Source organism: Meles meles, chromosome 14, assembly GCF_922984935.1.
Source record: "Meles meles chromosome 14, mMelMel3.1 paternal haplotype, whole genome shotgun sequence".
NCBI lineage: Eukaryota > Metazoa > Chordata > Mammalia > Carnivora > Mustelidae > Meles > Meles meles.
Genome location: NC_060079.1, coordinates 70,487,794 through 70,607,720, shown reverse-complemented (window position 1 = coordinate 70,607,720; position 119,927 = coordinate 70,487,794). Strand labels below are relative to the sequence as shown.

The 119,927-nt window shown below is 42.5% G+C and overlaps 1 protein-coding gene and 1 non-coding gene across 2 annotated transcripts; both read left to right on the top strand.

The window, feature by feature from the left end:
* The first annotated feature begins 10,983 nt into the window (after positions 1 to 10,983).
* TRNAF-GAA lies at positions 10,984 to 11,056 on the top strand. The gene has a single exon. It is a non-coding gene; the product is annotated as a tRNA-Phe (tRNA).
* A 48,086-nt stretch (positions 11,057 to 59,142) lies between these two features.
* On the top strand, positions 59,143 to 94,018 carry DCT (dopachrome tautomerase). Its single transcript, XM_045978163.1, has 9 exons — positions 59,143 to 59,681; positions 68,279 to 68,578; positions 70,825 to 70,925; positions 71,078 to 71,244; positions 72,602 to 72,781; positions 74,542 to 74,677; positions 87,108 to 87,309; positions 91,033 to 91,248; positions 91,769 to 94,018. The coding sequence occupies exons 1-8, from the start codon at positions 59,387 to 59,389 to the stop codon at positions 91,203 to 91,205; spliced, it is 1,554 nt and encodes a 517-aa protein (XP_045834119.1). The 5' UTR covers positions 59,143 to 59,386; the 3' UTR covers positions 91,206 to 91,248; positions 91,769 to 94,018.
* Positions 94,019 to 119,927: the final 25,909 nt, after the last annotated feature.

The following is a 119,927-nucleotide window of genomic DNA, read 5'->3' as shown; positions in this document are numbered from 1 at the left end:
CCTCCCAGCAGCTCAGCCCATGAAGGACAGTCACTGCTCAGCCAATGAGAAGCTACTATACTTCAAACTCCCGGTTTACCCCAGTGGACTTTTAGTTTATCAGAGCCCCCCCCCCACCCCCTTTTTTTCCTCTATAAAAGAGCTGTCCTCTCCTTTGTTCTCCAGAGTTGCCTATGGTTTGGCTTATCCTGTGTGTCCAGGATTACCATTCCCGTTATTCCAATGAACCCACATTTGCTGGTAAATAATTGGCAGTTTTTATGTTTAAGGTTAACACTGAAAAATGGCTCTTTGATCTATTCTTGGCTTTAATGGTATTTCTAATACTCTTGTGTTTATAGCTAAACTCATTATGTTCCAAAGGACACACTGAAAAAGATGAGCTTTACCCAGTGATGGAAAACCTTCTGTTTTACCAGTATAATCTTTCTATCCTAAATGTAGAAAGTGGGAAGCCCCCTTTTCATCATTCTGACTTAATTAGGTCAGTTTTGAGGAGCAAAAGTAATTCTAACTCGTGGACTTCCTCTCTTGGTTCTAAACTGGTGGAAAACCCTTGAATTGAATGTCTAATAACAGTTCTACACTTTGCCTAGTCCCCCATCTATGGACTTGGAGTGAAAATTTTGCTCACTTAATGAAGATAGCTGTGAGGATCAACTATAGGGATAGGAGAAAGGGAAAGCACATTTTCAGGTAAAATGCTGAAGAAAATTTACCAAGTTGAGGAATAGTAAATAAAAGAGGACAAATAAGCCCTTGAGAAATGTCTTTTTATTTCCAACAAATTTTAAAACTTTGATTAATGGCTCTGGCGTTCTGACCTTCCTTTTTTTTTTTTTTTTTTTTTTTAATAGAATAAACTTAGGTGAAAATATAAAGCATTTGCTTTGCCCAGAAAAAAGCCTCCAAAGTAGAATGTTCATTTCAGTTCTTTGGATGTTACATATCAAGTGAAAATTCCATGTGTTAACGTTTGGAAAATACATATTTCCCTTATATTAATCTACTACTCTGCAGGTTTTCCTTTTGCCTTGGTAACATTCTAAATAAGTGTGGATACCCTCTGACTTACTTGACTATTTCAGTTATCATAAAAAAAAGATGAGTGAATCACATAGCTAAAATTAAATCAGTTTAAAATTCTCAGGAGTTGAAATTACGGTTGCTTAAGTTAATGGATTAATCAAACCATAGTTTTAGATGATGTTTCTGCAACATTCTAATTACTGCAATCTGATTTTCCTTAGTAATTGTGAAGGTCAAAACTGAAAGCCTGATTCAAAAAGGAAATTAAAAGTTAAGAATAAAAGACAAGGAAAGACATTTTTATTCCCAACATATGTCATGATAGATTATTAAGTTGACCTTGTAAAGCAAAAGAGAGATTTTGCTGTAAATCACACTGGAGTTAACTGTAATATATGGAAACTGCATTCCAAATCTTCTTGAGACAGTATAATTTTATTTAATTGTGTTATTTTTCCTTTGAGAAAGGCAATTCATTGTATATTAAATAAAAAAATAAAATCTATATATGTTTTGGTTCTTATGCTTTGTAAAGTTTCATGAGAGTAAAAGCAGAAGTAAGAGGGAGAAATCCTTTGTCAGACCACATTTCCTGATTTGGTGATTCCAAAAATGTGATTCTTGTGTGTATAGTACAAATCTTAGCAATAGATGGACAAAAGGACTGCTTAGATTGATTATGGATTTTAGGAAGGGTTTCTCTTATTTCACAAAATGTATCCCTAAGGCACGTTCTCATACCGAAATCCCATTGTTAAGGAACAAAGTTCTTCAGTCCTTTTGTGAAAAGTAGCATTATATTCAGAAATTTCTAGGATCTGTGAGATTAGACTAATATTTACCTTTCCAAATGTTTACTTATGAAAAATTTAAGACAAGCAGAAGTGAAAGAAATATTTTCTCCACCTGGCTTCATTTTGCTATATTGATTTGATTTGTATGTATCTGTTTGACGCATTTGAAAATAAGGTTGAGACTTCACTATATTTTACCCAAAATACTTCAGCATAAATCTCCAAAAAATCCAAAGCATTTTCCAAAATAATGGCAATATACCATTTCATCCTTAAGAAAACTAATAGTTATTTCCTAATACACGTATTTACATTTCTCCATATTTCCCTGAGAATTGGTGAGAATATGCCCCCCAAAACAAGCCACTTAGGCATAAAGAAAGATTATTTTGAGCTGAAGGCTATTGAAAAGAAGCATAGACAAGAAGCTCTCTGCCTTCCCATTATTTGCTTAAAAGGCGGACATAAACTTGTGAAGATGCCCCCTCCCTTCTTAGCAGGAAGGACAGAAATTAATCACCAGTGACAACAGGACACCCTAATCAGCCCACAAAGGGCATCAGAGGAATCTGTGTAGCCAACTTCACTAACAAACCTTTTCTGCCATTGGTTTCCCATACATTTATCTTCCCACAATTTGCTGCCCTAGAAACTTGGTCTTCTCCCTTTGTCTCGTCACTTCTTTACAGATTTATCATTCTTTTGTTAAGATGATTGAATTACTCATCACTGGGTCCTCCCACCTGTGTGTGGGTTAGGTTAGTAAATTCCTGTTTGCATTTTTTTCCTTAATTTGTCTTTGGTGGTCTAATTTCTAGGGCTTCTGCTGAGAAGCTAGGAGGGCTTCAGAAGTTTTTTTTTCCCTCCCCTACATCCACCAAAATCTCTTATTTACAGCTTTTTATTTTTTTTCCTATGACAAGATCCAATAAAGGTCCACACATTACTTTTGGTTATATTATCTTACCCTCTTAAATAACGAGTTGTTTTTATTTGTTTTCATGATGGTGACGTTTTCAAGACAGCAGGTCAGATATCTTAGAGAGTATCTCATATGCTGGATTCATCTAGTTATTTCTTCATGGTGTCATTTAACTTCTTTCTGCACTTTCTGAATTTTATATACACTGGAAGTTAGTTCTACTTCAAGGCTTGAGCTGTTTCAGATCAAACATTTTTTTCGGCAAGAAGACTTCATAGGTGATGCTATGCCTATTACATTATAGTGCAACAGGAGGCCCATAAAAATGGGGAGAAGGATTTCTACTTAGAGTAAGATATGAATGGTTTCTAGCAGGTCCTCAGAGCAACAGTGGCATAAAGCTTCTTCATGTGCTGGGGGGAATGAGCCAGCTTAGCGTAAGTAGCAAAATTCAGCGCCGAGTAAGGTCAAGAAGACGATTTGCCTCAAAACCTTAATGTCCCCAAAGTGCATGTGGATCGTAGATCGAAAGGAACTGCCATATTTTGCTAAAGCTGGTCGAAGATGGGACAAGCGTGGTACCAGGTGGCAGCTCTGGCCTGGGAGTTGAGGCTGGGCTGTCCCATGTCGGTCACCAAATAACGTGATCCTGGGAATCATTAACCACTTTCATGACTCACATGGGGGAGAGGCCACTGTCCCAGCTGATTTGAGGTCACTTTGTAAATATTATGTAGGCACCAATGTGATTGAATGTCAGGGGTTCCTTCTTGCGGAGACGAGCAACAACACTTTGATTTTATTTCTTGCATTCTGTAGGGTACTTACCCCTACAGAGAAGTGTCAGTCATAACCCCTTATCCAGTCATTGAGACAATCATTGCTCAGAGGGCAATATGTGCCGTCTGGAGGTGTACTTCTGTCTGGTGGGATGGGTTCCTTCCTGCCCATCCAGGAGGATCTGTACGGTGGGAGAACACACAGAGTGATGGTGTACGGGAGCAGCTTCTCAATCACAGGCAGCCTCATGTGTTGGGAAAGACCTGGTGTGGTGAACTTTTCCAGTTGCCAATCATGGGAAAAGGCTGGATACCTGAGAGGTAGAATCTGGTGTCAGGAACCTGCTTTCTGTCCTCGAATTGAGGCGAGCCCCGGAAATGTGCCCAATTGCAGGACGGAGGAGAGCAAATCCAGTGAGTCTCCTGCCTCACACGGGGCAGTCCTACCCAAGTCTGCAGTCAACTCACTGTCTCTCAGCCCATCCCACCTGTCCACAAACACACTCTAGAAAAATCTCTGGCTTGGGTGTGCAAGGATGAGAGGGAGGAAGGGTAGAGACTTCCCCTGACCTGTCGCCAAGGCTCCTGAGTAAAAGCCAGGTGGGTCAGGAATTGGCCAATCGTGGGACATGGAGTTAGGGTGTGAGGATATAAAACAATAGGACTAGAGACGTGGGTGAAAGCAGAACAGAGTCAAGAAGGGGAGCTGCCGGGAAAGTTGGAGGCACATCGGGACCAAAGAGCACAGAGGCACCTGTGTCCGGGCCTCCCTTCCTGAGTCTCTGGTCATCGTACACCACCACTTACGCATATGCTCATGGAGCACAAAGGAACACACTGATTTATTTCTTGTGTCTGTTTTGTTATTATTATTATTATTATCACTATCGTCATCATCATCACCATCATCCATCATCATCAAGAGATTTAGAAAACTCCTGTGCTAAGTTCATTTCGTCTTACTTCTTTGGGCAAATAATCAAGCTTTATCCCTTAGTTGCTGGGGTGGAGTGGGGAGATGGGGCAGAGATGCAGTTGGGAGACTGGCCCATTTCATCAAAAAGGAGGCAAGTAATTAAGCTGACAGTATTTAAAAAGCACCCAAGCCTCTGAAACTCAAGCTCTGGAATCCAAGTTTTCTGGCCTGTAGGGCATTGTGCAAAATCCACATGGTTAGTTAGGCATTTGTCTGATGGATGTGGGAGGATTGGATTAGAATGTACGAAAAGCTCAGTAGGTTGTTCTTGAGTATAATTTACTTGATTGTTTTTGGCCTGGTAAGTACGCCCAGAGGCTTTATACTGATGTATGTGATTCAACAAAAACAAAAAACAATAAGGTCTTTATAGACTTGTGGTTTAATAGCTTTAAATAAATTAACTTCTTTTGGATCAATTCAGTGCACTGATGATATTTACAATCTATTAACTATTTTACACTTCTTCCCCAAGTTACCACTTTAATATGTAACTTTGGAGAAATCACTTTATATCCTTCAAGCAAATGTATTATTTTCTACACACAGGGAACTTCAAAATGCAGAGACATGCCCATAAAAAACCATCTACCAGGAAAAGCTGAGCCCTAACACCAGATTCCTGTTTCAGATGTGGATGCTCATGCCAATTTTTTTTTGGGGGGGGGTGACATAAATTTTATTTTTTTTCTTTAAAAAATTGTTTAAATAAGAATTTAAAATTTAAATTCAGTTAATGAACATATGGTATATTATTAGAGTTCAGTGAATCATCAGTCTTATATAACACCCAGTTATCATCCACTTACCTGACTTCTCCCCTCTTCCCTCCAGCAACGCTCATTTGTTTCCGGTGATTAAGAATCTCTTAGGGTGCCTGGGTGGCTCAGTGGGTTAAGCCGCTGCCTTCAGCTCAAGTCATGATCTCAGGGTCCTGGGAGCGAGTCCTGCATTGGGCTCTCTGCTCAGCAGCGAGCCTGCTTCCCTCTCTCTCTCTCTGTCTACTTGTGATCTCTCTCTGTCAAATAAATAAAATCTTTTAAAAAAAAAAGAATCTCTTATGATTTGCCTCTGATTATTTTCATCTTATTTTATTTTACCCTCACCTATGTTCCCCATGTTCATCTGGTTTTTTTTTTTATTTCTTTTCAGCATAACAGAATTCATTGCTTTGCACCACACCCAGTGCTCCATGCTATACGTGCCCTCCCTATTACCCACCACCTGGTTCCCCAACCTCCCACTTTGTTTCTTAAATTCCACATGTGAGTGAGAGAATATAATATTATCTTTCTCTGACTGATGTATTTCACTTAGCATAATAACCTCTAGTTCCATCCACATTGTCTTGGAAAATAGCAAGATTTCATTTTTGACGACCGAATAGTATTCCATTGCGTGTGTGTGTGTGTGTGTGTGTGTGTGTGTGTGTGTGTGTGTGCACATACATATATATACATACACATTTCTTTATATCCATTCATCTGTCGATGGACATCTGAGCTCTTTCTAGAGTTTGTCTCATGCCAATTTTTAATTGAAATAGGAACTCTCTTCCAAAAAAAAAAATTACAAGCATTTGGTGTGAGCTAAAGTTGAGGTCAGCAGTCAGTTCTGTCCCTAATTAATTGTGTCTGGGCTGAATAGTCTCTTCAGTCCCAGTGCATATGTTGAATACCTTTTCCCCATTGTGACTGTATTTAGAAAAAGGGCTGGGTGATGGACATTGGTAAGGGTATGTGCTATGGTGAGGGGAAATAAAAAGAAAAAAAACAGTTTAAAAACAAAAGAAAAAAATAAATAGGGCTTTTAGGAGGTAATTAAAGTAAAAGAGCTCATAGGGTAGGGGCCTGGTCCAATAGGATTGGTGGCTTTCTGAGAAGAGGAAGAGAGACGTCTCTCTCTGCACAGGCAACAAAGAAAGGCCATGAAAGCATGCAGAGAGGGAAAGCTGCTTTCTGCAAGCCAGAAAGAGCTCTCGCCAGGACCCTAACCAGCTGACAGCTTGATCTTGGACTTCGCAGCCTCCAAACTGTTAGAGAATAACTTCCTGTACCCCGCTGATGGTACTTTCTTGCAGTAGCCCTCGCTGAGCAAGAAGGTAACCTTAAGGTAACCATTATTTATAAGGCCTCTGGGCCTCAGTGTTCTGATAAATGTGTGGGTCAGGCTGACTCAACCCAGAATTCTCTTCCATTTCTAGCATTCTAATCTGTGATTCTAACTGAAATTGTCTGGCTCCATAAAAGCACCACACTTTTATTTTTATTTTATTTTTTTAATTCTGAGTTTCCAATGATCAGAACAGTTACAGAATGATGCAGAGAAGCACCGTGTATCTTTTACCCAGATTCACCAACTTTCAATATGTTTCTCTGTATACTTTTTCATATTCTCTCTGTATTTGTACGCATATTATTTATTGATTTTGTGGGTCCACTTGAGGATAGATTGCAGATATGATGTCTCTTCATTCCTTTATAGTTCAGTATGGATTCCTGAAAACCATGGCTATTTTCTTACTTAACCGTGATTGCCAGCTCGAGGAAATTTCACACCCATATAACACTTCTATATAATCTACAGCCCATGTTCCAATTTCTTCAATTTTTCCACTAATATCCTTTAAAGCATTTCCCCTCCCAGATGGGAATCAGTCTAGGATCACGTACTGCTCTTTATAACGCTGTGGTCATGTGTCTCCTTCTCCCTCCTCCATCTGGAACTGTTCCTTGGCTTGTCTTCCTTTTCCTGAGTGTGAGTTTTGAAGAATGCAGGCCAGTCACTTACTAGAATGACCTTTACTTTGGATTTATTTAATGTTGCCTCATGATTAAAGTCAGGATGTACATTCTTGGCTGGACCACTATGTAAGTGAGGTTGTATCCTTTCCAGAGAATCACGTTAGGAGGCACATGATATCTGAGTGTCCTTCATGGCTGATGTTAATCTTAATGACTAGATCAAGACATTGCCCAGTTTCTCCACTGGGTATATAGTTTCTATTTTTCCCCTTGCAACTATCATGTGATCTACGGAGAGCTACTTTTTGACCCCATGCAGTGGTCCTGCTCATCATAGGACCTCCCCCCAGACTTAGCACCCATTGACGATTCTTGGCTGAACCAGTCTTTACCATGATGCTTGGACCACGGAGATGTCCACGGCTACCACTCTCTCCACATCTATCAGACATGCAAGTCATTCACCTGTAAACCAGAACCTGTAGTCCTCACCCCTCTATTATTGTCCCTGTGGATCTTTATTTATCCAAAGTGTACATAATCTATTAATTTATTTATTTTGATGCTCTGATTGGCCCAGATACGGTCAGCGGGAGCCCCTTCAAACTAGCACTTATGTCCTTTTGATTCATTCCCAGCTTTTTAACGCTTTTGAGAAGTGTTGATTAAAATCGGAGTCCATCAGAAAGGATGAATACCCAACTTTTGTATCAACATGGATGGGACTGAAGGAGATTATGCTGAATGAAATAAGTCAAACAGAGAAAGTCAATTATTATATGGTTTCACTTACTTGTGGAGCATAAGGAATAACATGGAGGACATTAGGAGGAGGAAAGGAAAAGTGAGTTGGAGGAAACTGGAGGAGGAGACAAAGCATGAGAGACTGTGGACTCAGAGAAACTGAGAGTTTTGGAGGCGAGGGGGGTAGGGGCATGGGTGAGCCTGGTGGTGGGTATTAAGGAGGGCACGGATTGTATGGAGCACTGGGTGTGGTTCATAAACAATGAATCTTGGTACACTGAAAAAATAAAATTAAATTAAGAAAATAAAGACACAAAATCCGAGGCAACTTAAAATAAGTGCTGTGTGTGTGTTTGTGTGTGTGTGTGTGTGTGTGTGCACGTGCGCACAACTAAGGTCAAATTATCAATTGACAGCAGCTAAAAAACGTATTAGGTACTGTAACTATATACAACATATTTTCTTTAGTTGTATTTTTCTTAGGTCTTCCAGTTAGTTGTTGTAATTAGTTTTCATAGTTATCATAGGTAATTAGACTGGACTGCCAAAATCCTAGGGCTAATTTGGAAGATAGGGCTGCAGCCTACACAAAACTTCTTTTCAATATGGAGTCTTCAATGTTTTATCTTCATTTGAGTGCCAACTTCTTATCATCTGTCCCTTATTGTGAAGTATGTGCACAGATTTTCACTTTGCTTTAGCCCTTGGCACTTGGTCTCTGTGGAATTTCTGATGGTTCTTCCTGCCTCTGCAATCTTGCTGAACAAAGCCACGTTTTCTCCCAAACTCAGTAATAATTTCATTTCTGCTATCAATGTTAAGGCACTACGTGAGAGGTCTTCAAATTTTCATGATACTCTTAGAGTCTCCGTAATTTTTTCCGATGCCCCCAGACCAAAAGTAATCCTGAACAGTTCCTTTTATTAAATATTCAGGCCCAAAAAACTTATTAGGTATTTATGACCAAAAGCTTTGTAACCGTTTGGCGGAATTCTATACATAAATTGAAAGAAAGTTACATTTTTATTTCATCCTTCAATAACCATCATTACTTAACAATGGTGTGTTTGAAACAACAATCTGTAGTGCACAATTTCTCACACCTTGAAGCAGATCAGAAATCACGACGTCTATTTCCTAGTACACATTTACTTTTGTAAGCAATTACTTTTTAATCAGAACTGCTAAAAAGCTAGCTTTGCAGAGTGGTGACGTCACTGAAAACAACGTAAAGCAATCTGTTGCCAAAACTATGACCTACCCAGTAGTTCGAGCAGGGTCCCACTGGTGGCCAGTTATCACCATATGGTACAAGGACACTAAAGCCTGGAACCCTTCAATCTTCTTTGTAAAAGAGCAACAACAAATACAGAGCTGATGTTAAAAATCTTTTCACTAATGGTGAAACTGGTAACAGCGTCAAGCTGTGGGGTTTTTTTCACTGTTTATAAATTGGATGATGACATCGTTTATTTCTCCCATCACAGGAGACTTGTAGGAGTGAAGGAGGTATTTCTGGGACAGGGTTCTCAGTGTCCTGGGCAAACGGAGCTACGTGGCCACCCCATTCATCGTGACATACATCACAACACCTACATCCTGAAATCCACCTTTACTCAATAAATAATCGCTCCTACAATGGAGTTGCTCTGATCTTGTTATTTGCCAAAGGATCTGACCACATCACATGGTGAAAATGTAAAGTTGATTGGCGGTGCTCTTCCTTCTTTTCTCTGTCCTGTTCTTCTTCTTCCAACTGCCCTCAGATACCGGGCCTTTTCTTCTCCCAGACTCCCACCTCAAATCCCATCAAAACTCACCCGCCACTTCCCCAGGCGGGGAAGTTTTGAGGACAACGTGAAAGGTAGCTGCATTTACGATGCTCAAGTCCTCTCTTCTCATCTCTTTATGTAGGATGTGCTGCTCCAAACTGCCCCTTCTTCCACAGTAATCCCCACGAAGCCTTCCTAGATCAATGTCGCCCTCAAGTTTTTTTGGAGTCTCTTTCCCTTCCTTAGCCATGACTTCTTTCAAATCTCAAGCTCTTCTCTTATCAGGATTTGACACAAAAAATGAACTCAGAAAGCGATTCTACACCTTAGAGATTGCAAACGCTTCCAACATTCAATCTTTTATCCCCCTTTTCTCCTTTCACATTCGAAGGCACTCATCCATGCATCTCTCCAAATTGCCTGTGAAGGTTCCACTTAAACGCAAAGCTCTAAGGAGCGGACTAAAAGGGCGTTACGGTAATCACTGCTGCTTTTAGAGAAATAAAAAATTAATTGGAGAGAAAAAAAACCCTATAAAACAATAGGATGTTTGGGCTTTGCAGAACGTCTGTGCCTGGCATGTAGCGGATGCTTCGGAAACATCTTGTCTACTGGTGTAGGAAGTAACTTTGGCACTGGAAAGTAGCTTTGGCGCTGGGAAATCGTCCCTAATGAGCTCGCCCAGCACTACAGGGAGCGCCCGCGGAGTGCCAGGCTGACTCCGTGTAAAGTGGTTGTAGGTTCAAGGGGCATCCCGAGGACCCGGCATCCCGAGGACCCGGCATCCCACGGAGGCTACGATCCTGCCTCCATGCCCTTGCCCGCTCATGTCAGTGATGACACAGGTGCACGGTCACAGCCAGGCGCGGGTCGGCGGGAAGGACCTGCCTCCGGGGGCAGAGGACTGGCCCGGGGCACCACGCCGCTGGAGGACCGCGGGAAGGAGCCTGGGGAGACTCGCCCGCCCGCGGGGGCGCAGAGGAGCCCAGCAGCGGGCGCCTGGGATCCCTGCTGGTAATTAAGTCAGAAATTCGGATTATGTTGCAGAAAGTAAGTAACGTATAGGTCGCATGTACTCGCGGCTGGTGAAGAGCAAGGCGGAGCTCTGAGGTAACCGTTTAACAGGACCAGGAAGGAACGCTCCAAGCGGTGACCGAGGAGAGACGCAAGGGGCGGACGCACTTAGTTCAGTAATAGTCTACTCGAAGGCACTTGAAAAAGGCGCCGAAATAGCTCAGTTGGGAGAGCGTTAGACTGAAGATCTAAAGGTCCCTGGTTCGATCCCGGGTTTCGGCAGAACTCCTTTTTAGTCCGAATGGAGTCAAATTTCGGGTGAATACCTTGTCTCCGGTCGCCCGGCTCACGAGTGCCAGCCCACTCGAAACCAACGACGTGAAGGATCGAGCGAGGAGTGGAAGGGGCGCCCCCGGGACAGCGGCCGCCCCGCACTCCCACTTCCGGGGCGCTGTCCTGGCTGGCGTCGGAGGCGCTACTGCGCGTGCGCGGTGCGAAGGTGGTGAGGGGGCAGCTCCCGGCGGAGTCCCGCAGCTCCGGGCGGAGGCTCTCGGCTCTGGGCCCTCCCGCGCGCCTGTGTGTGGTGTGGGGAAGGGCTCCTAGTGTCTCGCGGAGAGAGAAAGACAATTTCACCCCAAATTTCACTCCCGGGAGCAGCCAGGCTTGAAAAGCAAGGCCCTGCTGTTGAATCGAGCGGCCCCCAGCGGGCCTCGCTCCTAAAGGAACCTGGCGGCTCCGTGTTTCCGGTTAGAGACGCCCGTTGGGCCGCTCCGGGGGGCATAACCAGGGTCACTTGCCGAAGGAGTAAAGGTGTGGCGGCCTCACAGCTCTGTTAAATTAGTCTTTTGCACCTAAACAACATTATTGGGAGGGTCGACCGGGGGTTCTCAAAGTGCGGTCCCCGGACCGGCAGCCTCGTCTTCCCCTGGGAACTAGTTCTAACTGCAAATTCTGCGCCCCACCTCTGGTGCACCGTCTCAGAAACTGGTTTCCCGCGTTAGGTGTCTTAACCAGCCGTGCGAGTGAGATTCAGGAGCCGCTGAAGTTTGAGGATCCGCTCATTCTAGACATTCCTGTGTCTTTCTAAGAGAGCCCTTTCCTAGTCTGCTTCTGTGAACAAGCTTTTGCCTTTTCCTGTCTTTTAGCCTGCAAGTCTGAAATAAAACTCCGACACGTGCTCGACATAACATCTTTTTCCGAGCGTTTGGGCTTTCATAGTGAGTGTGTGTGTGTTGGGGGTGAGATCGGCTCTCGTAGCTAATCCTAAACCCTCCTGCATTGGGTGGGATCCTGGGAGCTGAGCCGGGACCCAGGGAGAGCAGTTGCAAGGATGTAGATTTGACTTAAGGGAGGAGGAAATTTCGACCTGTTAAGCCACTAGAAAAGGAGTATGTGGTGGTGCGTCGCTGGTCAGCACGTGGAAGACAACCCCTCTTGGGCTTTAGCGGGTAGGTCTTGCACATCCGGCTCTATAGTTTTGGAAGGGTGCTTCGCGTTGGTGAAGTCCTATGTGCTCTCAGGTTATTAATTCATTCATCAATTGAGCATTCATTATTGACCTCCCACTATGTGCCAGAAATTATTAGATCTTCATAATTCCCTAATAAGGTATGCATCATTATCCTCATTTTACATATAATTGTCCTTGTAGGATTGCAAAGATTAAACCTAATGTGCCTCAGGCATCTAACATCTGCTACCTCTTAAAGGTTACTGCACCTGACGAGTTGTTGCGTTGTTTGGTTAAGATGTGTGCATAAAAATGAGGGGAGCTATAGGAGGAAACTAAAAGCCTTCGCTGGTTAATCCGAAAAGGCATTATGGGGAAGTAGGTCTTGGCTGGGCCCTCAGAGGAAGATTTCTTGGATGAGGGGAAGACCAAACTGGGGTGCAGCCAGCTCTCTGCAGGTTTAAATGCAAGGGGCACGATGTGGACACTGAAAGCGAGAGGGGTTGTTCATTTCGGACAACCTGAGGGTTGGCTACCTTGCAGGGCAGACAGTGAGATCAGGTATTTGCTAGTGGACATTTGGTATTGGGGGAGGCCAGAGGCTCATATCAGGTCAGAAGTCTGAAGGGAGACAGGTAAAAGGGGGGATCATTTGGGCAGACCTCCACTGGGGTGTGGTCCAAAAGGGTTTTGCTGGTATTGTGGGAGCAAAGGATGAACACAAAGAAGATAGGGAGCACTTAAAATATTGTATGAGTGTATATTTTTTAAAATAATTATATAATATGTATATATATAATATATATATATTTACCTTAAGAAGTAAAGTCTAAAGATGTAATCTGATCACTTTAATTGTTTTTCATTGATGCATGAAGTGCTCTGATCGATTTCAAGCACTGTTACTTCCCAGAGTGAAGTCTGAGCAGGACTGAACATGATTAGTCACCTAGGGAGCCCCTGACACCTGCACTGGGATAGCTTTTCGGGACTGAGGAGCCCGTGAAGGGTGAAGGCTGAAGGTGCGGAATCGGCCCTTACTTCAGAAAAGAAATGCTTTCAATGGAAAAAACGTGATCACGTCGCACATTTGTCAGTTAATGCTCAGCCCAGTTCTCTACGGGCAAAAAACAGGTTTTGAAAGTCCACTCTTGCTTCAGACCATTTATCCAGTGTGGGAAGGGAAAGGCATCTTTCCATGTTTTCTTGAAAAGTTTTTGGAAAGAAATCTGGGACATCCGGATCATGTGACAAATTTCTAAGGGAGCCACAAGCACGTTGCTAAGTGACTATTTATTCCTTCATCATCCTGGATACAATATTCATTTTACGGCATAATTAAAAGAGTGAAGCTGATATACTTGTTTTATATGCAATAAAACTAGATGGGCATTTAATAATTCATTGGGGGCCTTCTGAGTAATCAATATGTACATATATTAATACCATTTTATTAGTCGGGTTATGGGTCTATTCTTTTAACTGTATAGTGGCTTATAGCTGTTTAGTCTTCTGTTGTATTTGTTGTCCTATCTCAGATTTATAGGTTGAGCCTTGGTCACAAATACAACTCCTGTTTGCATTTGCCTTAGATTCCAGGAACGTAGGGTTCCTACACGATAGTCCTTAATATGTGGTGTCAGAATGGATTACCTTGTGCAAGTGTAGCTCACTGGTCTAACTGAAATCTTGGAGTATTATTTGCAGGCTTAGGTGTGGGTGTAGGAAATGAAGCAGGACAATTTGAGCAAAGGCAATGGTCTTCTTCATAACAGACACCCAAGTCACGTATTACTTTCATGCACTCCAATTTCCATATATGAGTTGTCTTACAGCAGAGTGCACGAATATTTGACTACTCACAGCTGAAATATATTCTACGGTGCATTTTGAGCAACCCCTCCCTCTACATACTCATTGACTCTTTATCAAGAATATCCAGAGTTACCCTTGCTTGAGTGCTCTCTATGTGTGGGGGAATTCTGATGAGTGTGTTTCATGTATAATCCTGCTAAACTTGTCAATAACTTTATCAGGTAGGAGACAAAGTTGAATTTAAATGAAAAAAAAAAAAAGCTACATAGGTGTGTCGTTGTGAAAAGCCAGCATAATTCTGAGATGTATCAGAATGAAATATGAGCCATAAAAATAAAGGAGTAACAGTGCGTTAGTGCGATTCATATTGGAGCACTTTGTTTAGTTTTGATTAACTCAGTTTACAAGGAAAGGGTTAGCAAAGAAAAAAAAACTGTGATTAAAGAAGAGGAGATTTATGTTAAAAACAACAAAAATGGGGCACCTGGGTGGCGCAGTCAGTGAAGTGCCCAGTTCTTGGTTTTGGGCTCAGGTCCTGATCTCTATGTTGTGAGATCAAGCCCCACCTTCGGCTTGGTGCTGGGGGGCCTCCTTGGGATTCTCTCTCCCTCTCTCTCTGCTCCTCCTGCTCATGCTCTCCTGCTTTCTCCCTCTCTCTCTTTTTTTGAAAGATTTTGTTTATTTATTTGACAGAAAGAGACACAGCAAGAGACGGAACACAAGCAGGGGGAGTGGCAGAGGGAGAAGCAGAATTCCCACCAAGCAGGGAGCCCGACAGTGGTCTCAATCCCAGGACCCCTTTAGCTCATGATTTGAGCCAAAGACAGACACATAACAACTGAGCCACTCAGATGCGCCTCACACGCTCTCTCTCTAAAATAAATAAATCTTAAAAAAAAAAACAAAACAACAACAAAAGCATATGAAATAGACTTGCCAAGATAGAAGAAAGCTAAGAGTAACTTGATCACAGTCTTCAAATTATCATTTTGCAGGAGTGTATGATTTCCAAGGAGATGATGTGAAACAAACAGATTTAGATGAAGCCAGGAGAGGTCAAAGAGGAGTTGTGATAAGATATTTGGCCTAGGGGCGTCTGGGTGGCTCAGTGGGTTAAGCCGTTGCCTTCGGCTCAGGTCATGATCTCAGGGTCCGGGGATCGAGTCCCGCATCGGTCTCTCTGCTCAGCAGCGAGCCTGCTTCCCTCTCTCTCTCTCTGCCTGCCTCTCTGTCTACTTGTGATCTCTCTCTGTCAAATAAATAAATAAAATTAAAAAAAAAATATTTGGCCTATTTTGTGATAGGAAATTGTCTGATCAAGATTAGAGAAGGGCAGTTGAACAGATTTATCCGTGCTTACAAGGACCTTTGGAATATAAGGGAGGAAAAAAAAACTTTTTCCCACTACCTTCTCAGCTTCTCAGCAGGGGCCCTAGAATTTAGACTGACAAAAGACAGATTAACAAGAAAAGAATCTACATAGACAGAAATTCTTGAGCCTCTACACCGCACACACTTGTGGAAGCACCAGTGATGAGTAGCTCCAAGGGCTGGTTAGAACTTCAACTTCTATAGTGTCTTAACCACAGAACAATACATTTGTAGAGAAATGACAAGACAATGGAAAAAGACCACGTTTCTAGGGTGGCAAATTGTGGGAAGGCAAACGTATGGGAAACCATGGCAAATAAGGCTAGTTAGTAAAGTTGGTTACATGGATTCTTCTGGTGCCATTTAAAGGCTGATCAGTGTGTCCTGTTGTCTATGGCGATTAACGTCTGTCCTTCCTGGCAGGAGATGGGGAAGTTGTCGAGGAGCGTCTTCACAAACGTATATCCTGCTTTTGGGCAAAGGCAGAAGAGCAGACAGGTGCTTGTCAGATGCCTTCAGATCAAATAATCTTTAGGCCAAAGTGGCATGTTTCGGGTGGCATGTTCACACCCTTCCGACACTTTCCAAAAATCGGACTTGTGGTTGCTTTGTAAGTGTTGTTGCTAATAGTTCAGGAAGGAAGCAGGTAGGGCGGCGTTGGTGTCCAAGAAAATCAACCTCAAAGTAGGTTAGTAAATGCTTTATCCATTGTCCTACTGAGGACAGTCTGGGAGAGAGTCTTTCAGATGGCTTGGTGGCTCTGTTTGCTATGGGGGGTTATATATACAAAAAAAGGGAAAGGTATATGTGTACTTGCAAGCAGTTCTCCAAATAGCTGTGCATCATAGCTGTTTGGCTGTAAATGTGAAAGCTTCTGATTTCCACATGAACCTGAGAAAGCTGCTTAGGTCATCCATGGGCATGAGAAAGACTCTTTGGTCACCTTATGTTTCTATCATATCTGATTATTCAAAAATGGTACGTGCATGCACTCTGCTTAATTGGTTTTCCAGTTCTTCTTGGTTTTGATTTCTCCTTGAGGTCACGTGAGATGGTCGCGGGTGCTGACATCTTTGCACATTGGGGCATGCACATTGTTGGGAGTGACCATAAAAAGGACGGTAGCCTCATTGGGATGGGTCCTATCATCTCTTAACAGTAAGTATGTATAAAAACAATATACCCTTTGACCCTGCCTCTGGGATGAGTTAGTGTGCATGAGAAATCATGTACCCTAGTCAGACAAAAATGTGCACAGGCACTTTGCATCCTGAGCTAAACCACAACAGTCTTCCAGATGATCCTCCCGTCTGGTAGAGTCCCCATAAAAAATGAAAACCATAGTTGCTCCTGGATTGACTCTGTATCAGAGTTAATTTCATCCTTGACAATCTCAGTGTTAAGGTTTGAAGACATGATGACTTTGTAGATAAAATACTGTGATAAAATCTCTGTTTTCCCACCATAAACCAACTAACCGTAAACTTGGTCACATTGTTTATCTTGTGTGTTGATGTGGGTGTGTTTCAATTTTTGTTGCTGCTGTTAATTTCGGGTTTTGGCTTGCTTTTGTTTTCTTTTTAAGCTATTCTTTTTAAAACTCGGACTCTCCCTTATTAAACACCTTTGCAAGTAAACTACTTTCTTTTCTTTTCTTTTTTTCCCTAAATGCTTTTCTCAGAGCACGTGTTTATTGGTAACTTCCAGCGCATCCTGCAGTAAAAAGTTTTCATATAGACAAACACGTGTGTTTATGTATTTCATTTCCTACAGTGTCACTATGCATGTATTGTAAAACTTTTTTTGAAAGCACATATTACCTGTCTAGTTTTCTTTCTTTCTTTTTCTCCTAACCACTTGCAAACCTGAGCTGAAACGTAAGCCACATTTAGTGTCCCGTAAAGTATTCAGAGATAATCTCACCCAATAGCAATGATGTTTTCATGCCTTAACTGAAGGAAGTTCTAAAGATATGATTGCGAAGGACTTAACTATTACATCCATAAACCGTATCTAAATTCAGTTGGTCTGGTCTCTTATTTTAGGAACCACAATTAATAGAAAATTTGGTTTTAATGCTTTTTACAGAATGAAGCCCTGATATGTTGAGCACGTTAAGCTGTATTGATCAGGCAGGAATGAAATACAGGTAGGTATACAGCAGCATGGAAACTTGGAAATGCTTGGAAACATGGAAATGCTTTTGAGCATTTTCTTATGTCAAACTGGTAAATTATTCAGAAAAAAATATAATCGGATGTTTGTGTATTGTACATCTTGTTCCTCTAGCGTCTTTTCAAACTCATGGCCATCTTTCAAACTGTCTCTCAAGTTTTGCTTCTGCATGAGACCTTTCCCACAGTGGAAGCCGATCTGGATCTCGCTCATTCCCAGCTCCCAGAGAGCGCCCTATCGGCTGCTCACTGGGCGGGTGTCTCCGGTCCAGCTTTCACTTTCTGTTTTGAACGTGTGCTCATTTCCTTATGGCTCCAAACAGTGGCTTTGACTTCAGGAAGAGATACCTCTGAGTTTCTATATTCTGGCCAGAAAATGCTAGTATTATTGAGTAGTATTGGGGCTGGGAGAGGGCACGTGACCTTGAACAGCTGGAGGGGCAGGCACTGGTCACTGCCGAGGATGGTGGAGCGGGCCTGGGCTCACAGAATAAGAGGAAGAGGGCAAAAGCAACAGAGAGAAGGGACCAGGCAGGCGGGAGCTGCGCAGTCAAATGCTCCCTCCTACAGTGGTGAGGGTCAGGGTGGGAAGCAGAAGGGCAGCGCTGACCATTGATTTGGCAGGTAATAACCCGGAATCCTCAGGAGAGAAGCTTTGATCTCAGGTACAGAGAACAACTTCAAGACAGCTTGAATGTAACTTTATTCCTTTTATTTTAAAGATTTTATTCATTCATTTGAGAGAGAGAGAACAAGCAGGGGGAGCAGCAGAGGGAGAGGAAAAGCAGACCCCTCTCTGAGCAGGGAGCCCCAGGCGGGCCCAGGATCATGATCTTGGCCAAAGGTAGGAGCTTAACTGACTGAGCCACCCATGGGCCCCAACTTTCTTTTAAATCTGGGTTCTCAGCTGCATGTGTGATGGGCGTTGGATGGCCTGTTCCCACCAGCCACCTGGGCCAAGGGATCTGAGCCGTGGCTCATTCCAGCAGTGCGTGGCTCAGAACCTTACACTATCATGCTGTGAAAACGGGCGGAAGGGACACCAACGCCCAAAGTCTTCTGACTGCACCGATGCAGACGAAATGCATCCCAGCAGGAGAAAGAGAGGAGAAGGCAACCAAGTTCCCCCCTGCTTTGGCTGTGTATCTGCAGGGCAGGGGTGGGGAGTGGTGGGGGTGGTAGGGGTGGGGGGTAAAGGGGGATGGGGATGTGTGGGGGGGGGGGTCCGGGGCCCGGCCCCCTGGAGGCCAGTGCAGGAGCTGCAGCTCCGACTCCACCTGTTGGCCGTGTCTAAGTCTATAATCCTGCTCGGTTTCAGTCTCTCCACCTGCAAAATAGAGAAAAAAAGTAAATGACTTCTTTTCTTTTTTAAATTTTTTAAAAAGTGACTTATTTTCTAGCCCTATGGTGAGAAGTAAGCTCGACCCGTAAGACAAGCGCTGAGCGCCAGGCACGTGGCGAGCTCCGTAAGCACCACTCCTCGCCTGGGGAAGTGAAGCCCATCCTCTCCTCCTGGCTCCCCAGGGAAGCTTAAGTGTTCCATCGCATCATCTTGTCCGTGTAACCGTCTAGGTAACATTTTGTTGAATCTCATGGGTCTTTGTTCCTTACCGGTTACTGTTATTTCTTGAAGACCTCCATCCATGTTCCCCACGAGAACAAACAGCAGGTAACTCAATGCCCCATCTCCTTCCCTCACATGGCCTCCCCTCTCCCCGCGGAAGGTGGCTGACCACCATGTCTCAGCCCTGGGTGTATTTGTTTTTATTATGTTCCCTACCAAGAGAATGAACCGTTCTAAGGGTCCAGACTGAGGTTTCTGTTCCTTTTCTGTGCCTTTATGTCATCTAGCCCCATGCCAGAAACATTACAGATTCTCAAGGAATGCCTCTTGACATCCATTGATTTGACAAAAAGCAACTTTTTCAGAGAGACTGAAAAGGTGGTGTGGCTAATCCAAGATTATGGATGATTTTCAATTTTTTGTTCATCTGCATTTTATAAAATTTCTCGCTTGCAAAATTTAAGCAACAGGGTGCAAAAATGCTCTAAACTTTCAACATAGAAGAACAGAAGAGCAGGGAGTGGGGCCTTTTCGTTAGTGCTCCGTAATGAGCATGCTTGGCCTTGGTCTAGCAGAGACAAGTTGGGGCATTTTGGAGACCAGGATCTGCCTGAGCACCAACCCAGGTTAATTCAGGTCACCAGGAGCCAGGAGCCAGGATCACTGTCACATATTACCTGGTGTCGTTCCATGTATGACATTGACAAATGTCTTAACGACAACAGTAACATTCTCTCCATCTTTCAACTGGAGGTGTTCTGACTGCTATTTTTAAAAGTAAGATTCAGATAACTTTCTAGATAAACACGTGTTAGAAAACCTCCCAGGTGTAGCTGAGAGATTAAGAGCTAAATAAAGGTTTTGTGCTCCGGGAGCTAGAAAGACAGTAAACAGTCCAACACAAATAGAAACGTGTCTTCATCCTGGAAACGGCTTCCTTAATGCACCAATTATCCCTTCGCTCATTCGTGTGGGGTTACGAGCCCGTGCAGGTGTTGGTCCTCAGAAGGTGAGCTTGGGAGGTCCCCTTTGAAGAGCAGCTGCTGGACATCACGGGCCCTGGCGGCTCCCAGACATTATTCCGTCCACTGTCAATGTCATATCATCAGGTCCGGGCCTTCTGATGAAAAGATTCTTGAGGATTCTGGATCCCGGACCGTGTCTACCACTGGCCCTTGGGGAAGCTGCTACATATCTGCGCAGTTCCTTCGGTTCACTGGGGGCCTTAGATAAAGGGCTTACTTTCTCTGTATGTAGAAGGATTTTGTGTCCCTGCCAGCTTCTGAGCTGGAAGCACAGCCCCGCTTTTCCCTGATGTTGAGGGCCATGCCGTTTCCAGAGAACACCTCTTTGCGATGCCTGATGCGGTGCTGAATGGACTTCTTAGAGTGTCCGCTGGGGTATCTTCCCTGGATATTGGATATCTTCCCTGGAAGAGGGAACCTGGGGTGCTGGGGTGGCTCACTTGCCCGAGCGTCGGACTCTTGGTTTCAGTTCAGGTCATATTTCAAGGTCATGGGATCGAGCTCCCACATTGGGCTCCGTGCTCAGCGGGGAGTCTGTTAGTGTTTGAAATTCTCCCTCTCCCCCTCTTCCTTTGCCCCTCCTCCTGCTCGTGAACTCATTCTCTCTCTTTGTCAGATAAATAAATACCTCTGTCAGAGATAAATAAATCTTAAAAAAAAAAAAAAAAGGCAGCTGAGGCTGGTCTCTGCCATTTCGAAGTACTGATACACTATTAGCTCTTCTTTGCGATGACCCTGTGTAGATAGGGTCACTAGGGTGGTAAGAACTCGGAATTTTCTGGCATTTGCCCCGACTATTTATTGAAGACCTTAGCCATCGGAGAGAATCTTGCTTACCTGCCTGGGAGTGTTTGGTGGACTTTTACAAAAAATCTCAGTTTGCTGGGCACACCCATTGGAACTCAGTCCATCAGGTTTCTCTCATTTCCTGCTTGGCCGCATGGACCCTCCGCGGTTCTGCTGGACACGGACATGGGTCCATGAGCGCCCTCAGGGTGCGGCGTGTTGCTGTGCTCTGCACAGGAGAGCGGCTGGTGGCTTCCAGATCCGCTGGTCTTACGTATAAAACAACCCACCAGAGGCACCTGGGTGGCTCAGTGGGTTAAGGCCTCTGCCTTCGGCTCAGGTCATGATCCCAGGGTTCTGGGATCGAGCCCCGCATCGGGCTCTCTGCTCTGCGGGGAGCCTTCTTCCCCCCCCTCTTTCTGCCTGCCTCTCTGCCTGCTTGTGATCTCTGTCTTTCAAATAAATAAATAAAATCTTTGGGAAAACAAACAAAAAAAAAACAACCCACCAGCAGTGGGCTGGGAGTGTGTCCTCATCCCGTATTCAGGACACGGGGCTGGGCAGAGATCACTGACATCTGGAAGGAGGGGCCATATTTGAAACTGCACATTCATGCCATTAATTCTGCTTGCCAAGATGCATGGTGGTTCAGAGCCCGGATTCTGGTGCCAGACTGCAGCCAGGCTTTGGCTCCTGGCTTGGCCCCTGACCTTACAGAGGATGTCATTCAATCTCCCCTTGCCTTAGTTCCTTTGTCGGCTAAGTAGGGATGATGATGATGATGATGATGATGATGATGATGATGATGATGATGGTATCTCCCTCACAGGAGAGCTGTAACCCCTAAATTGCTGATATCTGTAACCAAAACAAAGGTGAGCACATACTAGGCTCTAAAAAAGTGTTTGTTATATATTACTATGCCAATTATTTGTCACATGAAAGGATGTCGTCTCTTGGAAAATTTAGTACAAAGAGATAAACAGAATGAATTTATTAAAAGGAAACATTGTTTTAGTGTCCTCGGCTGTGCAGAGGCCTCTAGAGTTGGGCTTAACATAACACACTCCATCTTCTCAAAGAGTCCTGCCAAAGCAGAAACACACACCCTGCCCCCCAACACACACACACACACACACAGGAGACTGGAATGAAAGAGGCAGGTTTCCCTGTGATATGAGGGACAAAGATAAGATGAGATGGGAAGTGATTCCGAAAACCAAGGAAAGGGCCCTGTATTCATTTGCTGGGGCCGTCATGACCGTGGACCACAGACTTGGGGGCGATCATCTCACAGTTGTGGAAACTAAGAATTCCGAGATCGAGGTGCTGGCAGGGTTGGTTCCTCCTGAGGCTCAGAGGGAGAATGTTCCACGCCTCTCACCCGGCTCCTGGTGGTTTGCTGGCAATCCCTTGGCTTACAGAACTAAGACCCTGCTCTTGGCCTTCTTCTATATATGGTGTTCTCCTTCTGTGTATCTCTGTCCAAACTTCTCCCTTTTCTGAGGACGCCGGTTGTGTTGGGTTATGATCTCTGCAACAACTCTGGTTCCAAACACGGTGACATTCTAGATACCAGAGGTTAGGACTTCAGAATCTGAATTTAGGGGGTGGGCACAAGTCAACCCGTAAGGAAACTCTGCTGGGGATCTCCAGAAACAACTGCCGAGGGTGAACCAAGGGAAGATTCCATTATTTCTTGGGGGGAAGAAAGCAACTGAACAACAGGTGCTTAAATGGAACCAAGTCTCTTGTCATCCAAGGCCAGGGTCACCCCGCGGACAGGGTGACACCCCCCCACAGAGATGCCGGGTCACCTTCCACTCTCCCACCTCAGGGCCCGGGAGTTCCAAGTCCATGTATCTCAAGGGCCCCAAGGCCATTTGCAAATGACACAGGCGAGGGTCAGGGCTGAACAAGGACGGAGGACTGTGGAGCGTTGTCAGGTGGTGGCAAAAGTCGCAGACTTGCTGGTCCGGGGTTCTCTGTAGCCACACATCCTTCTCATGCTGGGTGGACAGGAGGCCACGTGCCCAGCGACTTCCTGGCAAGCCTGCCAAGTTCTTGCCTGGCATTTACTTATCCAGCTGTTCTGAAGGCGCTGCAGCCCACTGAACTCCCCTGGGCCTGTGAGGAGCTCTCCTGGGTCCACGGCTTTCAAGAGAAGCGAGAAACCCACAGCTCTTGTTACTAGACTTCTAGCCCCCAGCACAGCCGGGTTTGAGTTTTGTGGCTCAGAGTCTGTCCTGGGTCCAACAGCCTGGAAGGAGATCAGCTTGTGCTGGTATCAAGTGGGGGAAAGGGAGCAGTCATAAGCTCATTTTACTGAATTTAAATCCCCGGATGGATTTCACCCCCATTTTCTTTCTGTCTCTCTCCCTCTCCCAAAGTGGTTTCCAGATTTTGTATACACACCCAAGCACACTAGAGTTGTGTACATAAATGATTATTGTTAACAAATCACTGTGATTTAGGCTTAGGGAAAATAAAAAATGATTAAAGAAGAAAGTTTTCAGGACATCTGGGTGGATCAGTTGGTTAAGCATCTGTCTTTGGCTCAGGTCATCTTCTCAGGGTCCTGGGGTCGAGCCCCATGTCAGGCTTCCTGCTCAGCCAAGAGTCTGCTTCTCCCTTTTCCTCTGCCTCTCCCCCCCAGCTGTGTTCTTTCTTTCTCTCACTCACTTCTCTCTCAAATAATTGAAATCTTTTAAAAAAAGTTCTCAGAATGTCTTTTGAAAAGTAGAATAATTTGGGGTCATTGCTCCCCAGCCAAAGGAGCAAGACAGTTTAAACAATAGGAGGGAGCTGGTGATGAAACCCGTTTGCAGCAAAGCATAGGAATCCAACTGGGGGTTTAAATACAGACGGAAATTCCCCTTTTCCCCTCAGACCAGGCCGAGTGTGTCTCTGATCACAGCGGTACTGCTGAGAAATGGCATCGTCCTTGAACCTCAACTAGGCACTTAGCCAGGGGGAATAGGAAGACAGAACACTTAACAAGGGACCTGCTGTTTTGTTCTCAAGGAATGGGTCAGTTCTAGCAGAAGCCACGATATGATAAATGATAAATTCACTTTGAAGTTGCAGAGCCAAGATCCCCTCCGCCTTGCTGGTCACTCCATTTCATGTGCAAGTAGAGGTCACGGTGAAGAGATTTCATTTATTATCGTCTCTCCTTCCAAGATCCAAAAATTGTACTCAAAGCTGTGGACCTTCACTTACCCGGGTTGTCTGACTGGCTGTTGCCCACTGCGGCTCAGCTGTATCAGCAGAAGTGTGGCCTCTCTTAGAAGGTCTGAGTTTGCATCCCAGCTCCGCCCATTACCATGTGGCCATATGAGCTTTGCTATAACCTCTAACTTCCCTGGGTTCATCTATGAAATGCACGATGTCTGCCCCTGGGATTGTTTTGAGCTGCAAATAGAAATGCACGATGTCTGCCCCTGGGATTGTTTTGAGCTGCAAATAAAATTCAGGTTCAAATGAAATCACGTACGTCAACGCACTCTGTGGGCTAGAAAGCAGCTCTGTACGGATGAAGGTTGATATTATACATTATTATGATTTTATTATTTACCACTGAATTTACAATTACTCTATCAAGGAAAAATAGCAATGGGTAAGCAAAACGTCAGTATATTCATATAATAAAACACTGCTCAACCATAAAAAGTGACAAAGTCCTGATTATGCCATAGCATGGGGGAACCTTGAAAACATAAGGCTGAATGAAAGAAATCATTCACAGAAAGACTACGTACATATCTCATGATTCAATTTCTGTGAAATATCTGAAACGGGCAAATCTGTAGAAACAGAACTTCGTGGCTGCTTAGGGCTGGGACAGGGTTGCAGGGGTGATAACTCACGAGTATGGAGTTTCTCTTTGCAGCATTGAAATATTCTAAAATTTGCTTGTGGTGAGGACTGCACAGCTCTGAGAATCTACTAAAAACCATTGAAGTGAGCGCTTTAAACAGCTTAACTATGCCGCATGCGAATTATAACTCAGGAAAGCTGTTACCTAATAAACAACAGCGATTGGAATTAGCAGCGAGTTCTTAATATGAAACATTATCTTTCTTGGTACTCATTAAAGATATTCGGGATCCTTTATTGACAATAATCGTAGCTAATCTTAAGGCGCGCTAGTGAAGGGTCGGGTTCTGTGTTGTGAGCTTTCTCTGTTTCACGCTTGCAGCACAGGTTTTTGTCCTCCTTTCACAGATACGTAACAAGAGCCAGAGAGGTTAAGCAGCTTACCCTAGATCACACAGCTAGAGAGTTTTGAAAGCGGGTTTGAAAGCAAGCAAGCAGATGGACTTCACAGCCTCCATTTTCCTCATGTGTCCTCACGTCTTCATTGAGAGCATATGTTAAACTCTTTTGGATTCTATTCCGTCTTTGTGAGCTTTCCGCTAAGTTTAAATGGAAATGGCTAATCTTTTTAAAATATTTATGATCAGAAAGGAAAAAAAAAAAAAAGCAAACTCTACTTTTGGGGGGGAATTTTTATTCCAGAAAGGCACAAACTCAGTACCGGCAACTCCATCTGACTTTACTGCCCGGTGTAAATTTCGATCTCGATATCATTCCAGGAAGGTGTGAGTTTCTTCGCCTTTTCTTCCACCTCAAGAGAAAGCTGGAGCTTCAGACATTATTTTGCGCCGGCGCGTGTACCCATTTTCAGAGGAAAAAGGAAGGTGGGTCAGGTCGGTTAACTGGGGAATCATTTCACATTTTTGTAATATGTGGCGTTGTCCTAGAACTTGTCGTGAATGCACAAGGCTACCCGCTGCGAATCCGCGGTTTCTACACGCTCGGAATTGCTTTCCCTTTGATGGGGGGTCGGAGGCTGCTCTCCTGCACCGTGGAAGCCCTTGCCACCAGAATAGATTAATTTTGTCATTACCCTTTCTCCATTTCTGTCTTTAACCAGAAAAAAAGAGGTTAATTGTGTGCCATTTCTCAGGAGAATGAGGTATCAGCATTTTAATTCCTGATATTTTATGAATTGTGGGCAGCTAATTAAAACTTAAAGATTAGAGGAGCTATTTTGGCTTAAGAGGCCATTTGCAGGCTTGTGAAACGAGGAGAACAAAGAGCTGTCTTTTCTTTTTATTCCCACAGTTTAAATGAAGTTTCATGCTGAAATAGAGCCTTGGATTGTTTTTACAGACTGAGGATTCATTGTATCGATTCTAATTTTCATTTTGCAGTAAGTGGAGCGGGATCTGAAAGCAACTGAGGGGTTAACGTGGAGATTATTGGGAATGTTAAATAGCAAGATCTGTGTTTGGGAGCCCCATTCGACCTTCTCGACTTCTAAGAGACATCTTAAAGTCAGAGAGGAACCACATTCAGATTCTGTTAGATGTCCTTAATTGCCGTGTCAGAGCTCAGTATGGATTTGGATCTTCTCTTCTGTTCTCCGTCACCCTTAACTGGTGGAGTGGCCTCATGGTAGATGAATGGAGCGGCGCCAGCGCTGCGCTTTGTCTCGCCTCCTTTCTTATCTGGTTGACTTTCAAGTTACTCCATTTCTTTTTTTTTTTTTTTTTTTATTTATTTGACAGACAAAAATCACAAGCAGGTAGAGAGGCAGGCAGAGAGGCAGGCAGAGAAAGAGGAGGAAGCAGGCTCCCTGCGGAGCAGAGAGCCTGATGCGGGGCTCGATCCCAGGACCCTGAGATCATGACCTGAGCCGAAGGCAGAGGGTTTAACCCACTGAGCCACCCAGGCGCCCCAAGTTACTCCATTTCTTTGGACACCACTGAAATCACCAAAGGGCCCACATCTTTGGGATGTGAATCAGGAAATCATTAGTCCCAACCCTACTTTATGCAAATGAGAAAAAAGACAAAAAAAAAAAAAGCACATCTTCAGCTGGAGCAGTCCAGCTGTTGCCGGAAAGTCAAGGTGTTGCTTGGAAAGTCAAGGTGCGTTTTAGCTCCTGTCCATCTCCTGACTGTTCCCTTTGAGCAGGGCAGAATCCACACAATGGATCACAGTGGCCATGAGTCAAACAATTCTTTCCGTCTTAAATTTCTTATCCATGTGTCTCAATTTACTTCTGGTTGTAAAATAACTTCTTCTTTCTGAGATGGGGTTAAGTTGGATGAGATTGAGCAAGTGTCCAATGCAAACTCGTTACGTGCAAAACCAGGCTATGGTTATCCTCTCTGTCCCCAGCCTCCTAATTTTTTCCTTCAATCTAAATTAAATGAGCAGTAACTAGGGCTAAGAAAGAACCAGCTGGTGGAGGGAGTGACGGTCAAGCAATGGGGAAAAGCCATTTTATCTGAATAGAAGAGTGTGGACGGAGACTCTGGACCTGGAAAGAATTTGGTACGTTCTAAGAATTGAAATAAGACCAGCAAGATTGAAGCTTGGGGATTAAGGAGAGGCAGAGGGCAAGATGAAACTGCAGGGAAGGGAAGAGGCCAAGTCTTGGGGGCCCTTGAGCCCATGCTAAGGATTTGGGACCTTCCCCTATGAGGAGCTGGAATATATTCAGATATTCAGTTTTAAGCAACAGGCATAAATCATACTAGTAGTTTAAATAATAAAACCCTAGAGCGGAATGAGAATAAATCTGGGAAGTCTGTACAGAGGTTACAGACTCTGCTCAGGCAATGGACAATGTTGAGTAGAACATGGCATTGGTGGGGTGTCTGGGTGGCTCAGTGGGTTAAATCCTCTGTCTTTGGCTCAGATCATGATCCCAGGGTCCTGGGATCGAGCCCCACATCGGGCTCTCTGCTCGGCAGGGAGCCTACTTCCCTCTCTCTCTCTGCCTGCCTCTCTGCCTACTTGTGATCTCTGTCTGTCAAATAAAAGATTAAAAAAAAAATCTTAAAAAAAAGAAAGAACATGGCATTGGTGAAAGGTAGAGACAAGTGAACAGTTCTGACAAAACTTCAGGAATAAAATCAATATTTGGTGATGAATTGGCCATGAACATTCCTTTTTTCCTTTAGGAAGAAAGGAGGAATTTATTGGAGATGAAAGCCCAGATATTGGATGGGTGTTCACACGGATCTTGAACTGGACAAAGGCAGAAGTGGCCGTGGTCAATTGTCAGAGTCTTCAGAAATGAATAAAAGTGATTGGAAGTTGGAAGAAGACAGGAAAGGAAGAGATGTTGGTAGCCCGTGGAATAAAACTCAAAGAGTGGAAGAGAAAATCATCTGGAAGATACTTCCAACCCATGTTATTCTCCTCGGTCCCCTACTTTACCACTTGCTCTCTTGTGATTTAGCTAATGATTACATCTGAGGGAACTTACAGAAATCACATATTTGGTATGCCTTGAGGTATCTTAGTTGCAGTGGTGAATCTTTGTAAGAACGTTGTTTTTTATAACACACTTTTGATATGGGTTTATTTTGCCTTTCGCTGAGTGATCTTATATGCATTACTCGGTTGGTAAACATGGATTGCTTTTAAATATGTATTCTTTTTAAAAAGTTTTTTTTCTCCCATGACGAATGAGACAGACCATGAAATCTTTAGCACAAAGAAGCATTGCTTCATTCATTTGCTTTGAATCATGTGGTTTTCATTGGACGCATTTCCCTTCTGGGCTGCAGAAATAGAAGGGTTTAAATTTAATGTAGAAAATATCTTATCCAGCTGGTACCTCAAGCCCTAATCCTGCCCCTTTTCCTCCTCACCCACCCACCGGCACATGACCATCATCTCACTCTACTTCAGGCTAACTGGGGCTCAAAATACTTGCCAGCACACTGAATCAGCAGGTCTGATTCCATGATCAGGTGTGGTCAGTAGAGCACTAGATGATGGGAGACGTGGGACTTGCAGGAACCAGACCTGGATCTGGGGCTGAATCTGCTCTGTAGGATGAAGGGGTTCCTGACGTTCGACAATGGGTGGCCCGCATGGAGAAGCTTGCTCTGTGGCCTGATATCCGGGCCAGTGGTGGAGACTGTCTTTATTTCTCACTCTTTTCTCTCTGGTCTCTCTGAGGGAACCTCATTTTCCAGCCCCACAACTTTCAAATCTGTCTTCCCAGCCACGACCTCGTTCATGCTGTCCGGAGGCATACATCAAACATCCCCTTGGTCGGTGGGAGTGTGGGGGGGGGGGTCACACGGCATTCCCCATCTCAACTTCCCGCTCTTCGGCTGAACTCCCAGAGGAGCACCTGGCAATGGTGGTCTACACAGATGTTGGCTCCTTCTTGGTGATTGCCTGCCTTGGTGCTGCAGCCCGAGGCCCAGGCTTTCTAGAAATTCTTGAGATTTGAAATAGTTTCTCCTCTGGACAGCAACCACTGAGCTTCTGAGGACCAGTGCTCGCCCTTCTTGAGATTTTGTAAGCCCCCCTTCCTTGTATGAAAACCCTCCGTGCTTAGAATACATTGGGCAGCTTCCTGACCGGCACTGTCCGAGTCAGTAATTGTTAGTGGCCTCTCCACCCTCTCCACTAGCTCAGGCTGAAGCTTGGGGGTGGTCCCTCACCTCCCCATCCCTCACTTCCCACATCCAGCTGATTTCCACGTTCTGTTTATTCTTTTGTGCCTCCTTAATACCACGTGAATTTGCCCTATCATCTCCGTCCCAGCCTGGTTTAGAAACTGGTTTATTTAGTACTTGGATTATTGTAACAGGCTCCTAACTAATTTTGCTGCCTTCTGTATCCCTTTGAACCCAGTCCAATCCCCCCCGCAACACTGTTGCCTGATTAATCTTTCTAAAATACAGATCTGATTGTGCTGCCCAAGTCTGTCAAGCTCCTTGCCGCCTTCAGTGTACCAACCACACTGCCTTGCTTCCAACCACACTGAAGGCCTTGAGAGCACCGGCCTTACTTCTTACTCCTTCTCTGTGATCTTCCCTTTGCCTTTTTACTCCCTGCTTTGCTGAGTCAACTCCTATTTATTGCCAGTAGGCTTGGTCTTTCCTGACACTGCCTTGGAGTCTGGGTCACGCACTCCCTCCTATGTTGTTATAGTCCTGGGACTGCACAGAACCTTCCAGCAACTCCACCCAACCAAGGGGTCCCCGTGGGTGACCTCCTGGGATCCAGCTGCTGACTTTGCTTGCCTTAGATTCTGCAGTGGTCAGCCCAGCATCTACAGGCAGGAGCCATCTACAGAAACAAGAGGGTGAGGTTCAGGAAATCAGCTTGAATAGCTATACGTCGAGCCCTACCTACCCCTCCTATTTTCATGGTCTGGTCTGAGCCCCAGAAATTTGTCATGAAATTCATATTTTACTCCCTCCGCTTCCTCAGGCAGCCTGGGAACTTGCTACGGTGTCATATCTGCTCTTCTCCTTTATGGTCATCAGGAGGGACATGGAGGAAGCAAATGTGTGGCACAGTGGGCAGCTGGGGGTGTGTCCTGGAGGATTTTATCTATCTTTGAACTTTTAATCTGGATCAAGAAGAGGGGTCATCGGGGCGCCTGGGTGGCTCAGTGGGTTGAGCCGCTGCCTTCGGCTCAGGTCGTGATCTCGGGGTCCTGGGATCGAGTCCCGCATTGGGCTCTCTGCTCGGCAGCGAGCCTGCTTCCCTCTCTCTCTCTCTGCCTGCCTCTCTGTCTGCTTGTGATCTCTCTCTGTCAAATAAATAAATAAAATCTTAAAAAAAAAAAAAAAAAAGAAGAGGGGTCATCAAGGCCATCTTGCTTTATCCTCCAGCCTAGTCTAGTTGGCGGGTCTAGGGTCAGGCTTTGGCTGCCCCTGCTGGTTTGATCCCCTAGAATGCAGCACATCCCAATAGTCTCAGGCAGACCATGTTCTACCCACAGTTTCACATGTTCTTCCTGAAATAGATGGTCAGAGGTTATACAAATTGCTCGGTGTGCTAAATTTACTCTAACCTCAGGATTGTTCCATAGATGTCAATAAAACAGTACCAGACCATTGTTACCTGCCCTTTCTGCAGTTGGTGAGGCGTTTTGAGTGGAGAGGGGAATTTACACGCCTGGGTGGAACTAGTGGGCAAGTCCACCAGCCAGCAGAACAGCGTGTGGACTGTGGGGTCCCCTGCTCTCCTCTCCCTGCTCTTAAGAAGTGAGACAGCATTGTCTTCATTCTCTGACAGGGCTGTGTCCTTGGGAAGGCCTGGTACTCATCAGATAAGGCACAGCCCTTCACCGTGCACCACGGGTTGACATCAAAGCCCAGACATGAGACCAAGGAAATGAGGACAATGGTCTTTTGTAGTTTTTAAAGACACAGGTAAGATTTAACCTCATGGAGGAGTCCAACCAGCATTCTCAGAACATGCTTATGGCCACTTTCAAGCTTTTGCTCATGTTGTTGCCTCCATCTTGGAAAGCCCCTGTTCTTCCCTTCTGTGCATTCGATCTGCTTCAATTTCCTCCTCTGATCTTACCGCCCGTAGGAAGAGTCCCTGCTTACAGGAGTCCACCATTACCTCTCTATTCTGAAGTTCTAATGGGTTTGGAGACTCTGTTTGGCCTTCGTGGCCTTACATGATTCCTGTGTTTCTTTTCTTCTATTATTTTCATATGTATATACATAGACATACAGACATACAGGTACATGTTTAGAGAAATATAAAATTCACCACCACACCGTTCCATACATATTACATAGATTGTTGAATGGGAAAACTAGTAGGGATTATTTAAGATTGAGCAGAAGCATCCCAGGCTTAGCTGATGTTGGTGAGCCAAACCATATACTCGGTAAGGTCGATTTCACTAAATACTTTGCATCCTTTTCTTATTTCTGGTTTCTCAAATGTTCATAATCATTAGAATTTATATTGATATGTTTTTATCTTTAGATGCCAAGAACAGCTCTTCCTTTAATAAACAACAAGTTATTTGAATGATGTCTTTCTTTGGGTGGTGGTTTTGTCTGGAAGAATCATGCACTATTATTGTTACCCAATTATATTTTCAGTTCCTTTACAGAATATGCTCCTTTAGATATTTTTTAGTGTTTCAGAGTCCTGGGCACATGCTTAAATTTTATGGTTTTAATAAACGTGATAAATTTTTTTGTTTTAGGATCCATTTATTTATTTGAGAGAGAGAGAGTGCATGGGAGTGGGGGGAGGGGCAGAGAGATGTGGGGATCGATCCCTTGACCCATGAGATCATGACCTGAGCTGCAGCCAAGAATTGGACGCTCAACCAACTGAGCCACCAGGTGCCCCCAACATGACAAATTTCTTACTAAAAGTAACAAGATGTGTGGAACAGAGAGCATAGTTTCTGATATGCAGCAACTGCTCAGTCTCCCCTTTGCTATTATTATCATTGTTGTGATGATGACGATGATGATGATGGTGATGGGTACCGAGTGAGACACTGGAGATACAAAGATGAATCAGGAATGGTTATTGCCTTTAAGATGCTCATCATCTGATGAGAGAAGTAAACAAGGTAAGAAGACAGCACGGTGCCCACTGGGGCATATGGAAGGAGACACAGGTGGCTTCGAGGGCCCATCAGAAGGTTGGGTTGGCTGGGGAAGGCTTTGTGGGGAGGAGCTTGGGAGTTCTGAAGGATGAGAGCTCTCCATCTCAGGAGAACCAGAAGAACGTTCCAGGCAGAGAGTACAGTTTGGATAAAGATCCAGAGTCCTGGGATAGCGGGGTACATGGGCCCTATCCGTGGTTCAACAGAGCTGGAGGGGCAGTGCCAAGTGGGAATTGGGAAGAGGCAGGGGAGGACAGTGTCCTATCTGAAGGCCCGAGAGACTCCTCAAGGCCCCTGGTGGTATGAAGGTGTGTTTGTGCAGAGGAGCTCTGAATTCTGAAACACAGGTCTATTGTTGAGTGCCTATTGCTGCTTAGAGGGAAAGTAAGGAACTTGGAGAGCCTGCTCCTACCGGCAAGGAGGGCAGCCATAGTGGACATGCAGTGAAGTGGGAGTTCTGAGAGAAAGTGAAGATGTAGGAGGGTCTGGAGTTAGAGCCCAGGGTCTTAGGAAGATGTGAGGAGAGAAGGAGCCAGGAAGGCATTAAGGGCTTCTGGTCTGCCCACAGAGTAGATGTGGCCACAGCAGGAGAAGCAAGAACAGATTCTGTGAAGAAGACATTGGGTTTGGGTTGGAAGCGCAACTCTGAAGTTCAGAAAAGAAACAGGTGCTAGAGAACCAGGGCGGAGAGTGACCTTGGCACCGGCAGTAAGAGCCATGAGAAGACATGGAGTCATTCATCTGTGTGCCAATCAACTCTTCCTGGTTGGAATAAACCATAAGACATGTATATGATTTAAACTGTTCTAATAGTTGCATTAAAAAGTAAAAAGAAACAGGTAAAATTAATTTTAATAACATATTTTATTTAACTTAATTATCCAAACTCTCGTCATTCCAAGAGATACTCAATAGAAAAATCATTAACAAGTTGCTTCCCGTGCTTTTCTTCATTCTAGTCTTTGAAATCCACTCTGCGTTTTATACCTACAGCACATCGTACTTGGATTCATCAGAGTTTAAATGCTTAAGGGCCATATGTGGCAGATGCCTCCGTGTTGGACAGGGCAGGTGTTGAGCCCTGGTTCTTTACTTTGGCTTGGTGAGCTTTTAAATATGCTGACACCCAGCTGCACGGAGTCTGGTTACATCAGGACACCAGGGGGTGGAACCCAAGCCTTAGTATCTTATCAGATCTTAGAATCTTATCAGGATCTACCCAGTGGTTCCAGTCTGAACAGGACCAAAGCACTGAGTCTGCAGAACAGTACTGATAGTAAGGGATGAAAAGAAGATCTGGAAAAGGGATTGCAGAGGGGCCAGAGGAGGAGGAGGAAACCAGTCAAGAGAGCTACCTTAGGAAGCAAAGGGAGAGTTTCGAGGAGGAAGCCAACGCTAGAGAGGTTACAACTGAGTATTGCTCACTGGCTAACACTGGCTGGGGAGGCATCATTAATGTCCTGGTCAAGAACAACTTAATTTACATTTACAACAAATTTTCATTGAGGTACCAGGCCACATGGCTCTTGATCTGATGGAGCTTATGGTGTAGTGGTAACAGGAGAGGACATTTCTGAGCAACTACCCAAGCCAGGTGCTGGGTGAAGCACTTTGTAAGCATTAACTTTCTCCTGGTGCCCATAGCACTCCTAGGAGATGGGTGCTGCTCTCCTTCCATATTACGGATGGGAAGCCTGAGGTTGATAGATGTTAAGTACGTGCTGTGTATCGCTCGGGGGAGGCTGGGTGATGCTCAGGTCACACCCCCAGATCTAAGTGGGTTTTTTCTCGCTCACGTTGCATGACCATCAGGAACGGCTGGAAGCTCTGGTCTTCACTGTCCTCATTTTGAGACCAGGTTGCAAATCACAGACTGAGTTTATAGCTTTTGGATCACTGGCCAGAGCGAGTCACATGGTGAGGTGGGGAATGTCTACTCCCACCACACAGAAGAAAAGATCTGGAAATACTGGGGCAAAGAGTACCACATGTCTACCACATTTGGAAACATTGGGGCAAAGGGTACCACCATCTCTTGACCAACACAGTCAGGAGATGGGAACCGGGACTTATACCCACCCAGGATAACTCCAGAGATGATCTCTCTCTCTCTCTCTTTTAAGATTTATTTATTTGGGAGGGGGAGGGACAGAGGGAAAGGGAAAGAGAGAACCTCAAGCAAACTCCCTGCTAGCCTGGAGCCCAAGGCAGGGCTCGATCTCATGATCCTGAAATCATGACCTGAGCTGAAATCAAGAGTCAGACACTCAACTGACTGACCCATCCAGGTGATCCCAGAGATGATCTCTTATTCACCATACTGTACAGGCTTCTACTTATAGGTAAGGGCTGACCAGGACCATGAGGGACAGAAGTTCACAAAAGCGAGTCTTCCAAATTTTAGAACCCACACTCTGAAAGACTCTGACATATGTCCACTGGTTGTCTAAGTTGGCCTATTACCCCTGAATACTATTCCGTTTCTTCTCTACATTCAATGTGCAAGAAGACTAGATTTGTGACACCAAGAGCAAGGAGTGGAAGTTGCCATCTCACAGAAGGATCTGATCCAGTGGCAAAGAGGACGCTCAGAATTCCTCCTGGATCTTCTTGGATAGAAGAGACTTTCAAGGTCATCTAACTGAAGCACCAATCCCTGTGCTTATACTTCTTCTCTGAGGGCTGGACATCCAGCGTCCTGTGGAGCACCCCTCGGGGCCAGGAGCTTGCCAAGTCCTCAAGCAGCCTCACCCATAATTGGACTTCGAAGCTGGAAAGAGCTTTTGATAATAAGCTGAAATCTGTCTCTCTAAACATCCTTCTCAGACCACGCACAACAATCGAGTCCCACTTTCCCACCTTCCTTCCTTCCTTCCTTCCTTTCATTCCTCCTTCCATCAACGCCTTCTTCCTCCCCCAATCGCCCTAATGCTAATAGACCAATCTGATTTAAAAGAGAGAAAAGGGGCATCTGGGTGGCTCAGTGGGCTCATCATTTGACTTGATTTTGGCTCGGGTCACGATCTCAGGGTCATGAGATCGAGCCCCATGTTGGGCTCTGTTCTGGGTGTGGAACCTGCTTAAGATTCTTTCTCTTCCCCACCTTCTGCCCTCTCCCCTTACCCCTGCCCCCCCCCTTTAAAAAAAGAAGAGACATAAATAGAAGTGGATTGATCAAGTAATGGATTCTGCCTGTGCCAACTCAGTCACTTTCCCTTAGCAGACCTCCCACAGGGCCCAGTGCACACCCACCCTGCTCTTTATCTGAAGCCAGACATTACTAGCGAATGTATGTTGGCTGTCTCATCTGGGCCTACCTCAGGGCTATCGAAGGAGGAAAGGAAATAACCCATAAAGTAATCAGCTCCATGTCCGATATGCAGGAAGAGCAAAACGTCAGTTATTACGGGAAATAATTAAGGCGATGTCAGACAGCTTCTACCGCCAACATAACACAACTAATGATTGGTAGAATCACTTTTTCCTTGGATCATGATGACATGTGGCACGCTATGTATGTCCTGAACACATTTATAAATACCTGAGGTTTGACTGAATAGGTCATGTGAAAAAACATGTAAAAAAAGACTGAGGAACAGTATACAAGGACCTTGACGTGCACATTTTTATTTTGTGAATGATTTGTATGAACACTTCTATCATGAATGACTTGAAAGACAGAGACAAAAACCTGTAGATTCTTGACTCTATAAAGTTAGAAGAGATCAGTTAAAACTGAGCTCATGTCTTACAGGGGTTCAAATTAAAATAATCAATATAGCAGAAGAGCAAACTCCAAATCCTATTTAAGAACAGGGTGTCCTTTGGTATAGGTCGATGGAAATCTACTAAGGAGAAGCTCCTTTGCAGCTTAGATCAAAGATCTTGTACCTATTAGGTTGTGCTCTGAGGCCAAAGACCATAAGAATCCCAGTCTTAGGTTAGCAGGTGAAATTTTTTATTTTTAAACCCTGTATTTTGGAATAACTCTAGGTCTGCAGAAAGGTTGCAAGAGTAGGGAGACTTCCCTGGTACCCTTCATCCTAGCTTACCCTTATGTTACCATCCTGTGTAACCATATAATGATCAAAACAAGGAAATACTGATATATACTTAATCATCAATTTAATATTTAACAAATTAATATTTAACAATTAATTGATACAAATATACTACTGACACAATGATGTTAGCTAATCTAGAGATCTTATTTGAATTTTACCCGTGTTCCCTGATGTCTCTTTTCTGATCCCACGTGGCATTTCGTTGTCATGTCTCTAGTTTCCTTTCTTCTTTGAAAATCTTACCGTTCTTGTCTTTCATGGCTTTGACATTTTAGAAGAATACTGACCAGTCCAAACCCCTTATTTTCCAGAAAAAGAAACTAAGACCCAAAGAGTGCCATACAGTTAGATAACATCAAAACTCTCAATGTGCATCTTATTTTTTTTTCACAGTTAATTGAATTTAGGGAATTTGGGCAAAAATACCACCAAAGTGATACTGAAGTTTTCTTTATTGCATGATAGATATCAGGAGGAGCTACACGATGTTTATATATAATGTCTTCTTGTTGGTGATGTTAAATTTGATCATTTGGTTAAGCTGGCATTCAAGGTTTTTCCAGTCTTCCCCCCAACTTTGTAACTAATAGATATTTTATTTTTAGACTATGTCAACATACCATCTCTCATCATACAACAATTACCATGAAATTTGTCTTTGGTTATTTTCTATTTGTATTATTCTTTCCATGTTTATCAATTAAAGTCTACTGTCCCCTTTTCCATGCTTATTTATGTTGTGCAGAGTCATGAATATTTATTTTACTCAGTGTGTTATAAGACATTATTATCCTTTGTTTTCTTGCTCACCTTGTTCTAGGTTGAACACTGAGGTCTCTTTCAAGTTGGTTCTTCTATTCTCTCTCTCTCTTTTTAAAAAGATTTTATTTATTTATTTGACAGAGAGAGAGGTCACAAGTAGGCAGAGAGAGAGGGAGAAGCAGGTTCCCTGCTGAGCAGAGAGCCCGACTCAGAGCTTGATTCCAGGACCCGGGATCACAACCTGAGCCGAAGACAGAGGCTTTAGCCCACTAAGCCACCCAGGTGCCCATTAATTTTGAGCACATCCTTACTCTCTGGCACCACAAAATGTTTCAGGCTCTGTGTTTGCTTTTTCTGCCCCAATGCAGGAGTCAACTATTTCCTAAGAGTCTACTTCATTTTAATGGAAAAACCAAGATCTGGATGGTAGGTGGCCAAACAGAGTTTTAGTCAAAAATAATGGAAGCACCAGAGGGAAGAATGAAACAATCATCACTGGCATTTAGTTCCAGGTCACAGAGTACATGTGAGTTCTTGATACCTAGTGTATTAGCCATCTATTATTGTGTAACAAAACAACCCCAAATATAGCAGCTTAAAACAACACACATTTATTACCTACCAGTTTCTGTGGGTTGGGGGATCTAGGTATGGCTTAACTGGGTCCTCTGTTTCAGGGTTTCTAACAGGATGTCATCATGGTGTAGACTGGCCTGTTAGACTGGAAAAGAATTGACTTCTGAGCTCATGTTTTTGTTAGCAAGATTTGCTTCTTTGCGGGTTGTTGGCCTGAGGGCCTTGGTTCATTGCTGGCTATTGGCTGGACACTGCCCTCAACTTTTTGTCACATGGGCCTCGTGAGCAAGACAACCTACTTCCGAAAATGGTTGAAGCTGAGAAGGTCATAGAGGGTTTGCTAGCAAGATGGAATTCTGTCAAAACAACGTGTGTTGGAGAGGATGTGGAGAAAGGGGAACCCTCTTACACTGTTGGTGGGAACGCAAGTTGGTGCAGCCACTTTGGAGAACAGTGTGGAGATTCCTCAAGAAATTAAAAATAAAGCTTCCCTATGACCCTGCAATTGCACTACTGGGTATTTACCCCAAAGATACAGATGTAGTGAAAAGAAGAGCCATTTGTACCCCAATGTTTATAGCAGCAATGGCCACGGTCGCCAAACTGTGGAAAGAACCGAGATGCCCTTCAACGGACGAATGGATAAGGAAGATGTGGTCCATATACATGATGGAGTATTATGCCTCCATCAGAAAGGATGAATAACCAACTTTTGTAGCAACATGGACGGGACTGGAAGAGATTATGCTGAGTGAAATAAGTCAAGCAGAGAGAGTCAAGTATCCTACAGTTTCACTTATTTGTGGAGCATAATAAATAACATGAAGGACATGGGGAGATGGAGAGGAGAAGGGAGTTGAGGGAAATTGAAAGGGGAGATGAACCATGAGACTATGGACCCTGAAAAACAACCTGAGGGTTTTGAAGGGGCTGGGGGTGGGAGGTTGGGGAACCAGGTGGTGGGTAATGGGGAGGGCACGTATTGCATGGAGCACTGGGTGTGGTGCAAAAACAATGAATACTGTTACACTGAAAAGAAATTTTAAAAAAGTGAAAAAAAAATAAAAATAATCCTACTGGAAAAGAAAAAGACGGAATTCTGTCTTTACAACTGAATCACAAAATTCCTAATATTTTTGCCATAGTCTCTTCCCTCTTCTTTTGTGCTATACTCATTCTCTTCCAACTCTGAGTACTTAAAACATCTCTTGGTATTCTCTCTTTCTTACCCCAGGGCTGGCAAGAAAATTCTGCCATGGAAACCAAGATGACACAAGACCACATAGATTACATTCTAAAACTAGTTACAATTGTTTTTTTGAAAGGTAGTTTCTACAATGGATGTTTGGCCAAATCCAGACTCTGACACTGAATATGGTAATGCCTACTGTTGGAAGATTAGTTGAGAATTTTAAATTATTTGCACCTGGCAATAAGGTGATAGTGTCTTGTCTTAATGTGATTTATCTTTATTTAACAAAGAAGCAGAATATTTGAAGCTGAAAAAGACCTTAGAATAATGCAGACCAAACTCCAAAACCCCTTATTCTCCAGCTGAAGAAACCAAGACTTGGTAAGATAATGGTAGAACTCTAGGCCAGGGTGCCAAATCCTGCATTCCACCCCCAAAGACTACTTCAGTACCAAAGGGGGTGCTTTGTTCTTATAAACATTTTCCTGAACTTTCTGGTTTACCAGGGTTTCATTCCTTCACTCATCAAAGTGAATGGAGCATTCTTTCTGTTCCTAATGTGTGCTGGGGATATCAAGATGAAGGAAGTGTGTCTCAATTCTGATGTGACACAGAGACTAGGGAAAGAGGGACATGTGAACACACCATCTGATGGGAAAAAGGTCTAAGGGAGTTATGAATAAGATATCTTGAATACAAAGAGAGGAAGCCAATAGAAGTTACTTTTTAGTATTTTTCACACGTCTAAAGACAAATGGCGTCTCTTTGGCACGGCACAAATATTGCACTGGAAATCTAGGTCAGTGGGGGTTATGGACCTTTTGAGTGGGACAGCCTTGGCTCCCGTCCACTGAATTCCAGTAACAAGTACCCCTTGGATCAAAAACAAATGCACCAGGACTGCCAAGGGTGTGGACTGTGTAGGTTGAGAACCTTTGCCTAAGCTAACAGACAACAAGCATCTACCTGCAGTAAAGCCACTGAGCTCACTCTGAGAAACAAACAGAAGCAGAATGGTGCTTTCCAAATGGTTTGAAGCCCTAAAAATAGGACTGTAAATTTGGAGCAGATGATTTTGGCTCATGATTAGTTACATTAACCCAATGCAAACACAAGCACTGCATTCTATAAAAAGAGCAAAGATCTCACCATTCTACAGTTGCATCTTGTTAATTCCACATCTCAAAAACTTGGCTTTGGATTAGGACAGGCTCACGTTTATTTTTGCTTTGGCTTTGATAAATGAGTTCACTAAGCGAAAACATAAACAAACAACAGAGAAAGAAAATGTTCTCCTCACTTCTGCACAATCAACATCACTTTTTTACAGGTAAGAAACAAACATATAACTCGTGAATGATTCTAGTAGTTAGGGAACTTGGGCCCTGGGTTTAATAATTATATGAGCAATTTAAAAAAGGAGAATAATGAGTATGTATTAGCTTGCTAAGGCTGCCATAACAAATGACCACAAACTGGGTGGTTTACAACAACGGGAGCTTAGTCTCCCAGCTGTGGGGGCCAGGAATCTGAGATCAAGATGGCGGCAGTCTGCTCTCTCTCTGGAGGCTCTAGGGGAAAGGCCCTCCTCATCTCTTCCAGCTTCTGCTGGCTCCAGTCTGGTCCTTCACAAACTGTTTCCTTTTCCAGCCCCATTCCAATGACTTTGTAATACTGTTCCTCATGCTTGCGACACGACCTTCCTCCTCATCCCCGAGTTCTGATGTCTCTGTCTCTGTTCTACAGCCCCGTCATTTTCTCTACTCCAGTGTGTCCATGTGTCAGATGCAGGGATCATGGCTCTTCTTCATTATTGTCAGTCTGGTACCTCAGTGCTGTGCCCGGCGTACAGTAGGTGCTCAGTAAACATATTTTCAAGGAACAGATCAACAAGGAAGGGAGGAAGAGTAGGTGGAAGGGTGGGAAGATCAAGTTACTTTCTTGTACTGGTTGTGTGCTAACTTGTTTAATTTTCCCTTTCACCTGATCACATAGCTCTTATGTGTACCATCTTCATTTTATAAATGGTTAAAGAAACAGAGGCTCAGGAAGAAGAAGGTGCCCAAACTGCTTGAAAACCCTTTTGGAAAAATCATGCAGAAAGAAACTAAAAATGACTCGTGTGAGGTTGGCAGTGGTAGAAAAATCTGGAAGGAGAGTCACCCATTGTTAATAGAGTTATCTTTAAGAGATGCATAATATTATTAAGTTTTTGCTCTTCTTCCTGATTTGAATGTTTTTTTTTCTTTTTTTACAATGAAATAATATTTAGCAGGTGAAAGGGAGCTGCATTTGGGCTGGAGTGCAGGGAGGTACAACAGCTATGATGGAAAGGGTGCAATTCTGGAACGCAGGACGGGCCAGAGTTGCAAGGAGAGAGTAGATTAATATATTTCATGTCTTGGAGCTTGAGGTTAGACCCAGGAGTCAACTGACTTGTAATTTCATATTTTGTGTGTGTGTCCAGTGTAAAACAGAAATAGTGTTTAAACACCGATGCTCCATTTTATTTATTTTTTTCAATAAGAAATCAGAAATGTTCTGGGTGTTTCTAAATCGTGCAGCCAGTTTTGCTTTTGAGCATCCTGAAGGAAATGTTGTATTCTCTGCTGTTGCCACCAAGAGCCACTGTTTCATGCTTCAGAGGGGAAAAAAGTCCTTTCTCGGTACTTTAACTGCTTCTGGAGCGGGAATAAATATCTCACACTTTTAGCCTTCTTTAGACTCAATTTTATTCAGGAGGGGATCTGTACAGCTCTCGAGCTTTTCTCTTCGGCTCTGATTTGTTTATTTATGTTTCTTTGGCAATTTTAACTGTGGGAATAAGCAGATAATCAGCAAGCTCCCTCTCGTTATGCTGGGCCCGCTTGCTTTCTCCGGCTAAGGGGTTCAGCACGGCCCTGAGTGTCCAGAGGGGTTCCCCAGACACTCACCTACCTGCAGCTCTTGGTACGCCAACCTTGGTGCTCTGACTCATTCAACATTGTTCCCTTCCTGGGAGGGGAAAGGGAAACTTGTGATTGTCTTGCTGTTGTCCTCCATCCTATGTTTGCTTCCTGAGTATAACAGCCTTGCTTGGGCCCCCAAAAGATAGCCTTGTTCTTATAATTTTGAAGTTGTCCCATCTGAAAAGTATAGAGCAAGTGCATTAGTCGGGCTCTCCAGAGAAACAACCAATAGGATGTGTGTGTGTGTGTGTTATACATGTAGAGAGATGTTTGTATCTCTCTCTCTCTCCACACACACACACACACACACACACACACACACCTATTATCTATCTATCTCTCTCTCTCTCTCTACCAAGAGATTTTAAGGGATTGGTTCATGTGGTGACCGAGGATGGCAAGTCTAAAATCTGCAGGGTGGCCAGCAGGCTAAAGACCCAGACCCAGGAAAAACTGATGTTGCAGTTCAATCCAAAAGCAATCTGCTGGCAGAATTCCTTCTTGCTCAGGAAGGTTAGTCTTTGCTCTATTAAGGCCTTCAACTGATTGGATAAAGCCCACCCACATTGTAGAGAATAATCTACTTTAAGTCCACCAATTTAAGGAGACATTTTTTTCCTTATTTTCCCCTGGCTTCTCCGTTGAGGTTGTTTTCATATCTTGTGACATGCTGCAGTGAAATTTAGTTTTAATTATGTTAGGGTCTGCTGTTTCTCTTTAAAATTACCAAGGGAGCAGGAGGATATAATGTGGAGAAAATTGCACTGGAAGTGTTTTATTTTATTTTGTCTTAGATTTTTATTTATTTATTTGAGAGAAAGAAAGAGAGAGAACAAGCAGGAGGAGGGACAGAGGGAGAAGCAGACTCTCTGCAGAACAGAGACCCCAACATGGGACTCAATCCTAGGACCCTGGGATCATGACCTGAGCCACCCAGGTGCCCAGATAGGAAGTATTTTATTAAAAGAGTATTCAGAATGAAACAAAGGAAACAAAAGAAAAATGCAGGTAACGTGGAAATCCAATTGGCCCCAATTTTGAGACCAGTCCTGTTCTGGATAATTTTCTTAAGCTCTGGCCTAGCTCAAGTCTTCTCTTCTCTTTTCCATCAGATTTTCTAACACTTGTGTATCTTTGAATCATTCCTAAGAGGCTTGAGAGTTTTCATTTGTAAAACTGAGGTTTTAAACTCTATTTGGAATCTAAAGGGTCCACCTATGTTTTGGCAAACAGCAAGCCAACAACATTCAGGCTGGGCATTTTGGAGCCTGCCTGCTTGCCCCAAGGCACTGGGGATCATGGTGATCTGGGGTCATTGGGAAGCCAGCCTAGGATGATTTGGCTGGCATACAACTGGTCATTCCATTGAATTGGTGACCTTTGGAAATCTCTGAGCAGTAGTAGGTGGCAGTAGGACATTGGTTTTCTATTGATAACTGACGGCTAACCGGATTTCACACAATGCTGCCGTCCTAATGCTTTGGCAGCTAAAAAGGGATGCTCAACATATTGAGTCCAAAATACACTACATGAAAATATCTCCTCTCCTTCACAGCTCCTGTTTCCATGCCATAGCACATTCAAATTTCATGCCTTACCACCAGCCCATACTTGGAGAAGATCCACGAGATCCGTACGTGCCATCATAACATCTCTGAGATGGGCGAAAATGTTGATAACATGCCAGAATCCGTTCCAAAAACAACTAGCATAGAATACACCTCTTAAGGTCTGAGTTGATTAATCTGGATTGCACTTTACAGGGTTCAGAACAAGGTCAGAAGATAGGGTTGGGTAAGAGCAGCATGTCCTTGAAAGTAAGTGGATGTTGATGACAGACTGAAGGCAGAATGAGAAAGGCAGACAGAAGAGTCAGTTGGTAATACCCGGAGGCACGCAGGTATGTTACATGCATCTGGGAAGAGCTTACTGTCTAGGTTTCTTTCGTACAACAGACTTGCCAGGCAAGGTCCCTGGGCCTTGTCTTTGTATGAATTCTAAGAAAGTGCTGGATTACATTATTTATAATCAGGTTTAAAAGAAATGCCTCATAATTGAAATATAAAATGATCATGTAAACCTCTTATGACCTTAAAAACTGTATACAGTTAAACCATGTTTCCTTCTTGATTTGAGACATGGTCATATCTTCTATTCTCTACAGTTCAAGAGCCATTGATATAGAGTGGGTAGCAATTAGCATTTAACAGAAATATCGGGTTGGGACATAGTCCACAAAGGTCTCATGTTAGATTCTTATCTTCCCTCCAAATTTTTGCATCTTATATTTTAACAAGCCCTTCCCAAGCCACTAAAGTTTAAACTCTGATGTGTCCTTTAAGGTTTGGCTTTAATGATAAAATCATGTCTTGGGCACATGTGTACTCTTTGGGAGTAGAGATGGTGCAGTCTTTCTGGAAGGTAATTTGGCATTACAAATAAACAAGTACTTCAACACCACAGTCAGACTTCTAGAAATTTAACCTGTGAAAATGATAAGAGATGAATATAAAAATGAACTGACAAAGATGTTTGTTGCAGAATTATTAATACAGGTGGAAAACTGCAAACAATACTGAATGGCCAAAAATAGAGGCGTTGATTAAAGCAATTAGAATAACATCACAATTACTTATTGTGCAGTAGTTATTACATAGCCCTTAAAATCAGATGAGAAAACGTGCTTAATATATTGTTCAATGGAAACAAATCATACCACAGAACGTGATAATGATCACAATTTTGTTTGAAATTATGTTTACGTACTGAAAAAAGATTGAAGGTACGAACATCAAAATGTAAACCATAGTTATCTTTGAATAAAGGAATAATGGGTGAATGGCTTCCTCTTTGGGTTCCTTGAGACGTTATAATCTTTCTACAATGAATGCAATCATTCCTCCACCAAAGGGCTAATGTGAGGTCAATGGGGAAGACCCACAAGAAACCAGACCACAAAGTTCTAAATAAGATTTCATACATGCATGCCCTAATTTTGCTGCACAGGGGAGAGTGGGTGCCCACGAGGAAGGAGCCCAGTTTCCTCTATTGTTCAACACCTTACATTAGTGAGGTACTTGTATTACAATTGATGAGCCAACATTGATACATTATTAGGAACCGAAGTCCATAGTTCACACCAAGGTCCGTTTCACTGTGTTACACATCCTATGGGTGCTGACAAGTGTCTGTACCATTACAGCATCATTCAGAATAATTTCAATGTCCTAAAGATCCCCTGTGTCCCACCTCTTCATCCTTCTCTCTCTTCCCCTGAACCCCTGCCCACCACTGACCTCTCTACTGTCTCCATAGTTTTGCCTTTTCTACAACGACATAGAGTTGGAATCATACAGTTTATAGCCTTTCCAACTGGCTCTGCTCATGAAGTGACATGGATTTAGGTCTCCACATGTCTTTTCATGGCTTGATAAAGCTTTTTTTTTTTTTTTTTTAAATATGTGACTAGATTTCCACTTTATGGATTTACCATAGAGTTTGTTTTGGCATATATCTATTGAAGGGCATCTCAGTTGCTTCTAGCACTTTTATTTGTTTTTATAGCTTTATTGAGATATAATTAATAGACAATAAACTGCACACACTGCAAGTCTACCATTGGATGAGTTTTCATGTACTTACATGACAGCAAGACATTACCAAGATCAAGGTAATGAATGTATCTACTGCCCCAAAATTTCCTCACGCCCTTTTGTAATTCCTTCTCCCACACCCTTACCTGCCGTTTCGTCCTCAGGCAAACACCCTGATTTATGTCACTTGAGATTGGTTTGCATTTTCTAAAAGTAGATATAAATGGAATCATACAGTATGAACCCATTTTGTTTGACTTCTTTTATGAAGCACAAAGGATGGGGAGGCATTTTTCCCTGGATTCTGCACAAGTTTAAATTTCAGGAGGTTGGCAAGTCTTCTGAGGGTGTCAACTAATAATATGTAGCCAGAGATTTGTCCTGATATCAACTAGCCCCTCACTAAGTAGCTTCTTATATTTGACTTCAGTTATGATGAGACCAAAACTGTTCTTTCCTTCAGAGTCATGTGCAAATGAGTCTCTACTCTCTTTGGTAGAGACACGAAACATTTTCACAATCTGATGCAATGAACCTTCCAAGCCTAATCAACACTTGCCACTCTCTATGACTGTCACGTTTTGATATGACTGAAAGTTTTTTTTAAAAAAAATATTTATTTGACAGAGATAGAGAGAGGGAGAGAGAATGCATACAAGCAGAGGGAGTGGGAGAGGGAGAAGCAGGGTCCCTGCTGAGCAGGGAGCCCCATGTGGGACTCAGTCTTAGGATCCTGGGATCATGACCTGAGCCAAAGGCAGACTTTTAGCCAATTGAGACACCCACATGCCCCATGACTGTCAGCGTCTTGACTGAGTGAAACTTTCAGCCTTCTTTAGCTCTGTACTTTGACAATGGCAAATTATGGAAAAGCATTTTCATTGTATAATTAATGGAGAATAAAAGTAGATTATATAAATGTGTGTATTATAATTCCAATTTGATTAAAAAGACTACTGAAGGAGTGAAGAATTATATTCATCTGCAATGATAAACAGCAAAAGATTAATTAGAATTTTTTCTCAACGGTGCAATGATGAGTGATGTAAGTTTTCTTCTTCATCCTTTTCTGTGTTTTGCAAATTTTCTAAATGACTTGTGTATTCTTATCAGAAAAGTGTGAAAAAATTTAATGTTAAACCCTAAATTTGGGCTTTTTGCAAGAAATCAGCAAGTTATTTGGAATAGTTCCTATTTCCAACTACCTTGAGACCTAAGGCAATGAGAGTATTTATTATCCATCATTCATTTGCTCAGTTACTCCTCCAACAAACTTTGTGATTCAGTTCCTAGGTGCTAGGCTCTGTGTTAGATGTTGGATATAAAGATGAACAAAATTACCATCCCTTTCCCTTGGAAAGATCCGTCTATAGTTAGTTCTCTGGTTCCGTTCACTGAGTTGAATGGGTCAGTCAAGGCGGGTGCTTAAGATTTCAACCAGGAAGTAGGCCTTGAAAGAGACAGAGAAATGTGCTGTTCTAGGTTCTCAAATGTGAACTCATTCCAATGACAAATGTCATTCTGAGTGATCTTACGGTGCTTTCATTGGTTACTGCAAAAACAATGAAGGACCTTTAAAGTACTTTAGGACCTGGGAAATGGCTGTTCAAACAGGGGGCTTGCCAGCTCCATTCTTCTAGAGCTTTTGTAACGTTAATGTTTACTTTATGATACTCGTAGACTCTTACGCAGTTGTAAGAAATAAGACAAAAAGATTCCGTGTGTCCCTGTCTCTCCATGTATCTTCGATGTGCCTCTTCACGGTACCATCTTTCAGAACTATAAAACAAAACACACATTCTGGTGAATTTAATACTAGAAAAGGGAAGAGAAACAGCTTTGACTTCTCATCAAACTTCAAACATGGCGGTCACCTCTCCCTTAGCAGGATCCTGTAACATTGGCTCTTCCTCTCACACTGTCTAATAAAAGCCTTCCTTTATTATATAGGTTTTTTTCTTTACATCTTAAAATATTTAAATATTTCCTTAAAGGGTAATGTGGCAATCACCCTAAATTTAGATTATTTTCTTGGATGAAGGTAACATATAAATGCGCAAGGACATCAGGCTGTGGAGACTCTGGAGAGAATAACTTCACCTGTGAACATTAAGTCTGTTTGTAGGAAGAAGGCTGACGGGAGGAATATTCCTGAAGGAGATCATTCAGCTGTGCCCAGTCTCAAAGGAGCCCTGACGGAGGCAGGAGAAGTGAATGTGCCTTCCAGCCACAATTATGGCGGCACACCCACACTCAGAAACTCTAAAGAGTTCAGTTCAGGGGAAATATCTTGGAGGGGAAGAGGGAAAGTGTTTTTAAGAGGAGCCCAAGTCACCTCCCAATTCAGAAGGAGGTAAAGGAGTTCCTGGGGTCTTTTCAAAAGCAAGTCAATCAGGAGGTCACCTGGAGGTTTACTTGGAGTTTATCCTTAAAGGCGCAGTGCTTCCTTGTTCTTCTATATAAATTCCTTTAATAAATAATATTGAGCACTTGCTACCTATCCACTCCTTGATGTTGAGTTGGCAGAGAGGTGAGAATTTTTTTTTTTAAGATTTTATTTATTTGATATATATAGAGAGAGAGAGAAAGAGAGAGGATGCCCACAAGCCAGAGGAGGGGCAGAGAAGCAGATCCCCCTCCTGAGTGGGGAGCCTGAAGCAGGACTCAATCCCAGGACTCCGGGATCATGACTTGAACCTAAGGCAGACGCCTAACCGCTTAACCGACTGAGCCACCCAGGTGTCCCACAGAGATGGGAATTAAGAAAGACTTTTAAACATGAAATGCTTAGAAAAAGATGAGAGGAAAAAAAGTGTCCCTATTAGGAAATAGATTTCTCATATTTTACTTGTCCTGAGTGCCTGTTGTCAGGAAAGAGCACTGCACTGTGAATCAGGACACCGACTGAGGCTTTGGGGCTGACTGGATGGGTGGGCCTTGGTTTTCTCAATTGAGAGTCCTGGTCTAAATGATTTTTAAACTTCTTGTCCAGATCTATAATTTGTGCGGGGATATAGTTCAGAGACTATGGGTGGCCCTAACTGTGGACTCAAAGGAGCACCTGGTAACTGCCTGCCACAGGCTAATCTTCAGAGAAGTGGGCTCCCCTCCACCCCATTTGGAATTTTCCATGAGATTAAGCAGAGTTCAGTGTATCACTAAAACTACGCTAAGGCTTAGAGGATGGTGTCTCCTTGACTTCTCTTCAGTGTCTCCTCCCCATCCATGTGACCCACACCATCTCTCCTTCTAAACCCAGCAGTCTGAGAATGTGGTGAGTGTGAACTCCTTGCGAAAAGACAAAAAGCTTATGAGCTTCGATGCCCAGGTTTACCACTTACCATCTGTTATGGGCTGAATTGTATCTGCACCTCCCACCCCATCACCAAATTTATATGTTAAAGTCCTAACCCCAGTACCTCAGAATACAGCCCAATTTGGGAATAGGGCCATTGTAGATCTAAGTAGAGGTAAGACGAAGTCCTACTGGACTAGGGTGGCCCCGAAACCAATATCATAGGTAGGAGAGATTTGGATACATATGGGCTCACGAGGGGAAGGCCATGTGAAGACTGGAGTTGTGTTACCACAAGCCAAGGAACCCACTAGGAACCAGGAGAGAGTCCTGGAATAGACACAGTTTTCAGAGGGAGGCTGGCCCTGCTCCAACTTCCAGCCTCCAGAACTAGGAGAGAATCAATGCCTGTTATCCAAGCCACTCAGTCTGTAGTACTTGTGTGAAAGCAAGCAGTCAGTCTCGGAGGAGGAGGCCTTGGTTTGAGGCAGCTCTAAAGGGTTGGTGGTCTGCTTAAGCAAACCAAACCCTAAGCCAGAGTGGCCTCCGGAAAAGGTTAGGAACAACCAATCACAGACAGCCAAGGGGGCTTTCCCAAAGAATACAACCACAGAAGCTATAGGCAATCAAATAATTTCCTGGCTTTGTTTCTCCATTTTCTGTGGAAAAGCCCTGCCCCTACCTCCTGCTGGGGGAGGGCTCCTAATCCCTTCTAGTTTGGGATTTCAGATTTGAATGGATGTTTACTCAACTCTTAAAAATTTTAAATGCTTCAGTTTATGTTCCAGTTCCTCACGACAGCCACAGCAAACCAATATACCATCTGTGCAGTCTTGGGCAACTCACACACGTTCTGTGAGCTCAAGTTTTCTCAGTGGAAATTGAAGACAGGGAAGGTTTTTATTTAAAAAAAAATTTTTTTTAACTCTTCACTCTCCATGTTTCCCAGTCTCCTTATGCATGAACTTTGCTTGTTCAAGTACAATTTTATATTTGCTCGGGTCTTCAGTGAGGACAAACACGTTTCCACTGAGAAGAGTGCGCACCGCTCCATCTTTTCTGCATCTTCTGCTGAGTTCTGACCTGGCCTTTGAACCACCCTGCTCAAGAGGGAATCCATTTCCACGGCGTAAATTCAGTAGCTTTTGTGACTGTACAAATACTACTTTATTATAAGCGTCTTCTATAACAAAAGCCAGACCAAAGCCTCCATGAAATTATCTTGTTTTGCCCGTTTTTCTCCTTCTACTAGAACACTTTCCAGAAATGAAAAATTCATAACAGGGAAATTTACATGCGGCAGGCAGCTGTCTGCCATGATTTGTAAGAACATATTTCTTTTCTATGGCTTCTGAAATGAATTAGAAGTTTAGAGTTATTCTTTTAGGCTGTGCGTGTGTGTGTGTGCGCGTGTGCACTTGGCTTATTAAAAAGTAACTGAATTAGAGCAGCTGAGATGAAATGAGAAGGAGTCATTTTTTTCAAAGAGAATATCAGACATTCACCATGGTTAGGTGCTTTTTGACAACAGTTATAAAATAATGAGCTTCGTACAAGGCACCAGATTCAGATCAAGTCATTTTTGAAGATTTATTTTATTTTTCTATTTTTAATGATTGCCTTCATTTTTGTCAGCTCTTAAAATGAATAAAAATGGTTTCAAATCTGATTTATCCGTAGTCTCTGTGGTTTATTTAAGCTTTGTTCACCCATGTCTTTGTTATAACTGACAGAGATTCCTCAGCTCCCAATAGTATACCTATAAACATATCATTTAATTAATCTTGCAGAGTCTAAGAAAGAACAGGTCCAGGGTGCCTGGCTGGCTCAAAGGAGTGTGTGGCTCTTGATTTCTGAGCCATGAGTTTGAGCCCTGGGTTAGGCTTAGGTGTAGAGATTACTTAAATAAATACAACTTAATAAAAGAGAACAGTTCCTTTCATTTCTAGATAGTAACATTGCATTATGCATGAGAATATTTTCCATGTGCCAAAGTTAGAAGCACTGATTTAGTTCCCAGAAGGAAGCATATTATAGAAAGTACTTATAATTAGATTCTTGGATCAGGTGTGTGTATGTGCATAGGTATGAATGTGTTTGTGTACAAGTGTGCATGCATATGTGTGGATTAATTTTTTGAAAGATTTTATTTATTTATTTGACACAGATCACAAGTAGGCAGAGAGGCAGGCAGAGAGAGAGAGAGAGAGAGAGAGAACCAGGCTCCCTGATGAGCAAAGAGCCCGATGCAGGGCTCGATCCCAGGACCCTGAGATCATGACCTGAGCTGAAGGCAGAAGCTTAACCTGCTGAGCCACCCAGGTGCCCCATACTTGTGGATTAATTAATAAATCTTGGGATAAAGATTCATGGGGGAGGATTTTTCAGTATCCTAGTAGAATTCCCTCCCCCCCCCCTTGGTTGTCTGTTGAAATAGAAGCATTATGGGTTACTGATTAAGAGGGTAATGTGTCTCCAAACAAATAAAAAATGACATAAAGGGTCAGACTGATGATTTGCCAGTACAGAAATCTAAAAAGCTGACCGTGGTGTCACTGGATTCTTTTGTGGAAATAATAAAACAATTATAGTCTCACTTCGCTGAGTACCTACTGTGTGCTAAGTTCTGCTAGGCAATTAATATTTGGTTCCATATTTAACCCTTAGAATTAAACTTTGTGGATATTATCATCTTGGACTGTTGGATGGGGGAAGCTGGAGCTAACAGACGGTAATTGCTTTGTCCAAGGTCATCGTACTAGGAAGCAGAGGGGTCAAGTCAATAAAGCCAATCTGGGTTGTGCCAAAGCCATAGTTTACTAAATTTGCAGAAAAAGTTTCTCTGCATAATGTCATCCTCACAAATGCTCTCATTCTAAATATTTTTAAAGAAGATTTTATTTATCAGAGAGACAGAGAGAGAGAGCACAAGCAGGAGAAGGAACAGAGGCAGAGGGAGAAGCAGGCTCCCCACTAAGCAAGGAGCCTGAAGTGGGACTTGATTCCATGACCCTGGGATCATGAGCTGAGCCAAAGGCAAATGCTTAACCAACTGAGACATCCAGGCTCCCCTCATTATAAGTTTTTTCACTTAAAATTTTTAGTGTATGATTTAAAAAAATAAATACTATATATGCATGGTTCAAAATTCAAAATGTATGAAGAGTATAAAGCAAAAATAAGTCTCCTTTCCCATCCATTTACACCCAGCTAGATAGACACGGCCTCTCTCTCTCTCTCTCTCTCTCTCTCTCCCTCCCCCAGCCCCTTCCGATGTAAATGCCAGCACAGTGAATTCACAATTCTGTACCTTACGTTTTTCACTTGACAACACATTTTGGTAATCCTTCTAGACCCCAAACAGTTCTAGCCACACCTTTATAAACTCTGGTAGATCTCTTAGTATCGAAGTCCTGAAGAGTTTACATTTTCAGCCGATTTCAGTCCGATTTCTTGCAAACTTGTAAATGATACTTGCTGTGATTGATCAGAAGTGGGCAGAAAGGGGAGGTATTCCTTTCCTTCCACACATCCATATTTTGAAGGAGGAGTAGCTAGATGACCTACCCAAGTGAGTCATTAAATTGTAAGGGTACACATAAAAAAAAAAATTTAACTGCAAACCTGTTCCCAGGGTGGAGGATAGGAAGCAAAAGGATAAAATAAGAACAGGAAGGCAGCAAAGAGCTGAGGTGAATATAAAGATGAGTGATGCAAAATTTGAAATCTAAAAAAAAAATGTGTTTGATGTATAAACACAGCCCTAACGGCAGACTATCCCAAAATGCAGGCAGGAGGGAAGGGCTGCCTCTGACCAAAATACCAGAAACCACACAGCACATTCCTAACCCTTTAATTCCTCTGAAGAACAATTTACACCACCAAGAAAAGAAAAGCTCTTAGATGTAGAAAGCAAAATCCTTATCAGGACTGATGCCCAGCATTTAGAAAACAATTTGGACATGGGGGAAAAAAAATAATCTCTTTTCCCCATGATGTGGCAGCAGAGAATAGATCAAAAAGCATCAGGCAGATGATCCAGCAGGGAGAGGATTTTCACATTCAGAGACACAGAGAAAAGAGCAGGCAACTCACTGACAGGAAGAAGAAAGATGTAAATGATTTTTTCTGTATTAACCTTAGCAACAGCTCTAAAAAATGTACTGCACATTGGATTGTTTATTAGGCTTTGAGCCATGTTTTCTTCCTTTGAATGTCGGGAAGCCCAGGCTGAGATCCTGCCTGCAAGGTTTTGCATGCCTGCCCTGTGCCACTCACTCACAAACTCCCTCAAGGATCTGATTCCATTCACTCTCAGGAACACTCACTGAATTCCTCTTCTGTGCAAGAAGGTGCTAGGTGCTGAAATGCAAAATGGAAGTATGCAGAACATTCTTTTTATTAAGATGCCTCCCTCTACTGTACAACAAATTCCTTTTTAATAAGGCACTCTCTACTCTCAGATTATTTAGCTCTGTGATACCCAGCCTCTTCTCTGCAGGGTTCCAGAACGTTCCTTAGAATAGCCCATGACTTTATGGTTTCCGCCAGCCACAAATGGTCTCAATCTGCCCATGAGATATCTCTTCCTGGATTCTGCTCTTCAGTTTCTAGCAAAGACTTTGGCTTTTGTAAATAAGGCAGTATTTAATTACAGCTATGCTCATGACATACATCTTTTTAGCTTTTCTTGGCTTGGTTCTTAGATGTCTGATTACTTGCACCAACTTCTCAAGAATTCTTGAATTCTTTTCTAACCCTTGGCTTGCTTACAAAAAATGACTTGGCTGGGTATTTCTTACCTTTGGACTTATACAGAAGCATATATATATATATATATGATATTTAGAGATTTGAGATAAGCTGGAAAAATGCATAAATTTGCAAAAGGATAAAATAAGAATCTCAGAATCCAGGAACATGTGGGAAAGAAAATATCAAACTGGTAAGTAGTGTGTAAATCTGTTGCTTGACATGGGGGCTGCAAATTGGCTCTAAGCTTCATAACTGACAAAAGCAAGGAAAGAAACAGCATTGTAAGATCCGTGGGGTCTAAAAGTCCAGGCCAAGCTAGTTGCTATGTGGAAGTATAGCTTTCCTGGATATTGAGCCCTGTGAGAAATCTCTCCCTTGGGTCCTCAAAAAATGGCACTGTGAGGTGTATTAGATGACATCAAAAATGCCTTGGAAGTCCCACCTGGTGGTTTCCCATGACACACCTTCCTGTTGGCAAATGGCTTGATATCAAAAGGTAATCCTAACTCAATAGAGACAAAAGTAAACTTGTGCTTTGAGCCTGTTATGGGCTGAATCATGTTCCTTCAAAATTAACATGTTGAAACCCTAATCCCCAGTACCACAGAATGTGACTGTCATATGGACGTGGGGGCATTTCAAGAGGTGAAGTTAAAACAAGGCTGTTAGAGTGGTCCCTAAGCCAAGCTGACTGGTGTCCTTACAAGAAGAGGAAATTTGGACACACGAGGAGGCATCAGGGCCCATGCGCACAGAGGAGAGACCATGAGGAGAGGCAGCAAAAGGACAACCATTTGCAAGCTAAGGAGAGATGCTTCAGATGAAACCAACCCTACCAGCACTTTGGGCTTGGGCATCCAGCCCTCAAACCTGTGAGAAGTAGATTTCTATATATTGTGCCATTTTGTTATAGCCACCCTAGCAAACTAATACAGACCCCAAAGGCAAGTCCAGAGGAAAGAAATAGGGAATGGTGATAGGAGAGGCACTTGACTTTGATGAAGCTTCATGAAAGCTTTATGAAAGAAGAGGAGGGATTTAAGTGGATTTAACATGCAATAAAATACTTGCTCACCCTCCCTGTATGGGTTCTCTGTACAGAACCCCTGTCTTTGAGAGCCACAGTCTTGGCCATGAGATTTGCATTTGCTAATAGAATGTGAGCAGAAATGAGCAAGGTATAGTAGTTTCAAGCAGTGGCCCATTGTTGACTTCTTTGTTACAAGATGAGCAGTATCAGGAGAGTAAGGAAAAGCTGTTTCTTCACCTTGAGTTCTGGGGAGAAGGCAATGTGGAGAGTAATGGGGCTGATGGGTGGTAGACATTGTTTCACAAGCCAATGAGATTTTGAGGTCTTAATTGCTACCTGACTTAGCTTAAGCTAACAGATTCAAAACTGATGAGTGATATGGCTGTTAGGCAAAGCTCATGAGCTAATTTTTCAGTCATCTTTACTTAGGTTGTATCAGGAATATTGAATTAACCTACAGGAAACATGCATCATGGGGTCAAATGGTAAACTGAATTTTCCAAAAAAAAAAAAAAAGAGAGAGAGAGTATAGGCTAATGGGAGGATTTAAAATTAGGGGAGAATTTTTTTTTTTTAAAGATTTATTTATTTATTTGACAGACAGAGAACACAAGCAGGCAGAGAGGCAGGCAGAGAGGGAGGAGGAAGCAGGCCTCCTGCTGAGCAGAGAGCCTGACGTGGGGCTTGATCCCAGGACCCTGGGACCATGACCTGAGCCAAAGGCAGAGGCTTTAACCCACTGAGCCACCCAGGCGCCCCAAAATTAGGGGAGAATTTAAGATTTCCTTCACATGAAGGAAAAATGGAAGGGACTGAGGAAATTTAGTCTGAAGAAGACGGAAGATATGGAACAAAATTCTGTGGAAAATGGAGTATACCCATTTTTCTGGGTGGGGTGGGAGAAGTTTCCAAGGGTTTTTGCCAGAAACTCAGTGAAGGAAATTTTCACTATTTATATTTAAATTCAAATTATATTAAATATTAAATGCTTGTTAAAAAGGAAGAATTTCCTAACTTTTAGAACTCTTTCTTAAAAGAATCTCCTTATTACAGCTGCTTAACCAGACGCTGCTAACATCTTATAAGAAATAAGAAGGAATTTGTTGTTGGTGATAATGTGGTGGGGGTCAAATGTGTAGTGTTGGATTGGACCAGTAATTTTCAAACACTTTTAGTAGTGTGACAAATCTTATAAGGAACCCTTAACATAATAGTGGTATTTAGTAGTCTAAATTTATTTTATATAGTGAAATTAATAACACTTAATTTGTCAATCCCTATAATGGTGAGACTCTTCTGATGAACATAAAAAAATTGAACTAAGGTTGTTTACTCACCAACTGTTATCACGTAGCCTCTCTTTGCTTCATACTGTTCTTAGCACTGGGAAAGGCAACATGGTTGTTTCTTGCTCCCCTAAAATTTATGCTAGAATAGAAGAGACAGACTTTCAGCAACTAAACCAACAAGTAAGATAATTTTAGACAGTCCTAAGTGCTCTGAAGAAAAATAACACAATGTGGTGGAGAGTAGGTGGCTGGGTGTAGACACAGCAGAGTGAGTGGTCTGGAACGACCTCTCTCAGGAGCTAACACTTGAGCTGACCCCTGAGTGACAAGGAGGATTCTGAAGAAGAACATTCCAGGCAGAGGGAATGACGGAAGAAAGACTAGTGTGGAAATGAAAGTGACATGGTTGAGTACTCGAGTGATGGGTGTACTCTGCGATGGCAGAACAAGAGGGAGAAAGAGGTGCTAAGGCGCAGATCATGGAGGACCTTACATGCCAGTTCTGCTCAAACTATCCATGGTGAAGAACTTACAAAATAATTAGAAAATTTTTTTCAGCCACAGGCCAACGTGCAGTCCAGTGGGATTGGTCTATAGCTTATGCTACTAGGTCATGTCCATGCAAGTCTGACAACCCCCTAACTAGACTCTTGTTCAATGAGATGAGTCCATTGATCATGGCCTTAAACATTGTGGCAACGCCATATCGCCATGATGGTTTCCAAATGCTGACTCTCAATTTCTCTCCTTATTGTATTTATTTTGATGCAGACCAGGAACACATGGTTGTGGATCTGGGGCCCTCACTTTGATGAGCACACGGAAAGGACCTTGGATTTTACTCTAAGTACACTGGGAAGCATACAGGGGAGGTGGGAAAAAGAAGAATCAGAGACCATTAATAGGATTGCGGTGGTTCTCCTCACTAAGAGAAGAAGACTAATGGAGAAGAAAATTGGGTGGAGAGAGCAAAACTTTACTTTGAAATGTTAATCGAGAAATGTCTTGATATCCAAGTAAGAGGTCAAGTAGGAAGTTGAATATATGCATCTGGGGCTCACGACTGAGGTCAGGGCCAGGGTTGTAATTTGGGGAGTCAGGATAGCCTGCAATTAAAGCCACAGACTTAGTGAGTTATTATGAAAGCATTGTTATGAAAGAAAAGTAATCCTAGGACCTAGGCCTGGGGGTATTATGACACGAGAGTCATTGACTCTGTCAGTGACGTTATCCAAGAACTTTGAATCTAATACTTATAGAACCAGGACACCACAACACATAGAATGGAATCCCAAAGCAGCACAACAATGTTGGCATGAACTGGATCAGTAGGTACACAGGGATTGAATGAATGGGCTCCAAAATTCCCTTCCAACTCTGAGCTATTGCAATTCTCTATCATTCCAGTTTTACCCACGACATGGGGTGAGGGGGTGAATAGCGGTCTCCAAGATGTCATGTCCATACCTCGACCCTGTGAACGTGATCCTGTTTGAGAAGAGGGTCTTTACAGATGTAATTAACTTAAGAATGTCAAGATGAGGTCATTCTGGACTATCCAGGGGGCTCTACATCCAATGACCAGTGTCCTTATAGGAGACACATAGAGGAGAGACAGAGACACAGGAGGAGAGGTCATGTCCCTCTGGCAGAGATGGGAATGATTCTGCTTCAATCCAGGGAAATGCAGCAATGGTGGCAGCCACCGGGAGCTGGAAGAGGCAAGAAGGTGTCTTCCCCAGAGCCTCAGAGGGAGTGCAGCCCTATCAACACACTGATCTGGTACTTTGGCCTTCAGAATTATGAGAGAAAAGAATTTCTGTTATTTTAAGGCATTCAGCTTATGGTGATTCAGGAAATGAACATGCACCCATCTTTCAGCTGACTCTATTCCAACACTTCCTTTGGAATCCTGGTTTATTTTAACCCTATGGTTCTCAGCAGTGGCTGCATATTAGCACAGCTTTGAGAACTTACAACAAATACAGAGATTTTGCTTCTCTGGGCTTGGGTCTCAGCTGGCATCACAGTATAGTCAGAGATGAGAACTGCCATTCAATGAGTCACAACAGCTTAATGCCATGAGGATGATACAGATGTGCACCGGGGAGGAACATCTATGTGAACATTTTTTTAACCTTATGAATTTTCTTTGGAACATTCTGTCTTTATGCCCAGATAAATTCTTGGAAACTGTCTGGCGCTGGAGCACGTCGGCTGTCTACACAGTCAGGCCTGTTTTCACCACGAAGGGGTAAAGATACGCTCTAACAGCAGCCATCACTACCGATCAGGACGCTCCCCTCGCTGCCCCCAGAAGCACCGGGGTGGGGAGGGGGTGAGGAGGCATTGTGTTCTAGACGGAAGCCTGACAACATTTAACTTTAACATGAATCAAAAGATGTCACTTGCAAGGCCTTGTTCCCAATGGTCCCTCTGCCTTCCTTACAATCAGACAATTATAATTTTGAATTTCTGGTGGCAGGCTACCCTGGGTAATTAAAAAAAAAAAAAAAAAAAACCCTACCGCCCAGATGAACTGAGTAGGAGAATAGTGCATTCTCGTTTGGAGGGAAGAGGGCCCTTAATTGTGGAACAAAGCAATTCCTTGTACGTCAGCCCTAAATAAATGTTTCTTTATTTCTGAAGTTGTGTGACCTCCTGCAGTGGTCTTTCTAGCACGTCAGGGAGCAGTCAGGAGTGAATTGTGGTTAGCAATGCACGCTTGTCTGTAAAGGCCTTTTAGCAACAACGAGGAGCTCACTATGTCCATTGACTCCCCGGGAAGTCTGAGGTCACAAGCTTGGCTGGGGCACATGAGCCCAGATAATGAAGATGGTTTTGCCCTTTTGAAACAAAGCCAGCAACTGTATGTACTTCATTATGCCCTTTGGGTCATGTGCTAACAATGAGGGTTTCTCTAACACTAATCCCCCTAATGATGGCTTCTCCCAGCCCTTACACAAACCCCACAAGGCCCCGTGGTTTGGCAAGCCAGACAGAATAAAGGCAGCACGGTGTTTGGCTTTTGAACTGAGTTCAAGGCAATTAAAGTTACGGGCTAAGGAGGAAAGGAGGGGTTTAGAAATACCAGTATAATAAGGAGTATGACTGCAGTGCCCCGTAAATTATCGCAATTAGGCAAAGCCTGATTTAACGGGGGAAAGATGGTGAGAAGCGCTACCCTCGTTAAATCTGGCTGTGAGAGGCGCTTGGAATGGCATTAAATTTGTTTTAGTTGTTTGAATCACATAAAACAGCCCATGCGTGTGTGAGTACACACGTGCGCTCTCGTGGGTTTGGCGGATTTTTTGCAGGTTTTTTTTTTTTTTTTTTGAAGGGGAGAGAAATAGAACGCAAAACCAAACAATATCAACTCCCCCACCCCCAAAACCAAAAATCCAGGGAACGAGTGCTCGAGAGCTCAGGACTGGAAGAGGAGGAGAAAGGCAGGGAGGAATCGGGGAGTGGAAAGCGAGAGGGAGTTCTGCTGACAAAGCCATGAGCCCTCTGGGCTGGGGGCTCCTGCTCAGCTGCCTGGGCTGCGCAGTCCTGCCCGGAGCGCGCGCGCAGTTCCCCCGGGTCTGCATGACCGTGGACAGCCTGATGAGCAAGGAGTGCTGCCCGTCGCTGGGTCCCGAGCCCGACAACATCTGTGGCTCCCAGGAGGGCCGGGGCCAGTGCACGGAGGTGCAAGCTGACACCAGGCCCTGGAGCGGTCCTTACGTCCTACGCAACCAGGACGACCGAGAAGGTTGGCCGAGGAAGTTCTTCCACCGGACCTGCCGGTGCACAGGTGAGGGAGGCGGGCAGACCCGGCCGTGCCCTGAGCCAGGTGGGGAGGCCCCCGTTGGGAAGGGAGCCCCTTCTCAGGACGAGAGGAAACTCTTAAGACTATCAGACGAGGCTTTCCGTGGCCAGCCAAGTTTGGTTTTCACAGGCAGCAAACTGAGTCAGGCTGATGTCTTGGTTCTACGTTTCGCACCCTCTAGTCCACCAGATGAGTATTACGTGGGCCAAACCCGGTTATGTGAACTCATGCCAACATGCCACTGGCTTGTTTGTTGGAAGGGGGAAGCTAACGAGCTTCAGAGCAAGTCCTTTCAAGAAGATTTCGTGGCCTCTCCTTCTGAAATGGGTTTGCACTTGTAGAAGGGGGGTGGGGTGGTGCAGGGAGCCTTGGCGTCTAGAAGACAGGCGTCCAAGGCAGGGGTTCGGTGGTCCTAGCCTCAGAATTTCTTGTGTTTGGAACAGGTCTTGGGCAGAGTACCTCTTGCTAGTTCACGATATGCCTGGGTTGTCACTTTGCCGCAGTCGGGGGGGCTGGGGTGGGACAGGGCGTCTGGGAAGTGGGGAGGGAGAGTTCTGGCAAAAGAGTGGCTTTTTCTGTTCTTGCCTGGGTTGCATGTGGGCATTTGGACGTTGGCTCGTTGTCCCTCTTTCAGACCTTGGGCTCTTATTACTCGTTTCTTTGAAATCCCTGCGCCCTTTTTATGTCTTGAGCTCTTCTGAGCCTTCTCAAGTCGTCTTCAGTAGGACCTGCCTGTGTTCAGCCACTACGCACAGGGGCGGTAAACCCTCAAATCCTGGCAGGGCATTTGACGCACAGAAAATGCTCGTGGCAACTTTAGCAAAGCCGTTGGCCTCTCTTCTACATACAGCAGCCGGCTGCATGCCAAGTGTTCTTTTTAAAATTATTATTATTAGGGGCGCCTGGGTGGCTCAGTTGTTAAGCATCTGCCTTTGGCTCAGGTCATGATCCCACGGTCCTGGGATCAAGTCCCACATCGGGCTCCCTGCTCGGCGGGAAGCCTGCTTCTCCCTCTCTCACTCCCCACTGCTTGTGTTCCCTCTCTCGCTGTCTCACCCTCTGTCAAATAAATAAATAAAATCTTAAAAAAAATTATTATTATTTGCTTACGTTCTCATAGGATGCCGGCACATAGGGAGTACAGATAATGGGGCTATGTAGGGATATAAAAAGGTGAACTTAGGAAATGTACAAATGACTGCATGTTGATGTAGGAATGGTGTTAGTTTTTTTTAACATGCAGAAAATTCTGGCTGTATAATTATTTTGTGGTCATGTTGTTAATTCTGCGATTCAAAGGAACTGTTCGTTTTGCGTTGGGTAATCATTGTGACAAAAGTTTTAAAGAGCATACTGAACATAAACTGTCCATTTTTTTCTAAGTTAATTGAGCATTGTCTTCTATAGACATTATTTCTTGGATTCTCCTGGATTTTGTCTGAGAAGCAGTAGGTTTCATATTACCTGTGTGATTGAAACCACACTACACAGTAACTTCTTTGTTTATGACTCAAAAATTCCTCTAGGACATTTACTTCCAGGCCAAATAATGACAGAGTGCTACCACTTACAAGGGTTGAGCTTCTCCATTTATGGAGTCCTGGGGCAGACGATATTAACAAATCAGACATAACTCTTAGCTCTTCTTATCATCATCTACTTTATATTTTGACCTGGTTACCAAGTTTTTTTTTTTCTTTTGTTTTTTAAAGGTGAGGATGGAGAGAATAGAGAATGGCTAAATAGAAGGGATAATTATAATCTCCCTTCTCAGAAGGCGCCTATAATATTTCTCCAGAAGTGACAGGAAGTTAGAGTCACAGTGACCTACTTCCTAACATGAAAAGGGATTCCCCCCTGCTCAGAGGAGGATAAACACATACCTAGGGCAAAGCAGGTCAGAAAGAGGGTTTGACCTGTATGTCTGGACTGTTAAGGACATCACATGTCTATAGGCCAGTCCAAGGAGGCAGAGCTTTGTCAGTGCCTATGGTCTCCATTGCCAGCCATTGTCAAGGCCATGGCTGCTCCTGAGACCAACTACCAGCCTATGGCTCTCCTCCCGTCCTCTATGATTTGGTCTGTGTAGACTCATTCAGAATCATAGCTCTTTCCATACCAACTCTGGTTGGCTCCACTTATATCGGCTCAATGGTCTTATTCTTTGAGTCTCAGGGCATCAGACCAAGTCATAGTGGCTGAGCTGGAAACCAATTTATTATAAACAGGAATCATCATTCTGTGATGTGTCATGTGTCCCAAGGCAAGACATAGGATGTTCATTCAGCTTATTCTCCCCCAAAGAGTGAGTTGCTTGCCTTCCAAGAGTAGCGTTTCCTGGTTTGGGAAGCAGTCTTCAGAATTTAAACCTGATCCCAAAACCTAAACCCCAAAGCTCTCCTTTATGTTATCCTCATAATTTTTTTTTGCAAATAGGGCTCCTGGGATTTTTCTAGGTCACCAAAATTTGTTAAGGAAGAGATGTAATGATGACCCTGAACTTTGTTAATGCAATGGAAGAATAAACAGACATTTATCCATCAATGGACATTGAGATTGTTTCCACATCTTGGCTCTTGGGAATTGTGTTGCCATAAACATGGGAGTGCTAACATCTCTATGAGATCCTGATTTCAGTTTTTTTGGACAAATACCCAGAAGTGGAATTGCTAGATCATATGGTAGTTCTATTTTTAATTTTTGAGAAAGCTCCATACCGTGTTTTTCCATAGTGGCTGGGCCATTTTGCTTTTCAACCAACAGTGCACAAAGATTCCAATTTCTCCACATTGTAGCCAAGTGGTATATACAGCCAACTGAACACTACTTGGCCTTAAAGAAAAGAAGGTAGTCGTGTAGTGCGTGACAACATGCATGAACTTGATGGGCCTTACACTGAGGAAATGAGTCAATCACAGAAAGACAAATAGGGCAGGGTTCTACTTACATGAGGTATCTAAAATCAAATTCATTGAATCAAAGAGTGGAATGCTAGTTCCCTGGGGCCCGGGGTGTGAGACAAAGAGAGTTATTAATCAGTGCACAGAAAGTTTCAGTTAGGCAAAATGAACAAGCTCAAGAGAGTTGATGTTCAACGTGGCACCTACAGTCAGCAATGATGTATTGTACATTTAAAAACTTATGAACACGATAGATCTCATGTTAAATGTTCATACCACAATAAAATAAAATACTCCATAGTCTTCACGAGCTTGAAGCTGGTAAAAGATATTAACCCAACAAAGAGAGATAAAAACAAAATCTGGAGGGGAACTCCCCCCTGACACACACACAAATGTTGGGCTCAAATCCTCTAGAGAGAACATCTCTGTTCTCTGGAGGGATGAGTTGGAACCCAAAACCCACCGACCTTGATTGTCAGGAGGACCTGAATTTCAGGAGACCTTGGCATTAGCTCTTCGCCTTCTAAGTCTCCCTTGCCAGCTGGTGTTTCTGAGAACACATCGGTTGCAGCTGTGTTTTTGGACTTTTGGAAAACATGCACAGCAAATAGTTTTTGAACAGTTGTTGGAGAACTTCTTGTTTGTACAAGTGACTAAGTGCCTCCATTTTTCCAATCTCTGAAATGGGGATAATGATGAAACCGCACTGGTAAAATCCTTTTGAGCTCTGTAGATGAAAGGCTCCCTGTGAGTATAAAGTATTGTTATTAAAATAATAGAATCTCTAATTAAAAGGAATACGCTATTTAGGGCTCCTTGTAAATTCACTAATCAGTGGTCTTTAAGCTTCTTTAGTCTAATAGCCTTCTGAGGTTGAGCTGTTACAGTTCATGTAGAAACGTGCATGGCTTGGCCGTTCTCACTCTCTTTTCCATCCCTAGCCCAGTCCTAAGTAGGTTTACGAATTTGTCTTTTTAAATTTAATTTTTGCCCAAGGACATACTCAATGGTAGATAGATTGGTATCTCCGGATCCTTTAGTTTTCTTTCTCTCCCCACTTTCCAGTAAGAAAATGCCATCTCTGCTAAGAGGCCGTCTTGTGTTTTTTGGTGCTGATATTGGTAGGTTAGGGGAATAAATGGGCTCAGGTCAAGTTGATGTAGGGAACCACTAGGGAATCTAAATTAGAGAAATAAGCCTTTTGTGGGCTGGGCTTCCATGTTGCTGCACTTTTCTGTTGTCTGCAGCATTTTCTTGAATACTTTGGACCATGTTTACAAGCTCCAAATGTAAAAGGGGCTCAAATGCAGGGTTTTTGGAGAGATGTTGGAAAAAGGATTTTTTTTTTTTTTTACATTTCAGGGTCATAGGTGAGCTCACATGCAGACAAATTTTTTTTAATTTATTGAAGTATAATTGATATATAAGATATAAACTAAGATATAAGATATAAATAAATATAAACATATAAATAAATAAATATATAAGATATAAAATAAGGTATTATCTTAGTTTCAGATGTACAAGTCAGTGACCCGACATTTGTATACACTGCGTAGTAAAAGTTCCTACCTAATAATGTTGACCGTATCCCTTATCCTGTCCATTACATCACCATGACTTATTTATTTTGTAACTTGAAGTTTGTACTTCTTAACCCCCTTCTCCAGTTTTGCCTCCTTCCCCGTCCCAATTCTTTCTTCTTAGCCCTTCTAGGTTGCTTTTTTGGGGGCAAGTACAGTTTTGTAAAATGAAACGTCTTTGGTCAACATAATTGTGAGGCAGCTCTGGTCTTCTGAGTCAGAATTAATTGTTTTGCCTTTTGTCTTCTGTGGTGCTTGGTTTATTCCTCTGTTTTCACTTGTCCCCACAGTTAGACCTGCACCGGTGGTTCATGGCACACATGTCCGTGATCTCCTGGATGAAGCCATGGTGCCTTATATCTACATGTATCTTCTCGTACCTGATGCCTTTTATTCCATTATTCATTGCTTCATTTCTCACCAACCTGACTGACATTGATTTAGCTCTAGTGATGCTAGCTCTCAGGTACAAAGAGGGGAACAAACACAACATGGTTTTTTTTTTTTTTTAAGATTTTATTTATTTATTTGACAGACAGAGATCACAAGTAGGCAGAGAGGCAGGCAGAGAGAGGGGGAAGCAGGCTCCCCGCTGAGCAGAGAGCCCGACGCGGGACTCGATCCCAGGACCCCGGGATCACGACCCGAGCCGAAGGCAGCGGCCCAACCCACTGAGCCACCCATGGTTTTTAAGGTGTCCACAGTGTAGCGGACGAGGAAGACAGATGAAAACAAATATTTAAAATCCTGCTTCAGGGCTCCTGGGTAGCTCAGTGGGTTAAAACCTCTGCCTTCGGCTCAGGTCATGATCTCAGAGTCCTGGGATCGAGTCCCGAGTCGGGCTCTCTGCTCGGCGGGGAGCCTGCTTCCCCCTCTCTCTCTTCCTGCCTCCCTGCCTATTTGTGATCTCTCTCTGTCAAATAAATAAATAAAATCTTTAAAAAAATAAAATAAAATCCTGCTTGAAATTGGTATCTAGTAATAATAACAACACTCAATATAGAATTTATTATATACCATACACTGTTCTAAGTGCTTAATACGTTAACCTGTTGTTTTCCGTGTTAACTCTGTGAGACAGAGCTCTGATCCCAATCTGACAGGCTTGAAAGAGTGAAATCCAAACCTACAAGCATGGAAACTTCTCTGAACAAAACAAGTGGGAGCACAGAGAGAGGCACGCGGAGCTTTGACGGCCCTTTAGGCTGTGGGTGCTAATATATTATCTGTTGAATAAACAAAGGAGGGAGATAATTAGCTATTGATCATTTTGTTTCTAGCAACCAAAAATAATTGTGGTAAAGGAAGTGAAGGAATATTAAAACTCATGACATAAGTTACAAATTACTCAACTTCGACAAAATCTGGAGACAAGTTTTACGCATTTACATGTAGAAATGTACCGAATCGATCATTTTAAAATTAGGGTGTGCAATTTCTTAGCATTTGGGAGGAGACCCTCACTCTCTTATTGTAAAGCTGTGGCTCTGTATTCACCTTCAGTCATCTGGCTCTAGGGAAATAGTGGACATTTGGGTACTTGGTATTGGTTACTTGGGTACTGGTATTTGGGTACTCAGTTGCTCAATAAATATTTATAAATAATTTCTATTTAATAGCTTCCCTCTAGTAATCAATGTAGATTTTAATGTTTAACTGAAACTGTTCCAAAACATGTCTCAGCCTTGGGACTAGTAGAATTTTTTCCTTTTAAGTGTTTTTTACTTACATTCTCATATGATGTTAAAACATAGAAGACTACAGCTAACTGAGCTACGTGAGGACAGGTAGGATATTTTGGGTGTTTTGAGGAGCATAGAACCCAAATAAATTACCTTAAGAAAATTCTTACTCATGATATATTTTTTTAAAGATTTATTTATTTATTTGACAGAGAGAGAGATCACGAGTAAGCAGAGAGGCAGGCAGAGAGAGAGGAGGAAGCAGGCTCCCTGCTGAGCAGAGAGCCCGATGTGGGGCTCCATCCCAGGACCCTGAGATCATGACCTGAGCTGAAGGCAGAGGCTTAACCCACTGAGCCACCCAGGTGCCCCTTACTCATGATATTTTTAATGACATTTTCTTTAACCATCCAAAAATCCACTGGGTTAATAGAAAAGGAGGACCGTGCATTTTTCTTTACATGATACAAATGCTAGTCATTTTGTTTCACGTTATTGTAGCATTTTCTTTGTAGAAATTCAAATAATCCTCTCTCTACTGTGGTCATAGTATTTTTTCCTTGCCTCTGCTTAGGCATTTACCATTTATCAAAATTATTTACAGGACCTGTTTTCCTCCTAATCCACAAGGATGGGGAGAAAGAGGAAGAAGAAATTTTATGTCTACTGGATTATCTGTCACATGCTTTATATGTTTTTGTTTTTAGTTAATTTTTCAAAAAAAAAATTCAGCTCTCTTGAGGTACGACTACGAATAAGAATGTACAGTTTTTAAAGTTCATGTCATGGTGACTTGGCTTTATGTTTCTTTTAGTCAGTCAACAAATATTCATTTTGTACAAGGCCGAGCACCGGCCTAGACAGTGGGATAAATGCTTTCTGGTTGCCCGTACCTGAGACAAATAAATAATTGCTGCTAGTGTCATGAATCCAGTGGAGGGGGCGTGTGAGGTACCAGGGAGGCTCAGGGCAGGAACATCTGACCCTGACATGTAGAGTCAAGGATGACCTTGTAGACCACCCATCGTGAGGCTGAGAGTAGGAGTGGTAACCCAGGCAAAGTGGAATTTAAGGAGATGATGAGGGAAAAGTGCCTTGGACTGAATGAGAGCTAGTAAAAGGGTCTGGGAGGAGAGGGAGGGGGAAGAGGAAGAGAAGCAGGAGTGGGGAAGGGGGTAGGGGTAGGAAAGGGGGGGGAGGAGGGGGAGGGGAGAAGGGGGAGAGGGAGGAAGAAAGCAGAGTTGGTTTCCCATGTTAATGCTTTAAGTAACCCCTCTAATCCCCTGGGAGATGTGCATGACCGACCCCATTTGCTTCAACATTTTGCTCTAAAAATATTTAAATGTTTACTCTCTAACTTATCACCACCTAGGGAATGAGGGGCTGGTCATACCAAAAGCAGTAATCAAGGCTAAAAAGGGAAAAGTCCAGGAGAAGCTGAAATAATTCCCCCTTTAGATGCTAATCAGGAAGGAGCTTATTAGCTCATAGGGCTAGTGCTCCTTCCCTGGGCTGAGAAAGCAGGGACATTTGGGCCATGGAAGGGGGAGCCCTGCAGTGATTTGCACTTCCTGAGACTGTGGCAACTAATTCACCTTTATGACCTGCCAGCCCCCATCGATTTTTATCTTAACTCTGTCTCTTTTGTGAAATAAACCAGCTTTTGTATGTCAGATTTCCCCTCAATTCCTCTTCTCTTCCTCTTCTAAGTCAATGAGCCACTCACTCTGTGTGGGCCCTGTTGTGTGGGCCAGAGAGAGCAGAGATCAGCAGTGTGGCCATCCCAGACTGCTGGGCAGCCCCGAGGTCGGGGTGTGGGGAGGAAACAGAAACTCATTCTCCCCAGTTCTGAAGACCTCAAGGCCCAGGTGGAGCTGTCAGTAAGGTGGGATTCTCCTGAGGCCTCTCTCCTGCTTTGTTGGTGGCTGTCTTCTCCCTCGGTCTTCACATAGTCTTCCCTCTGTAACTACTAGTGTCCAAACTGCCTCCTCTTGGAAGGACACCCGTTGGACTGGATTGGGGGCCACTTAATGACCTCATTTTTAACCTAATTTCCTCTTTGAAGACCTTAGCTCCAAATACAGTCATATCCTATCTGACCGGGGGTTAGAACTTCAATCTGCAAATTTTGAAGGGACACGGTCCACCCGTGATAGCTTGTGACACCTTTCATATTGTTTTCTTACTGGCGGTATTTCTAACCAACTCTAGTACGCCCATCCTTGGAGATGGCAAGAGGAGAGGAAGTGTAGGAAAATGGCTTCCTTCACCTTCCTGAAAACACCTTCCTCCTCTCCTCCTTTCTAGCTCAGACTTCAAATTCAGAAATTTCTTCCAAGCTACATAAACTGACTCCCTCTTCCATTCCCCCCCCCACCCCCGCAACTTTTCTTTTTCTTTTAAAAATAAACTAGGACATTTTGCTGGCTACAACTGTGGGGGCTGCAAGTTCGGCTGGACGGGCCACGACTGCAGTCAGAGGAGAGCCCCGGTGATCCGGAAAAATCTTCATTCCTTGACGGCTCAGGAGAGGGAGCAGTTCTTGGACGCCTTAGACCTCGCAAAGAACACGACGCACCCCGACTACGTGATCACCACCCAGCACTGGCTCGGCCTGCTGGGGCCCAACGGGACGCAGCCGCAGATCGCCAACTGCAGCATATATGATTTCTTCGTGTGGCTCCATTATTACTCTGTTAGAGATACGCTATTAGGTGGGTTATTTCCCTCAGCCGAGGGTATATTATTATAGTTTGGGGCTGCGGGGGGATGGGTGGGGAAGTAATTTCGGGCAAGTTAATTAACAAGAAAGCAGCCTCAGGAAGGGTTAGGCTTACGAAAATCAGACGATTATCCAATGCTGCCTGAAGCAAGGAGGGAGAACATTCTACCAGTACGTTGGCTGACATTTGGGAAAATGTTTTCTCCTGGAGTTGGTGTGATGGGTTCAAAGTCTAAACTCTCCTCTGTGAAGCTATTAATCTTCAAAGGCAAAGGCTGGTGAAGCGGAGGCAAATTCCTTTTGATTCCAGAAGAAAACATGTCTAAATCTGGCCATGGAAGCCATCTCTGATATTTTCCCTCAAATTAGAGGAATTAACAGAACATGTGCTAAAGCACATGAAGCGTCTTTGTGCAGAATTAGAGGGTTTGTGTGGAAAGCGCGTATCTCATTAAACACGCATGTGTTAGTCTTTAGACTTTTGCGTCATCATTCATGGGGCCTGTAAGTGGTGTCTCACTGTTGGGATCCTTGGGTTTTTTCAGAGTTGTCACGGAAGAGCATTAGCTGCTCTAGCAATGTAGAATTCCTCCGAATTAGCCCTTTGAACCGTTACAGTGGATGCCTGGGAAAATGGCGCCCTGTCCTTCTAGATCCCCGGTCAGGGCCTGTATAAGACTTGGAATAGGGCCTTGTTTGTGAAGAACTTCATTAATCTTGGACCAGCTATGCACTCGGATATGTCTCAGTGATCACACAGACGTCAGCTCACTCCAGGGGGATGGGAATCCATTCCTGGTCATATTCTCTGGAATCCAGAAGCTTTCTTTGGCTAATCCTATTATCCCCACCTTTGGGGCCCCTTGTTGGAGTCAGGGTGAATGAAGATATCAAGCTCCCTTTGAATAGTCAGATTCTCATTGGAATTGTCTATTCTTCTGTTTATCACTGGCTCTCTATTGCTTGATTTTGCCTCATTAGTTCATTTGGGGAACATTAATCTTTGTTCTGAATTAAAAAGGACTACGTAGCCACCAGCAAGTGATAGCATGTCTTTCCTTAGTGCGAGTCCTTAAAAATCTTGCCTCTCGGGGCGCCTGGGTGGCTCAGTGGGTTAAGCCGCTGCCTTCGGCTCAGGTCATGGTCTCAGGGTCCTGGGATCGAGTCCCGCATCGGGCTCTCTGCTCAGCGGAGAGCCTGCTTCTCTCTCTCTCTCTGCCTGCCTCTCTGTCTACTTGTGATCTCTCTCTGTCAAATAAATAAAATCTTTAAAAAAAAAAATCTTGCCTCTCAGGTAAGCATCTGTCTTTCTTTATCGACAGATAAGGAGGCTTTTCTGGCTGTAAACCTTTATAGTTTTCCTGTCATCACTCGGAGGAATTTTTGCTTTATGAGAGGGTTGTCTCTCAGGAGGGAAGGAAGACTATAGTTTCTGGTCATACCTAGGAATTAAATTTATATTCGTGTCTGTTCAGCTGTCTGAAGTTATTATAGGTACTTTGAAAAAGAACTAAAGTTAGCTAAAGTTTCTACATAACTATTGAAAGCTTTTATGAAAGCAGAAGAAGGATGGAATGGGCAGGAAGGGGGTCATTAAATTGCCCAAAGCTTTTCACTAAAATTGGCGGTTCCAGTGGCCAGCAAAATTGGTCTGAGTGTATTTTTCTCTGTTCTAGTCTTGGCGACCATGCTTGTCAGCTGGTGATTGTAACTGATTGATGGTGGAGGCGAAATCCATGGAGGTTCTTTTCGGTGACAAAAATGCCTGAATGAGGACTAACAGCAGCCCAAGTTGCCTTATTATTAATTAATCCCTCCCTTATAAATGTGTGCATCTGTAAGGAGTAGGTTAGAAAATGGTTTTTGAAAATATATTTCATTGAGCTTTTAATGATCTAACCCTTTGGATACTCTTATCTGATCTTAATGAAATGTTACTTAAAAATTAAGCATTTGACAGGGATTCTCAAAGCTGAAAGTGACCTAGAGGTGTCTGGATCTCTGAGGACAATCAAACTTTTGAAAGATGGAGAATTTACCCTAGAAGTGCTCGTTGCTTCTGAAATTGTTTTGTTGTCACTGTTGTTGCTTTCAGAGCAATAAATGACAAAAACAATTTTTTTTTTCAGTTAGAACAGCATGGATTTACTGGTTCTGCAGACACATCCCACTGGAGTAAGATTTCACATTCAAAAAATATTATTCCATGATCTTTAATATGTTTCCCAATTGCTTTAGGACCAGGGCGCCCATACAAGGCCATAGACTTCTCACATCAAGGACCTGCGTTTGTTACCTGGCACCGGTACCATTTGCTGTGGCTGGAAAGGGATCTCCAGGTTGGTCAAAACTCTGCATTTGGTATTTTTAGTTTTGCGTTTGGTTGAGACCCATATCAGTCTTTTTTTTTTTTGTATTTTTTTGTATTATTTTTTTGTATTTTGTATTTGATATCATGAGTTAAGTAACTAGGCATGCCCTTTGCTTTTAGCAACTTATCGGCAATGAGTCCTTTGCTTTGCCCTACTGGAACTTTGCCACCGGGAGGAATGACTGTGATGTATGTACGGACCAGCTGCTTGGGGCAGCAAGACAAGATGATCCAACTCTAATTAGTCAGAACTCAAGATTCTCCAACTGGGAAATTGTCTGTGATAGGTAATGGTACACGTTTACCTGCAATGGAAATCCAGAGGCCATATTATCCTATGTCTGAGAGATGGAGAGAGGCTGTGAATATCTTTTCCAGTGCATCCTGGGTTCTTTTTACATGTTTCTGAAAATGATTTTCCTGAGGGAAGTGGAATTTAAAAAGAAATTCTAAGCCCTTTTATTAAAACAAAACAAAACAAACAAACAAAAAAACCAGAGGCCTGGAAATCACACTGGTGAATCGAATGGGCTTGGTTATCATTTCTAGATCAACTGTTTTAAAGTTAGAAGTAGTTTCTGCATTTGGCCAAACCTTTCTTACATACTGATTGTATTCCAGGCAGTGTAATAGTACTGACAATACAAGAATGAATAAAATAGAGCTTCCCTTTTGGATATCGTTTTATATTTACCAAGGCAGATTGCTTGTAAACAAGTTACAATACAATGTGAAAAGAATCATGACAGGTCTAAGTGTGAAGCCAAGAAGAGAGTCAAGAGAATTCGCTAAGAGGCAGAGGCATACACCCCAAGCAGATGGAAGGGAGGGTGGTGAGTGTGTTCTCAGTGGAGGGAACATCACGTATAAATCTGGAAAAGTCTCTGGAAACAGTGCAGTATGACTGGACCATAGGGTGCTGGTGAGCTGAGAGGGATGGGGATGGCGCAGGGGGAAAAGATTTCTGAAGTACTGAAGAACACATAAGCAAATGACCAGCCTTTCAGCCCATGGAGAATCCTGTCCTCAGTGACTCCTTAAATTAGTTCCTTTTTTTTTTTTTTGGCACATATCTCAAAGAAGGGTCCCTTAAGAGTCTCTTCTGCCTTCCTTTATTATCTATTTATTTCTTTTTAAAGGTTTTATTTATTTATTTGAGAGACAGAGAGAGGTAGCATGAACTGGGGAGGGGCAAAGGGAGAGGGAGAAGAAGGCTTCCAGCTGAGCAGGGAGGCTGAGGCGGGGGCTCCATTCCAGGATCCTGGGATCATGACTTGAGCCAAAGACAGATGCTCAACCTACTGAGCCACCCCAGTGCCCCTGTGTTCCTTTATTTATCTGTTCCTTCCAAATCATACTGGCTCTAGCTCCCCTGCCCTGTGTCTTTGTCAGGCTTCCTTGAACACACCTCTCATCTGGGTGTTCATGTGTTTGTGGGGGTGTAGGCCAATCTAGCAGGGATCCCCTCTTCTACACACTGAGCTTTTCCTACAGCCTTCTGGATAGTGCTCCCCAACATGATGAGATGGATCACTGTAATAAAATTTTTATCATGACTGAGATTTTGATTGGTTGGTTTGGCCCAAAGTTACGATACTATTCACAAATTAAAACATTCCATTTTCACTCTCCATACAACCTTAGCCTGGATGACTATAACCGCCGGGTCACCCTCTGTAATGGGACCTACGAAGGTCTGTTAAGAAGAAATCAAGTGGGACTGAATAGTGCGAAATTGCCAACTTTAAAAGACATACAAGATTGTCTATCTCTCAAGAAGTTTGACAGCCCCCCTTTCTTCCAGAACTCGACTTTCAGCTTCAGGTTGGTGCTCTGAACTCTGTTAGATGGCATTTTAAAATACTTGAAGGTTTTCATGCCTGTGTTGTAATGAACTAGAAGGAAATCCAGATGTTGGGAGTCATGTACAAGGCTAAGTAATGTAGAAGGGCTTGACAAGTGAGGATAACAAGGAACCAGTGTTAGGAAAGTCATCAACCACCCACTGTAATGAATAGTGTCATTTTAATATTTTCTAACTAGCTATTCAAAACCATCTTTGGTATTTCTAATATAGGTACAGTGTTCAGAATCAGGTACTTCATTAAATATCGTATTTTAAAAAGTACTTGCTCATGTTCTTTCTTTTTCTTTTCTCTTTAATGTACCAGCCATAGACCTTAATATCAAAGTCCGAGATCTCAGAGAAGTATTATAGACCAAATGCAGCTCAAGCTACAACACAGCAATGACATCACGATACTTGAAATGGAAAGGTCAACTAATAAATCTCTCCCTCTAAAAAAACTTTCAAAATTGTGGGAAATAGTATGGATGTAAATAAGATTTTAAGCAAAGATGAATGGGGCTCCCGAAAGACACGATGGGTAGATTCATGGTCTTCCCCCAAACCAGATTCTCTTTATCCTGTGTGCAAATCATACAGCTGGTGGATTATCTGGGGTGGAGGGGCGGTAAACTGAAAAATGCAGAGCTGTGCCAAGTGCAGCAGAATTCAAAGTCTGTGCGGGGGTTGGACACAGCTCTCAGTAGTGTCAAGGATCATATGAAGGCTGACATTTAAGATTGTTTGAAAAGGAACATACATTTGCTCTTCATGGTAGTAAAAATGCTATTGAAATGGAGCACAATCTTCCTCTTTTTTTTTTTTTAAGATTTTATTTATTATTTATTTAAGAGAGACCGAGATAGTGAGGAAGAGTACAAGCAATGAGGAGAGGGAGCAGGGAGCCCGACACAGGGCTTGATCCCAGGACCCCGGGATCATGACCTGAGTCAAAGGTAGATGCTTAACCAACTGAACCACCCAGGCAATCCTAAAATGGATTGCAGTCTTTATTGATTTGAGTTAAGAGAGTGGTTATGGAAATGGGGGGCCCTGATCACCATAATTGGCACCACTTGGAGCTGCTTAAAAACACAAATTATGAAGACCCGGCCCACACCTTCTGAATCAGAAACTCTGAAAGTAGGGCATGATTCCCATGTGATTTCTCCTGTGATTCCCATGAATGCTTAAATTTGAGGATCACTGAGTGAGGAGAAGGACAGTTTGAATTTCCGGAAAATGGGGAGGAGAAAAAAGGATAAGAGGAATCTGGGGATACATTTAGAATGTTGAATATATTATAGTCAAGCGGAGGTCTATTTAGTTGAGAAATGGGAATATGAGAGTATGTGTTAATTCAAAATATATTTCTTATGGCAGGCCATGTGGTGGGTATGGCACTAAGCTCTGGCAATAAAAATCTGGAGAAAACAGTCTGTGTCCTCTAGGACTTCAGAATCTGGCATGGGAGAGAGATATGAAGGTAAAGAATTGTCACACAGTGTCTAAAAGAGGTACAGTCCAACTGAGCAGGTGCAGAAGTAGTATTAAGAGTTCCCTCCCTTTATAGAAGATCATTTAAAGTTGGGACTAATTTGTAGTTAATTAACTATGACAGTGCTTTCCATGTCCCTATCCCACCTCAAGTCAAAAGACTGTTATTTAGGCTGGAAACAATAAAAAGAGATCTTTATCAGTTGTAACTGTTGTCACTGACATACTGATTTTCCCTCAGGAATGCTCTGGAAGGGTTTGATAAAGTGAACGGCATCTTGGACTCTCAAGTGATGAGCCTACATAACTTGGTTCATTCCTTCTTGAATGGGACAAGCGCTTTGCCACATTCTGCTGCCAACGATCCTATTTTTGTGGTATGTTGAAGGGCTCAGAATAGGTGAAAAATTTTCTATGCAAGATGTTGGATTTGTTTTCCGGTAAGATTGTGTGATTTATTCTCTTAGTGGACAATGGGATGTATTCAAACGTTAAATTCATTTTATTCTATGCCCTAGAGTTGGTTAGACAGCATTTAAAGTCCCCTTTTCGGAAACCCATGCTTTAGAATGGCTAGTTTTGCAATGACACCAGACAGGAGTTTATAGTCTAGAGGTGGATCCATAAGTTAGCATAATGATATTATAAATTACATCACAATTTGGCATAATTTATATAATAAATTAGCATAATGATAACAATTTTTCAATAATAAAATGCCTGATGTTGAAGATGAGTGGTGGAACCACCATGACTCTCGCATGAAGCCCAGCCACCTGGCACCTTTGGAACAACACACGAAGTCCACAACTCTGTTGGTGTTTGGACTGACCTCCTCACTTCACAAAATGTTCTGCCTAAAATGGAGCTGTTCCTGCCGTCCTAATATTATTGGGTCCACTTTGGACTGAATCTTCTACATATGACACTTGTCAGAAGATGGTGTGGACCTCCCTGGGTATACAAGAGCAGGTTCTTTTATTCCTTCTGTGTCTACTTGTTAATCAATGTAGGTTTACCAGAATCCGGTCCTTACGTGCTTTCATGGTTAGGTACCACCTAGTAACGAGTTTACTGGAGATAGTAAGGACCATGGACAATACCCACCCCCAAGGGCAGGAGGCCACCATGTGTAAGAGAACCTGGTAGTGCAGAACAGAAAAATTGGTTTGGGTCAGTTTGCAAACTTGCAGGTATATTCATACATTTCTTTTTTGTTTGCAAAGGAGTAGATTCTACTCAAACTAATTTAGGATAAAAAAATTAATTTATTGTCTTAAATAACTGGGAAACTGAGGAGTGCTGTTGCCTTTAGGTATTGCTGAATCTAGGGGGCTCAAAAGAGGTCAGCTCTGTCTCTGTCTTCGTGGCAAATGAGCTAGCCACTTGCAGCCACAGATGTGCATGCTACCAGTTTAGCACGTGAGGCAGGGCTGGAAGCAGCCATGTTACCATAGTAACAGAGAGCCGTCTCAGGATTGGCGCGGCCTGGATTACCTGCCTTCTATGAACCAATCAGTGTGGCAAGGGAAGGGAGGTACTCTGATTGGCCAGAGCAAGGTCACATGTTCACCTGCTGTCCGGGCATGCGTGTGAACCCAGCACATAGCATTTTGAGGAACTCCCTGCAGGGAAGAAAGTTTGTGTTAGTCAGAAGAGGGACGGAGAGTGGGGTAGGAGGGCTGGACAGAAAAAAATGGCAAATGTCTTGAATTAATAGAAAAACCATATTTGGTATTCCTTAGTTTATTAACTGGCTCGTATGTCTGAGAGGAAATACGAGCTGTTGTTGGTAAGGAGGAACCTCAGAGTTCTTCAAAAATCAAAGTGGGATGAACTACCTCCCTTGATATCTCTCGTGATAACTTTAAAAACAGAAGGAAAACCAGAAAGGAACTCGAGAATGGGATTGTTAAATGTTGAGTCCCAAGCTCTGTTTACCAAGGCGCTCTCTGGAGACTGACCAAACCGGAGGTGCAGGCCTGGGCCGTGCTATCCCGGCTGTCCTTGGTCAGCCCCCTCCGGCCAAAGACCGCAAGGAACCCTGGGAGTGGAACACGTGATTCCATGGTTCCACGAGACCGAGGAGGGTGTATTCCTTGTCCCTGGGACAGACTGGGGAACCATCCAGTGGCTCAGGGGTAGAAAAGAACGAAAGGATTTGGGCTTATGCTGGCTGATTTGGGGAGGGTGGACGCTGTCAGGAAGCAGGGGCAATTCTCTGACTTTGTACCCCAATAATCCTTAGTGATTGGTAGAGCAAAGGCAGTTGCTTGTGTTAGCTGGGGAAGGGCTACTGTTCGTGTTAGGTATTGTAGGGTTTGGACAATGTTCATATTTTGTCTACCTTCAGTCACAAACATGGAGTTGTTTTGTTTTTGTCTTGATCCATTAGGATCATAGAGTGACCTTGTTTGATGTTGATGTTCCATGATTGTTTACCCCGGAACAGAACGCCAAGGCCTTCCTGATGATGGTGCCAGGCCAGCTCCAGGATGTCTGGGGCTGCTTTTTTTCCCCTAAGTACAGTTCGCCAGAGTTGGCTTAGAACCTTCAGACGTCTTAAACTTTTGTATTCCAGCTGCTAAACCCCTACAATGTCTCTGCTTTACAGATACTTAACTGACTGCCTACTATTTTAACACTGTCTGTCTTCAGGATTGTGTGCCTTGGATGGATGGTTTCAAACTATTTTAACATTGTCTGTCTTCAGGGTCGTGTGTCTTGGGTAGATGGTTTCAAAGCAATTCAAAGTCGAAATTTCACTGCTGGTCATTTTTTATTTCGCCAGCATTTTGAATTTAAATTATTATCTAGTATAGATTGTATTGTAACAAGCAAACACTTTATGGTTTTTTTTTTCTTTTTCCAGAATTTTCTTCACCTGAATCTTAATACTTAAGTTTAGTGTATCTTAGTTTACTCAGGTTACCATAACAAAAATAAGATAGACTGTTAAACAACAGAAATTTATATCTCACAGTTCTGGAAGCTGGAAGTCCAAGATCAAGGTGCTGAGTGACAGTGGTTCTTGGGGAAAGCTCTTTTCCTGGCCTACAGACCACTGCCTTCTTGGTGGTGTGTCCTTACATAGTGGAGAGAGAGGCAATGAGCTCTTTGGGGTTCTTATAAAAGTACGAGTCCTTTTATTTCAGGGCCCCATACATATGACCTTATTTAACCCTAATTATCTCTTTTGGTATCTAAAATCTCTGAATACAGTCGTGTCGTGTTGGGGGTTAGGGTTTCAACATATGAATTTGAGGGACCATAATTCAGTCCATACCATCAGTTTATAGCAGCTTGTTTTTCTGGTCTCTTTGGGAGGCCACATGGCATAGTCAAAAGAACACTGTCAAATAACTTCTTAATTTAGTCCTGAATTGTGCAGTCTTGGGCGTCTCATTGAACTGTGTGAAGCCTCTGTTTCCTGCTCTGCAAAGTGCAGGTCACAGATCTTGATCGGGTGTTGGAGGAGAATCAAGTGCTCATTAATGCAACACTAAATAGATTAGAATAATATGAAGCTGCTTTAGAAACTGCCAAGTACAATACAAAAGTTATCATAAGACAACAATGTGGTTTATGGTAGTTGCTGGGAAAGAATCAGAAAACTATATGTTGGCTTTGAATTTCCAAACCTTAATTAAGTTTTCTTATCTTGTTCGCCATAACAGACAGTTGTGCCCTAAGGCAATTTTACTGACAAGAAATCCTGAGGTATTTCAAAGGGGATTTATTACTTCTTACTCCACCCAGTGTACACAAAAAGGAGATATGAAGAGGGAGGGTAAAGGTAGAGCTCACAATGCTCTGAGCTTGCCTGGTGGTGTGAAGGTCTGGGGAGCTTTCTGGATTCCCAGATAGATGAATGCCTGGCCAGAGTGAGCTATGGGGAATCCATAGATAAGGCAGTAGATGAGCTATTCCTGTTTTCTAAAAAGTGTTTCTTCCCTCAGATTTGTGTAACAAAACATGGAGTCATCAGAAAAGTGGACTCTTGATCCCAGCCTCCAGAAAAGTGGGGGCTTGCTTACCTGCAAGATCTCCAGAGCCATCTTAGTTGTTCTGTCGTATGCTTGCCCTCTTTGTCGGTTCTAACTTGATATTTCACATCATTTTTCTAGCTATTATCTCAGCCATTAGCTTATGCCAAACAGTACTTGTGTCTCTCTTCTCTGCCATCTACCTTTATGTCTACTTATCTATATTTCTCTAAATAAGCGTTTGTAAAACATACGTTTTCAACTATCACATTTATACACACAGATCATATTCATGAGAAAAAAATGTTACAGTACTCCTTCACCAGTACCCCAAAATATTATGAGTAGGACAGCAGAATTTTCTGGCGAAATCAGGATTATATGCCTCCACACAACCTTCCTCTCCTACTATAGGAAATAAGGGTGATGTTAGTAATGTGCTTTTCAACACCCTAAGTTTCAAGGATTGTTACGTCTTATCTCCGTCTTTGGAGGATGCCCATTTTGTGTGTAGGGCTTGGCAACAGTTTTCTGTGAATGACCAGACAGAGCATGTTTTAGAGGCCAAATGATCTCTGTTGCAATAACTCAACCTTGTCACTGTGGCATGAAAGCAGCCATAGACAATATGTGAATGGGTGAGAGCTGTTCTAATAAAACTTTATTTAAAAAACAGGTGGTAGGGCTGCCTGGGTGGCTCAGTTGGTTAAGAGTCTGACTCTTGATTTTGGCTCAGGTCATGATCTCAGGGTTGTGAGACTGAGCCATGAACTGGGTTCCAAGCTGAGTGTGGAGTCTGCTTGGGATTGTCTCCCTCTCCCTCTGTCACCATGCCCACCATGCTCTCTCACTCTCTCTCGCTCGCTCTCTCGCTCTCTCTGAGAGAGAGAAATAAAAAACAGGTGGTGAGCTCTGGTACACAGGCTTTAGTTTGCCAACTCCTGCTCTAAGGAATTAATTAATATCTCTTCTCTGCAGTATTTTTTTCTCTATCGGTCATGTTTCTCTTCCTGCTCTAGGAGAGCTCACATTATGACTTTATGGGTGAGGAATTCTGTGACTTGCATGTAGTTCAAAATATTAGATATTTAATCATCCTTGTCTTCATTACTTTTAATACCTTTAATATTTAAAATTTTGTTCTTTGGTATAAGTGCAAATAAATAGACAAAAACTACAGCCTTTTTTTTTTTTTTTTAAGGCATGAAGTGTTTTGGCACTAGTTCTAGAACTGACCTTTAAGGCTATTTACACAGAGTTTCATGTTGAAGCCAATTCTGGCTTAAATAATTTTCACCCATATTGAGATCCAGGTTACAGTATTTCATTTAAAAGAGTGATAGCTCCTGGAATTTCAAATTCACAAAGCAATTTATGCAAATATATTGCATGCAACATTTATTAAAATTATTTTCCTGTAATCTCTTCAAGCAAGAGAGGTACAAAGTTGTATCTGATCACAATAATGAGTAAAAGATATAATGTTAAAATACAGGAAAAACTCTGAAACCAATCTCTGAAATTCTAATAATTCATAAGATAATTAAAGGATATGCACACATTCATCATGGAAAATACGATTAGGTCACAGAAATGCTAAGTAGTGCTGTCTTCAGTATTGAATTTAGCTATAATCTAGGGGAAAAACAAAGGAAAACCAATACAGCCTACAGTGAGAAACAGTTGAGTTAACTGCTGAGAATGAAATTATGTTAGAGAGAAATATTTTCCTTCCAATTTCAAAGCAACTATTCTTAGGGCTGTGTTTGGATGTTATCCTTTTAGAAAGGTACATTTGGCAAGTTCTCATTCTTTCAATTCCTAAGTGACTGGGAGATTTATAGGTTGTATGACTAATACTCACTGCATAGTTCATGTTTTTGTCCCCTTATACACTGAAATTCTACATGGAATGAGGTGTACATACAGTGTTACCATCATTTATATTTCTTAAAATGACTAATAGTTGGGTAAGATAGCTCCATAAATTTAGGGGGAAAAAACAAGAAAAGAAAAAGTGAGTTTCTAAAAACAAGGCTAATGGGACTACATGAAGTTAATTCCCTTCTGACTCTACTGTTCGAGGCTATAATAAAATTAGTAAAATTAAAAGGTCATAATAACAAGTATAAAATACTTGTGAATTGGTATGAGTTTAGTTTAAAAAATCCCAAAAGAAGAATATAGGACATTGCTTCTCTCCCCCCAAGAGTGAAGCACTTAAAAATAGATCCATTTTGGGGCACCTGGGTGGCTCAGTGGGTTAAAGCCTCTGCCTTCAGCTCAGATCATGATCCCGGGGTCCTGGGATAGAGTCCCGCATCGGGCTCTCTGCTCAGCAGCGAGCCTGCTTCCTCCTCTCTCTCTCTCTGCTTGCCTCTCTGCCTACTTGTGATCTCTCTCTGTCAAAAATAAAATAAATTAAAAAAATAGATCCATTTTATTTATCTTTCTTACAAAAGAAAAAGCATATCAGTCAGTTAAGCATCCAGCTCTTGATTTCGGCTGAGGTCATGATCTCAGAGTTGTGAGATCAGTCCCTGCATCAGGCTTCTCGCTTGGTGGGGAAACTGCTGGAGATTTTTCTCTCTCCCTCAAGTCCCCCACCCCACCAAAATAAATAAATTTTAAGAAAAAAAAGAAGTATAATTAGGCTAATACCTTGAATATTTAAATTAACCTTGTTTTATTTTAATTTTTCATTTTTAATAGTTAAAATTTTTTTTAATGATTTAGAGTTACAGAAATATTGGCAAAAAGATTTTAATTGTCTGTAATTCCATCTGAACTTTCTGCTTATTTCCTCTCATATTCTATGTTTATACAGTTGTACTTAGAATGCACACTTTTTAGGTTGCTACATAGTTTCTTAAATATTTTTTCAAAATTTAAAAATAGATAATGCAATAAGGAGTTCAAATCTAAAAGGCATAAAATGAAGTCTCTGTATCACTACCATCTCCCAGCTAGTTACTATCATTTCCCCCTAGTCTTCCAGGTTCATTTTATAAATATACAAACAAATATGTTATCTGAATAGCAAGATACTTAAGATTACAGAAGTCCGTGACTTCATTATTTTTATTTGTATTTTTTACTTTTTCTAAATCATTGCATATCAGTTCACGAAGGCCATTCCCATCCCTTTTTTATGGCTGTATGTTATTCTATAGTGCGGCTTTATCCTGAAATTTTAACCAGTTTTTTTTTTTTAAAGATTTTATTTTATTTATTTGACAGAGAGAGAGATCACAAGTAGGCAGAGAGGCAGGCAGAGAGAGAGGAGGAAGCAGGCTCCCTGCGGAGCAGAGAGCCGGACGCGGGGCTCGATCTCAGGACCCTGAGATCATGACCTGAGCCGAAGGCAGCAGCTTAATCCACTGAGCCACCCAGGTGCCCCAAATTTTAACCAGTTTTGATGGGCACGTAGGTGGTTTCTAATCTCTTGCATGGCAGACAGTGCTTAAATGCATGACCATGTAGAGTAAATCAAGAGAAGAGATTTACCAGCTCAAAGATTAAATAAATACACTTGAAATGTCTGTAGATACTGCCAAACTGCCTCTGGAAGGTTGAATAAATGCTACATTTATTTATTTATTTTTAAACAACTGAGATAAAGTTAATAATTCCTAAGGAGTGTGACACCTTGGTGAGTTTTAAAAGAGCTGAGGTATTGGAGATGGTGGGTGGTCACTACTGGTGTGGAGCGTCCCAGGGTGGCAAGATTTCTATACTCTTGGTCTAGGGGATAGTTTGGTTTTATAACTTGGCATGGGCTAAATGGCCCGGAAGAAATTCTTTCCAACTCTAAGCTTCGTGAAGATAGACTCATGCTCTATTGAGAACTAAACCTATGCTAAGAGATGAACTTCGTACCCTTTGTCACTGATGAAATTAAGTAGCATAATGGCAGACCACATTTATATGCAAATCTAAAGTGGCTACCACATTGATTTGGGTTCCTTCCTCCTAGAGTTTTGGTGATTCCTTAGACATGAATGGACCAGCAGTATCTCAGTTCTTATCTAGAAGCTCTTCTGACATAACCCTGGTTCTCTCTCTCCCACCTGCTTATGACATATGCTGACCCCATGAGTTCTTTTAAAGCCGCCATACTAATAACAGAATCTCTTGTACTCTTCTGTTTGCAGGTGTTCAAAGTTTAACCCTTAAAGTGTAAGCTTTCTTCTGCATGGACTCAACTGATATTTCTTTTTTAAATTGAGATATAACCGACCTGTAAAATTAAGTTAGTTTCAGGTGTATAACCTAATGATTCAATATTTGCATATATTGCAAAAACAGTCATCATAATTAGTCTAGTTACTGTCTGCCACCATACATAACTGATATTTCTTTTTACATGTATGCTAATATATCTTACATACAATGTATTGCATATATTTAATGTATACTTTTGTATATTTTATATACAATGCTTTTATATAAATTTATGTAGAAAGGGTGCTTTTTCTTTTTAAAAAATATTTTATTTATTTATTTGAGAGAGAGCATGAGCAGGGCGGGGAGAGGTAGAGGGGGAGGGAGAAGCAGGTCCCTTGCTAGGCAGGGAACCCGCTGCTGTGGTGGGTCTTGATCCCAGGCTCAATCCCATGACCCTGGGATCATGATCTGAGCTGAAGGCAGACACTTAACCGACTGACCTACCCAGGTGACCCTAATCTTAGTTTTAAATGGACCTTCCCTCTGTGACTGGGTGTGTATTATGTGATTTCCAAGTGATCACATATGAGTTTTCAGAGGGACAGAACATTATCACATTAAGACTCTCTCTGGGGGCACCTGGGTGGCTCAGTGGGTTAAAGCCTCTGCCTTCGGCTCAGGTCATGATCCCAGGGTCCTGGGATCGAGCACTGTGTCGGGCTCTCTGCTCCATGGGGAGCCTGCTTCCTCCACTCTCTCTGCCTGCCTCTCTGCCTAGTTGTGATTTCTCTCTGTCAAATAAATAAAAAATATATATAAAAAAAAAGACTGTCTCTGACCATGAATGATGTCTTCTGGGTAAGAACACATGAATTCAAGTGGTGAAAACCACAGTGCTCTGGTTTTTGGTGATGTACTGGTGTCTGTGGTATTGGAGGTATTGAATCTGATTGTGCAGACATCTAAGCTAAGGTTAAGTTTGATAGTAACTTTATCCTCTAGTGATCCTGAAAAAGATATGCATGATTTCCTTGTATTTTATTCAAGTTTCTTTATGCCTGAAAGCACGATAGCCATTGATTGATTGCTTTTTTCTGCAAGAGTTGCATTAGAGAAACTTTACCTTAAAAGCCCATAGAATCACATTTTCTTCAATACTGCCTCCAAGGTGGAAGTTTTTTCTTCCTGTACCTTTCCTTATGCAGTCGGAGCAAGAGAGAATGGGTTTGTGAAACAAAATTTGTAACCTCATTTCCGAAGCACTCAATTTTTAATGCCCAAATATAACTATGTGTCTCTAGAGCAGATAAAAGGCAACCACAGTATTCTGTTATTTTACCTGTGCTTTTATTTATTACCCTCCCATTACATTTAGCCTTTACAGAGACATTAACTGAGCTCATGTTTGACTCATGTCAAACAAAGATACTATTAGTTTCTCAAGAGCAATTCAAGGTATCTTGTTTCAGAACAATGTTCACAACTCTAACAAAAATACCTATTCTGCGGGCTGCACCACTTCTCTTTATGGCTGTGGATACGTTATTGCTTGCAGCATTTTGTTTATTGCATTCTTTGCATCTTCTTGGCACACACTTGCCTCTTTTACTACATTCTATAAATTGGGTGTTCTGTATATGGTTCCTACTAGAGCATTTATTGTATAATGTTTTATAGCCCTTTGGAGACCTATAATCTCTCCTTATTATTTTTCCCTCTTCTTTTATCTATCCAAATTATGAATTGCTGCAGAGTCTTGTCCCCTCCTTAATTATTTACACTTTGCACTGGGTGAATTCTGATGTTTTCCAAAAGCCTCTTGCTGCACTGAATCTGGATCTTTCTTTGTCCTGAGTGTCCCTTGTCTCTTTTTTCTAATCACAGTTTGATCTCTGACTTGAACTCACACAGTCCCTAAACGCTCAGGAGATACTGTGTGACCTTCTTTGGAAAATACACTCTGGAACACCCCTAGATACATTTTCTGTGTATCCCTTAAGATTTGGTTCCACTGCTTAGTACAGAAAACCTGTTATAGAAGCCTCCCCTCGTAAAAGAGAGGTTAATTTTTCTCTTAATGTAAAAGATCCCCAGTTGTAGGCCGTCCAGAGTCACCACAGACAGTCATCACAGATCCTTCTGTGTTTTTGCTCTACTAATCTTGGTGAGTGCCTTCTTTTCCTAACTTTGTTAGTTAGCAATTAAGATGGCTGCTGCAACTCCAGCCATCACACCCATGTTCCAGGAAACAGCTAGGATAAATGCAAAGGGAAAAAGGACCAGTTTTGCGTTGAGACCACCACCTTTAAAGAGCTTTCTTAGGAATCCCACCCAGTGACTTCTAATTCAGTCTCAGGGATAGTTTGATACATTCCTTCACTCAAAATACAAAGGAGGTTACAGAGAAAGGAGAGTGGATATTTGGTAAGCAACCAATAGTGCATACTGTCCTTAGGCACTCAGCCTCTATTGCCTGGGCTCCGTGCTTGTGGCAAAAGTTCTATTTGAAACTGGCAGGCTCCCCAGGCTTTAGCTGGAGGATGAAACCCAACTTTCTTGTCTGGGAGCCTTCTAACATTCTCTGGAGTTCCCGGGATTCTGGACACGAGATACCTTTTCAGTGACTTGCACCAACAGCTAACACTCGGTTTTTTTTCCAGGGCTGATCCCTTTTTCTAAGCTCTCCTTGTAGGAAACACTGATCTTTTACATTATCATGTGTCTTCCAAGGTTGTTGCTTGTGCAATAAGTGTTATACCTCTATTTCTTTGGAGCTTCAATTTTGTTAGTCAAAGCTAAGATTTTAGAATTAAGAAAAAAAAAATCTGTAATGTCTGCAAAAGCCCAGGTCTTAAAATTTGATGTTTTTGCTTTAAGATGATTATCCCTGGGGCGCCTGGGTGGCTCAGTGGTTTAAGCCGCTGCCTTCGGCTCAGGTCATGATCTCAGGGTCCTGGGATCGAGTCCCGCATCGGGCTCTCTGCTCGGCAGGGAGCCTGCTTCCCTCTCACTCTCTCTGCCTACTTGTGATCTCTCTCTGTCAAATAAATAAGTAAAATCTTTAAAAAAAAAAAAAGATGATTATCCCTGCCACGAACTGTAAAAATCCATTTGGGAAGAAATTCCTTGAGTAAATCACTCAGTTCTTTTAACTATCCAATATGTAGCCATGTGAGACAATATGGGTAGAAAATTCTCGCTGTTGCCTGATAGGGGTAACTAACTACAAGGAACTTTGGGTAAGATTTGAAAATAGATATTATCTAATAAATAAACAACAGCTACATAAGCCAGAAGAGCAATGCACTTAAAGGGTTTGAGAAGTGCAAAGAGCTATGAATTTAGGCTGAGAGAAACTAGGGAAAATGCTTCAGGATGAGGACCACTGCATTGGTCCTTGATAGATGCCAGAAAACAGAAGAAATCAGATTGCAAGCTGAGGAAACAACACCAGATAGAAAGGGGCCTCTTTCGCTGAATTGTACAAAAGACAAAACTCCTTTGCGTGGCACTGTCTTCAGGCAACAAATCCTTATTAGACATCGACTCTGCCCAGGTTGCATGCTAAGCTGATGCTTCCAAGGTGAAAAGACCCCATCTCTGACCTTTAGGAGTTAGGGGTGTTGTTAAGGAAAATAGATAAATATGGAACAAGTTATAGAAGGAAACTAAAAAAATAAGTAACAAGTCATCGTATAATTTGGCCAGGGCTCTAATTGGAGTACAAGAATAGTGGCGATAGGGTGAATGAATTCGTTTGAGAAGCATTTTTTATTGGAATAAATACCTCCCTACCCCCTTGTGACAGGCTCCAGGATGACAACACTTGGGACCCAAGGGAAGAGAAGGGAGCAGTGTCCCTTGGTCCTTGAACTTACAGTCTAGGAATAAAAGAGGAACCCAGCATAAAAGTTGGGCTGAACTCTCACATTTATGTTGTGCTGCAAAATTGGGGCTATAAATGTGGAAATTTTGCTGTTAATATTTTAAAACGTAATAATTGCTGTATTTGAGAAGGACTTTAATACCTTCCTTGAGAAAATAAAAATGAGCACTATACACCCTCACAGCATTTTTTAGACTTTCTTTTGCTGGCATAAGACCAAAAATTTAAATGAAAGTGTTATAAAATGAGTACCTAAAAGAGCCATCCTACTGAGAAAAATTTGAAAAACCATTTTGGAGATTTCTTTCCTTCCTTCCTTCTCCCCTCCCCTCCCCTCCCCTCCTTTCCTATCCATTTGTGTTTCCCTATCCATTTGTGTTTCAATACGTTAAACACAGCCTCTTCTTTCTCTTCTGTTAAGAACAAAACCAAAGATATCTATCTTATCATACTTGCCTTTCTCCCCAACTTAATAATTAACACTCACTTATTGAAGGCATCTAATGTTTTCAACCAGTGTTAAATCTGCAAGTGAACTTTCATTTATTCACTTGACAAAGCGGTTGATGAATCTGTTTGGAGAGATGTCATGAAGCCTTGAAAATATTTACTAAATATTTCAGTGGTTATGTCACTAAGATACAGTTGCATATGGAGAAGTCCTTATGTCCAGAAGAACCCCAATGCACTCTAGAGAAAGCTTCAATCAGGCTGACCTGATTGGGACAGACAGATCAATGTCCAATGCCATGCTCAATTTTCTTGCAGGTACTTCATTCCTTTACCGACGCCATTTTTGATGAGTGGATGAAAAGATCCAATCCTTCTGTGGATGCCTGGCCTCAGGAGCTGGCACCAATCGGTCACAATCGGATGTATAACATGGTTCCTTTTTTCCCTCCAGTGACTAATGAGGAATTCTTTTTAACTGCAGACCAGCTTGGCTACAGCTATGCTATCAATCTGCCAGGTAACAAATACAACTTCTAAGGGGATAATTCATTCATCTTCTGAAGGACCTTTCTTTCTTTCCAAAAATGCAAACCAGGACCTTAAATTTAAGTATGGAGGTCTAGTTAATTTTATTAGCGATTTTCCAAAATATTTATATTAAGCAAAATGAGCCTTTGCACTACCATGTAAATGTCAGAAAAGGGACTGGTTTGATGACTGAATTAATAAATAATAGCATATAATAAATATATAAAAATAATCTGAATTAATAAAAACCTGGCTATGGTTTGAAATGTCTAGCCAACAAAATCAAAATGCACTAGCCCCATGTGGATGGGGTTCATCAGGACTTGGAGAATCGTTACTTGAAGGAAGGACTTGGTTTATTGTGAAGAAAATAAAGCACTTACTGTGAGCATGTAGTTCAAGGGGAGACCAAAAAACTCAGTAATTGAGATAAATAATAATGTAATGTAATATTTTTTTAAAAATCAAAATAAATGCAAAAAAGATTAATATAATAACAACATTTTAAATAAAGACATCAATAATTATTAAATTATTTTAAATATTTTAAATATATAAAATATATAAAAATAATTTTATAAAATATAAAATTATAAATAAAGGATCAATAATTGTGATCCTTGTTTGTTCACCCCTACATTATTTTGTAATGAGACCAGTTATTTCCAGTTAGCCCATACCAGTCCTGCTGGGTTGCTTTATGAGGTTGGTGTTAGCCTGCCAACAATTTGGGCTACATGGGGCTGCACGCATATGTGTCCTTAATTAAAGATCTTTAAATCATGTTTTTACATTGTAGAATTTTTAGTAGCTTTTTCCATTTGGTTGAAAATGTGGGAGGATATTTTGGTAAGTATATATATGGGCACATATTTTTCTATTTGCCCAGACACTAATATAGCTCCATGGGTCACTTAAACAATCTTAGGACAGGTTGAGAAAGAAAAGGTAAAACAATCAATAAATATCTTATTTTGTCCAGAACTCAGAAAAGCACATAGCCCATCTGCTGGTGAGTTTACCCCATGTGTCTCTTCCAACTTCCCTAAATCTCTGTCTGTGGTGTAATCGTGATGACCTGTGAGCTCACATTTCTCCCTCTCTCTCTGACTTCAGAGTCTTCCAAGCCCTGGAGTCTGTCCCTTGCTTTTCCTTCTACTCCTGCAACTTCGCTTGTTTTCCTTACTGATTGGAAGTTTCCCTTCTCTGGACAGCTGAGATATCTTTTGAAACTTCATTCTCTTTTATCTGGAATCAAACATAGCAACAATCACAAGGTTTGGGATGAGCATTTGCCCCTACGTCCATTCCTCTGACACCAGCCAATGAACAGGTATAGACTGAGAGTCTGAACATGCCCAGAATGTGTTAATTCCTCAGGAGACACAAATTCATGTTTCACGTGCTGGTCTGCCACAGAAACTGACAGTCTTGTCTGGGGAGACGAAACTACAACAGAAGTTTGAAGAAAGGAGTGGGGCATTTGGGAAAGCCTTCCAGAAGGGGATGGGTCTTGAGTCTGATTCAAAGAGATGGTGGATCTTCTGTAGAGGAGGCGGAAAGAAGGGAGCATTTTAGATGGAAGGAGAGAGGACTGCCTGAAGAAGCCTGGCTGGAGAGGAAGGCTTGGGTAGAAGATTCCCTGAATTAAGTCCGGATCTGTGAGAAGAGCCTGATTACAGAGGGCCTTAAAAGCTAGGCAGAAACCATAATGAGACACCACTTTCCAAGCATTAGGATGACTATTACTGACAAAACAGCAGGTAATAAGTGCCGATGAGACGGTGGGGTAATTGGAGGCTTCGTGCTCTGCTGGTGGGAATACAGAGTGGTAGGTAGCCTCTGTGGAAAGCAATATGGCAGCTCCTCAAAAAACTGAACCTCAGATTACCATATGATCCAGCAAAGAACTGAAAGCAAGTACCCACACAGATTATTTGCAAACCTCTGTTTGTAGCAGTATCATTCACAATAGACATAAGAAAGAACTCAACATCCATTGACGGCTGAATGGATAAACAAAGTGGCATATGCACACAATGGAATATTACGCAGCCTTAAAAAGGAAGGGAAGCCTGTCATATGCTACGACATGCACGAGTCTTGAAGATACGCTAAATGAAAAAGCCAGTCACAAAACAATAAAAACTCTATGATTCCACTTATATGAGATGTCTAGAGTCATCAAGTTTATAGAGACAGAAAGTAGAATGGGGGTCGCAGAGGCTGGAGGGCTGGGGTCCTGGGGAGATCTTATTTCAGTTTTGCAAGATGAAAAAAGTCTGGCAGGTAGGTGGAGGTGATGGTTGCTCAAGCGTGTGAAGCTCTGGGCCCCACACCTGAGCACTTAAAAAGGATTACGATGGTGAAACACATGTTTCACGTGTATTTTACCACAACGAGAAGAACAATCATCTTTGGTTCCTGAACAAAGAAATGTCAGAATAAACATCTGCATTTGAAGAAGATGGTTCTGGCAACAGATGTTGGATTGTCACAAGAGGAGAAAAATTACAGTGATCTTGGAGGAATCCCTGCAGGATGAATAGGGAGCCTTCTGGGGAATGGAGGAAAAACGAGAAGGAGGATTTTACATTTAGCCAAGTATAGGGTGAAGAATAAGAACCCAGGTCAGAGAAACTGAATTTAAGGACAGCTGGCCTAGGGGCACCTGGAAGACTCAGTCTGTTAAGTATCTGCCTTCTGCTCAGGTCATGATCTCAGGGGACTGGGATTGAGCCCCGCATCGGGCTCTCTGCTCAGCAGGAGGCTCGCTTCTCCCTCTCCCACTGCCCCTTCCCCTGCCCCTGCTTGTGCTGTCCCTCCCTCTCTTAAAAAAATAAATAAAATCGGGGCGCCTGGGCAGCTCAGTGGGTTAAGCCTCTGCCTTCGGCTCAGGTCATGATCTCAGGGTCCTGGGATCGAGTCCCACATCGGGCTCTCTGCTCAGCAGGGAACCTGCTTCCCCCTCTCTCTCTGCCTGCCTCTCTGCCTACTTGTGATCTCTCTCGCTGTCAAATAAATAAAATCTTTAAAACAATAATAAATAAATAAAATCTTTAAAAGCAATGAAAAGAAAATAGGGCCAAGGATAAGGGAATTTTAAAAAAACATGACAAATAGGCATAAGTATATTAAAGTGAAATTCATTATTTTTGTGGAGAGTGCTTATAAGATATATCTGAGTAGAGAGCTAGATTTATCAGGTGGAAGATTCAGATTTTATTCACAACTCTTTAAACGGGTACAAATGCTATTGAATGTCTCCTATTACAATCGCCAATCTGATTTGCCTTATACATTTATCACCCTATAAAAACGTAGAGACAATAGTGGAATTTCTCCATCTGGGTCTTGTATATTTCCAGTTCCCTGATACTACGTTAGCATACACCTTAACAAATGAGTTTCTAACTCACAAAAGTAGTTATATACTTCCTTGGAGGGTTTATTCTGTGTAAGTGTTTATTGCAAGAAATTTAAAACATGCAATCAGCTGTATTTAAATAATGGAATGCCATTTCCTCAAGAAAAACAATTGTGGATATGGCAAACTGTTGGTGGGGGAAGAAGATAGATTTTATCCTAGCCAGTATCGTTCTGCTCTATCTACAAAAATGCACGTGAAAAGCAAAGGGGTTCATTCTTCTCTGAGTGTCTTCAGCTGATGAAAATCCCAACCGTTGACCCTTCTCTTCTGCTTTAATTCCAGCTGATGAAACCCCAGGTTGGACCCCAACCCTCTTGGTGGTCATGGGAATGCTGGTGGCTTTGGCTGGTGTTTTTGTGGTGCTCTTTTTCCTTCAGTACAGAAGACTCCGAAAAGGCTACACACCCCTAGCGGAGACACATTTAAGCAACAAGAAGTACACAGAAGAAGCCTAGAGAGCTCACGCCTTCCCCTGGAGAGGCACCAGTTAAGCCACAGGTCTGACCTTGCCGATGAACACACTATTAGTCAGTGTTCTTCCTTTAGCAGAAGACATTTGACACGGTCGCCCCTACTGTGGTGCTCATTCTCAAGACAGAGGATGCGTAGCTGTAGTCGCTGGTTTACTTACTGTTTAACAAACACAAACGGGAATGTTTGAGGCTTTCTTGACCATCAGACAAAGGCAGACGATTTGTGGTATTTGATAGTCATTCCCCGTATTGATTAAGCCTCCTCCTGTTCTGAGAAGGCACACACAGACACACACACATGCACGCAACTGATAAAGGGGATTCATTTTAATTTGCAGGTCACTGTAATTTGAGACCTGGGCAAGATCATGGTTCATTTTTTCTTAACCCAAGGGTGCTCCTTTGTAAAGGGGCAAGCGGAGTGGGACCGGAAGATGCTTCCTGAGTCTCCAAGGGTGTAGTTATAAACATCCGTGCTTCTAGGTGCCTTCCTGATCATCTTCCAGTGGCTTACTTTTCTTCTCTCTGTGTCTTTTCTTTTCCAGCCTTTAAAACAGCCTTGGAGATGAAAATAGGCCTTATTTTCTGAAGAGGATGGAGAGTAAATGAAGGAATGAATGATCAGTTTGGTTCTTTTTTGTAAATTAGATTTTCCAGAATTTATCAGAATCTGTAGTTCTTAACAGGGTCATATCATGAGATTCAATAGCTAGATAAACGTTGATTCTATAGTGAAAAATAGACGAGAGATTAAATGATAGAATTTTCTAGTTAATATACTGTTTTAAGTCTCCTAACATGTATAGAACCACTTCTCCCAGGAAAGGCAGGCTGGAAAAGGCTATGGGGCTAGAACCCTCTCGATCTGAGTAGAGTTTCATTGCTTTGAGGTCTCATTTGGCTGATCCTGAACCAATTTCTTTACCAGGTAGCCTCAGATGAAAAATTATCCACGTATGTTTTTAGGAGTTGACTTCTGATTTTACTCATGTTGTGGTGTTCTGACAGTTACTTAGGAATGCTAATCAATTAAGCCTTATCATTTAAAAGCAAACCATCCATACAAAATATAACATTTCAGAATTAAATGGTTATGTTGCACTAAGTAATGATCATATCGCGAGAGGTAAGAACGAAGCCATCTTTATTTACTAAGATGCTCAGACTTACCAAGATGATCCCTCCTTCTGAGAAGTTAGCGCTTACTGAGATTGAAGGTAAATTTCATCTGCTCATAGTTGCTACCTCTGCTTCAGGGGTGAGGTCAAAGTTCTAGAAGGTAGCCTGTCTGTCCACACATTTCAGCTGCTCTCTACTGGAATAGATGTGTGTGAAGGTTGGTTGGGAAGGGGATTCTTAGAGCCAGCTGCCTTCTACATATGGGGGAGGGGGCTAGATTCATCAAGACACAGGGTTATCCCTCCAAAATAAGACAGCAAAAGCCAGAGAAAGGGACAAATCCAATCAGAACCGAATTGGAGTCTGAGCGAGCCTCAGAAAGCTACGGACACATCTGAGTGCGGGCTCAGCAGATGAAAGTCAAGATAGCCCAGGGTTCTTCATGGGTCGAAGCCCTGCTTGGGTCTCTAGCCCCCGCCACACATAGATCTCAATTCCTGCCTTTAACAGTATCTATGGAAAATTCGGCAAAGTTTGATGAACGTACTCCACTCCAGAAGGTTTATGCTCCAAACTCAGGATTGTTGGGGAACGCAGTTTTACACCCTATTTTTAAGCCAAAAGAGATATAATGAAAGGAAGATATAGTTGTGCATGGTAGGTGTGTCTCTGAAAAGTTACGTTTAAATTAATTGCATGTTAAAAGCAGCAGGGGAGGGGCCCCTGGATGGCTCAGTCAGTTGAGTGCCTGACTCCTGGGTTCTGCTCAGGTCATGATCTCAGGGTCATGAGATGGAGCCCTGAGTCGGGCTCTGCCCTCCACTGCGAGTCTGCCTGAAATTTGCCCTCTCCTTCTGCCACTCATGCTCTCTCTCGCTCTCCTGCTCTCCCAAATAAATAAATTTTAAAAAAATAAAAATAAAATTAACAGGGAAAATGACTTTTTATAGATGAACGATATGAATAATTCCATAAAGCAAATAACCACCTCTCTCTTGTCTCTCTGGTACATCAGAATTTTCATTCATCATATTCCCAAGCAATTTATTTAAAGCCAGATCTGTCCGAGGCAGAAATAGAGGGTAATCATTTATACTTGGCTGTTTTTTCCCATAGCATATGCAGCTTCTGAAAAGATACTGTTTTATAATGTCTTCCCAACAGAAATGATTTCCTAATTTTGTACTTCATTGAAGAGGAGTAAAATTTTCTAACATTTCCTGACATTACAGTCAGTTAGCGATGAATGCCTTTTAAGAAATTTAAAGGTAGAACAAGCCTGTTAGGAAGAACAAGTTAGTTTGTATTTACACTGAATCTCATGCAAATAAACTCAGAAAATACCATGAAGCATTGTAGAGTTGGTTGTATTTCTTAATGATAGGGGGAAAACTTCAACCTTGAAGAAAATGAATAGATCGCTTTACATGCTTCTAGCCTCAGAATTAGAAAAACTGTGTCTATGAATTACTGTTTCAAAAGAAATGCTGTTATAAAGCTAACGTTCAGAAGTGAGTGAAATCTGAGAGCCTGTTTCCTTTGTGACTTAAATTCTCTTCTAATTTTAAAATTCTTTGATAGTAATTTGTGTCTTGCTTCGGATTTAACATCATTAATTATAATAATCCTAATGAATAATTTTAATCTCATGTTAACAAGAAATAAAAAATGTATTAAGGAGGAAAATAAAAATAAATGTTTTGCAGATTATTGTTCGTCTGTTGGAGGCTATTGTTTTTTAATTTGTGAACATCAATTCCCATCTTTTTGGCAGTCAGTATGCATACATTAGAATATATGTATATATATAATACATAAATACGTATGTATGCATATAACCATACATGTATATACAAATATATATATATATATATAATACATAATTACAACTTCAGTTTTGAAAATAAGGTCTTAGATAAATGGAGGCTTCTACTTTCCTTTGAGTTTCTTGGCAATTGCTACTTCCTCACTCTCAGTTTTACAGGCAGAAAAACTAGACACCCATCTCCTCCCAGGCACTGAGTTCCTTTTGATGTCCCCACAACCTAGAGGCTGATCTTGGGTTGGGGTGGGGTGGCTACTTCAAGTCACTGACCAGACAGGCAAGGTCCCACAGGAGCTAACTTGCTGCTGCTCCTGAAAGCTCTCCAGTTCAATCATTTCGTTGGAGACCCCAGAAGAAAACAATGAAATAAGTTATGTGGAGTTCGCTTCCGCATTAAGAACGGAAGCTTCTAGAGGTCAGGTTGGAAACCTCTCTGTACAGCTCCAATACTATTTTATCAAAGCACTTTAAGTACCCAGAAAATGGTGGTGGTCAATCAATACAGGGACATAAAAGAACCAGTTGTCTCCCCAGTGGAGACATAATTATTCTCCCCAACGCAATGGCCAAACCCAACGTGGAACTCTTCCTATTTTTGCAGAACCTTGCTCATCCTGGCTATTTTACAAATATTCTTTAAGGAACGAACTGATCTCAAAGGAAAACTTTTCATTCAGGGCCTCTGGCATCTGTTTTAGCATTAGCAGGATAAAGCGAAGCGAGTGGGGTCTTCAATCCCTGCCATGAAATTAGTAACAACCTTTCTTTCAGTTCTGAGTTGTCCGGATGCTATGTGGACATTTACTCCATGCAAACTCATGCAAGGGTACACGTCCAGCTATCTTCTTCCCACCAGCAGTAGACCTTCATTCTACCATGTTTAGGGACTAGGATAGAAAGGGAAGACATCATGACATCATTTTAGGGTCCTCCACTATCTGAAGTCTTAAAAGCCTGGTTTCAGTGGAAAGAGTTGGCGGCCGAATTATGAAGGCAGACAAACCAGTGCCTTTCTGATGGAGAGGGACCCAAGATGTTTCTTCAGAAACTGTCCACCGATGACATGATCATTTGGCTTTAGCTGCAAGGGTCATTCAAGCTGAAAGTAACCCCTGTGAATGTAATTACGCTTTGGCAAGTAGTTTAATGAAATCTTGAAAACAACATGCGAGAAAATTGCGAACAATAGGGTAAATTAAAGTTTCCCAAAAGAAACTTAAAAGAAAATAAATACACAAAATAAAATAAAATTTTTATTTTATAGAAAATAAAACACAACTCAAAAGAAAATAAAACACAACTCAAGGTTCCTATTCAAAGCATGTATGCTTCATACAGTCTCATCAAGACTGTGTCTCTTTGGCAAAAACCCTTAACCCACTTGTGTTATCTTCCCCATGGACTCAAGTCAGACTGCATGCGTAATATGCCTGAATTTGGTGCTCTCTTCTTCAAACCATTCTCTGCTAAAACTGTCATGGTGTCTCCCAGGTGTGATTGTGTTCTGTGTCCTAAATAATGCCTCATAGAAAAGCTTACGCTTGTCCTTCATTAAAATAGCAGAGCTTTCGCTGCCAGAACACAGAGTCTGATGACTCATTCACTTTGTACGTTATTAAGGGTTTCTGGATTTGTAATGAGCCCAATGACCACGCTGAGGAGCAGAGTGGAATTAGGCTTACAATAAAGCAAACCCTGCCCTCTTGTGTTTTATTAGAAAATTGCACCACGTGGTGAAGTTCTTAGAGCTGCTTACCTCTATCCTGGTTAACCGCCTGGGTTGAGGAAACAAACAAATACTGAAAGATTTGCCATGAATTCAGAAATCAGAACAGACAAAGCATAGTGTTTAGGAGGAAATGATTTCCTGTGCAGGCAAGGTAGTCATGATGAAGGCTCTTAGAATTTCCCTCTTAATATATTTTGGAAATGTTGAATGTTCAACAACAAACCATAAAAATTTGGGGAACCATTTCAGCTGCCAGGCAAAACTCTTTTATGCTGGCCAAATGTGCACAGGGGATAATTTATCACGCCATATTATTTATATGCTCGTACCATAGCTGGAAGTTGGGGAAATTTCTTTTTCAATTAAAAACTGTTATCAAGAAGCTGGTAAATTTTGAAAAAGTTTTTAAAAGTTTTCTGAAAAAATATACTGGATCAGTGAATTGAAACCAGGTCTAAGTGTCTGGGTTCAGCTCAGGGGGTGACGAGTGTTAGGAAATGTCCTTCACTGTGGAAAATTCACTTTTCAGGACTAGACTATTGGCAGGATGGTACCAAAAGCAAATTTTTATTTGGGTGCCCAAGGTGGTTTATCTATATTAGGTGATTGGAAAAGGGACTCAAAAAGTAAAGAAAGCATGTTATCTATCTCGTTTCTCTAACGGTAAAGATTAAAGGGGGAAATACAGGCAAGGGTTTTCTCTTTTTTTTCTCCTTCCTTCCTCCCTCCTTCCCTCCCTCTCTTTCTTCCTTCCTTCCTACTTTCCATCCTTCCTTCCAAAAGAGAGAGAGAGAGAATGAGCAGAGGGCAGAGGAGAGGGAGAGAGAGAATCTTAACTAGGCTTTATGCTCAGTGAGGGACTGCATTTCATGACCCTGAGATCATAACCTAAGTTGAAATCAAGAATCCGATGTTTAACTGATTGAGCCACTCAGGTGACCCCCCCGCCCTTTTGTTTTGTTTTGTTTTGCTTATTCTGAGATGTTGTCTTCTTTTTTTTTTTAAGATTTTATTTATTTATTCGACAGACAGAGATCACAAGTTGGCAGAGAGAGAGGGGGAAGCAGGCTCCCTGCTGAGCAGAGAGCCCGGATGTGGGACTCAATCCCACGACCCTGAGATCTTGACCTGAGCCTAAGGCAGAGGCTTAACCCACTGAGCCACCCAGGTGCCCCTCTGAGATGTTGTCTTTACGTGAGAAAAATGGATGCTCCAAATTTCCCAGCTGGATCTACCTGTTACTCTTTCCCTGGTGGTTCATTCCAATGTTCATTCCAGACATGGTGATGGTAGCTGTTTGCATGCAAAGTAGGAAAAAGGAAAAAAAAAAAACCAAAAAACAAAAATTGGGGAGTCAGATTTGAAACACTTAGAATGCTGTCAGAAGATGAAGCCCTCTCTTGACGGGAATCATTAATATATTCCCCACCAAAAGATGTATTATCGCGTGACACACTTTGCAGATAAGCGAATTCCCAAAGCAGTTAATTTCTTATTCATGTTTCTACAGAAGGTCTCGTTTTCAGTATTTTTATTTGCTTCTTTAAATAGCAAGGTTTGACTTGACTATTGCCAGGGATCAGTTCTCTTCTTAAGAGAATATTTGTGTTTCAAAAAGTCTTGTGCTTGACACCAAGGAGGCACACTCAGCTAAAACATACGTGTGCCGGAGCTCCAAGTCGCAGACCTACTTATGCAAGCAAGTGATCAGCCTTGAACACAGACATGTAATCTCAGTCATAATCCTGTGGAACTCTATTGTTCCCCTGTCTCTTCTTTGTGACAAGCATACAACTTCCAACCTTTTTGGCTCCACAACTCTCATTTGAGCTGCACATTTTCTTTTCATTTCAGGCGTTTTGCAATTCTGAGGCTTGTAACGTATTACAGACTCAAGGTCGTTTTCTTTCTCTTTGTGCACTTTTCGCCTCTTGACGTCCTCTTATCAAGATGCCGGCTTCTTTGTGTTTCTAACACGTTTACTTGAGATAGACCCAACTCTTTGATCTTGTGCAGACTCTAAATCATTTGCTGTCAGCCTCCAGGAGCGGAGATCTGGTGTGTCCCCGGTGCCCTGTCTCCTGGCGCTTGACAGCATCATCGGGCATCTCCAACAATCAAAGGGCTCTTCCAGCCCAGTACCGTGCAAATTTGTCCCTTTTCTGCTTCAGTATGTCACAGTTCGCGTTTTCCAGCTTAGCGGCGACAAGAGCGGGCGCGATAAAATCATTCAGAAATTGACACAGGCCGTCGTGGATGTAAATTCATTGTTTTTAAACAACAGCTACTCAGAAAGTCAGATGACAGTGAACTCACCTCGCAGCTAGATGGCTGCCTCGGACCTGGTTTTCCGCTTGCCGGTGACAGGATGCAACGGGCGTGGGTTTTATCCCAGAGCAATCTGCTTACCTTTGTTGTAGCTGTCAGAAGGCAAGAACTCCACTCTCTGGAAGGCTTGGCTGAGCCGTCTGCGTGTGAACCTCACTATACTTAGACACAGGACAGAACAGATGCTGTAACTCATTTTCTATTTACAGCTGGAGCTTGTCCCCTTCCTCCCTATGCTAAAAAGTGCCACTGGAAAAGGTCTGTTAAAAAACCCGCTATTTTTTCCCATTCAAACCACCAGCATGAGACTTGACCTTAATTATCTCCCTGTGTGAAATATCTGGCAGTCTAAGATAAGGGTTCTCTGCTCCCATGAATAGCACAGTATTTCCTGAGCCCTGTCACAGGCCAGTGTTCAATACAATCTGAGCATAATTCTCTGTGTTGACATTTGGCAGCTTTCCTTTAATGCCCATTGGCCCTGGCCCTGGGTCAGTGGCTAGGGAAGGTTCCCAAGGGCTATTTTCTTTTCTTCCTTCTTTCCTTCCTTTTTTAAAAAATTTAATTTAATTTTTTAAGTGTTCCAAGATTCATTGTTTATGCACCACACCCTGTGCTCCACGCAATATATGCCCTCCTTAATACCCACCACCAGGCTCGCCCAACCTCCCACCTTCCCTCCCCTCCAAAACCCTCAGTTTGTTTCTCAGAGTCCACAGTCTCTCATGGTTCATCTCCCCCTCAGATTTCTCCCAACTCACTTCTCTCCAACTCCCAAGGTCCTCCGTGTTATTCCTTATGCTCCACAAGTAAGTGAAACCATATGATACTGGACTCTCTCTGCTTGACTTATTTCACTCAGCATAATCTCCTCCAGTCCCGTCCATGTTGATACAAAAGTTGGGTATTCATCCTTTCTGATGGAGACATAATTCCTCAAACTCAACACACACGAAACAGATAATCACATCAAAAAATGGGCAGAAGACATGAACAGACACTTCTCCAAAGAAGACATACAAATGGCTAACAGACACATGAAAAAATTTTCATCATCACTAGCCATCAGGGAGATTCAAATCAAAACCACATTGAGATACCACCTTGCACCAGTTAGAATGGCCAAAATTAGCAAGACAGTAAACAAGTGCTGGAGAGGATGTGGAGAAAGGGGAACCCTCTTACACTGTTGGTGGGAATGCAAATTGGTGCAGCCACTTTGGAGAACAGTGTGGAGATTTCTTCTTCTTCTTCTTTTTTTTTTTTAAGATTTTATTTATTTATTTGACATAGAGAGAGAGATCACAAGTAGGCAGAGAGGCAGGCAGAGAGAGAGGGGAAAGCAGGCTCCCCGCTGAGCAGAGAGCCCAATTGAGGGCTCGATCCCAGGACCCTGAGATCATGTCCTGAGCCGAGGGCAGAGGCTTAACCCACTGAGCCACCCAGGTGCCCCCAAGGGCTATTTTCATGGCACAGAGGCCTTTAAGGATGAAATACCAACTGGCTTCAGCTGACATGCAAGGGAAATGTGTTAAGAAAGCTTTTAATTTTATTATTTAGATTAATTTTTTTTGCAGCAAAATATATATAACATACAGTTTGCTATTTTAACTATGTTTAAGTGTCCAGTTCAGCTGCATTAGGTACATCCACAATGTCGTACACTGTCACCACCAACTGTTTCCCGAACTTTGTGGTCATCCCAAACAGAAACCTTAACGCCCATTAAACAATAATCCCTCATTGCCCCCTCCCCCAGCCCCTGGAAACCTTTACTTAACAAGTTATCCAGGAGTCTCTCCCATCTCCATCCTGAGACCCTCAGCTCTGCATTTTGGGTGGGAACCTTATTGTCTTAAGTCAGTGATTCTATCCCATACCTTTGGCTGCAGTGTTCCAGCCACGAATGTAGAACCGAAAGCCTTAACATTGGAAAGGAATCTTTGCTGAGGTTTCTGGGAAGTAAAGCCCAAAGACAAGGTCTTACTCCGGGGGTGTTATGGTGTGAAGACATGAAGTCCGGAATCACAGCAGCCATTTTGTCTCCTTGAGGGAAAGTTTGAAGGTGAGAGGGCACTTTTTTTTTTTTTTTTTAAATTTAGGCCAGTTTAAGCTGGAGTTTCTCTTACAATATGAAGACAAACTCATCATCAGGGAAATTTTAAGAAAGATTTTATTTATTTATTTATTTATTTATTTGAGAGTGGGAGGGAGAAGGAGAGAGAATCTAAAGCAGATTCTGCACTGACTGCAGAGCCCGCTGTGGGGACTCGATCCACAACCGGGAAATCATCACATGAGCTGAAACCAAGAGTCAGATGCTTAACTGAGTGAGCCAAGCAGCTCCCCATTTTCAGGGAATTCAAAAATAAAGTGAGTGGCTCAGTCAGTTAAGCATCTGCCTTCCAAGTCAGCTCCCAGTTTGGCGGATCCTGGGATCCTGGGATAGAGCCCTGCATCGGGATCCTGGGATAGAGCCCTGTGTCGGGCTCCTTTCTCAGTGAGGAGTCTGCTTCTCCCTCCCTCTCTCTGCTCCTACCCCCCCACTTGTTCTCCCTCTCTCTGCCTCTTTTTCTCTCAAATAAATGAAAATAAAAATATTTAGAAAAAAAATAAAGTGAGAAAGCAGAGGAGCCGGTTTCCTTATTTTCAGACACCATAATTATGTCTTCATTGGGTAAAATTTTTTTCTTTGTTCCTTAAAGATTGCAAGAAAGACATTGGTGGGGAAGGAAGGGCTCCTCTGAAAGTAGGGGATCTTACAGTGTAGGGGTGCGTTCAGTATATAGCCTCTGCATACAGAGTATAGGCATTAAAATCCCAACTCGATCCCTTATTTGCTGCCTAATCTTTATTTCTAAGTTTTAATTTTTACCTATTCTGGGCTTTTGTTTCCTTGCCTGCAAAAGGATATTAATAATGTTTCTCCCTCTCCCTACACACACGGGTGTGTGAATTGAGTTCATATATGTAAGTTCTTCACACCCCTGCCTGTGTGTTACACTGGGTGGTCTAAACAGGAGGAATTTATTTCCTCCCAGTTCTGGGCGCTGGAAGTAGAAGATCAAGGTGCCAGGATAGTTGGTTTCAGGCCACGACTCTCTCCTTGGCTTGAAGACAACTGCCCTCCTGCCACTTCTGCACGTGGTCTGGTGTCTCCCAGTGGGCGTCCACATTTCCTCTTCCTCTAAGGACACCAGTCACATGGGATTAGGACCCCCTAATTGCCTCATTGCAACTTAAATCATTCCCTTTAAACGCCCTAGCTCCACATAGGGTTCTATTCGGAGGGACCGTGGGTTGGGATTTCAACATAAACGGGGGCGGGCATAATTCAGCCCATAACAGCCTGGAACAGAGAAGTCGCTCAGTCGAGGTCGAAGTCACTTGTCAGGTCTCTTTGGCATGCCGGATGTGTGATACCAGTGCTGCAGGGGAAATCCCACGGATCCAGCCAGGCGGCCACAGCACCAAAACGCAAAAGCCGGCTCTGCAGGGGTCTGCGAAGTTACCTGCAAAACTAAGCTGGCCTCTGCTGGGGGATCCTTGCTCTTTCCCGCTGGAAGGGTCTGTGCGAGTTCTTGGTGCTCCTTTGGGGGAGGGGTGTCACTGCGCCACAGATGGTTTCAACGGGCATGAAGACCTCTCACCACTGAGTCAGGAAAGAACGGAAGGGAGAAAGCGACAGAGAGGGGCGCTTCGAGGAGGCCAACCGTCCTGCTAAGCCCCAAAGGGCATCACTGCCTTTTTCACTTGGTGGAGAGAGAACAGGAATGTAAATGGTGTGTGAAATGTTAAATGTGAGTGAACTTTAAGCAATTGACATGGTGCTTCTGCTTCATTACCAATTTCATATTTCCCCCCTCTGAAGCCAGAGCAAATGTTTCCAGTTTCCTGCTCTTTTTTTTTTTTAAAGATTTTTTATTTATTTATTTGACAGACAGAGATCACAAGTAGGCAGAGAGGCAGGCAGAGAGAGTGAGAGGGAAGCAGGCTCCCTGCCGAGCAGAGAGCCCAATGCGGGACTCGATCCCAGGACCCCGAGATCATGACCCGAGCCGAAGGCAGCGGCTTAACCCACTGAGCCACCCAGGCGCCCCTCCTGCTCTTTTCTAAGACCTGAACTTAACTGGCAGGCTCAAGTTGGATTCACCGCAGACAGAGCTGGGATCCTCAGACCTGCCCTTTCCTTAGTTGGCTCCTTTGGTTTGCTTTGAGGTGGGAGAGAAACAGAAGGGGACTGAACAGTGTGGAGGGAAAGAGTTGACTACCTCCCGCCTCTCTTGGTCTGGAGCCTGAGACCTTGCAGACCACGCATCCTGCTGAACCACCTGCCCCTCCTACTTGCACATGCCGGGATATTTGAAAGTTTCAATGTATCATTTCAAATTTCCAGAGGTCATTTTTTGTTTTTCCATATTTCGTCTGTGTTTTTCACATGCCTGACTGCTGTAGAACATTCTTCCCCAAATCATGCATCGATACTCTTAGACTGCCTTACGTGGGATTTGCCTATATTGTTATCAACCAAAGAAAATTGTGCGCTACATCACGTAGTGGGTTTGGCGGGGTAGGGGCTGCCAGGCACCAGCTCAGTTTCCACAGACTCTTTAGGTGCTTCTCCCTGCACTATTTGTGTATTGATTTGATATTTAATTTCATGTTTACCCCTTAATATTTTAGAAAAGCGAGTGGCAAACAAAAGCAAACAAACAAGAAAAGAAATGAACACCAGTGGTAATTTCACAAGTGTAATACATCGGAGTAAAAGATGAAAATCAAGTGGGGATAGAGAGATTTAACCCCAACAGGACATAAGCTGGTTAACTGGGTTTAGTTGCAAAAGAAAAGAATAGAAAAAATAATAAAAATCCTGAAAATGCATCATCAGACATTATGTGGGAATGGTGAAGTGTTACTTAAAATTTTTAGAATATCGTTTCACTCCTTGGGAATATATCTTTGCTGCTGGGCTTTCAACGTCAACCTCTTTGGACATTTATCATCTTTAGAATTAGATTTGCCTGCTAGCAGGTGAACAGTATTTGGCCAAGGCTAGCTAGCTAGCCATTTATGTACTTATTTATAAAGATTTATTTGTTTAGTTGAAAGAGAGGGAGAGGAGATAGGGGCAGAAGGAGAGGGAGAGAGAGAATCTCAAGCAGACGCCCTGGTGAGTGTGAAGCCCAGTGCTGGTCTCAATCTCACAACCCCCAGAGATCAGGACCTGAGCAGAAATCAAGAATCCTCCGTTTAACTGACCAAACCACCCAGGTTCCTCTGGCCAAGGCTGAATTTAACCTGCAATCCTAACCCCAGACTATTCTGTTTCATTAGGCTCTTCAGCCTTTCAAAGTAATGTCCATGTATTTAAACTGTTAAATCTAAACAAAATAAACTTCATTGCCCCCCATTATATAGTAACTGAACAAAAATTAAAGAAACAAAACAAATATAACTCGACTCCTTTATCACTCATCACCGTTACCAATTCAATTAGGAGATAGAAATTATATTCCTAACTTTATTTATTTTTTTAAAGATTTTATTTATTTATTTGATAGAGAGAGAGAGAGAGATCACAAGTAAGCAGAGAGGCAGCCAGAAGCAGGCTCCCAGGACCCTGAGATCATGACCCGAGCCGAAGGCAGTGGCTTAACCCACTGAGCCACCCAAGTGCCCCTATTCCTAACTTTATTAAAAAGCCTCTTTCCAAAAATAGTAGGCATGACTGAAGTTGTAACCTCAGGGTCCAGAAAGGATCATGTTTCTTTTTTTTCCAGTTATATGATATATGACTCACTAGTAAGAAATTCAGGATTTCCATCTCGGGGTTCTCCCCTTCCTGAATTGCTTAAAACTGCCAGGGCTTATGTAGTCTTCAGTTTGACTTCATCCCTGAGGGAGAAAGCATTGGCAATTTGTTAATTGTTTTTCCTATTGCTTCTCATGATTCCACATGTGGATTTTGAAAACTGGTTGTAAACAGTTCAGCCAATCATGTTGGTCCACTTTTTTTTTAATATTGTAAAAATATTTTTAAAGGTTTTATTAAATGTTTAAAAGTAAATACAAATTTGACTTTTATGTAGCTTTGATTTAAATTTGAGTTTAATTAATAACATACTTATTTTCTAAAATCTGATGCATTTTGAGTATTGTAGAACAAAAAGTTTTTGAAACAAAATAGGAACAATAATTTAAAATTTATGTTTACTTTGTAGTTTTATGAAAAGTTATGAAAATATTGAATATTTTAAGTATGATTATATTGTATTTTTTAACCTTCCAATCTTTACTATCAACAGAACATAAATTATGTGAAATCGAAATAATAAACCATTGAATTTCCTAAAATTTAGAGAAAACTTAATTTTATGGAACATATCAATGGATGATTTATGAAATAAATTTATAAATTTATTACATCTTTATAAATTTTTTACTCATCCAAATCTTGCTGGCTGCAAGACCAAACATTTGAAATCATAATTGAATTTAGTTGTCTTTAATATTTTATTTATTTTCCATTATATAAAACCACAGTTTTACACATATTTTTCAATTTTGTGGTAATAAAACCGTATTTGTTGTTTTGAGGAAGTGGTCTGGAAACTTTTGTCAAGAGCTGGATGATTATTTCAGACATAGTTGGCCAGACAGTTCCTGTTGCAACTACTTGACATTTTTCCCCCTTTTCTCAGGCTCCATGTCCCCCCTTTCAGTTTATTGAGATATTATTAGCATACAGCACCATGCAAGTATAAGGTGTATAGTACAATAACTTGACTTAGATATTATGAAATAATTATGAGTTTTCTTAGGACCCATTTTCTCGTATAGAGATCTAAAAAAAAAAAAAAAAGAAAAGAAAAAAAATGTTTTCTTTCCTTGTAATGAGAACTTTCAGGATTTGCTCTCTTAGCAACTTTGAAATATACCATAAGGCATTGTTATCTACCGTGATCATGTTGTATGTTACACTCCTGCCACTTACTTATAACGGGGAGCTTGGACCCTCTGACCACATCCTGGCCCACTCTTTGCTGAAAGGATCTGTGCACCCTGTCCACTGTTGTCTTTTGAAGGGCTCCCTCCCTTTTCCTTTACATGAACTGAAGTTGGGTGCAAGTCCTTTGGTGACACATGCATGCCCCCCTCTGGGGACCAGCTGCCCCAGGAATGTAGGGTTGTACATCAGACCAGTCTTGTTTCTGAATTCCCTGTCCCTTTCCCTGCAGGGGAAGGAGAGGGTTTCCCCTTTACAAGCCTGAGAGTTCCAGGTGTCTGATCAGGATCTTTCCTGGGACAGTGGCAACACCGGCTCTTATTTCCAAAAGAAGTTGAACTTGGCTTTCATGGGGCCCCATATCCACTGCCAAGGAGGCCCACATTCAGTGACTCACCTTCCCTAGGACACACAGGTGATGTTCAGGCATCCCTTTCTTTGAAGCAGAGAACACGAAATCAACCAAACAGAAGACGACAGTTTGAACCTCTGATGGGACATCTGGTTAGGTAACTCAATCCAGATGTCTGGTCCGGGCTCTCCCAAGATTGTCAGAGTCATCCCCACTTTGTAAATGCTGGTTACTGAATTTCTAACAAAATTCCTTTGATTACTACAACAATAGGCTTTCTTTCCTGGTGAGTTCTTTACATAATTTTTCCCATCTCCCATTTTCAGTTAAAATGAGAATACTTCACAGCATTGGAAGATGGAGGGAAAGAAAAAAATTTTCCTTGTACCTAACTTCTTGTTTGCTTTCTTATCCTGGGGAGTAGAGGCAGAGGGATATTAAACATTCAAGTCTGTTCCCATGTAGACTGGGGGAAAGTTTGCGACTTTTGCTGTCTCTGTCTTTCCCTGTTTCATTCTCCTAAATTTTTAATCACAGAGAGTAATTGTTGGCGATGAAAAGTAAGAGATAGAACTGTTAGTCACTGTGTTAGCAGGTAGGTTAGGTAGTGATCATATAAGGTGTTCCACCTTATATGAGACATAGATGCCTCTGTTTGGGGCTATAGCTATGATGACCAAGTAGGCATAAGGAATGGTTCTTATCAGTAGCTCATATTTATGTCAGAATAAGAACTAAATCTCATCAGATTTTCAGTAGGAGAAAGTTCGATTATATAATAAGCAGAGCTTGGACGGATGACTAGCCATTTGGAAAATTATAAAACTGGTTTCCTAATTGTATTCCTTTCACCAAAATAGATTGCAGATAGATGAAAATTCAAATTTAAGAAATGGGATTGTGAGAGTGATAGAAGAAAATGTAAGTTAATTATCTTTAGAATGTAATGGTAGGGAAGACCATTTCTAATTACCACACCAAATTTAGAAAGTATTTTTAAGACTTAGAATTAATTTAAAAAATTGTACAAGATCAATAGATTTGACAACTTTCAAGTGTTAAGCATTTGTTTTTTGACCCATAAGTTTGTCTGATGTTGTTCTAGAAGTGAATAAGCAAGTCCTACTTTCACACTCATCCCCTTCCAGTCTATCCCCATACTGTCTATCATAATAGCAAGCCCCATTCAAAATCTTCCATTCACACCCATCTCACTGTGAGTCAAAACCTTACAATGACATATGAGACCCACAAAATCTGTCCCTTCCTGTCCCTCTTTGATTTCATCTCCTACCATGCTCCCTGTCTTGGTTATTCTATGTTAGCCACATGGGTTTCCTAGCTGTTCCTAAAATAGCACTCTCTGCCTCGGGGCCTTTGTACTTACTGTTCTCTCTCTCTCTTCCTTGACACATGCCTGGTTTGCCCTCTTACTTGCATGATTTTACGCCACAGTCACTTTCTTAATGAGACCTCACTCTCCACCGTGTATAAAATTTCAGTTCTCCACATTGGCACTTTATATCCCTCTCTATCATTTATTTTTTTCTGTGTAGCTCTTAATGTTATCCAACATACATTCCGTGTCTGTCTCCTCCCCCACTAGAAAATAAGTGGCATAAAGGCAGGGATGTTTGTTTATTTCTGGGGCCCAGAACAGTGCCTGGCACAGAGAAGTCACTTAGTAAACATTGGTTGAATACTCGAATGACTAGATAATTACATTTTGACTCTTCAAATTAGTGACATTAGGAAATTAAAGATGGAAGTTGGCACTCAGGAGGAAGTTCAGAGCAGGAACTGCTGGTTTGGGAACTCATCTGCAGGAGGTGACCATCAAGCCACTGAAGAAAAGGTGACAGAACCTGCAACATGGTCCAGAGGTCAGGATGATGGGAAGGATGAAACCATCAGAGAGGGCACCCTTATTCCCTAGTTCCTGGGGGTCTGGAGGGCAACACAGCATGGCTGGGGCTTCTGCTCTGGCACTCAGAAGACTGCCATCGAGGTCTGAGCCACACCCGCAGAAACGATGCAATGATGACTGTGTGCTATTTTCTGTGTGGGTGTTCATTTGTTACGCAGCAGTGGATGACCAGTACATGGGTTCGGAACTTCAGAGAGCTCACCTTTGCTTTTTTACAGGTTGTAGAGTTTATGTTGATGCTGGACTGGGGAAAGGCTGGCTCCACTCTCTTGTCCTCAGTTCCTCGCCGCCCCCCACCCCTTACCAACATGCTGCTGTTTCCCAAAGCCAGCACAGGAGAGGGACCTTCCGCAGGACAGACATTTCGGTCTTGTGTAATGTGATCTCACATGTGCAGCCATACACTTCCTCTCACTTTTGTTGTTTTCTAGTGGTTAGAAACACGTCACAGGTGTCACACACACCCAAGGGAAAGGGAAGTCACAGCAGCATGAAACCAGGACCTGGGTATCCTGGGGACAACCGTCCTGGTGCCTGGCAGTCCGTTGCAAATAGAAACACAAATGATCTCGGAATGATGCTCCAAATCTGCAAAGCTGAACCATCATTTAGTAACCACTGGTGGCTCCCTTGCACGCAGGCTTCAGAGCCCCCTGCCAACATGCTCCCCTGTCCTCTCCCTCACTCCCCGCGTTCACTGTTCCTGGCAGTCGACTTCCACTTATTCTCTAAAGTTTCGACTCAGATTCCTGCCTTCAGAGTTTGAACAACAGCACCTTACAGATAATCTATCTTCCCTTCTCGAAGGTACTCCTGTGGCTGCTTCCAAAACAGGATTTTTTCCTCCTTTCTTCCTTCTCGTGCCCTCTTTCTCAGCTTGCTCCCACTTTGGTCAGGTGTTTGAGCTGTTTTCTGCTGTGCACACTGGAGATCCCCTTTTCCTCAAACCACTGCCTGTAGGCCCTGTGGGTCTTGAAAACTTTGCTCATGCTCATCTCTAAAGTATTTCCAGCGCTGAGCTCATCTGTGTGTCTCCTCACTCACACCCAGACCTCAGATTTTCTCTCAGGTTTCTTTCTTTCTTTCTTTCTTTTTTGTAAAAGAGATCATCTCAGCACCTTCTCAAGAGACTTCCTGAAATTTGCTCAAGGAGTTCTCAGTTAAGACCCAGAGCTTCCTTTTGTTAAACCCAACCAGACTGAATGATCACATGCATTATTCCAAGGGTTCCTTATTCTGCAGGAAACAGGTCCTTATTTTCAAGACTTCCCTGCCTGGCTAGTGAATGTTTTCCATACATAACTCTAGAAGCTGCCCATTGTCCAGCCCAGTCTGGGTGCCGCAGGCCAGCATCGTGGGTGTGTAACCTGTACCCCACGGGGTCCTGTCCTCTGAAGTGCCCCGTGCTCACTTCAATGCTCTTTGTCACCATCTTGAAATTCCTAAACATTTGACCTTTGAACTTGAGGTTTGTACGTAAAGTCTGACGGGACGGCACAACACGCACAGGAGAGAAGCGAGGCATGCTATGTGTGTCTGCCGTGCCTTGTCCCTGATTTCTCATATCGCCTTGGGGATGCCCCATGAGCACAAACTTCCTGTGTCCTCACTCGGAGCCCAACAAGACACAAGGTGGGGGCCCGCAAGCATGAGACCCCTGGGACTGGTGAATCAGAGCCCTGCTGGCCCCAAGGGCCACACCTTCATTTGAGTGGGAACCTGCTTAGAATGCAGAAAGGGGGTGATGGTGCTCTAAGTTACACAAATAGCCAGCAAACCTCTTCATAGTGTTTCTTACTTGTGTTACTTCGCTATTCGGCAAGCGCTCACCCTCACGGGAGGACCTGGAAGGAGAGGGAAGAGCAGAGCCGTAAATAGCTCCTTTTCCACCCGGCCTTCCTTCCTTGCCAGGAAGCCGAAGGTAGAGGATGTTGATAGAAGGTGTGAGTATCAAGAAGTGAAATGGAGGGGAGTCAGGGTGGTTCATTCATTGGGCAGCTGCCTTCGGCTCAGGTCATGGTCACAGGGTTCCTGGATCGTGTCCTACGTCCGGCTCCCTGCTCAGTGGGGAGTCTGCTGCTCCTTCTTCCTCTGCCTCCCCACTGGTTCATGCTCCACACACACACACACACACACACACACACACAATAGAAGTGAGATGGAAACAGTTGAGTTGGTCTGGTGCAGTGTTTTCATTGTCCCAGTGAGAACAGAATACATATACACCAGCTAAGAAGTACAGATTATCTCATTTCTAATTTCTAATTATCTAATTTTGATGGTTTCCACGTGAGAGTGAAATGTGCTTTATTTTCATTTCAAACTGTCAACATACAGGAAGTATAACGATGACCAATAAAACTCATGCTACATTTTAATTCTTTTAAAACTAGGAACAGCATTCAATAGCAAAATAAAAAGCAAAACAAAACACCATGATAAGTTGGGACAGAGATCACGGAAGAAAGGAAAACGGTTTCAATCTGAGGGCTGAGAGCTGTACCTTTTCCGTGTATGAGGCATCCCACGTTTTCTCTCTGCGGTGGACCTGGCACATTTCGTAGTTGCACCTGCGGGGGGCGCTGGCTGAGGTCAGAGACCGATTCTCTGTGGTCTTCAAAGGCATGCAGGGCATCGCTGGAATCTGCAGGCCAGCAGGACCCTAGAAGAACACGTTCGAATATTCCTTATGATAGCTCACTTCTGTCTCTCATCTGCCTTAGAGCAGGGATAGAGGCAAGCCAAGGTATGGATTTTCTCAGCCCTCAGGGCTGTGGGTCTGGCCAAAGCTTGTCAAAAGCCTCAGGCAGGGCTCCCCTGCACTCAAATGGTCTCAGGTACTGACATCAGAACACCACAGGTTACAGAGGGAAAGTTGCCTTACAGAGCCCCAGTTGGGGGCCAGATCAAAAGACTTTTTTAAAAATCTTTGTCATCGCAGATGTCAGCGAGCAGGCTAGAAGGACACCCCTTCCCTAAAATGGGTGGGACTTCACCTCAGAGCCATGCCGTGGTACCAGCTTTGGTTCGAGCCCGCTGAGAGGGGAGAGTACAAAGTAAGCAATTCTTTTTTTGCTTTCATGACACATACCTTGAAGTGACCACCACAACAGGTACAGCGACCGCCATCTTGAAATGTAGACATAATAAAAAGAAAAACAGAAAGGAAATAGTTTTTTCTCCTCATGCTCAGAACTCTTAGAATTTCCTCTCTTCATAGCTTTGCTCTGTACCATGCAGCCATGCAAGTTGGACATTCTAAACTTAGTATTTACCTATCTTAGAACGGGAGGTTTCAACATTTGACCACTTTCCTCCACTTCTCCTTCCCACCCTCCATCTCTGCTAACCACAAGTCTGAGCTCTGTTTCTGTTTCGTTTTGTTGTTAGAGTAAGTGAGCTCCTACAGTGTTCGTCTTTCTCTGTCTGATGTATCTCACTTAGCATCATGCAGTTGAGATCGATCTGTGTTGTCGCCAACGGTAGGATTTCCTTGTTTTGTTGTGGGGTTTTTTTTGTTGTTGTTTGTTTGTTTTTGCTTTTTTCGGCTGAAGGATATGCTCTGGTACAGATAAAACACAGCATTTATCCACTGATGGAAACCAGGGTGTTTCCATGTCTTGGCTCTTGTAAATAACACTGCTAAGAACACATGGGTGCAGATACCTCTTTGAGTTTGTGTGTCTGTTGCCTTTGGATATATTCGCAGAAGTGGAATTGCTGGATTATATGATAATTTTCTTTTTCTTTTTTTTTTTTTTTTTTTAAGGCCATTTTGTATTGTTTTCATAGGGACCTCACCAATTTATAGTCTCCTCTGAAGTGCACAGGGGCTCTCTTCTCTCCACATCCGCATGGGCTTCTCTTATCTTTTGTTATTTGATGATAGTCATTTTGGCAGATAGGAGGTGATGTCTCATTGTGCTTTTAACTTACATTTCCCTAATGACGAGTGATGTTGACCATCTTTTCAAGGATCTATTGGCTTTTTGTAGATCTTCAAGGATCTATTGGCTTTTTGTAGAAACAGGCCTTTTGCTATTTTTAAATTGAATTATATGTTTTTTTGAGGGGGGCTATGCAGGTTTTTTTTGTTTGTTTGTTTTGTTTGTGATTTCTTTATATGTTTTAGATATTAATCTTTTTTTTTTTTTGAAGATTCTGTTTTTTTTTATTTGACAGAAATCACAAGTAGGCAGAGAGGCAGGCAGAGAGAGAGGGGGAAGCAGGCTCCCCGCTGAGCAGAGAGTCCGATGTGGGGCTCGATCCCAGAACCCTGGGATCATGACCTGAGCTGAAAGCAGAGGCTTAACCCACTGAACCACCCAGGAGCCCCATAGATATTAATCTCTTATCAGATATACGGTATGCAAGTATTTTCTCCCATCCTGTAGGGTTAGGTTGTCTTTTTGCTTTGTCAATGGTTTCTTTTGCTGTGCAAAAGCTTTTTAGTTTGATATAGTCCCACTTGTTTATTTTTTATTTTGTCGCTTGTGTTTTAGGTGTCATATCTAAAAAAATCATTGACAAGACCCATGTCAAGGAGTTTTATTCCCCCATATTCTCTTCTAGGAATTTCACCATTTAGTGTTTAACTTAAGTCTTTAATCCATTTTGAGTTAATATTTGTGAATGATACAAGATACGGGTCTAGTTTCATTCTTTTACATGTGGATATCCAATTATCTCACCACTATTTATTGAAGAAACTGTCTCTTCTCCATTGAGTATTCTTGGTTCCCTTTAAAAATACTAGATGACTGTATATGCTTGGATTTATTTCTGGGCTCACCATACTGTTCCATTGATCTATTTGCCTGTTTTTATGCCAGTGACATACTGTTTTGATGACTATAGCTTTGCAGGAAAACTTAAAATCAGGAACTGTAATGCCTCCTGCTTTGTTCTTCTTTTTCAGGATTTCTTTGACTACTTGGGGTCTTTTTAAGTTCTATGTAAGTTTTAAGAGTGTTCTTTCTACTTCTGTAAAAAATGCTTTTGGAATCTTGATAAGGATTGCATTGAATCTATAGATGGTTTTCAGTAGTATTCACATTTTAATAATATTAATTCTTCCAGTTCATGAACATGGGATACCTTCCCATTTCCATGTACGGATCTTTCACCTCCTTAGTTGAATTTATTCCTAAGTATGTTATTGCTTTTGATACCATTGTAAATGGGACTGATTTCTTTCTCAAATTTTCATTGTTAGTGTATAGAACTGCTACTGATTTTTATATGTTAATTTTGTATGCTGCAACTTTTTGAATCCACTGATTAGATCTAACAGTTTTTTTGTGTGAGTGATTAGAAGTTTCTAAATGTAAAATCATGTTGTCTGCTAATAGAGACAGTTTTACTTCTTCCTTTCCAATTCTGATGCTTTTTATTTCTTTTTCTTGCCTGATTGCTTTAGCTAAGACTCCAGTACTAAGTTGAATAGGAGTGGTAAGAGTGGGCACCCTTGTCTTGTTCGTGATCTTAGAGGAAAAGCTTTCTTCTACCATTGATGTTGTGAGCTTGTCAACATTATTATTAACTGTTATTATTGTTAATAACTGTTATTATGTTGAGATGTGTTCCTTTTATGCTGAATTTGTGAAGAGTTTTTATTATGAATGGATGAATGGATGTTTGGATTTTGTTAAACTTTTTTTTTTTCATCTTTTGAGATGACCTGTGATTCCTTTCTTTCATTCTACTAATGCAATACATCACATTGGTTGGTTTGCATACGTTGAACCATCCTTGCCTCCCAGGGATAGATTTCATTTGATCATAGCTAATGGTCCTTTTAATGTGCCGCTGAGTTTGGTGTGTTAGTATTTGGTTGAGAATTTTTGCATCTGCATTCAACAGGGATCTGAGCCTATAGTTTTCCTTTCTAACAGTGTTTTTTCCTGGTTTTGGTATCAGGATAATGATACCTCATAAAATGAGTTTGGGAGTGTTCCCTCCTCTTTGATTTTTTGGAAGAGTTTGAGATGGATTGGTATTAATTTTTTTTAAGTATTTAATAAAATTCACCAGGGAAGCCAACTGGTTTTGAGCTGAACTAAACAATTCTCATTATATATAGTCAATTATTATTCATGGTCATTATATTCTACAAAGTTGCAGGAAACCCTGAATTAGGGAAAACTGAATTATTGTCTCTGGGGGAATACAAGGTTAGATTCCTACAAGCCCCTGGCCACAACATTTTCATCAATGGATCAATATGCAATTTTGTTTTATGTGTGTTTCTGCATTGAGACATCTTATTCAATATAAATTGTTGATTCATTAACATCGAACTCACAGTCAAGAACACTACAACATGCCTGAACGAAGCTTACCTAACACATGTTATTTTCTTTGGAAGACACATCAAAGACTTCTTGAGTATAAGAATGTCACATAGTTGGGGCACCTGGGTGGCTCAGTGGGTTAAAGCCTCTGCCTTTACCTCAGGTCATGATCCCAGGATCCGGCATTGGGCTCTCTGCTCAGCAGAATGCCTGCTTCCCTTCCTCTCTCTCTGCCTGTCTCTCTGCCTACTTGTGATCTCTGTCTGTCAAATAAATAAATAAAATCTTAAAAAAAAATGTCACATAGCACTTCAGCACCATGTATCAGAGCCATGTAAACAGCAAAATCACCAACAAAGAGCACAAAAACGTGAAAACACAGCACTAAATAGATTGTGAAAATGACACTCGTTTTTAGTAGGAGAGCTGATATGAAAAAGCAGAGCGTCAACTTGTCCTTCCTCACCTGGGATGCATATGTCCATGTCTCAGTGTTTTCACTGATTAGTGTTTTCACTGATTGGTACATGTGCACATCTGTGAACGACCATGGAAACACTTTAGTGCGAATTCGGGGGTTACAGTAAATTTTAGCAAGTTGGTAAATTTGCAAACAATGCCATCTGCAAATCGCGAGGGTCAACTGTGCGGAGGAGAAGTGCAAAAACACCCGTTATGTACTTAATCCTGGTATTTAATATCGGATCTCAAGCCGACAGATTTTGCGCTCTTCACAGAATAAAATGTCAATGAAAGTGGAAAGATAAACAGCAGGCAGCGCGAGGGCAGCGGGGGCGCCCTCATTCCATCCAATTCTCCTGAGGATGAAGTTCATGGTGACGGCGGCAGAGCAGACAAAGGTTGTTGTCCTCGCTGTCCTTGCGGTCGCTAACAAGCCACTCCATCACCTTCGGTCTAACTCGGGATGGGCACGTTTTTCACGGAGGGGAGAAGCGCTTGCAACGATGCAAAAGACTGTTCCAGAGTTAGTTCCTAGAGGAGGAAGGGCTCCTGGCTTAATGGCCTGAAGAGAAAGCCAAGTGTGAGTTGCCCTTCTCGCGTAAGCTCTGGATTTGCCGGGAAAGGAGTTTGTGGGGATTCGGAATCCTAGGGACTAGGAGGTAGGTTTAAAGGTTTAGATGCTCACCTTTTCAGGGGTTTTAAAGAGAAGTTTGCACACTGGTTTAGGGGAGGGAGATTTCGGCTCTCACACTGTCTGCTTCACCAGCAGAGTGCTGATGACTACGACCTCGGAATCCCGCAAGGGATGGGGTCAGGTCAAGCTGGCTCTGGCCCCTTAGTGAAGCTGGGGCCTTCCCTGGTGCCTGACACCCCACAGTTCTCCTGGCAGCATTTCCTTCCTGGCTGAGGAGGCAGTCCTGCAGACCACTCCCAGTAGCCAGGGGGCTAAAAGATAGCAGAGTGAATCACCCCACTGTCCCCTGTCTCCCCCTCCCCCAGCCCGGGGCCAAAGCAGGGGATCTTGCTTGCTTGTTTTTTCTGCCTGACTCACTGCCCTGATCCTCCCTTACACTTGAGCTTTCCCGCGTTTGGATCTTCCTCTCCTGAAATACAAAAAGACTTCTTAATAACAGCAATAAGGCACATTGAGAGGGAAATGAGATGCCCAAGGATTTAGGGGTACTTAACTCTTTTCCTTTTTTTCACGCTTTACAACTGTGATTAACTCAGCACAGACCACCCTCCACCATCTCTTATTGCTTAATTAAGAAACATCTCAGAATTTTCTCCCTATTAGTTTCAGGCAGATTAGAAGGGGAAAATATTTTAGCAGATGCTAAAGAGTCTTTCCAATGGTTTGAAGATTAGGAGAATGCCTTTTATGGAGCTCCCAAAGTGTTCTCTGGCTGCTTCTGCCAGAGTTGAAAAGAATTTAGTGGCTGGGTACTTAATGAAAAGCCACAATGCTCAGACAAGGAACTCCTGGGCAAGCATTACTCTGGCTCCAAAGAGTTATTGCAAATTAAATTTTATCCTTGTCCTTTATGATCTATATCAGGCAGCAGGTGTAACAACAAGATTGAAATATTCTCATCTTACACCGTTAATAAAAGCACCCACTCATTAATATCCGTGCCAGCAGGAAATACGACCCGGTGTGCTGAGGCTGAAAAGCTGGGTACTGCATTGGCAACTTTGTAGGCAAAAGGCAGGGTAAATACAATTTGAGTTTGGGGGATAGGGTAGTTACTGTTGCCATCTGGTAACACGTTCTTTATCGGAACTCAAACTTCTTCTGGGTTCTCAGTACCTAATGGGGCATCTTGCTAGGCAGCCTAATAAAAGATTACTTTTTAAACGATACCTTGAAACCTTTTCAATATTGCCTTTGTCTAACAACACAATAGCACATCTGGCGGGATTTGCCATTGCCGTCAAGCCAAATCTTTTATAGTGTTTATAAGTGCTTTCCGAAGATGCACAATCGCCCCCACGAATTGGTGTTAATAGAGAGTCATTAGCTCAGCCGTCAATATTTGTGGGAAAGACAGGCTCAGCAAGAAACACCTAAGGAATGTAAAACAAATACAAAACACAACCTCCCCCGCAGCGGAATCCTTCCCTTGATGGATGGGAGCGCCTGCATTTCACAGTCTAGCTGCTTGGCCATTGCTCTGGAGCACTGTCTCTAAAATATCCGGCATGAGGTATCATGAAATAAACAAGCACAAGGAACACAGCAGCTAAAGGGAGCCTTATGGGGAGAAACGGTATTTACTTTAATGACCGTGGCTTAGGAAATTGCCATATTCCACGCTGGGTTAATACAGGCTCGGGTGAGGTGGAGAGTGAACGGGGCCCGTCATGCTGACCAAGAGCAGGGAAGACATGTCCAGCACCTTCTTCTAGTTGTCACTGAAACATCAGATCTCTCCTTCCCCTACCCCACAGCCCAGAGTGGGCAAGGTAAGAAAAGGATTGTGATTAGGTTAATACAGCAGTTGGGAAGGTTCTGTTTTGTTTTGTTTTTTTTTTTTTTCTGACAGCACTCTAGATAATGGAGTGCTGTACATAAGGTAATAAATAGAAGAGGGTAGGATTATAAAGCTGTAATTCAGTCAAGAGGTTAGATGATCTCATGAACAGCGTGAAGCCACTGTGGTTTATCTTGATGTCACCCAGATTTTAAGATTGAATGAAAATTTTGTGAGTCAATATTTTGCCTTGTTTGTTTCTGTGGAGTATAGGGAATTGGGGGAGAAAACCCAGATCTCCATATGATCAATTATTCTAACCCATATATATTTATATGCATGTACATATGGCTTTAAGCATATCCTCCGAGAGCTATGTATGCATTTTCCCCAGACCCCAGGGTACGTGCAGGAAACACGATTTTTAAAATCCTGGCAGAGTACAAGCATATATGGAAATGAGATGATCGTTGACGATTTTTCACATACTTTGCAGGCAGTGGAGCCCCCACGAGATCATTATTTCCAGAAGGCAGCCTTCCTCCTTCCTTTCTGCTCCTGCACGGCAGGCAGAACTTGGCCTCCACTCATTCAAGCTGTGTACCTCTTCAAGGAACCACACCATTTCCAGCTCTGGCGATTTCGGTCTTTTTCTTTTTGCCTTTCTTTTTTGTTTCTTTTTCTGACTTTATTGAGGTATAATCGACATACAAGATTGTGTAGGTCTAAGATGTACAACATGTTGATTTGATACAATTCTATATTGCAAAACAATGGCCATGTTATACAGCCTGAGCCTACAACTCCATGTTACCACATTCCTTCTTTCGTGGTGACAACATTTAAGATCTACTCTCTTAGCACTTTCAAATACAGGATACCGTATTAACTGTAATCACCATGCTTTCCATTACATCCCCAGAATTTATCTTATAACTGGATTATCTTAGATCTTTGACTACCACTTTCCCATTTGCCCCATTCCCAGCCCCTGGTAACCACCATTCTACTCTCTATCAGTTCCACATTTTTAGGCTCCCCACATGTGATCTTGTACCGTACTTGTCTTTCTCTGTGTGACTTACTTCACTTAGCATAATGCCCTCAAAGTCCATCCACATGATCACAGATCACAGGATTTCTTCTTTTCTCCCAGCTGAATGATAGTTCACACCTCCTTTATCCATTCATATGTTGGTGGACAGTTCCATATCTTGTCAGTTGTCAATAATGATTTCAGGATTTTTAAAAAATATCTTTTAATTTCTAGCTACATGGGACCTTGGGGAGTCATTTAGATAAACTGTGCCCTGGTTTCCTCATCTGCTTTCATTAGGACAATAATAGTACCTACTTTTTTAAAGAATAGTTTATTCATAGAATAAAATGAATGAATATATAGGAAAGGCTTAGAACAGTTCCTAGGCACTGTTACTATTGGTGTTGCCTTTGTCACTATTTTTTATTTAGTACATGCTATTATTTCCTCTTAGAGGAGGGGTGATATGTCTTGATCGATTATATGTCTTCCCAAATATATGTCATAGTATAAATATACGAACTGAATTTAGATGGCTGGCTTGATTTTGCAAGTTTTTTTTTTTTGTAAAATTTTATTTATTTACTTGAGAGAGATAGAGAGAGTGAGAGAGAGAGCATGAGAGGGCTGAGGGTCAGAGTGAGAAGCAGACTCCCTGCTGAGCAGGGAGCCCGATGTGGGACTTGATCCCAGGATCCAGGATTGTGAAATGAGCTGAAGGCCATCACTTAACCAACTGAGCCACCCAGGCACCCCAATTTTGCAAGTCTTGTATAATATTTTTTTTGCATAGTGTTTTTAATTCTAATAGACACTTTCATCTCTGTTTTGTAGACAGTGCAAATCTACACAATTGTGCCCAACCATTTTTTAAAGAATGTCTTTAAGATTAAGTGCTTCTGCAAGAACAGAGCTTATGGTTCCTTTCGAAGGGCTAAGTGATTTAATCAAAGAGTAAGCTCCTTGCTGCCAGTGGCCTTCGATCTAAGAGGTATCTTTTTATATGTTGGGTGTCAGCAGGTGGCACTCTTTATTTTTTTTTTTATCTATCTATTTATTTATTTTATTTTTTCAGTGTTCCAAGATTCATTGTTTATGGTGGCATTCTGTCTATTACACTTTTTTCTCTTTGGAACATGGCATCCCAGATGTTAAGCAGAACAGTGCATGATTTCATAAATCTGAAGTAGGAATCAACTGGAAATTGTTCCAGGGAGTTTGTTAGAAATAAGAATTGAATGAGTAAAATTTATGAATGGCTGTAAGTTGGAGCGAGCTCCTCAGTAGCTCTATGATAGCTTCCTTGCCCTCTGGTATGTTCATCTGAGCGGTGGGGTTGCATTTAATACATAGGAAATGATTGGTACCGCTTGGTGTGAATATCATGCATCTTGCGCACTAGGGCAAGAGGAAGGTTGAGAAAGCGGATCTGAATGGCCAAGTCAGCAACAGATGTCAAGACTTTGTGCTTGTGACTAAAAACATGGAAGAAAATGATTGTAGCTGTTACGGAGCTGTTAAGATTGGCAAATGAAGAAAAACACACCTCAACTCATGGCTTTCCAGAAGCAGCCAATGGGACCAAAATACAACTTTTGGGCCAGCGCCAATTGGCCGACCCAGCAAAATTGCTGAAAAGCAGGAGGAGTCACCTGTTCCAAGTATGGTTCGCTTTGAGAGGAAAGCTGCCTAGCATTCAGGGCTGGACATTTTTATATAGCGCCCTTCACAATGTCAGAGTCGTCTTTGGAGTTTCGATTCTGATTCCAGATGTTTTTCAATACAAGTAGGCAGAGTGGATTTAAGTCCGAAGTTTAGTTGTGCATCACCTCACCCAGTACTTCCTCAGCGGGTTGGGTATTTTGAAAAATTATAAGGTGTCATACACGTTTATGTGTGCATTGATCTCGTGGATAGCCATTATTCGGACGGGGGGGCGACCGTATAATTTATCATTCAAACCAGGAAATCTCTGGAGAGTGAAAGGGGTACTGTGAATTGTTGTATTGAGACAGCAGGTATAACTGGACTGTGTCAGACAATTTGGGACATACAGGCTTCTCATTTATACCTCGTGAGGGGAGACGAGTATGTATTCATATTTATTCATTCAACATACCACAGTCCCTCTGTGATTTCTTTTTCTG

Bases quoted from the DNA above. Each gene is read 5' to 3' on its own strand.
- DCT (XM_045978163.1), top strand. From the start codon at position 59,387: ATGAGCCCTCTGGGCTGGGGGCTCCTGCTCAGCTGCCTGGGCTGCGCA. The intron at 72,782-74,541 runs GTTGGTGCTCTG...ATTTTCCCTCAG, and splicing joins AACTCGACTTTCAGCTTCAG to GAATGCTCTGGAAGGGTTTG. The intron at 74,678-87,107 runs GTATGTTGAAGG...ATTTTCTTGCAG, and splicing joins CCAACGATCCTATTTTTGTG to GTACTTCATTCCTTTACCGA.